At 36.5% G+C, this 144,179-nt stretch overlaps 5 protein-coding genes across 5 annotated transcripts in view; 2 read left to right on the top strand and 3 right to left on the bottom strand.

The window, feature by feature from the left end:
* Nucleotides 1-9,974, bottom strand: part of LOC137404648 (uncharacterized) — a 10,243-nt gene extending 269 nt beyond the window's left edge. Inside the window, exons 1-5 of the mRNA XM_068090872.1 lie at nucleotides 9,864-9,974; nucleotides 8,615-8,681; nucleotides 6,219-6,374; nucleotides 3,910-4,015; nucleotides 1-84 (exon numbers count right to left, since the gene is read on the bottom strand). The exon at nucleotides 1-84 is cut by the window's left edge and continues 269 nt beyond it. Coding sequence (XP_067946973.1) covers nucleotides 1-84; nucleotides 3,910-4,015; nucleotides 6,219-6,374; nucleotides 8,615-8,681; nucleotides 9,864-9,872 — 422 coding nt within the window. The 5' untranslated portion in view covers nucleotides 9,873-9,974. The remainder of the gene's footprint in view (nucleotides 85-3,909; nucleotides 4,016-6,218; nucleotides 6,375-8,614; nucleotides 8,682-9,863) is intronic.
* Nucleotides 9,975-24,267: 14,293 nt separating this feature from the next.
* LOC137404576 (NADH dehydrogenase [ubiquinone] 1 beta subcomplex subunit 2, mitochondrial-like) lies at nucleotides 24,268-31,671 on the top strand. The gene is made up of 4 exons (XM_068090803.1): nucleotides 24,268-24,346; nucleotides 29,140-29,299; nucleotides 30,138-30,258; nucleotides 31,356-31,671. The coding sequence occupies exons 2-4, from the start codon at nucleotides 29,142-29,144 to the stop codon at nucleotides 31,452-31,454; spliced, it is 378 nt and encodes a 125-aa protein (XP_067946904.1). The 5' UTR covers nucleotides 24,268-24,346; nucleotides 29,140-29,141; the 3' UTR covers nucleotides 31,455-31,671.
* An 11,394-nt stretch (nucleotides 31,672-43,065) lies between these two features.
* LOC137403702 (synaptotagmin-1-like) lies at nucleotides 43,066-70,017 on the bottom strand. The gene is made up of 8 exons (XM_068089715.1): nucleotides 69,911-70,017; nucleotides 64,990-65,045; nucleotides 63,551-63,679; nucleotides 58,731-58,898; nucleotides 47,513-47,680; nucleotides 46,742-46,856; nucleotides 45,983-46,116; nucleotides 43,066-43,586 (listed from the first exon to the last, which is right to left on the bottom strand). Exons 1-8 carry the CDS (start codon nucleotides 69,960-69,962, stop codon nucleotides 43,398-43,400), a joined length of 1,011 nt encoding a protein of 336 aa, XP_067945816.1. The 5' UTR covers nucleotides 69,963-70,017; the 3' UTR covers nucleotides 43,066-43,397.
* On the top strand, nucleotides 69,994-71,471 carry LOC137404973 (uncharacterized). Its single transcript, XM_068091200.1, has 2 exons — nucleotides 69,994-70,003; nucleotides 70,231-71,471. The coding sequence occupies exons 1-2, from the start codon at nucleotides 69,994-69,996 to the stop codon at nucleotides 71,469-71,471; spliced, it is 1,251 nt and encodes a 416-aa protein (XP_067947301.1).
* Nucleotides 71,472-79,730: 8,259 nt separating this feature from the next.
* Nucleotides 79,731-142,457, bottom strand: LOC137404971 (uncharacterized). Its single transcript, XM_068091199.1, has 18 exons — nucleotides 142,227-142,457; nucleotides 140,098-140,183; nucleotides 134,598-134,768; nucleotides 133,665-133,836; nucleotides 132,483-132,564; nucleotides 123,278-123,448; nucleotides 119,732-119,838; nucleotides 115,890-115,995; nucleotides 110,866-110,994; nucleotides 107,068-107,194; nucleotides 103,946-104,341; nucleotides 100,381-100,829; nucleotides 100,117-100,281; nucleotides 99,590-99,729; nucleotides 94,955-95,044; nucleotides 87,095-87,305; nucleotides 84,473-84,626; nucleotides 79,731-80,529 (listed from the first exon to the last, which is right to left on the bottom strand). The coding sequence occupies exons 1-18, from the start codon at nucleotides 142,455-142,457 to the stop codon at nucleotides 80,214-80,216; spliced, it is 3,303 nt and encodes a 1,100-aa protein (XP_067947300.1). The 3' UTR covers nucleotides 79,731-80,213.
* Between the last annotated feature and the right edge of the window lie 1,722 nt (nucleotides 142,458-144,179).

The raw sequence follows: 144,179 nt of genomic DNA, 5'->3' as shown, positions 1-144,179 counted from the left end.
GGAGACGGTGTAGTCAGCTGATGGAGCTCTACATGCAGCTGCCTTCTCAACTCTGATCTTGTGCTTGTACTGGCATCTGTGTGCCTAAATAGGGAAAAATTTAAAGCAGAATTATTTTATTTTAATTGATTCACGTAGTTAGTTTTATTTTATTTGAGTTTACAATTGTCTTTAAATAAGTAACATGCTTCATTTTGAGTTTGCAATTTCAGTCGATAAAAGATGATAAAAAACTTTCTTCAGAGCAACAACATTTACAGATTCAGCTAATATTTTAATCCTTCAAACTTTTTTCATGAAACCGCACACACGTATTAATAATGTTTCCATAGAGCTATCTAAATCTATGAACAGTGTTTGTCATAGAGCTATCTAACTATATGAGTAGTGTTTGCAATAAAGATATTTAAATATATGAAGTGTTTGCCATAGAGTTATCTAAATATATGAGCAGTGCTTGCCATAGAGCTATCTAAATATATGAACAGTGTTTGTCATAGAGCTATCGAAATATATGAATATCTTTTGCCATAGAGCTATCTAAATATATGAACAGTGCTTGTCATAGATCTATCTATCTATATATATATATATATATGTGAACAGTGATTGTCAAAGAGCTATCTAAATATTTGAATAGTGTTTGACATAGAGCTATCTATATATATGAACAGTGCTTGTCATAGAGCTATCTAAATACATGAATAGTGTTTGCCATAGAGCTATGTAAATATATGAATAGCGTTTGTCATAAAGCTATTTAAATATATGAGTAGTGCTTGTCATAGAACTATGTAAATATATGAACAGCGCTTGCCATAGAGCTATCTAAATATATGAACAGTGTTTGTCATAGAGCTATCTAAATATATGAACAGCGCTTGCCATAGAGCTATCTAATTATATGAATAGGTTTGTCATAAAGCTATTTAAATATATAAACAGGGTTTGTCATAGAGCTATCTAAATATATAAACAGTGTTTGTCATAGAGCTATCTAAATATATGAATAGTGTTTGCCATAGAGCTATCTAAATATATGAATAGTGCTTGCCATAGAGCTATCTGAATATATGAATAGTGTTTGCCATAGCGCTACTTAAATAAATGAATAGTGCTTGTCATAGAGTTATCTACATATATGAATAGTGTTCGCCATAGAGTTACCTAAATATATGAACAGTGCTTGCAATAGAGCTATCTAAATATATGAATAGTGCTTGCCATAGAGCTATCTAAATATATAAAAAGTGTTTGTCATAGAGCTATCCTAATATATGAATAGTGTTTGCCATAGAGCTATCTACATATATTGTAATGGAAGCCAGAAAAACTCATTTACTACATGTATGTTCCACACCAAATATCAATTAACAACAAAATTATTCAAGATGGATATGTGTATATTTGCATGTAATAAAATAAAGCTGTTCACATATAAGCAAGGCGAAAGGGCACAATGCCTTCTTCTCTTGTGCCCTTTCTTTTATAATCTTGGCTCCGCCCCTTCTGAGCCATTCAATTTATCTTGACGTAAATCCGTTCGTTTAGTTTGAGTCAAGCCAGCCAGGGTCTGTCCACACCAATGTGCCTCTCACCACAATATTAAAAATGGTTGTCATAGAGCTATTTACATGTATTAACTAGCTAATTAAGTATATAAACACTGCATCTCTTAGAGTCATCAACTTCCATTATCACTGATTGTCATCGACTTTTGTAAGCCTAAAAAGTTGAGTGAATGGGAAAATTGGTATCTCGAATCAGTAAAAGGTTGTGGTAGGCTTCTCAACACTGCCAGCACACAACAGGTGCTTGACAAGTATCAAACAAAGAGTAATGAGATTTTATGTTTATTAGCACAGAAAGTAAATGTACAGGGTTCATTTTTTCATTCACATTCATAGAAGATATTATTTTATAGGGCACATTCATTTTGCATGCTAAAAAACTACAAAATATTTATTATTTATCAAAATAATATTTTATATATAAATATAGGAATTTATAAAAAATATAAATGAGCCTATAAATTTTACTAATCAGAGAAAAAGGAGCAAAGGTCTGATCTCATTAGGATTAGCTCTACTCTAACCAAATACAAATGTTTGTCTTAAACCCAAATTACAGTAAGTTTATATTTTAGGTAAAAGGTCAAGCAGTAATCTCAAAACTAGTTTCAAAAAATCTCAAAATCTCTCTAGTAGGATACATGAATTAAGTAGTTGTTTGCTCCTCCAAAAGAAGGTTACACACAAAGACTTAGTGGCAGGTCTTGCTGTTCTGAAAGTGAGACATAAATCGTTCACTTCCCTGACAGTAGATACATGTAATAGAAAATGATCTAGTTTTAATTGCAAGTAGTTGGTTTCTCTATGAAAAGACAACTACTTGCATTTAGAAAAGGCACAGAAAGAAATAACAAGCACAGTTTTACTTGTTATAGATAACCAGAATAATTGGCCTGATGGTCTAGAACCAAACAACAGATTGGGTTCAATTCTTAAAAAGACCGCTAGTGGGGAGAGGAATGACACCCAACCTTAACTTGCTCCCTGCAACTGGGCATGTCTCCAGTAGTTGGGGCTTCCTTGCCACTGGACTCAGACATGTCCAGCCAAGATCACTATATTGGGAAGAGTTTTTATTAGGCCAAACATGGGCTTAGTTTGGTTTGTTCACTGTAATCTGTGACAAAGCGTATGATCGCTACAACATTTATCGCGAACAATATCTACAATTGACGGAGTTCTCATCACCTAGCAACACGATTGAGTTGGAGGCTAACGAGCATTCTCATTTGATAAGAACTTCATTCACTGCAGCGACTCAAGAATTTGAACGGGAAGTCCGTATTGAAGCAACGCTATGCTAAAGAGAAAAAAAAGCGAAACGTACGCATGTTGGTGAGTTATAAACTAATCAAGCCTTAGTAAGTAGCTGTTGGTCAGTTTTCTTAATTAAATCGAACTCTGAAAGGACCAGTAACTTTTGTAAGTAAAACTAGCTTTATTATTTAAAATTTATTATAAATCTAACTGTTCTGTCAATTTACTAATTGTATTCTACTAATATGTTTGACAGCACGACGTGTTAAGATTAATAAAAGATCAGAACTTATGTCTTACCATCTGTTGATTTTACTGGAAACTTGAAGAGCTTCCAATACAATCACAGAGCCATTGTCTGTGTAACAAAACACTCACAGCCTCTGCTGGCAGAAAGCTAAGCAGACGTCACATTCTACAAGTATCTTCAAGGATTGCTTACACATACTACATGTATTCCACACACACTGCATGTAACCCGCACACCATACATTTAGTACACACACACTACATGTAGCCAACACACCCTACATGTAGCTCACACACACTATGCGTGGCCCATGCACCCTACATGTAGCTTACACACACTACGCGCGGCCCATGCACCCTACATGTAGCTCACACACACTACGCGCGGCCCATGCACCCTACATGTAGCTCACACACACTACGCGCGGCCCATGCACCCTACATGTAGCTCACACACACTACGCGCGGCCCATGCACCCTACATGTAGCTCACACACACTACATGCGGCCCATGCACCCAAGGCTGCACATTGTGGGCAAACAATAGCTCTGTGACCTTGACTGGACATGTCTGAGTCGAGTGGCAATGAGCTGTTTAAGGTTTGATATCCTGTCACTATCAGTGACCTTTTTGGAACTGACCCCCTAACCTGTTGTTTGCTGGCCAGGCGTTCTAGACCACCAGGTCACGGCTGCCATGGCTCGTAGCTGCAGTCAGTGTGATTGTCAGATATCTTACTACAGGTATTGCATTACAGCAGCTCATTTATGGCAAACAGTCTTCACAATGAAGCTTCATATCCGGAACTCAAACATTGGGATAAAAGTTAACCTGGCTGGAAAAGTGAGATTGTATCCACTGCGCTTTCGATAAGATAATTTGTCGTGGAATGAAGGCTTGATACCGTCTGCGGGGTTCTCTGCTCCGCTCTTTTCTTCTGTGACATAAGAGAATGAAATATCAACTAACGTCATTAAGACAAACAAGGTCGATATGTCGTTAGATTATAACTAAATTTATTTGTGTATCTTATTATAGTGTTCCAGCAAAATATCAAATAATTTATACTCCTGGAATAGGATTGATTTTTACTGCAGGTAACTGCCTGCTTTATAAACAATAACAAAACTTCTAGAAAGTTCCTGAATGGACACACACATTCCACATCAATTGCACAATCATGAGAAATGCATGATCACACAGTCACACAGTGGTCATGCACAGAGTATAAACTAATAAACTATGTAGTAGTCAGAGGAAACCATGCTATATGTCTACAAACAACACAAAGTGTCACACACAAATTAATCAGAAATAACAACAATGGTGAATAATAATAAAACCACACGCACGCACACATGAACGCACACACACACGTAACACACACACACACGCAACACACGCACGAAACACACGCACGCAACACACGCATGCAAAACACGCACGCAACACACACACACCTACTCACAAAACACACACACCTAATCACAAAACACGCAAGCACACACATACACAACTCGCACACATGCTTGTATGCTTGTACACACACGCACACACGCACACACGCACACACGCACACACGCACACACGCACACACGCACACACATATACATATGCAAGCACCAAAGCTTTGTCTTATATGAGGACAGAAATACATTCTTTGTCCAATAGCTGTCATTGCGTAAGACTAACCTACAGGTCATAGTGTTAGTACCTACTGTAAGCTACTGCTGTAAAAAAAACAAACAAATTCAAGTAGTGTACTGAAGCTCTAGCATTAAATGGTTGCTACAACAAAAATTATAAGTCCTTTGATACAAGGAAATGTGAAGTTTCTATCAACTTATACCTGCTTGTAGTTAAGTTTCACTACCCTGTACATAACTGTTGATAAGCATAACACATCCATTTATAGTTGTAGTTGAATAGCACAGCTTTTTATGTAGTTGCAAACATGTGTCACCATGTTTTAGTTATAAATACGTTTAACACTGCTCAGTAGTAGTCTTAGTTCATATGACAAGTGGAACTTGAGTTACAACTAATGGCAGCCATGCAACAAATGAGTGACTGTACAGTTATAAGCGCCTACAATAATGTTCTACACTATTGCAGTCATCTGTCAGAACTGGTGACAGGTAATAATCAAATTGATAGCCAAGTGACAGCTTAGTGACAGTAATTGAAAACCAGTAAGACAGCCAGGTCATAGCTAGGGACATCTATGTGACAGCCAAGTGACAGTCGAATGATAGGAGAGAGACAGCAGGAAGACTGCGAAAAGACAGTTTAGTGACAACTAATTGACAAACTAGTGGCATCTGAGTGACACCAGAGAAAGCTCTGGTGTCATTCGTGTGACAACCGAGTTTCACATGAGTGACATCTGAGGGTCACTAAGTGACACCGGAGTGAAACTCAATTCATGTTTCGGTTTTCAACAACCGCACATGCTATAAAAACATGATATGATTTTGCATAATTTGCTAGCAATATTTTACTATCAAACTCTGTTTCAAATTCTTGCAATAACCATTACCTAAATTACCAGGTTGACGGCACTACTGTATGACAAGATGGTGTAAAGAAAGCGTGTTACACAAGTCATTGTTTTAAACAATATGTGTAGGCAACTCCTAATTACCCATCAATCTGTTATTATGTACAGTAGAATAAGAGCCGTATCCATCTGATCTGTCTGGGGGAGGTTGGAGAAAAATATTACATCATACAGCGTTCAGTTTCGCTACCTGCCTCAACCATTCGCCTTCCTGTGTGTTAGAATTATTGTGTGCATACTTATTCTTTGCGCTTTATTGACACACTTGATCTCTCGCTCACAGCATGATGGAGGTACTAGTACCAGGCTACTAGTTTATAACAGTACTAGTTGAGCTAACCCATTGATCTCTCTCTCTCTCTCACAGCATGCTGGAGGTACTAGTACCAGGCTACTAGTTTATAACAGTACTAGTTGAGCTAACCCATTGATCTCTCGCTCACAGCATGCTGGAGGTACTAGTACCAGGCTACTAGTTTATAACAGTACTAGTTGAGCTAACCCATTGATCTCTCGCTCACAGCATGCTAGAGGTACTAGTACCAGGCTACTAGTTTATAACAGTACTAGTTGAGCTAACCCATTGATCTCTGGTCAGGAATGTAGCCATACATTGAGGCTTTTAGTTTATTAATCGCTTCATAGTATTCTGCCTCAGCTTGCTGGTGATTTGTTGTCTGTATTTTGTTGAGCTGATGACCTCTCACAGGAACTCTCACCATGCAGTAGTCCAGCCCTGAAGAAATAACAACGTTGAAGAACATTTTTATAACGGATATCACATATTCTGGCAGTATCAAACTTTTACTAAGTTTCCATAAATTGTAGCAACACCTGAAAGTGCCAGTGCAGAAGAGCGGCCCCGGGCCAACAAGCCGAACATGTTTCCATAGGGCTCTATTATAGTAGAGCGATGGTTGTGTGATGCCTTATGTCAAGGTTGTATCTTTAAGGAAAGCAAGACCTATGCGCGCTAAAGTGTGAATAGGTATTGCTGTGATAGCATCGGTTTCTAAGGTTGTTTCCAAGATGGTGCATCACATGGGTGGTACGCTTCCAAACAGCAACCTTGAATGATGACAGGATGAGAACAACAATGACAGAGTTGTTCTCTCATTGCTAGCATATACTTTGCATGTATTTTGAACAAGTACTAAAATAACTCCAAATGTTAACTTTAACCACTCATGTTTATACTAAACAACTAATCAAACCCAGGAGCCTGATTGAGGAGCGTAAATGAGTCAGGAATTGATTGGGAGTATTGATTGTCGTAGGAGAGAAATGTGGCTAAAAAAAAAATCAAGTTTATAAAACAGAGAAAACACATCGAAACAACAAATTGAAATAATGAAATAAAATTATCAATATTAAAGTTTTATAAAGAGTAGTTTAAATCCGGAATTAGTTTAAATTACTTTCTGTAAGCACTTATTGCTAATTTCAACTATGTTATTATCATTACTATTCAGAATTTTCAAGCACTCCTTTGGTTTATGTCTTTTTTCTATTTCATCTATTTGGAAAGTACTATTCAATTTTATGATATTCATTTTACATGTATATGTATATAATATATGAGTATAAATATATGAATTGCATTTTCGTTGGTTCTTTTTAAATTTTGGCGTTATAAAAGTATTCGCTGAAAATTACTCATTTACAGTTGCTTTTACGAGTATAAGTAGTCAAGAGAACACGACTTTTAATCAAACTCCATCATTGCTTTACATACATCTACTCAAGGCTATAAGTCAGTGCACTAGATAATGTAAAGTTAAAGATGCTTCCATACTCTATTGTAAGTTTTTTTATAATATTGTACATACTTTAAACTCAAATACTATGAATTCAGATAAAGTCCAACTACGCCGGGTCGGCTTGAATTGGCCTGCATCGGCTTACCGTGGGTTAGCCAATCAGACCCTAGCTTTTCAATCATGCAAATATAAAAATGGGAAAACTTGATTGGTTATATGTAAGTTGTAACAGCAAATCTTTACAAGCTAGCGCAATAACATAACAAATTTCTTTAATACAAATCTAATTGAAAGTTGTGCTAATTTTATTTAATGATTATTACGTCTTTTCAAAGTACTATTAACTATGTATAAATGTTACGAATAATGTAAAAGTAACTAATTTAATTAGTTACATTGTTACTTCTTTGTAATTAACTCAACCTTGTTATACTAATCGCTTGCTATACTTACTCCTACTTATGCTCCTACTTACTCCTACTGTGCTTATTATTTGTTACTTTGTATAAACTGATCTAAATATTTTTTGTTCAAGTTTTGTAAATTTAACATTCTCACATTTATTATTAAAAAATAATTTTAGTTAAAAGAGATAATCATGAATAAAACAAAGCCAAAGGCAAACAAGAGCCAACTAAGAGCATCTTCCCTGATTTGTTTTACATTGCATCATCATAGTCATCTGAGACATCTTAACTGCAAGCACTTATGTATCTGACAGTTGATTACAAATCACCAAACCAACTATATACACAAATATATATATGTATATTTCTCAAAGTCTGTGTACATGTGTCTGTGTTTGTCCAGCTATAGCTATTAATATCTTGGAATAAAGAATCTGTATTGCAGAAAAAGTTGATCTCAGACCCTCCGGTTCGCCAGCCTGATGCCAGTCATGTCACAGCGTGATGGCGTAACGCCATGAGAAGCGGTAGCTCTTAATAGTAAGCTTACTCAAATTGTCCATTGGCAATGTGCCAGGCAAATAGCGAGTGGCAGGCAACTCTCCTTACCTCTGATTGTTTTTAAGCTGGTTTTAATGCCTAATTTTTAATAAATTTTTAATGCAAATAATTATTTGCAATATTATTTCATGTACCATTATGTAAGCGTATAAATTTGAAGCGTTTTATGGTGCAAATCAGATTGGGCAGGTGACAATTAAGTTCTGTGAAAATATTTATAACAAGACTTTCAGATACTGGCAACTTACCATCAACAACCCTTTGTCCATCTAGCTGTGGAGCACCCAACAGGTCTTTCATAGATTGAACTTCTCTCTATTAATATGTGGGCAAGTGTTGAAATATAAACAACAGTCGTAATTACTACCGGGTGAACATTGGCTGAACATTGCAAGCTCATCAGATCAGAGATGCATGAACATGTTTGCTAAATACTAACTAACTATTAAGTCCTAGGACACTTGAGTTAATTACTTATCTTTCTTCTGTGCAGGGCGCTCATTAGACTGAATATAGGTGTCCAACAGAGCATATTTAGCTTGTGACAAAGGAGGTGTATTAAAAACCATTACAGAGAACCTTTACAGAGACATGTCATGTGCTGTCATGTGCTGGCAGCGTTGAAGTGCTGCCATGATGTGTATAGGTGTATAAATGTATGACAGGCTTTCAGTACTATACATATGTATATATATATATACATATATATTTATATACATGCTTATACATATATGCATATACATGTATATATGTATACATGTATATACGTATATGAATGCATATGCATATTTTATATTATTGTATATAAATTATATATATATATATAATATTGTGTATATATTATTATACATATATTGTAAAATATATATGTTATACATATACATATTATTGTATATATGTATACATATATATAATAATATAAAATATAATATATATAATATTGTAGTATGATATACTAAAGTATATATATTCAATGTTCATTTGCTACGCAATAGGCAATGGATTAAGTATATATAGCCTTTACCAAAAACCATGCATATGATTCTGCTTCGTTTTAACCACTTTTCCAAAAAGTTTCAACTATGAAACTATTTAGTAATAAAAGGTTTGAAATATCGAGTGCTCAAACCCTCTGGTCTCTAGTAGGAGACTCAGGCTTGAACATAGATTACCACCTGCTTAGATTAACCACAAGGAACGAGTGAAGAAACAATTGTTTAGGTATGACACACTTTCAGCAACATATATACGTGAATGACTTGCTTTCGGCATCACTATTTGTTGTCAACTTGCAGCAAAACTTGCTGTATCCATCACTAATAGAGTAGTATATAGCTGCCATCACTAATTGGCTGCCAATTAGTAACCAAACAGTTTAAACAACTTAGATTTTTAGACGCAGACAGAACCCAAACGCATTATATACTACTAAGACAAGCATGGAGTAGAACTCATATGTTACTGTGACATCCTACTGTAGTGAATAAAGGTCTTTACCTTTGACATGTGTTTTTCACTGAAAGTACGCTTTCAATTAAAAGCCTCCAAAACACAATGGAGTCTCTACTAGAGGATCTCTCACACGCTACATCTACTATATATGTAAAGTCATAGAGTGAGCGCATTACAGTCCGACCATGAATAACAAAAGGCTGTGTTTTAGGAACAATAGGAAGATATTGATGAGCAGCAGCGGCTGTCACAGAGGACTAATTCTATTATTTGTTGTTCACGTAATTATCCATTAAACAAATAGTTACGCGCATCATATGAGCAGCCTAATGGGTCTAAGTAGGTCTAATGGGGTACAACTCAACTGCACGTAACGGCACAACAGAGTTAGAGTTCTACTCCCGAAGTAGGTGACACATAGTGACATGAACGACATCCATACTTGAATTGTTCTATGCAAATAGGCGCAAATTCATACATTGTTGCAAGTCTTACAAACACGTACAGCCTTTGTTCGCGGTGAGCTAAGCAGACATGATGCTCCATCTTGTAGATCTCTCACCACATGAACTGAGTAACTGATTCTAAAAATTTGCAGATGGATATTTATTGCTATCAGATACTCTTTTGTAGTCTTTCCTTTGGGATAGTTTATTAGCTTCCGCTTCCTCTTCTATTTGATTCTGTTAGTTTGTTCAGTACTGAATGTTCTTTGTGATCTTCATGTTTAGTCTTGTAAAAGGCCATAGTGAAATGTCAAGTATGGGTTAACTAGAACTATATAAACGAATTCTGTCATCAAATGACTTAGCTCTGTTGGTAAACAATGATACATTAGCTTTTAGTTGTTCGCTGATCTTACTTGTAATAATCTTTTTAATTTTTTAAAATACTTGATTCTGTATTCAGCATAATTCTGCATTCAGTTTTTTTCGGACCTAAGGAAATATCATAGTGTTGTGCAATATGTATATACATGTATATATACATAAAACTGGAATACAAGAATTCTAAAGTGAATGTAGAGTAAACACAGAATGAACATAGAGTAAACAAGGAGTGAACATAAACTAAACATAGAGTAAACATAGATTGAACATAGAGTAAATTAGAGTGTATGTAGAGTAAACATAGATTTTATTGGTGGCCAAGGCTAGAGCGATCAAACTTTTACAATAAGGGTAGTAATGGCAACAAAAGTAATGTTGCTGACTACTCATCAAAATTGAATGAATTTCTTATTACAACTCTTCAGATATCAGACCGATATAGCGTTTTATTTGGCGTTTTCAAAGGAAAAACTGAGGGTTGCATATTAAGATGCGTGTTACTATGCAGAACATACAGATAAACTCAAAAAGGTTCAATTTTAAATCACTTTTAATGAATTCAAGGCAGTTGAAGTAAGATTTAAAGATGCATGTTGAAAAGAGCACTGATGTGCTATGGGAGAACAAAACATTCTCATAGGCCCAAATGACAAGTTCTAAATCTTTTCACATTTAGTAGCTACGATTAAAGCAGTTTAAAATTTCAAGACACTGGCAGTACATTCAACATAATCTTAGAAGTAATGAGCCTTCGTAGCAGTTCTCAACGGGATCATCGCTGTCTAATTTAGAGTTGCCCTAGCGTGAAAATGGTAGGCGCCCGTTATCATAATATTATAGCTGAAGTCTTCGGAGTGGAATACAGATGAATGCTTCCTTGACTGAATTATACTACCACTGAAATGACCAAAGTCATTTAACAGCGTAACAATTTGACCGCCATCTTGAACCATGCTACATGGCCACGCCCCCTTTATATTAACCATGCAACATTGTCCAACATTTAATCTCAATGAGCTTGTGGGTGCTTTTATCCATCCCCAATCTTTATCTACTATATAAACGGCAATCGTTGTCTGTCTATCTGTCCGCTTTATAGAGTACCGTACTTTTCGGACTATTAGCCGCTACTTTTATATAAGGGCGTGTCTATTCTGTGGTTTTTTTCACCGCAAGGGCGCATTAACGAGAATCTCCGGTTATTACACGCCTCTATTATAATACGTAACCTGCTATTCATCGTAGGGATGGACGATAAATACTGATATGCTAATAGTATGAGTTGTCTTCTCGATATAATAAGTCACCGATAACTCCCAAATATGAGCAGTATAAATAAATTACAGTGCACCCCCGAGATACGATGTTAATTCGTTCCAGGGTTGGCATCGTATGGTGAAAAATTCGTATATCGGGGTATATAGACCATTGTAATTAAACAATGCAAACACTCCCTGGTGAAAATCGTCAATTTTTTTTTCATAAAAATGTGTACATATTGACAATTAGCAACAAAATAGTATGTTAACTTTAGTAATTATAGTTACCTACAGAAACTGTATTGTATTTAGTGTATTTTAATGGTTATGATCTGCAATAAAACGCAAAATTATAATGTGTGTACCAAATGCATAACGTACGGTAAGGAGTTCTTGCCTTCAAAAGGTACGCATAACATAAACTTTGAATTCACTTCAAGTAAGTTTAGCTTGCTAAACCTACACTTGAAACTAAGTTTTAGTATGTATCAACTTTTTATCACGAAATTTTATCCTTCAGCAGTTCATATCTTCACTTTCACTATAAACTTTAGCCTATCTGTTTGAAACCTTTTTCAACCTAAATCAATAAGGCTGAGCGATGCAGTTATAGAAAGCGGCCCCTCGCACACTTGACCATTTAATGGCTACCGAAAAGAAAAATAAAATTTTATTTTCTATACAGGACGTACATACCTTTGGAGTAACGTGGCTTTAGCTGGTACATGTAGCGAGTAAAGCAGAGATGAGGCAAAAGCGTATCAATGCTAATTATGGTGCTGTGCACTTGAAAATAAATTTAAAACGTAATGAATTGGAATTTTTTAGTAGGCTAAAAGAAGTTGTCCATTCCTGTCCAATTCTTCTACCTTTTCTACGAAAAAAATTGATGGTGCAATGCAGAAAATTTCTAGCTAGCGCTTGTAAAAGGATCCAGAGAATGTGGTACAGTAGTTTGTCTTGTATGAAATGTGCAAAAGAATCAATGTAACTATACATACAAAGTTTGTACGTATTTATACCCTAGGGGGGACAGGGCTTTAGCAAGTTTCAGAAAGTAATGTGGATGCTTCAACTATCCTGAGTAGCTAGTTATATGAGTTACATACATACATACGATGAATTGTATTCACGTAGAAGATAACAAGCCCATATGCAAAGACATGGTTAAACAAGAGAATAAAACATAAAACCAAAAGGAAACAAATAAAATGACTAAAATATGAAAAACATGCCACACAAGAGATAAATAATATATATTATACATGCATTGTTTTAATGTACCAGTCCACATCAGTAAATTAAACACTCAAAATATTTCTGCGAATGTGGGGTTTTCCGTATCTTCTACATCCTTGCCTTTACTAAATGGTTGCTCCTTTTGAATGCTGATCGCGTGCATGACCTAGCTCATTCAAATCTTCTGTCGGAAGCTCTTTCTTGTGCTTGCTTTAATGGAGTTCTTGTTTTAATAATAATTGCATAATAATTGCAAATGCTGATTGGTTGCGATCATATTCCTTGACAATGTCAATAATACGGGTCCCTTCTTATTTACGACATCCAACTTCGTTGACATAGAAATCAATTTTCCTTCGTTTTGTAACGTTTGGATCGGTCTCAGATTCCATAGATAACGAATTAAATGTAGATACTTGTAGTTATATACGTATGCTGACTTGAAAGTTTATAGCAAAAGCTATAATAACGCTACAAATGAATATTTGCTCTCGCTTGTGCATTTTACACGAAATTTTCCACGCGGATATGAGAGAAGTCGATCATCGTGTCTCTTCTAAACGTTCTAAGAATGTTTTCGGCAAACTATATTTCGGTGTCTTTTTTATTTCGACGTGTGTTATGAGCACACCGACGGCCAAATTTTAACTCGGGCGAAACTTTTCTCAAATTCGTATGGTGAAATAAAATTCGTATAGCGAGGTGAAGATATCACGATGTTTGACTTCGTAAGGTGAAAAAATCGTATATCAGGGTAATCGTATCTCGAGGGTGCACTGTATATGGCGGTCTTTTTTTTTTCGATTCGATCGTTAGTAATCTTTTATTTTGCTGATAACAAAATGACAAAAAGCCTCTATTTGCAGGCATATTATTCAATAAAACGGAAACTGTAGAAGAATCCTGAATGCAAGATAGTAGTGAACAATTCATATTTAGTTTGAGATTATTTGTGTAAAAGTTAAAAGAAAATTTACATGAGAGGATGACTTCAAATAAGTAATGCAGGATAGCTTATACAAAGATAAATTGATTGATATGTACTATATACAAGGGTTCAGGGCTGAAGAATAGATCCTCTATGAGTATTGATTGTGGCAAGATTGTAACAGATTCGATCGTACGAAGCAAACTTAATTAATGAGTAAGTAGTAAAATTAAATTAGTAGTAAATATTAGTAGTGAATTAAATAAAATTTACTACTCTTTAAATAAATTAATGAGTAGTAAATTACATCTAATTAATATTTACTGCCAACGTGTACCGGAAAGGTCATGTGAACATTTGTTTCTTGCAACCACTAGAAAAACGCTGTTCTCTATCTACTATATAAACGGCAATCGTTGTCTATCTGATTGATTGTCCGCCTTATAGAGCGGTCTTTCCTTTTATCGTCGTACGAATTTCGGTCGTACGAAGCGAACTGAATTAGGTAATATGTGTAGTAACGGTAAATAAATTATAGAGCGGTCTTTCTTTTTCCATCCGGTCAAACGAGGCTAACCAAATTAATATGAGTACTAATTATCGTAATATCGTAATTTCGTAATATGGACTATTAGCCGCTACTTTTCTCTTACGATTTGAGCCAAGCGGCTTATATAAAGGTGTGGCGATTCTGTTGTTTTTCTTTCACCGCTCGAGCGCATTAACCGAAATCCCCGGTTAGCACGCTTTTTAAATGGCAAATTTTCTGCCGTGTTTAAAAGCGCCTTTCCTGAGTTCTGCGGCCTATACAAAGGTGTCTATACAGTTATACAAATGTACTATTCATTAAATAAAATAAATTAACGAGTAGTTATTTACATGCAATTAATATTTACTGCCAACGTGTACCGAGAAGGTCACGTAAACGTTTGTTTCTTGGAGCCACTGGAAAAACGCATTTCTCACCTACTAAATTTCCACATCAAAAAGGTAAGTGTTTCTTATACGATGTTGTATTGTCTATGAATTGCCACATCTCCACTACTTAATAACGTTGGATTTGCCGCTGTTCGTGATAGTGGGTCATGTTCATTTCCTTCAGCAGCCGAGTTACTAATTTTTTTCCAGCTACGAGTAGGCCTACTGTAACTTACTATTACAAAACTTTCACGAGTACTCCGAGGGTTGTGATACGCTATTGTGAAAAGAAAGATAGCAGCTGCTATCGACTTACTGTCACCCTGCATCAGCCGTGACCAGCTATACGTCGCCTGCTCAAAAGTAGGCACACGCCGAAAACTGTTTCTTCATACGCCCGACAGAAAAACCAAAAATGTTGTCTATCCGCATGTGTTGCGTTGAACTAAGGGAGAGAGAGAGGGAGAGAAAGGGAGAGAGAGAGAGGGAGAGCGAGGAGGAGAGGGGGGAGAGAGAGAGGGGGGAGAGGGAGAGAAGGGGAGAGAGAGGGAGAGCGAGGAGGAGAGGGGGGGAAAGAGGGAGAGAAAGAGGGAGAGAAAGAGGGAGCGGGGGAAGAGGGAGGGAGAGAGAGGGGAGAGAGGGAAAGAGGGAGAGAAGGAGAGAGAGAGGGAGAGCGAGGAGGAGAGGAGGGGAGAGAGAGAGGGAGAGAGACGGAGAGAGGGAGAGAAGGAGAGAGAGAGGGAGAGCGAGGAGGAGAGGGGGAGAGAGAGGGGAGAGAGAGGGGAGAGACAGAGAGAGAGGGGGAGAGAGAGGGGGAAGAGGGAGGGAGAGGGGAGAGACGGAGAGAGGGGAAAGAGGGAGAGAAGGAGAGAGAGAGGGAGAGCGAGGAGGAGAGGGGGGAGAGAGAGAAGGAGAGAAAGAGGGAGGGAGAGAGAGAGGGGAGAGAGGGGAAAGAGGGAGAGATGGAGAGAAGGAGATGTAACTGCATATTTGGAGTTGTTTTACAGTATGAAAGACAACTCTCAATAAACCTTATGCTGCGCGTGAATCTATTCCTGTAGACGGGTAATGCAGCTAGTCTACTATATAAACGGCAATCGTTGTCTATCTGTCTGTCCGCTTTATAGAGTACCGTACTTTTCCGACTATTAGCCGCTACTTTTATATAAGGGCGTGTCTATTCTGTGTTTTTTTTCACCGCTAGGGCGCATTAACGGGAATCTCCGGTTATTACACGCCTCTATTATAATACGTAACCTGCTATTCATCGTAGGGATGGACGATAAATACTGATATGCTAATAGTATGAGTTGTCTTCTCGATATATTGAGTCACCGATAGCTCCCAAATATGAGCAGTATAAATAAATTATATGGCGGTCTTTTTTTTCGATTCGATCGTTAGTTAGTAATCTTTTATTTTGCTGATGACAAAATAACAAAAAGCCTCTATTTGCAGGCATATTATCCAATAAAACGGAAACTGTAGAAGAATCCTGAATGCAAGATAGTAGTGAACAATTCATATTTAGTTTGAGATTATTTGTGTAAAAGTTAAAAGAAAATTTACATGAGAGGATGACTTCAAATAAGTAATGCAGAATGGCTTATACAAAGATAAATTGATTGATATGTACTATATACAAGGGTTCAGGGCTGAAGAATAGATCCTCTATGAGTATTGATTGTGGCAAGATTGTAACAGATTCGATCGTACAAAGCAAACTTAATTAATATGAGTAAGTAGTAAAATTAAATTAGTAGTAAATATTAGTATGGAATTAAATAAAATTTACTACTCTTTAAATAAATTAATGAGTAGTAAATTACATCTAATTAATATTTACTGCCAACGTGTACCGGGAAGGTCATGTGAACATTTGTTTCTTGCAACCACTAGAAAAACGCTGTTCTCTATCTACTATATAAACGGCAATCGTTGTCTGTCTGTTTGATTGAGTGTCCGCCTTATAGAGCGGTCTTTCCTTTTATCGTCGTACGAAGTTCGGTCGTACGAAGCGAACTGAATTAATATGTGTAGTAACGGTAAATAAATTATAGAGCGGTCTTTCTTTTTCCATTCGGTCGAACGAAGCCAACCGAACTAATATGAATACTAAATATCGTAATTTCGTAATATGGACTATTAGCCGCTACTTTTCTCTGACGATTTGAGCCAAGCGGCTTATATAAAAGTGTGGCGATTCTGTTGTTTTTCTTTCACCGCTCGGGCGCATTAACCGAAATCCCCAGTTAGCACGCTTTTTAAACAGCAAATTTTCTGCCGTGTTAAAAAGCGCCTTCCTGAGTTCTGCGGCCTATACAAAGGTGTCTATACAGCTATACAAATGTACTATTTATTAAATAAAATAAATTAACGAGTAGTTATTTACATGCAATTAATATTTACTGCCAACGTGTACCGAGAAGGTCACGTAAACGTTTGTTTCTTGGAGCCACTGGAAAAACGCATTTCTCACCTACTAATTTTCCACATCAAAAAGGTAAGTGTTTCTTATACGATGTTGTATTGTATATGAATTGCCACATCTCCACTACTTAATAACGTTGAATTTGCCGCTGTTCGTGATAGTGGGTCATGTTCATTTCCTTCAGCAGCCGAGTTACTAATTTTTTTCCAGCTACGAGTAGGCCTACTGTAACTTACTATTACAGAACTTTCACGAGTACTCCGAGGGTTGCGATACGCTATTGTGAAAAGAAAGAGAGCAGCTGCTATCGACTTACTGTCACCCTGCATTAGCCATGACCAGCTATACGTCGCCTGCTCAAAAGTAGGCACACGCCGAAAACCGTTTCTTCATACGCCCGACAGAAGAACCAAAAATGTTGTCTATCCGCAAGTGTTGCGTTGAACTAAGGGAGAGAGAGAGAAAGGGAGAGAGAGGGAGAGCGAGGAGGAGAGGGGGGAGAGGGAGAGAGAGAAGGGGAGAGGGAGAGCGAGGAGGAGAGGGGGGAGAGAGAGGGGAGAGAGAGGGGAGAGAGAGGGGAGAGAGAGGGGAGAGACGGAAAGAGGGAGAGAGAGGGGAGAGACGGAGAGAGAGGGACAAAAAGAGAGGGAGAGAGAGAGGGGGAAGAGGGAGGGAGAGGGGAGAGAGAGAGGGAGAGAAGGGGAGAGAGAGGAGGAGAGGGGAGAGAGAGGGAGAGTAAGAGGGGGAGGAAGAGGGAGGGGAGAGAGGGGAAAGAGGGAGATGTAACTGCATATTTAGAGTTGTTTTAGTATGAAAGCCAACTCTCAATAAACCTTATGCTGCACGTGAATCTGTTACTGTAGGCGGGTAATGCAGCTAGTCAACCTATATATCAGACTCAAGATAAAGATCTACATATTCATTCAACCTATATATCAAAATCAAGCTAGCTAAAAATCTACAGATTCACAGGCTATAAATTTTTGTTGTAGATGGCTATTGGCATGGTTTCAACAATAGGCAGACAACTCTATACTGGCTCTATATAATTTGCACTTTTTAACAACAGATGTTTTCACTGGATTTAAAGGTATCATTGGCATTGCTCGCCTTACCAGCTCAGTGAACTTTAGCTTTAAAACTTATTGCCTAATAAGAGATCACAATAGTTGTTTACATCACCAAGAGCAGAAAACTAGCCAAAACTGTTGTATACATTTGACTAAAATCTTGCAACCTACCTTGCTTTGTTCGAAAAGTGGTTGGATTGGCCTCGAGCCTAGATTAGCTTTAGCTATTGCGCCAGTAGGTCCCAACGCTCAATATATCTTGATTTGTGTTATATTTATATGTGTTATTCGTTGATATAGACCGAAAGTAAACTATAAATCTTAACTACAGTGTGCTTGATCATCAAATTTATTTGTGATTCAGAAAATAAATGATCTATGCATAAAATATTAATGAGCCAGATGCTCTGATGATCCTAATATAACGTCTAATAGCATTATAGTATAAAAAATTATATAATAAATTGAACTACTACATGCCTGCAAACTGTACAATTTGTATGCATATATAAAGGGAAGTCTTGAAAAGAAATACTAACTTAAACCGGCTATGGAAAATTTATGTCACAGCGACATAACAGTTCACTGTCCTCTGAATAATATGTTTTTGTAGCCTTATGTCTGATGTTCACTTTATGCAAATCCAGGTTTCTCAAGTTGGCAAAGTGGTGCTGTCTTAAATCAAAGTATGTTTCAACCACTAAAGCTATTAGTGAGAAGTGATGATTATCAGTTCCTACACAAGTGTCAGTACAATGTTGCTTTAATTCAAATATATCATAGCTGACAATCTCTTCTTTTACACACTTCAGAATCTTGGGATATTTCAAACATTGATTTGCAGATGTAGCGCCTTCAGATACCTTTCGGTGCATAGAACAGTCGTTACCATCAGAAGGAGAAATCAAGCCACTGTTGTTCTTAACTCTTAACAGAACATGAATATCATCATATTTGCTAACTTCGTTTGACTGAATTAGGGAGTGTCTACATGCCTCACAATGCAACTTTTCAAGACGTTTACTGACAAGCCAACCAAATGAATATACAGCGATGTTACCAAGAACAGGATGTGATGTAATGTTTAGCATTCCTTTGGGAAGCATAGTTTGTCTGTCCATAACATCTTCAACATAATCTTCACTATCAACAGTTGGTGGCACATAGATAGTAGAAGCTTGTAACAATGCAGTGTCATCCATAGATCTGACATTACCAGTAGCTCCTGGTGTAACACTATATCTTGTAACCAAGCGACTAAAGATATGCTGGAACTGCTCTACTGTTGGGTTGTTGTTCCAGCCTGAAATAATAACAGTTATCCTCTGTTTCAATTGAAAATAAAATGGAAATGGTGCTAAAATATGGACTGAATAATAATGATTTTTAAAAGACAATTGTTAGGCAGTTGAGGTATCAGCCAAAATGTCTCCAATACATTCAAACATACCAAGAAAATAGATTCATAGTCGAACAATTTCATGGTGTCCAGCAATATATGAATTGATGATGTTTAGGTTTTGGCACCCATTATCTTGAAGCTTGGTGATATCATTTTTGTATAATCCTTGATTTGGCTCATTTGATCTATTTTGCTTGAAAGCAGCGTGTGGTCTGAAAAGCTATATCCAGCAGGTGAAATCACATTCTGCAAATCATAATATGTGCGTTTTCAGCTATACTTAGATGAGATGAATTAACAAGAACTGTACTACATACCACACCTCCGCACAGCATTAAAGAACAACTTTAGATGGTCTTGTGAGAACTTGTGTCAAGACATAAACATGACATAGTGCGACAGATGGTAGAACCATCTGTCGCACGGCAAAAAAACTCTAAAGTCGTGCGCATTTCATGAGAAAAACGTGCACATTTCACCAGTCTATGGCATTGTCCAATTGCCGAAAGTTTCTGTAATAAACGTAGAGGTACTGAAAAGTAATCGTTTCTTTTTTGCCAATTTTAAAGATAACACTGATATTTTTGACACTTATAATGAGTACTTTGGGATTCCAACTGATGTCCAAAGCAGTGAAAGTAAAGGAAATGACGATGATATTTTTCTTACAAGATTATTACAATATTTAATTATAAGAATAATTATTCGATTTTATAAGATTATTATAAGATTTAATAATAAGAATAATCATTTTAATTTAGAAGATCGAGGTATATAGTGACCGATGGTGTGCAATGTTATTATTTTTATCTTGTTATTATTTTTCTAAAAATTTTGTTGATGCTACTACGGCTGTGCCCAATATAGCGGTACTGCCAAGCCGTTTTTAATATCTGCAAAATTAAGTAATAGGCCTAAATTTTTATATAGATATACAGCTATTTCTATGACAACCACCTAAAACCTGTTTAGATTTTTAAATTCAGCATAATTGTTTGGATATACATACAGAAATCTAGATAAATAACACAACTTCTTGATATTGGTTGCTATGACGTTTTGAAATTTAAACAAAATTGTGCACTGGTTTTCGCTTCTAAAACTTTAACAACAGTTTTCTCAGAACTATGTTTTCGCACTAATGGTAAACATCCATTCAGTTTATTGACCATAAAATCTGCTGTAATGAAGCTGGAATCAAATTTTTTTGCAAAATAACTGAGAATTTTCTCTTGATAGCGTAGATAACTCTAACACACCCAACTTAACCATGGTTTCTGTGATCGTGAACCATTTCTTTATTTTGCTCCAGTTTGCAAAAAACTTCCAGATACACATGGATGCTAATGCTTGCTTTCTGTTACCGATACTGTCAAACCCATTCTACATTCAACACAACCAACTTTCAAACTGTGTATATTACACAGCAGCTTGCCATTTTACTTCTAATATTGCATTTCTCCTATTGCAGAGGAGAGATATACACTCAACCAGCAGTACTCTTTCTTTTTCTCCATTATCACTTTGGTCGCGGGGTGTATGACAGGGAAATTTCTAGTAGAAATACAATAATGTTATTAAACTCATATACAGTCAAACATGGATAACTCGTCCACGGATAGCTCGAACACATGGTTAATTCGAACATTTCCTTTGGTCCGTTCCCACGTAATGATAAATTGCTATAGATAACTCGAACTCAACACTGTTAATTCGAACTGTTTTTTTGCCCAACAGCTACCGAAACGGTTGTTATCGCTTTGAAAATCACGTTATTCAAAGCCATAGAGGTAAACTTCATCTTTTCGTAATTCATAAGCGTCGTTATTACCACCATTGGCAAAATATTTTTGTCAACGACTTTTCTAAAAGTTTGGTGAAATTTGATTTATACTGCGATACGATGAATAGCACGGGCTAGCCGGGTCACACGCGCAAGGATTTTCGCCACGCACATACAAAACAAAAATCGCATGTTGTTTTGTATGTGCGTGGCGAAAATCCTTGACCCGGCTAGCCCGTGATGAATAGTTTTCCGACGTTGATTCCGTGTTGAATCAACGTCAGAATGTTGAATGTTTAAAACGTCTTAAAAATGTTGTAATTAAACGTATACGTTGTCTGAGCTACAAAAAAACTATTCATCGTTTGACCTAAACACAGAATACGTGTGTACATTCAATAAGTATCTATTAAAAAAGCGTGAGTGATATAGAATGTACCGTAAAACCTCGTAAAACTTCTAATTGAACTGCCTCGGAGTGTTGCTCTTAACGAATCCCAGGTAAAGTAAGGTAATCTGCATAAACTTCAAGAAAAAACGGCAAAATTGATCGTGGGTAAACCCCAAAAGAAAAAAATGTATTTTCTTTTGAGCATTTCAACAACGATCAAGTTTTGCCAATGTCAATCTGAAAAACGTCCTGGCAATAACATCACCTCAAAAAACAAACCAATCTCAAGTGATAGAAAAATCTCTATACTTTTTCATGAAAACGTTTTAAACTTTACATTAGAAGCATTTAATTTGAAACAAGCCATTTGTGCTTTTGATTTATATTATAGTTTGTATATGTACATGTATCTACTAATAAATAAGTAAATATATGGACTTGTGACAGTGCTCTGATAACTTGAACGCTCTGATAATTCGAACACTTTTGCTCGGTCCCTTGAAGTTCGAGTTATCCATGTTTGACTGTATATACAGACGGTTCCCTACTTACGAACATTCGAGTTACGAACAACCCGTACATACGAACAGGTCTGCGCGTATGTCCGCCGCTAATACCGACGGTATTACCGACGTATTAGCGGCGGAAATAGGCACTACTCAGAAGCCCAATCCAGCATCCACCTTTCTCTGCCCAGTTCGTTGCAGCGCATAAGTGCGTGAACGTATCTCCAGTGCGCAAAGAACTTTTTTATTTTTACTGTACGTATTGTAAAGGAATTTGCCGGCCTTTACTTTATTGGTTACCCTACTAATATAGCACTGAAGCAACTTACGAACAAATTCACCTTACGAACAATCGTTCGGAACGTAACTCGTTCGTAGGTTGGGAACCGTCTGTATATACAACTTCAGTTCATATCATCATACATCTTGTGGCCTATCAAAATTCTCAAATATTAAACATTGGCCCTCAATTAAAGACATTTGGTCACCCCTGCTGTACATCAATGTAAGTTAATGCAAGCTTATGACAATTATACACTAATATAGCACCACACTACACGATGCAGCTGCTAGTCTAGAAAACTAAAAAGCAGAGCAATCCACACACAAAGATCATAAACTAGAAAAGGGAACAATAGATGAAGAATATTTAACCATAGAAACAAACTGAAATATTGTGAAAAAATAACAGACTATATCAGGTCACCAAACAATAGATCATTACCAGAATATTACGTGTGTAATTCTGATTCAATCCAAAATTTGAATTAGTATTTCAGTCTATTTCGACCATAGCGAAGAGAAAGGAAGCAAACAGTAAAACAAGCAACAATTTCAACAAAGAAAATGTAGTACCGCCTAATGTTGTATATAGGTGTATCATCCATTGTTCTCAAACTCATAAGATACGTCTTTGTGTCTAGTAAAAAACGGAGTTAGACACACTAAACTACCTTATAGGGTGTTTATAGCCACGGCCTGCAACTGACCGACCATTGAGTATATCAAATAGGCTATCAACTTTCTGCAGAAACACAACAAGAAACTACATTCACTAACATTGGCTGAATTTCAATATCTACAACTTATATAAGTTACTATTATTAGCTACCTACTACTAACCAGCTACTAGCAAGCTTATAACCAGCTACTACTAGAAACTACTAGCCAGCTACTACTATCAAGTTACTACTAACCAGCTATCAGTAAGCTACTACTAACCAGCTATTAGTAAGCTACTACAAACCATCTACCTGCAAGCTTCTAACCAGCCGCTAGCAAGCTTATAACCAGATACTACTAAAAGCTATTAATCAGCTACTGGCAAAATACTAACCAGCTACTACTAGCAAGCTACTACTAACCAGTTGCTAGCAAGCTTCTAAACAACTACTGCTGTACTAGTGCTACTAATGAAGGAATAAAACGCTAAACTCACCTGTGAAATGATATATATATCGTGTTTCAGAGTTGTTGTAGCAGTAGCAATTAATGGCAAAATACTGATTTCCAGCAGATAAATGAGTTTTTCTTGGGATAACTATGATCCGCCATTTCACTAATTACAACCGGAACCTGGGTAGCACCGTTCAAGATGGCGCTCAAATTGTCGCACGGAAGTTCATTGGTTTAGATAGGCCGATGCTATTACAGGGGTAGTATAATTCAGTGGGCTTCCTTCGACAGCGAATCGTAAAATCGTTCTGTTACCGGTATATGGGGCCTCGCACATGAAAACGAGCCGAGCTATCACTCAGCTATTAGATATCCGGTAAGTTCACGGCCAGTTTTTACACAAATTTTTTGTTACCGTCTTAGCTTGTAAGCTGTAACTAAGATGACTCTTAAAATTTATTATCGTTATAAGTTTTAATAGGTTTGTTTACAGTTGAAACACAGGCGTCGGTGATGTGATTTGTTCGAAGTGCGTTGGCTCATTAAAAGTGCTAAAAAATTTCTGCAATTTCTATACACAAAAGTCGCTAAAATACTTGGCATTGTCTCAGGTCCATACCTGCCAGCTCTCACGCATTAGGCGTGAGACTCACGCAAGCACCCCAAAGAAAAAATGAAAATGCGTGAGATCTTTGCCCCAATTTCCACAATTTTATATATACTATCATTGATACATCAATTGCCCCTAAACCAAATCTCACGCATTGCCCCACTCTTGGGTTGGCAGGCCTGCTCAGGTCGAATACACCCAAGCAAGACCATACTTGTGTTCAGCGTTTTTAGTGTTTTCTGTTAACTGATAGCAGCGAAAATTGGTATTGTAAGACCAAATTATGCGTGCATTATATGTTATATCTACTCTAATCTTATCATCTAGGTACATGTATATTTGGTGAGTATACACAGAAACCAGCAAAACAAAAACGAGTCACACAGAGCAATAGTACCATACCTGCCAACTCTCACGCATTGGGCGTGAGACTCACGCAATCACCCCAAAGAAAATTGAAAATGCGTGAGATTTTTGCCCCAATTTCCCCAATTTTATATATACTATCATTGATACATCAATTGCCTCAAAACCAAATCTCACGCATTGCCCCACTCTTGGGTTGGTAGGTCTGAGTAGTACATTACACTTTCACACAAGACAGGTGGAGGTTGCATGTATTTGTCTGAATAAATGCTGAATATCAATCTAGCTTTATGGAAACCTGACCTAAAATTGTTTATACTAGCATTTATCTGAGGCACGTCTCTTACATACCTAGGTGGTTTAACCTGAACAACTTTACGAGGTGATACAAAAATATAAATGATAGGAGTTTTTTACCTGCTATCGAAATAGCAAAAGTTTATATGCATCATGCCTCTTGAAAGAATATCATAAATAGCTCAAGTGTAAATTAAGTACAAGTTGAATGTAACTAAACTTAAAGAGTCCAAGGTCCGAATCTGCAGGATTTAATATAAGTTGCAACCTCGACTTATTTTCTATGAGAACCAATTACAATTTTGAAGCATCGAACTGTACAACATTTGTCTGCTACCTTAATAGTCGCAATTAAAAGTGAACAAAAGTAATGACATTTTCCCATCATTAAAATCTACTGAAGGATATTTAGCATTTCGTTTAAACTAGCATGAGGGAAATTTTTGAAGCGTATCTCGCTGTTCAGACTAGTTATGTAGCTGAGTTATGTGGCCGTGTCTCCCGAAACATTTCTTTAGCAGAGAAATCGTTTAAAAAATAGAGAAAGTATAATGTTTTTATGCTTTATTAGTTATCTTGAGGTGTTGACTGATGCTCTAAAAAAAGAATCAAGAAGATTGACCCACTAGAAGCTGAGATATAGCCAGCCAAACACAGGTCTACCTAATAAAGAATCAGAGGAAAACCCTTCGAAAATCCCGAAAACTGTGACGTATAAAATCGACTTAATGTTCATGTGCCGGAGTTGTGCACCCCTACCGCCGTTACGTATAATGATTGTTTTGGCTACGAGATGGGAAATGCTTCTCGCGATAGTAAATAATTTACAGACTAGCTCTGGTTTCTCAGGAAAATCAAGCAAACATTGTGTGGTAAAGGCATTTGTCCACAACCCCTCGCCGTGATTTTTCAAAACAGAAGAGCAGATTTTGACTATTGTGCTTCAAATTTTAACTCGATTTCCACGGATATGCTCCGAAGATCCTCTGTTCAACGAACGGCGCGTGTATAGTCTATATGCGACATCCGCGATTGCAGTTCGTTTAGAATAAGAAATGAGAATGTGAATTTTTGTTCATTCATCATTTTTCTATTGTGTATCTACTGCAGCATTTAGTTGATTTTCATGATTATTGTCACTATTAACATACTGTAAGTTCACTACAGCCATAATCTTAAAAAAGAATAACTTGACCGTGCTGCTCTTGCTGTAAGAAAAGAAAACGATAACTTTTGATTTGATTTTTCTATTGATCTATTATCTTATCTATGATTATTTTTTATGATTAATATAATAATCATGATGCATATTATACAAAATAATAATATAACTGCGTATAGAATAAATGATGTAACTAATATAATTTGTAGAAAGTGATAGCAGAATGTTGCGAAATAATAGATGCGTGTAATTATTTTATTCTAAAACTAATCTACACGTCAGAGGGACTGGTTCGGAATTGTCAGAGCAATGATTGTTAGGCCCAATTTGATTGTTCTATACTTCCAGGGATTAAACCAATCAAAACGCCGTGATTGTTATAGGAGAGCGCATTAGTTGGCTTAATTGACCAATGGCACACAAATCGATTTCATACGTCATAAATTGATGATTACCAAAACACTTATGTTTTTTGGGATACCTGTGTTTGGCTGGCTATATCTCAGCTTCTGGTTGGTCAATCTCCTTGATTCCTTTTTTAGAACATCAGTCAACACCTCAAGATAAATAATAAAGCATAAAAATATTATGCTTTCTCTATTCTTTAACTACCTTAAGACTTTGAAATTCAAGTTGATTCAAAGTTAGCCTCTTCAAAGCCTCAAACCCTGTTGCAATCTTCACCATTGTATCTCTCAATACATTAGGACGAGAGAAAAGTCCAAAGTGTAAATTATGGCGGTAATTGAGTTAATGGAGATGCAGTTTTACTGTTTTCTTGATAGACCATAATCATATGGATCTGATGCTATGGCAATTTGAGAATCAGTCAGATTATATGCGGGATGTCTGATATTAGTAAACTCTTACAGACATTGATTAAGCATAAGAATACTCAAATTGATATATGATGAGTTGTGTACCCTTTGTGAGGTATAAACCTAAGGGTGAAACTAGCTATGATAATACACGTATATATTTATGTATGTATGTTTGCTTCTATTCCTGCTTTATATCATAACTTTAAAGGTTTTATTTTTCGATATAACCATACCATTTGATTTTTATACAAACCTAGCCTGTCAGTATGCATATACTAGGTGAATGCCCGGTGTTGCATGAGTAATAAAAACAGCTTTTACTTTAGCTTTAGAAAATCAACATTTATTTAACATCTAGTTTTTAAATAAAGGTGTTTGTTTATTTTTGTGTGTGCTATAAGCTTAATTAGGTCTATACTATATATACATGTATTTAATATTTATGTCATTTTGGGGAAGTCTTAGCACATATTTCCTTCTAGTAAATCTTTTCATTTAGTAAATTAGTTCAAGCGTAAAGCTTAGGTATTTTAGCTATTCACCATTAAAGATTGGCATGGGTAATAACAATGTACACAATTATTCTATAGTATCGCAAGTAGTCGCGTCGCTTAGTGGATAGAATGTTTGCCTGCAGATCAGTTGGTTCCGAGTTCAAATCCACTGCGAAGAGGATTTTCCATATCTTAAACTTTATCGCTATAGCTGGACACACAAATGACTAGCAGGCAAACACTGAGATATATAAAAATAACTCTACAACCCGGCGTTGCTCAACTAATAAAAAGTGTTATAATAGAAAGTTTATTTGTATTTAACATATAACAACATTTGCCATTCTAACTTTCAAACTACATATCATGAGAAAAGTATTTTGTGTAGTTGTAATAAATTGAGATATAAAATAAAAACAACTGTAAAGGTTTTCAAACTTTGTATCATGAGGGAAATGTTTTGTGCAAATCAAATAAATTTAAAAATAAATGAAATAATTATAAAAGGGTTTCAAATTAAATCTGTTTTGCTACGATTATAATAAAAGCTGATTTGGTAATGATACAGTTAATACAAACTGGGAAAACAAAATAAAAATCCTGAATATGTTAAATTAATAATAATAATTCTTGCATAGGAGTGTTTGTGTATAAAAAAGGTTAATATTCCAGCATAAGCTACCCATCAAAACTTTAATTATGACGATACTGGTACCTCTCGACACTGGTACATATGTAAAAGTGAGATATCGGACTGTCTTTGTCTGACCGAACAGTGAGAGAATATAGAGGTATTACTACTCAAGAGGACACAAATGTTCGCGTAAAAAGTATTGACCTTCACCGCGATTTAGCAATTGAACTTTACGAAAAACCGGAAATAGAAGTTCACAAAAACGCAAAAAAAGCATCGCATTTCATAGAGTTCATATAGTTTCAAGTACTACGTCATTTTTGGTTGAAAATGGCAAAGGATGGATACGTTATGTAGTATGAGCCATGTATTGCATGAGCTTTTGTGGTCTCGTGGTTAGAGAATTGGATTGTGTAATGGCCAACGCAATATTTGTGAGTTCAAATCCAGCATAATGTGAAATTTTAATTTCAGAATTTTAATAGCTATAGCTGGACGCAGCTACACACAAACACTGAGAAATATATATAGATGTATTTACGTATATATTATGTGTTTATGTATATATGTATAGATATATTTACAGACCGGCATGGTAACCACTACACCGCTCAGACATCTTGCTTTCCATGGAATAATTACGCACATACTGACTACTCATGCCAAGCATACTAATATCATATCATGCTTAATGCTCAAGTTGTATCATTTATGTTCTTGATAGAAGTTCTCGTGTCACAGTTGTATGGGAAGTCAAGTACATGTATATGTTTTGTATCATGTAGTCATGTTTCGCCGTCCGTTGTCCTTGCTGCCGAGGACGGTCAATGTTCTCTGTTCCCGTGCTGGATCTACTCCCTCTGCCAGGCCCCTACCGCCACCCTCACCTATAGACAACATACCTGAGACAGTATACCACAGATGGATTCTAGAAGAACACATGCCGTAAGTATCATCACAGAGTTCAATCCATGTTTAGGCTAACTTTGACTGTCTAGACCTACCGTTGTTTGCGCATGAGCTGCACCCTCTAACATTCAATTTGATAAGGATGAAGGTGTATTGGCTTCAGCATTTGCCCGGTTAGACTAAATCAAAGTTGAGATTGGTTTTCTCAGGCTTGTAAGTTATTAAGTGGGCAAGCGCTGCCACCCCTAACATCTCCAACTCTCAATCTTGCTAAAAGTTGTGCAAAGCTTTAAACGCGCTGTTTGGCTGACTATGAATTACGAGAGTAACTTGAAAATTTTGAGTGCGCTGTTTTAACATACCATCATATCGGGGACCATCATTTCGGGGACCATCATATCGGGGACCATCATATCGGGGACCATCATATCAGGGACCATCATATCGGGGACCATCATATCGGGGACCATCATATCGGGGACCATCATATCGGGGACTCCGTTCCATTCCTTGGCTCAGTTATGCATAAAACTTTCATTAGCTTTTTTGAGCTAATTCACTTTATTTTACTTGAAGGTTTGAAAGCGAGTCTACTTTAATGTTTGTCTGAATGCGCTCAATACGCTCACTGAATTTGAATCACTCTATTTGAATTTTCTGATTGTGATAAAGAAAATGGGCTACAAAAATGGGTTACTTCGATTTTGCATAAGTCATGTAGCAGACCCCTTCTGCTGTAAACTATGTTGTGGGTCGTCATGAATAGATCATTACTTGTTATGCCTTTTTTACTTGGTAAGTGTCCCTTTTAATCGCACAACGAGGTCATACTCTCGGCTTAGTTAGTAACTTTGTGTTATTGTTTGTATTGCAGAGTCGCGTATCGGTCAATACACATACATTCAAGGTCAACTTACCTGTTTGCTATGGCAGTCTCTGCATTAATGTGGACCTGGATACTGACTGGACTCTGGTATGAGTCTGACCATCTCCTAGTAAGTTTATTTTCTTAATTTTTATTAGAAAATATCTTATGGAGTAGATAACTCCATAGCTCTTATAACGTAAATTTCAGATAACGTAAATAATTTATGTGAAGTTTTTGCTTCGTACTATGTAAAAATTTCCATATAATGTAAAGTGTCGAGTCAACATATAATGTACACATCATAGTGTACATAGTGTATGCACAATAACATACTCGCTGTAGCATCAGTGTGAAGGGACAGAAAAACCTGGGAATGAAGGACAGTTTGTTTTTCCTACATCATTTTATATTGTTATATATCAGCGCATCATTAATATACAGTTATAGTTATTGCCCTTATGGCACTCATGTAATGCACTGTGTCGTAATGCACTGTGTCGTAATGCACTGTGTCGTAATGCACTGTGTCGTAATGCACTGTGTCGTAATGCACTGTGTCGTAATGCACTGTGTCCTAATACACTGTGTATGAAACTGGCTTTTAGCAGGTCATTTGCAATTGTGAAGTCGGCCAGTATGCGATTTTTGTGTAGAAAATTCATCTTGAGCAAAACAACAAAACTTGTTGATAGCCATGTGTTTGTTTATCTTGTAGTAATATTGTAAAATTTCATCAAAACTGTTGATAGCCGTGCGTTTGTTTATCTTGTAGTAATATTGTACAATTTCATCAAAACTTTCAACATTTTGATATCCAGAAACTGGCTCGCTTGTCAGAAAACTAGTAGTGAGTAATTGTGGCTAGCATAGCTTTTAGCTGTCAAAGATATGTATAGCATAGCTATATGTATAGCATAGCTGTAGGTGTGGAGGATCGATCTTTCTTGTTTAAAAAAACAATATTATAAAGAAAAGCCTGCAAGACTCTTTCACTCACACCACACCAAAAAGGTGCATACAGAGAAACACAAAGCAAGTACAATGGTGTTTTGATTTTTTTCACTTTTGTGTTGATTGATAATATGCTTGGAGAGGTACCAGCTCCACCCCCTTTTGGTTCAGCTTTCGGTCCTGCGCCGAGCTTCTAGCTCAGACTGGGGGCTGGCTAGTTTCCACCACAACATGTCTTAGTTGATAATTCACACAATTTGGTTATCTTCACAGGGTCATTACGAGTGGCCAGATGCAAAATCATGGACAGACAAGGAGCTGGGGATTCCCAATGAGATAGAGATTGAAATGGAGGAGGAAGATGAGGGATAGGGCGTGTGGCTTTTGAGAATTCTCTGGTTAACTGTTTGGTTTCAGGTCTTTGAGTGGACATTTCTGTTATTTCCGTGGATTGGTTCGTTTAACTATACATGTAGGTTTGCTTGTGTCAGTGGCCAATAGATACCAGACTGGGATTCCCTTGAGATGTTCTGTGTGCATTGTATATATCTATTTTAATATATAAAATATACATGATGATGTAATTAAAGTTAGCGGTGAAAAACCTGCAGGAGAGTTGAGCTAGCCATTCTCTCTGAACTTTCCACAAACTCTGCTGATATTAGCAAATAGCTGTTTTATCAATGTGTTAGGAATTTGGAGTTATGTCCTTTTATCCCGCAGAGATTAAAAAGTTTATAGTACCTGGCTGGTGACCTTGGGTAGGTTTTCTTTTTACTCACCTAAAACAAGGACATCGAGTGTTTGTCACGTTTTTCAAAACGCGTTTTTAACTTTGTACTTGTCATTTACATTTGGTGCAGAGTGAACGCAATTGCAAATCAGATCTCAAGACTACTTGGTGTATGGACGGTGTAAACAAAACTTAATGATAGCTATAGACAATGGTTAGCAGGTAGCAGCATGCCATCTCATCTGAGAGTTACAGACAATGTGCAACAGGTAGCAGCATGCCATCTCATACTGAGAATTACAGACAATGTGCAACAGGTAGCAGCATGCCCTCTCATACTGAGAGTTACAGACAATGTGCAACAGGTAGCAGCATGCCCTCTCATACTGAGAGTTACAGACAATGTGCAACAGATGGCAGCATGCCCTCTCATACTGAGAGTTACAGACAATGTGCAGCAGGTAGCAGCATGCCCTCTCACACTGAGAGTTACAGACAATGTGCAACAGGTAGCAGCATGCCATCTCATACTGAGAGTTACAGACAATGTGCAACAGGTAGCAGCATGCCATCTCACACTGAGAGTTACAGACAATGTGCAACAGGTAGCAGCATGCCATCTCATACTGAGAGTTACAGACAATGTGCAACAGGTAGCAGCATGCCATCTCATACTGAGAGTTACAGACAATGTGCAACAGGTAGCAGCATGCCAACTCATACTGAGAGTTACAGACAATGTGCAACAGGTAGCAGCATGCCCTCTCATACTGAGAATTACAGACAATGTGCAACAGGTAGCAGCATGCCCTCTCATACTGAGAGTTACAGACAATGTGCAACAGGTAGCAGCATGCCAACTCATACTGAGAGTTACAGACAATGTGCAACAGGTAGCAGCATGCCATCTCATACTGAGAGTTACAGACAATGTGCAAAAGGTAGCAGCATGCCATCTCATACTGAGAGTTACAGACAATGTGCAACAGGTAGCAGCATGCCATCTCATACTGAGAATTACAGACAATGTGCAGCAGGTAGCAGCATGCCCTCTCATACTGAGAGTTACAGACAATGTGCAACAGGTAGCAGCATGCCATCTCATAGTGAGAGTTACAGACAATGTGCAACAGGTAGCAGCATGCCATCTCATACTGAGAGTTACAGACAATGTGCAACAGGTAGCAGCATGCCATCTCATAGTGAGAGTTACAGACAATGTGCAACAGGTAGCAGCATGCCATCTCATACTGAGAGTTACAGACAATGTGCAACAGGTAGCAGCATGCCCTCTCATACTGAGAGTTACAGACAATGTGCAACAGGTAGCAGCATGCCCTCTCATACTGAGAATTACAGACAATGTGCAACAGGTAGCAGCATGCCATCTCATACTGATAGTTACAGACAATGTGCAACAGGTAGCAGCATGCCCTCTCATACTGAGAGTTACAGACAATGTGCAACAGGTAGCAGCATGCCCTCTCATCTGAGAGTTACAGACAATGTGCAACAGGTAGCAGCATGCCCTCTCATACTGAGAGTTACAGACAATGTGCAACAGGTAGCAGCATGCCATCTCATACTGAGAGTTACAGACAATGTGCAACAGGTAGCAGCATGCCATCTCATACTGAGAGTTACAGACAATGTGCAACAGGTAGCAGCATGCCCTCTCATACTGAGAGTTACAGACAATGTGCAACAGGTAGCAGCATGCCATCTCATAGTGAGAGTTACAGACAATGTGCAACAGGTAGCAGCATGCCATCTCATAGTGAGAGTTACAGACAATGTGCAACAGGTAGCAGCATGCCCTCTCATACTGAGAGTTACAGACAATGTGCAACAGGTAGCAGCATGCCCTCTCATACTGAGAGTTACAGACAATGTGCAACAGGTAGCAGCATGCCCTCTCATACTGAGAATTACAGACAATGTGCAACAGGTAGCAGCATGCCATCTCATACTGATAGTTACAGACAATGTGCAACAGGTAGCAGCATGCCAACTCAGACTCTTACAGAAAATGCATGACAGGTAAGTGTAGCAAGTTGTATCACTATAGACTGCATCACAGGTGCATACATACATCACAGGCTCGCAACAAGCCAATTAAAAGTTCCCTATTTGCAAATCTTAATTGGTGCATCAACTTGATACAGAATTCACATTATTAACCAAAGCTGTCAAAGGGCTTCTTTGGATTAGCCTATAATCTGACCGTATTGTCAATATTTGGGGTGGTTGAGCAAGCTTATCATATTTGGGGTGGCTGAGCAAGCATATCTGCTAGTAAGCAGATATTTGGGCAGATATGCACTCACCTGAAAATTTCTACAATTTTGTTTGGCTTCCAGTTTTAACTTTGCGTGATCATGTTTTGCTTCAGCAGTATTTCTGGAAGACTGAGGGTTTCCTTGCGACAGCTGACATGTGACTGAGCACGAAAGTTATAATTCTTTGAACTGCACAGACTACTACTAAAAGTTTTAGAAATTCGATCACTGCTTGACAGGTTGTTACGATGGTCTTTAGCTTGTAATTTGGTTTCACTTGGAGATGCCATCGCTGCATCAGAAATGGCATCGGCATGTACTTTCCAGCCAGGAAAGGTGAACATGTTGGTTTTCTGTCTCTTCTAAGTTGGACAAACTAGTGAGTGAATTGGCACTTTAGATGCGCGTCTCTCCTTATCACTTCCTTTGATATCTGGTAAGAGTGCAGCAGCGCTGCAAATGAATCACAAACTGCCAGTTCTGCGAATGAGCTAGACCAGCCTACACATCAGATGTATATGTACATATATTGACACCACACTGCTCAAGATAGAATAGAGCTGTATAAATTAGTAGAGAATTAGATAGAATGCATATCTTGGTTAGCTATTGGCAGTTTTGTGCTTGTACAATCATTAGGCTGTTGATCTCGGTTGAGATTACAGCCTGATGTCAACACTGACACTAGCTAACCAAGTACTCTATCTAATTCTCTACTAATTTATATATATAAATATGAATCTATATATGTATAGATATATTTACATGTAACTAAGATGAGCGATGTCTTTTCTACTTGCAAAAGCAGATGTAAAGTAATGGTGTTTGTGAAATTTACCAGATCAAAAAGTTGTATATCCAAGTCGGAGTCTGATGATTATTTGAAAAGCATAGTATTGTGCAGTGTGCAAACAGATCTTCTAATTTAGCAGGTTTATATGTAAGTGATGGAGATAACGGCATAAAAGCTGAGAAGGTAACTGGAGTTGCCTTCTCTTTAGAAAGTGCTCACAACTGAAGTCATTGTCAGTCAAGAGGTTTTTGAGAACCAACCCTTTATTCATGACCCTTTATTATTGATCATTGACAGGATCAATAGTCATGTCATGTTCATTGTATGTATTTTAACAATAGTTTTCAATTTAGTATATAGTAAACTATAACCATGCACATGGTAATATGGTATGAACACAATGATGTGGTATGCGCACAGTTATGTGGCATGTGCACAATGATGTGGAATGTACACATCAATGGGCTTTGCACACAGCAACGTGGTATGAACCCAGTGATGTGGTATGCGCACAGCGATGCGGTATGCACACAGCAATGTGGTATGAACACAGCAATGTGGTATGAACACAGCGATGTGGTATGCACACATCGATGTGGTATGCACACAGCGATGTGGCATGTGCACAGCGATGTGGTGTGCGCACAGCGGTGTAGTATGCACACAGCGATATGGTATGCACACATCGATGTGGTATGCACACAGCGATGTGGCATGTGCACAGCGATGTGGTATGCGCACAGCGATGCGGTATGCATAGTTGTGTGTCACAATTTTATGCAAATTCTCCTATCAACTACATGACTAACATAACCTTTCAAAGTATTGTGAGCTTTTGCAGAAAAATGTATTTTTTTAGCGTAAAAGTTTTTTATCAAGCAATGTTCTTCACATTGTAAAAATTTAGAGAATACCTATGTAGTCTCTAACTTTTAGTTATTTTGCGTGTGACACCAGCAGACGTGCCGGTACACCGAAGACATCAATTTATTTAGCTGAACAATGTCAATCATAACAGCAACGGCGTCTAGAGCAAATAACTTTTTGGGCTGCCTCTTACCTTCTTGTGACAATCACATATGTTGGAGAGATTGATGGTCTCTCATACAGAGCTTCAGTTTTCTGCAATTTGCTAAAGTCTGATTGTAGTTGCCTTCTCTTGTAATTTAAGGTCTGCAGAGCATGCCTACAAGTACACAACTATTTCTTTGAATTAACCATTTTATCTTAATATGTTTGTAATATATATATATACATGTATATATATAAAAGTTGAAGTTTACCAAACTACATACTAAATCTTAGCTTCAAGTATGTTTTTAGTATCCTAAATTCATATAAGTTAAACACAGCCTTTATGTTATACGTCTGCCTTAAAGGTAAGAAATCTAAACGGTAGGTACTGTATGTAGTAGATCGTAATGTTACATTCTCTGGCAAATCATAGCCACAAAAGGCACTAATTACTAAGGTTAACATATTATTTTATTACTAATTTTTAATATGTACAGTACGTTTATAGAATTCTGATGATTTTTACTTGGGGGTGTTTGCATATGATATTTGCTATGGGTTTCTATACCACTTTATACCACATTTTACGCCTTATGATGCCAACATTGAAACAAAGTAAACTCATATAATTGTAATTTTTTGTTGCAACAACAGACTCTACCATTACTACCATACTCTCCATTACTTGCAATAACAGACTCTACCCATTACAGCACAACAGACTCTATCCATTACAGCACAACAGACTCTATCCATTACAGCACAACAGACTCTATCCATTACAGCACAACAGACTCTATCTATTACAGCACAACAGACTCTATCTATTACAGCACAACAGACTCTATCTATTACAGCACAACATACTCTATCCATTACAGCACAACAGACTCTATCCATTACTGCACAACAGACTCTATCCATTACAGCACAACAGACTCTATCCATTACAGCATAACAGACTCTATCCATTACAGCACAACAGACTCTATCCATTACTGCACAACAGACTCTATCTATTACAGCACAACAGACTCTATCCATTACAGCACAACAGACTCTACCCATTACAGCACAGCAGACTCTATCCATTACAGCATAACAGACTCTATCCATTACAGCATAACAGACTCTATCTATTACAGCACAACAGACTATCCATTACTGCACAACAGACTCTATCCATTACAGCACAACAGACTCTATCCATTACAGCACAACAGACTCTATCCATTACAGCATAACAGACTCTATCCATTACAGCACAACAGACTCTATCTATTACTGCACAACAGACTCTATCCATTACAGCACAACAGACTCTATCCATTACAGCACAACAGACTCTATCCATTACAGCACAACAGACTCTATCCATTACAGCACAACAGACTCTATCTATTACAGCACAACAGACTCTAATTATTACAGCACAACAGACTCTATCCATTACTACCATACTCTCCATTACTTGCAATAACAGACTCTATCCATTACAGCACAACAGACTCTATCCATTACTGCACAACAGACTCTATCCATTACAGCACAACAGACTATCCATTACAGCACAACAGACTCTATCCATTACAGCACAACAGACTCTATCTATTACAGCACAACAGACTCTATCTATTACAGCACAACAGACTCTATCTATTACAGCACAACAGACTCTATCTATTACAGCACAACAGACTCTATCCATTACAGCACAACAGACTCTATCCATTACTGCACAACAGACTCTATCCATTACAGCATAACAGACTCTATCCATTACAGCACAACAGACTCTATCTATTACAGCACAACAGACTCTATCTATTACAGCACAACAGACTCTATCTATTACAGCACAACAGACTCTATCCATTACAGCACAACATACTCTATCCATTACAGCACAACAGACTCTATCCATTACTGCACAACAGACTCTATCCATTACAGCATAACAGACTCTATCCATTACAGCACAACAGACTCTATCCATTACAGCACAACAGACTCTATCTATTACAGCACAACATACTCTATCCATTACAGCACAACAGACTCTATCCATTACTGCACAACAGACTCTATCCATTACAGCATAACAGACTCTATCCATTACAGCACAACAGACTCTATCCATTACAGCATAACAGACTCTATCCATTACAGCACAACAGACTCTATCCATTACAGCACAACAGACTCTACACCTTTTCTTTTCTCTCTAAATTTATTTCAACAAAACATGATACAAAATTTAAAAGTTAGGGTGCTTGAAAAAATTTGAAATTCTGTACAGTTGTTTAAATTTTTTCTCGTAATTTATTTGAACTGCACAAAACGCTTTTCTCATGATATGAAGTTTGAAAGTTAGAATGGTAACTTTTGTTATATGTTAACTACAAATAAACTTTTTTCTGTGCAAACACTTTTTTATTACATAGAATGAATCATAGAATGAATCATAGAATCTTTAGAATCATATATATTTTTAGGTAGCGTGTTGCAGAGCAGTGATTAATGGGTAAGTTGTAGCGGGTGATAATATATGTAAGCATCACTTTTACTGTAAAGATGCTTCTTTGAACTTCATAAAAAGTACATTTTGATATCAGCTATAAATAGTATCAGCTAGACCGACATGCTTCATTCTATAAATAGTATCAGTTAGACCGACACGCTTCATTCTATAAATAGTATCAGCTAGACCGACACGCTTCATTCTATAAATAGTATCAGCTAGACCGACATGCTTCATTCTATAAATAGTATCAGCTAGACCGACATGCTTCATTCTATAAATAGTATCAGCTAGACCGACACGCTTCATTCTATAAATAGTATCAGCTAGACTGACACGCTTCATTCTATAAATAGTATCAGCTAGACCGACACGCTTCATTCTATAAATAGTATCAGCTAGACCGACACGCTTCATTCTATAAATAGTATCAGCTAGACCGACATGCTTCATTCTATAAATAGTATCAGCTAGACCGACATGCTTCATTCTATAAATAGTATCAGCTAGACCGACACGCTTCATTCTATAAATAGTATCAGCTAGACCGACATGCTTCATTCTATAAATAGTATCAGCTAGACCGACACGCTTCATTCTATAAATAGTATCAGCTAGACCGACACGCTTCATTCTATAAATAGTATCAGCTAGACCGACACGCTTCATTCTATAAATAGTATCAGCTAGACCGACATGCTTCATTCTATAAATAGTATCAGCTAGACCGACACGCTTCATTCTATAAATAGTATCAGCTAGACCGACATGCTTCATTCTATAAATAGTATCAGCTAGACCGACACGCTTCATTCTATAAATAGTATCAGCTAGACCGACACGCTTCATTCTATAAATAGTATCAGCTAGACCGACACGCTTCATTCTATAAATAGTATCAGCTAGACCGACATGCTTCATTCTATAAATAGTATCAGCTAGACCGACATACTTCATTCTATAAATAGTATCAGCTCAGGTAGATAAGCAAATTAACCTCAACTAATGCTAGGGTTAGGATCAAACGCGGTAAAACTTGTGGGCTACCATAATTACCATTGCAAGTTTGAAAATGTTAGGCAAAAGGTATTAACTACAAGCTGTTTAATTCATGACCATTTTCCAATCTATTGGAAACGAATTGACGAACTGGATACCATAATTGCTTTTTTGTTTATATTTTATAAGCAGATAGCCAAGCGAGCATCTGTAAAAACTGAATTAGATGTCTATGGTGAAATCAGCCATGACCTGGTGATCCTGAACTTTTAACTTGCAAACACGAGATTTGGGTTTTATTCCCCAAAAAAACCACAAAAAGAAATTTTTGAGGATTTCTCAAAGGATGTGTGCGCATCTATGTGCACAGATGTCTATGAAAGAGCGTGGAAGTTCCAAGGATGATTAATAAATCAACATCACAGTTTTTCCACTCCAATAACAGTATTATCGCACAATAGTTGTTAACCTGAAGCTGTTGTCAACACCCTTACAGTAGTAGTTGTTAACCTGAAGCTGTTGTCAACACCCTTACAGTAGTATTTCAGTTCTCTCATTTCTGTCTTATTACGAAATCTTGCCACTTGCTCAGCATTGCTTATCCATGCTGGAGTTGATGCTCTCATCTGTAAAGTTTTTTCTGGTTTCCCATTTTTATACACCCGCTTTGGATAGGAAGAAACATGATTCATGGTAACACTGTACTCTCTCTCTCCCTCTTTCTATCTCTCTCAAGATGAAATCCTCTTCATCGCTGTCTACTCCCGTAAATGTAACTCAACTGCAATACGTTATGCATTAACCAGATTGCTGGAAGTGAGAGGTCATTAGAGGTTAGCGAAAAGTCTAAGACAAAACCTTATTGACAACTTAACAAAAGCTATATTAAGTAACTTACGGATTGTCAGATGTAAGCTCACAGCCTTTATGAACAATGAAGGCAAGACAACTCCTTAAGCTTTGTTCCTCACTGATAAGCTGCACTGTAAATGACCGATTTGTCCAGTTGATGTTGTAAAGAAATCAGCTCTGATAGCTAGAACTAAAGATTTGCTTACTTCTAACGAGGTCAGGATAAGTAGGCTTTGCTTTTTCGCAATCAGTGCTTAGTTTCGCTTTACCTGCAGTCTGTTAGACTGAGTTTGTGAAATTCCTCAGGCAGCAACGACTGTTCTGATTTAAGATCTGAGTAAATCAGCTCCTAGCTGCCTGATTCAACTAGACTAATCAATGATTCAATACTTGATCCACAACTGCATCAGACATGTCTATGTAGTTATTTCTAAGCTGACACCTCTTTCCTGTCAAGACTTCTGCCACAGGAAGCAGTTAATAACACATTCTAGTACACTGCCAGCTCTGTGCGCCGTGAGAGATTGTCATGAGTAATAACCATGTGCTCAATTGTTTTTCTGTTCAGCAAGGTGGTCTAGCGACACAGTGGTAGCATACTTAGCAAGGTGGTCTAGTGACAGAATGGTAGCATGCTTAGCAAGGTGGTCTAATGACACAGTGGTAGCATGCTTAGCGAGGTGGTCTAGTGACACAGGGGTAGCATGCTTAGCAAGGTGGTCTAGTGACACAGTGGTAGCATGCTTAGCAAGATGGTCTAGTGACACAGTGGTAGCATGCTTAGCAAGGTGGTCTAGTGACACAGTGGTAGCATGCTTGACTTTGAATTCAAATGTATGCTTTACTGCGTATGATCTTTTTTCCTAACACTCTTTGTGAATATTATGAATAAATGAATGAATATTATTATGGCGAAGATTTAAACTTGAATTATAGAACTAATGTAAAGTAATATATATACTGTTTATGTATTATATATGAGAACAATTTGCTTGCAAAATTGTAAAACCAGCACAAGTAATGCACCTTTTTCTGATAATTGCTATCAAAGCCAAGCAAAGCAATCACAACAAACAATGCTGGCTAGGGGCACTGCGTTAGCTTGTAAAAATATTCTGATAGCGATTTAAAAGTCTTGTTTTATGATATGTATAAGCGGTGAAGCGACCTCATTCAATTTCAAACAGATACATCGGTAATATACATGTATATGAGTGCAAAAAAATTGACTGGTTTCTCAAGTGAGCCAGCCAGCTTAAACCTGGTCACTGGGCCACTGAAAGCACCTGTGGCAGTGTTTTGGGCAGTGTTTTACCGCCAGTAACAGAGCAGGATCGCAGGGCTATTGGCGATAGAATCAGAACCTTTGTGCTGAGTACCACCAAGTACCGCCGGTAGTTGTTGCTGGTCAATGTAAGAGTTCGGAGCTGTTCAACTTTCACAAAGAGCTGCAGGCAAAATATTTTCAAAATGCACAATTGAAGGTCAGCCTTTTTGAAGCGGCTTTGGGAGTGGCCAATTTTATGCGATAATCCGGTACGCAGTTTTATGTGAACATAAGTCGCCAAGCCTAGCACCACAAGTGTTTTGCTGCATGAGATTACAGCCGTGGTCTTGCATCCAATATGGGAACAAGGTTTTAGAGCCAGAGCCAACCGAACATGACCAATCCGACTAGATAAGGGCCAATCTGCCGGCCTCCTTGGAACGGCCTTGGAACGGAAGGCTCGAGCCAAAGGTTATATAAATAGCTGCAGTCCCTTCACTCGATGTACAGCTGCGGATAAGAGAGCACGAGAGAATGCAGGCACCTGTATTATATTTATACTCTTTATTGTAAAGTGGTATATTTGGATTAGTAAATATATATTTTTAACAAACTCGAATATGCTGATTCTTTTGGTATAAAGGAGTGACGAGTCGACTCGAGTCCTTTACATGAGCATTGATGATTAAAATACCATGGTGCAAGATATGTTCATGCTATAGTCTAGAGTCTAGACTCATCTACTGCAGTATTATCCCGTTAGTCTCTCACAAAGACCACCAAGGTTGAAATTACTTTCAGCAGTCTAAATTGATGTGAATAATTTTTGGTAACTCTCTACTTAATTTGTTTGAGTCTATTGTATACATTTTTATGTGCTTTGCACACACTTGCACAAACTTGCCATCGCTAAGCGCTAAGTTTAATAGTTGCAAGTACACAATTGTATGATTTCAACTAACATATTGGTTTCCTACTGTTTAGACTTGAATTACATCATGGGTTTTCCAATTTGGCTTTTTACTGATTGTTGTTCCTAATTAATAAGTCACTCACGCCAAACTTTGAAACGATTTTATCAAAAACTATAAAGATCTTTCATTATTTTAAATTTTGGTTGTTGTTTTAGGTTATCTGACTGCTAGTATTTTTTAAGATTAAAACCTACAAAATTTGATTGCAATTAAAATGCTAAAAAAAGACGTGGCCAAATAGATGATTACAGAGCCAAAAAATATAAGTGAGACTAAGATATTTTTAGTCAACTAAGAAAGGCTGCTGGCAGTCAAATCAAATGATTAGTAAATGATCAATACAAGATCCTCTTGCATTTACATATACGTACTATCAAGGAGGTGTTAGAAGGGTCCATAACAGAAAGTGTATTAAGAACAAATTCACAAAGAATAGGTATAAAGATAATGAGAATTACATAACAGTTGTAACTTATAGCTTAAGACATGAATACAACATTACCAGACGATACAATCGACTTTCAAACTTCTGTAGGTTTTAAGCTAGGGATGTTTAGAATAGAAGGTATAACATGGGATAAGCAAAGTTAAATTGGTTTAGCAAATTATATATAGTTTAAAATTTTAATTCAAGATACATAATTTAAGATTTTAGTTTATGATTTATAATTTATGAATTCATAAATTCTTTATTCTTCAAGTCTATTCAGTAACTTCTCTACAAAGATAACCATAGAGCAATCACAACAGTTATTCTCTCTACTTAAACTATATATGCATTGAGCAGACAACTCCGAAACCATACACTAATAATACATCTTTGGTTGAGCTAAAACAATAAAAAAGTGATGAGTCAGAAATTTTATTTAGTTGTTTGCAGAAATCAGCTCTTATTGTTAGCTATTTCCTGCAGCTGGTGCCACTGAGCAACCGGGCGACGAGGGTTGGCCAGCATATCACTCCAATGTTTCTGGGCCGGTCCAGACACTCCACAGCCAACAGTGACTCTACCGATTGGATCACTGGTGCCAATTCTGTCATAGTCTACAACTGTAGCTCGCAGCTGCACTTTCTGTAAATAGAAATGAGTGTAATACTGTGTTTTCTATAAACTAAGTAAAGCAATTTAACCACTCTAGATAGTCTTTGTATAGTCATACACTTGTGTGGCAGAAATCCACCAACTTTTAAGTATGACGTCTGCTTAGTTTACTGCCAGCAAAGACTGCGTAGGTTCTGTAAAACAAACTGCTGCACAATCAGTGGTTTTGCGATCTTGGCTGAACTTGTCTGGGTCTAGTGACAAGAATGCTTCAATGACTGGAGACATGCCCAGTTGCAGGGAGCAATTTAAGATTGGATGCCATTTGGCCACCATCAGTGACCTTTTTCTGAAGTTGAACCTTAACTGGTTGTTTGTAGGGCAGGCATTCTAAACCACTCTACATAAATGTGTGGTACAGGCTAAGCACATTTGGGTGGTCGATTTGTCAAAAACTTTTGCAGCATAAAGTTGTCTGTAAAGAGCAATACGATTTTATGTGTTATAGAAATATAAGTAAGAGTATAGAGTATATATATTATATATACTATATAGAGATATAAGTAAGTAGATATTTTTATCTACTTACAAGTTGGAACACAAATACATGTATGTAGTACAATTACAAGTACAGTTACACCTGCTCACATCCTGCTCACATCCCATTCTGCTCATAACAGACAGTTTATTGAAGTGTTAAAATTACATCAGAAGTCAGTCTTTGCTAAGAAACCAACTTATTGCTATCAATTTTGTAATTAAGTAGTTAGAATGCTCCTTATTATGATCAGCAAATCATTGTCAGTAGCAGAATCCACCAAGACACAAATCGAGTTTCTAAAAGTCTGAACCAAGAAGGTCTAGAGCTCTTATAAGGTTCATTACTGTATCTATAGAATAGAAAACTTCAACTATCTATGCGTAGGTCTCAGGTGTAGGTCTAAGGTGTACATCTAAAGTGTAAGTCTAAGGTGTAGGTCTAAGATGTAGGTCTCAGGTGTAGGTCTCAGGTGTAGGTTGAAGGTTTAGGTCTAAAGTGTAGGTCTAAAGGGTAGGTTTGAAATGTAGGTCTAAGGTGTGGGTCTCAAGTGTAGGTCTAAGGTGTAGGTTTCAATTGTAGGTGTCAGGTGTTCAAAATGAAAAGTCAGAAAATACTATAAACAAATCCTGTACGCTATTTTAAATAAAATTCGTAATTATTGCAGTAATTGTATTTTATATCTGTTAATGTCATTTTTCTCAAGTTCATAAATGTTTATAAATTCAAATAAAAGGTTTTGACAAAATTATTTTGATTTTGCTTCATTTGCAGTCCAACAATAAATTTTATATGTAGTCTCATATAGTAACTTAACTAAATACTAGCTGTAGTCTCATATAGTAACTCAACTAGATACTAGCTGTAGTCTCATATAGTAACTTAACTAGATACTAGCTGTAGTCTCATATAGTAACTTAACTAAATACTAGCTGTAGTCTCATATAGTAACTTAACTAAATACTAGCTGTAGTCTCATTGAGTAACTCAACTAGATACTAGCTGTAGTCTCATATAGTAACTTAACTAAATACTAGCTGTAGTCTCATATAGTAACTTAACTAAATACTAGCTGTAGTCTCATTGAGTAACTCAACTAGATACTAGCTGTAGTCTCATATAGTAACTAAACTAGATACTAGCTGTAGTCTCATATAGTAACTCAACTAGATACTGGCTGTAGTATCATAGTAACTAAACTAGATGCCAGCTGTAGTCTCTTATAGTTTAGATAGCCACTCAATAACAGTGAGTATCACACCAACTAAATACAAAGTTGCAAAAAATGTTGGTTAGGACATAATAGCACTACCAAAGATGCCATATTGGTGAGAATAGTGGAAGGTTGCTTTAGATTCGTGAGTTGAAGACTATTAGAGTTTAGTTTGCCAAGACAGAAGTACAGAATAAAAGCTCCAGTTTTTTGGGTCTTTGCAGTGTGTTGCTACCAGTAATTACTAAAACATTCTTTGGCAAGATTAACAAAGTCTCACACCAACAGTTACCAACAACCCAACCTTCTCAAACTACTTGTTAATCTTGAGAATAAGGAATTTAGGTTTAAATGTTTGAGATCAATCACTAGAGACTAACAGATGTGTGTAATGCTAGTTAAAACAATTATATTAAACCCCTTTACTTAAGGTATACTAATATGCTGTCAGTCCTATGCGCTATGAAAGGTCATTATGAGTAATACCTATATGCACAATTATTCTACCTAGCAGCAAAGGTTTAATGGTGTAGTGATGGCGCACTACTTTGAAACAAGAGATTCGGGTTTAACTTTCCGTACAGTGCAATCCTCTTTTTCGAACGCTCTTAGCGTGGCTTCATACCGACAGATGATTAGACAAGGTTTTTATTAAAGTAAAGCTTCAAGACATACCTGTATCTGCTCAAACGGAACTTGGAAGTTAAAAGATTCGTTAAAGTAGGGGGTAAGAGTACACTTCTTTATGGTTGTCTTCCTCTTCTTTATTCTCTTTCCATTCATCATGAGGTCAACCTTGACATATGGGTCTACAATATATAGCACTAGCACTAGCAGGAGATATAAGCTGATACATGTGCTGGCTAATCTGCAAAGGTCAATTGTTTTTCTTTGTAATTATATAAAACATTTTTAAAGCGATTACCAATCATTTTCATGACGACCAACAAGTGTACTATAATTCTGTTATTTTTTTGTTTTAATTTTTGCCATTGTTATAAATGATTTGGCAACAAATAATTTGCAAAAAATTTGTGTTATATCATAATAGTTAGTTATTTCCTTTGTATTTGGACTTATGTAATGCTGCTGATGTAAATGAAAAATAATTTTACAGTGGAAGGCGCTCAATTCACATAAACTCTAAAACAAGATGAAGTTCTGTTGAATGTTGCATTTACCAAAATAGAGTGAAACTGATTGAGAGAGTAAAGCAAATTGACTACAAATGTTTCATGCTGACACTTGATTAAATTTAGGAAAGTCAGCTTTCTATAGGCATATGTATTTGGGATGCATTATAAATACCTCAAACATACATGAATATTGAAACAGACTTGAGATGAAGTTGGAACCACTGTTTTAAACGGGTAGAGAACTAGCAAAATGATCAAAACTTCCTGCAAATAATTACTTTTCTATTTTACAACTTACCAGAAAGTCCTCCAACATCCATTTTTTTCAAATTTTTAGCCTCCATGATAGTGATGACTAGTTTGCTAGTCTGGGGGCTGTATCTCAAGGTGAAACATATGTCTCCTAGAGTTTGCTGTAACAAACACACCTGAGTGAGTTTGTGATCTTTGTTTATAAAACTCGTTGCGGCTTGCCTTGTTACAGTATTTTAATGAGCATTATATATATATGTATATATATGTATAGATATATATATATATATATCCACATTATTTTATTGAGAATAATTTCACTTGAAACAGAAATGCTTTCCAAATTATGCCAAACAAAGATCCTAAAGAAATAAAAAAGGGCAACAGTTAGCCCCTATAATCATATAAATGGTTTGACATATATTGTAGATTTAAAATACTTTTCTCTGCAATTATCAAACAATTATTAATATGATTAAATGTGGAGTTCCTTTCTGGCATAACTTCTTTGTATAATGTGGAGAAGTCCATCATAGGTTGACAACTACTTGTGGCCAACCTACGACATTTATAAGTTGCAATCTATAGTTGACCATAAGTTACGACCATATAACACTACATCCAGTAACCATAGGTTACTGTCACTATGAATGTAACCATAGTGACAGTAACCTATGGCTGACAGATGAAGTACTGTACCATGTTGAAAGATGAAGCGCTACTTGAAACTGTTCTTAAAGCTGCGACTTTACGTCTGAACTCTTCCGATGTGTTACCTCATTTATGTTGGTAGACCAAAATATGATTAAATGCAAACCTTTTCTTCAGCAGTGCTGATGATATCACAAGTCTTCTCAACTGTCTGACACATGTCAACTGTGTTTAGTGGCACAGCCACCTGTCCGATCTGGTCATGTTTACTGAACCTATCAAAGTCGTACACTGCCAGTATCAGCATTTTTCCTTGGAGCTCTGCAAACTTTTGCTGTAAATAATTATGCGTTTAAAGTTTCAATCAGCAAAATCGTAAACATGATGAATCTTGGCTTGTTGCCAGATTAATGGAATTCAAGAGGCCTTTTTATTTGTTACTAAACTTGGTCTACGCGTTGTACGCCTATAAGAAAGATGCCTTAAGTAGAAGGCTTTTACCTTTGTAAAACAGTTTTGTTGTCTCCTTATTTTAAATGTTTTATTGCACTCAAACAAGTGAGCAGCAGATGCTAACATAGCAGCAGATGCTAATACCATACATATGTATAACTTTTTATTGGTGTTAGTAATTGCCAACAAAACGATGTTTTCATTCCATGCCAAAAGAAAAGAAATACAAAATGAAAATAGAGAACTCAGGAGTTATTAAGCGGGTTGAACAGAAGTCTTCTAATAGTTGTAATGCTGGAACAGTGGATTCATGGCTATAGTAACAGGAAGTTCATAAGCTGAAACGTACCTTGAAGCATGTACCTTATAGTGTTATTTGTGATAACAAAAACTGTGCTTGTTAAACTCCCAGAACAGAAGTGATAGGAAAGTAAGGTTAAGACAGCATCAAGCCTCAGATGAACTAAACATCAAGCCTCAGATGAACTAAACATCAAGCCTCAGATGAACTAAACATCAAGCCTCAGATGAACTAAACATCAAGCCTCAGATGAACTAAACATCAAGCCTCAGATGAACTAAACATCAAGCCTCAGATGAACTAAACATCAAGCCTCAGATGAACTAAACATCAAGCCTCAGATGAACTAAACATCAAGCCTCAGATGAACTAAACATCAAGCCTCAGATGAACTAAACATCAAGCCTCAGATGAACTAAACATCAAGCCTCAGATGAACTAAACATCAAGCCTCAGATGAACTAAACATCAAGCCTCAGATGAACTAAACATCAAGCCTCAGATGAACTAAACATCAAGCCTCAGATGCACTAAACATCAAGCCTCAGATGAACTAAACATCAAGCCTCAGATGAACTAAACATCAAGCCTCAGATGAACTAAACATCAAGCCTCAGATAAACTAAACATCAAGCCTCAGATGAACTAAGCATCAAGCCTCACATGAACTAAACATCAAGCCTCAGATGAACTAAACATCAAGCCTCAGATGAACTAAACATCAAGCCTCAGATGAACTAAACATCACGCCTCAGATGAACTAAACATCAAGCCTCAGATGAACTAAACATCAAGCCTCAGATGAACTAAACATCAAGCCTCAGATGAACTAAACATCACGCCTCAGATGAACTAAACATCAAGCCTCAGATGAACTAAACATCAAGCCTCAGATGAACTAAACATCAAGCCTCAGATGAACTAAACATCAAGCCTCAGATGAACTAAACATCAAGCCTCAGATGAACTAAACATCAAGCGTCAGATGAACTAAACATCAAGCCTCAGATGAACTAAACATCAAGCCTCAGATGAACTAAACATCAAGCCTCAAATGAACTAAACATCAAGCCTCAGATGAACTAAACATCAAGCCTCAGATGAACTAAACATCAAGCCTCAGATGAACTAAACATCAAGCCTCAGATGAACTAAACATCAAGCCTCAGATGAACTAAACATTAAGCCTCAGATGAACTAAACATCAAGCCTCAGATGAACTAGACATCAAGCCTCAGATGAACTAAACATCAAGCCTCAGATGAACTAAACATCAAGCCTCAGATGAACTAAACATCAAGCCTCAGATGAACTAAACATCAAGCCTCAGATGAACTAAACATCAAGCCTCAGATGAACTAAACATCAAGCCTCAGATGAACTAAACATCAAGCCTCAGATGAACTAAACATCAAGCCTCAGATGAACTAAACATCACGCCTCAGATGAACTAAACATCAAGCCTCAGATGAACTAAACATCAAGCCTCAGATGAACTAAACATCAAGCCTCAGATGAACTAAACATCAAGCCTCAGATGAACTAAACATCAAGCCTCAGATGAACTAAACATCAAGCCTCAGATGAACTAAACATCAAGCCTCAGATGAACTAAACATCACGCCTCAGATGAACTAAACATCAAGCCTCAGATGAACTAAACATCAAGCCTCAGATGAACTAAACATCAAGCCTCAGATGAACTAAACATCAAGCCTCAGATGAACTAAACATCAAGCGTCAGATGAACTAAACATCAAGCCTCAGATGAACTAAACATCAAGCCTCAGATGAACTAAACATCAAGCCTCAAATGAACTAAACATCAAGCCTCAGATGAACTAAACATCAAGCCTCAGATGAACTAAACATCAAGCCTCAGATGAACTAAACATCAAGCCTCAGATGAACTAAACATCACGCCTCAGATGAACTAAACATCAAGCCTCAGATGAACTAAACATCAAGCTTCAGATGAACTAAACATCAAGCCTCAGATGAACTAAACATCAAGCCTCAGATGAACTAAACATCAAGCGTCAGATGAACTAAACATCAAGCCTCAGATGAACTAAACATCAAGCCTCAGATGAACTAAACATCAAGCCTCAAATGAACTAAACATCAAGCCTCAGATGAACTAAACATCAAGCCTCAGATGAACTAAACATCAAGCCTCAGATGAACTAAACATCACGCCTCAGATGAACTAAACATCAAGCCTCAGATGAACTAAACATCAAAGCTCAGATAAACTAAACATCAAGCCTCAGATGAACTAAGCATCAAGCCTCAGATGAACTAAACATCAAGCCTCAGATGAACTAAACATCAAGCCTCAGATGAACTAAACATCAAGCCTCAGATGAACTAAACATCACGCCTCAGATGAACTAAACATCACGCCTCAGATGAACTAAACATCAAGCCTCAGATGAACTAAACATCAAGCCTCAGATGAACTAAACATCAAGCCTCAGATGAACTAAACATCAAGCCTCAGATGAACTAAACATCAAGCCTCAGATGAACTAAACATCAAGCCTCAGATGAACTAAACATCAAGCCTCAGATGAACTAAACATCAAGCCTCAGATGAACTAAACATCAAGCCTCAGATGAACTAAACATCAAGCCTCAGATGAACTAAGCATCAAGCCTCAGATGAACTAAACATCAAGCCTCAGATGAACTAAACATCAAGCCTCAGATGAACTAAACATCAAGCCTCAGATGAACTAAACATCAAGCCTCAGATGAACTAAACATCAAGCCTCAGATGAACTAAACATCAAGCCTCAAATGAACTAAACATCAAGCCTCAGATGAACTAAACATCAAGCCTCAGATGAACTAAACATCAAGCCTCAGATGAACTAAACATCAAGCCTCAGATGAACTAAACATCACGCCTCAGATGAACTAAACATCAAGCCTCAGATGAACTAAACATCAAGCTTCAGATGAACTAAACATCAAGCCTCAGATGAACTAAACATCAAGCCTCAGATGAACTAAACATCAAGCGTCAGATGAACTAAACATCAAGCCTCAGATGAACTAAACATCAAGCCTCAGATGAACTAAACATCAAGCCTCAAATGAACTAAACATCAAGCCTCAGATGAACTAAACATCAAGCCTCAGATGAACTAAACATCAAGCCTCAGATGAACTAAACATCACGCCTCAGATGAACTAAACATCAAGCCTCAGATGAACTAAACATCAAAGCTCAGATAAACTAAACATCAAGCCTCAGATGAACTAAGCATCAAGCCTCAGATGAACTAAACATCAAGCCTCAGATGAACTAAACATCAAGCCTCAGATGAACTAAACATCAAGCCTCAGATGAACTAAACATCACGCCTCAGATGAACTAAACATCACGCCTCAGATGAACTAAACATCAAGCCTCAGATGAACTAAACATCAAGCCTCAGATGAACTAAACATCACGCCTCAGATGAACTAAACATCAAGCCTCAGATGAACTAAACATCAAGCCTCAGATGAACTAAACATCAAGCCTCAGATGAACTAAACATCACGCCTCAGATGAACTAAACATCAAGCCTCAGATGAACTAAACATCAAGCCTCAGATGAACTAAACATCAAGCCTCAGATGAACTAAACATCAAGCCTCAGATGAACTAAACATCAAGCGTCAGATGAACTAAACATCAAGCCTCAGATGAACTAAACATCAAGCCTCAGATGAACTAAACATCAAGCCTCAAATGAACTAAACATCAAGCCTCAGATGAACTAAACATCAAGCCTCAGATGAACTAAACATCAAGCCTCAGATGAACTAAACATCAAGCCTCAGATGAACTAAACATCACGCCTCAGATGAACTAAACATCAAGCCTCAGATGAACTAAACATCAAGCCTCAGATGAACTAAACATCAAGCCTCAGATGAACTAAACATCAAGCCTCAGATGAACTAAACATCAAGCGTCAGATGAACTAAACATCAAGCCTCAGATGAACTAAACATCAAGCCTCAGATGAACTAAACATCAAGCCTCAAATGAACTAAACATCAAGCCTCAGATGAACTAAACATCAAGCCTCAGATGAACTAAACATCAAGCCTCAGATGAACTAAACATCACGCCTCAGATGAACTAAACATCAAGCCTCAGATGAACTAAACATCAAAGCTCAGATAAACTAAACATCAAGCCTCAGATGAACTAAGCATCAAGCCTCAGATGAACTAAACATCAAGCCTCAGATGAACTAAACATCAAGCCTCAGATGAACTAAACATCAAGCCTCAGATGAACTAAACATCACGCCTCAGATGAACTAAACATCACGCCTCAGATGAACTAAACATCAAGCCTCAGATGAACTAAACATCAAGCCTCAGATGAACTAAACATCAAGCCTCAGATGAACTAAACATCAAGCCTCAGATGAACTAAACATCAAGCCTCAGATGAACTAAACATCAAGCCTCAGATGAACTAAACATCAAGCCTCAGATGAACTAAACATCAAGCCTCAGATGAACTAAACATCAAGCCTCAGATGAACTAAACATCAAGCCTCAGATGAACTAAGCATCAAGCCTCAGATGAACTAAACATCAAGCCTCAGATGAACTAAACATCAAGCCTCAGATGAACTAAACATCAAGCCTCAGATGAACTAAACATCAAGCCTCAGATGAACTAAACATCAAGCCTCAGATGAACTAAACATCAAGCCTCAAATGAACTAAACATCAAGCCTCAGATGAACTAAACATCAAGCCTCAGATGAACTAAACATCAAGCTTCAGATGAACTAAACATCAAGCCTCAGATGAACTAAACATCACGCCTCAGATGAACTAAACATCAAGCCTCAGATGAACTAAACATCAAGCTTCAGATGAACTAAACATCAAGCCTCAGATGAACTAAACATCAAGCCTCAGATGAACTAAACATCAAGCGTCAGATGAACTAAACATCAAGCCTCAGATGAACTAAACATCAAGCCTCAGATGAACTAAACATCAAGCCTCAAATGAACTAAACATCAAGCCTCAGATGAACTAAACATCAAGCCTCAGATGAACTAAACATCAAGCCTCAGATGAACTAAACATCACGCCTCAGATGAACTAAACATCAAGCCTCAGATGAACTAAACATCAAAGCTCAGATAAACTAAACATCAAGCCTCAGATGAACTAAGCATCAAGCCTCAGATGAACTAAACATCAAGCCTCAGATGAACTAAACATCAAGCCTCAGATGAACTAAACATCAAGCCTCAGATGAACTAAACATCACGCCTCAGATGAACTAAACATCACGCCTCAGATGAACTAAACATCAAGCCTCAGATGAACTAAACATCAAGCCTCAGATGAACTAAACATCAAGCCTCAGATGAACTAAACATCAAGCCTCAGATGAACTAAACATCAAGCCTCAGATGAACTAAACATCAAGCCTCAGATGAACTAAACATCAAGCCTCAGATGAACTAAACATCAAGCCTCAGATGAACTAAACATCAAGCCTCAGATGAACTAAACATCAAGCCTCAGATGAACTAAACATCAAGCCTCAGATGAACTAAACATCAAGCCTCAGATGAACTAAACATCACGCCTCAGATGAACTAAACATCAAGCCTCAGATGAACTAAACATCAAGCTTCAGATGAACTAAACATCAAGCCTCAGATGAACTAAACATCAAGCCTCAGATGAACTAAACATCAAGCGTCAGATGAACTAAACATCAAGCCTCAGATGAACTAAACATCAAGCCTCAGATGAACTAAACATCAAGCCTCAAATGAACTAAACATCAAGCCTCAGATGAACTAAACATCAAGCCTCAGATGAACTAAACATCAAGCCTCAGATGAACTAAACATCACGCCTCAGATGAACTAAACATCAAGCCTCAGATGAACTAAACATCAAAGCTCAGATAAACTAAACATCAAGCCTCAGATGAACTAAGCATCAAGCCTCAGATGAACTAAACATCAAGCCTCAGATGAACTAAACATCAAGCCTCAGATGAACTAAACATCAAGCCTCAGATGAACTAAACATCACGCCTCAGATGAACTAAACATCACGCCTCAGATGAACTAAACATCAAGCCTCAGATGAACTAAACATCAAGCCTCAGATGAACTAAACATCAAGCCTCAGATGAACTAAACATCAAGCCTCAGATGAACTAAACATCAAGCCTCAGATGAACTAAACATCAAGCCTCAGATGAACTAAACATCAAGCCTCAGATGAACTAAACATCAAGCCTCAGATGAACTAAACATCAAGCCTCAGATGAACTAAGCATCAAGCCTCAGATGAACTAAACATCAAGCCTCAGATGAACTAAACATCAAGCCTCAGATGAACTAAACATCAAGCCTCAGATGAACTAAACATCAAGCCTCAGATGAACTAAACATCAAGCCTCAGATGAACTAAACATCAAGCCTCAAATGAACTAAACATCAAGCCTCAGATGAACTAAACATCAAGCCTCAGATGAACTAAACATCAAGCCTCAGATGAACTAAACATCAAGCCTCAGATGAACTAAACATCACGCCTCAGATGAACTAAACATCAAGCCTCAGATGAACTAAACATCAAGCTTCAGATGAACTAAACATCAAGCCTCAGATGAACTAAACATCAAGCCTCAGATGAACTAAACATCAAGCGTCAGATGAACTAAACATCAAGCCTCAGATGAACTAAACATCAAGCCTCAGATGAACTAAACATCAAGCCTCAAATGAACTAAACATCAAGCCTCAGATGAACTAAACATCAAGCCTCAGATGAACTAAACATCAAGCCTCAGATGAACTAAACATCAAGCCTCAGATGAACTAAACATCAAGCCTCAGATGAACTAAACATCAAAGCTCAGATAAACTAAACATCAAGCCTCAGATGAACTAAGCATCAAGCCTCAGATGAACTAAACATCAAGCCTCAGATGAACTAAACATCAAGCCTCAGATGAACTAAACATCAAGCCTCAGATGAACTAAACATCACGCCTCAGATGAACTAAACATCACGCCTCAGATGAACTAAACATCAAGCCTCAGATGAACTAAACATCAAGCCTCAGATGAACTAAACATCAAGCCTCAGATGAACTAAACATCAAGCCTCAGATGAACTAAACATCAAGCCTCAGATGAACTAAACATCAAGCCTCAGATGAACTAAACATCAAGCCTCAGATGAACTAAACATCAAGCCTCAGATGAACTAAACATCAAGCCTCAGATGAACTAAACATCAAGCCTCAGATGAACTAAACATCAAGCCTCAGATGAACTAAACATCAAGCCTCAGATGAACTAAACAACAAGCCTCAGATGAACTAAACATCACGCCTCAGATGAACTAAACATCAAGCCTCAGATGAACTAAACATCAAGCCTCAAATGAACTAAACATCAAGCCTCAGATGAACTAAACATCAAGCCTCAGATGAACTAAACATCAAGCTTCAGATGAACTAAACATCAAGCCTCAGATGAACTAAACATCAAGCCTCAGATGAACTAAACATCAAGCGTCAGATGAACTAAACATCAAGCCTCAGATGAACTAAACATCAAGCCTCAGATGAACTAAACATCAAGCCTCAAATGAACTAAACATCAAGCCTCAGATGAACTAAACATCAAGCCTCAGATGAACTAAACATCAAGCCTCAGATGAACTAAACATCACGCCTCAGATGAACTAAACATCAAGCCTCAGATGAACTAAACATCAAAGCTCAGATAAACTAAACATCAAGCCTCAGATGAACTAAGCATCAAGCCTCAGATGAACTAAACATCAAGCCTCAGATGAACTAAACATCAAGCCTCAGATGAACTAAACATCAAGCCTCAGATGAACTAAACATCACGCCACAGATGAACTAAACATCACGCCTCAGATGAACTAAACATCAAGCCTCAGATGAACTAAACATCAAGCCTCAGATGAACTAAACATCAAGCCTCAGATGAACTAAACATCAAGCCTCAGATGAACTAAACATCAAGCCTCAGATGAACTAAACATCAAGCCTCAGATGAACTAAACATCAAGCCTCAGATGAACTAAACATCAAGCCTCAGATGAACTAAACGTCAAGCCTCAGATGAACTAAACATCAAGCCTCAGATGAACTAAGCATCAAGCCTCAAATGAACTAAACATCAAGCCTCAGATGAACTAAACATCAAGCCTCAGATGAACTAAACATCAAGCCTCAGATGAACTAAACATCAAGCCTCAGATGAACTAAACATCAAGCCTCAGATGAACTAAACATCAAGCCTCAGATGAACTAAACATCACGCCTCAGATGAACTAAACATCAAGCCTCAGATGAACTAAACATCAAGCCTCAGATGAACTAAACATCAAGCCTCAGATGAACTAAATAAACATCACGCCTCAGATGAACTAAACATCAAGCCTCAGATGAACTAAACATCAAGCCTCAGATGAACTAAACATCAAGCCTCAGATGAACTAAACATCAAGCCTCAGATGAACTAAACATCAAGCCTCAGATGAACTAAACATCAAGCCTCAGATGAACTAAACATCAAGCCTCAGATGAACTAAACAACAAGCCTCAGATGAACTAAACATCACGCCTCAGATGAACTAAACATCAAGCCTCAGATGAACTAAACATCAAGCCTCAAATGAACTAAACATCAAGCCTCAGATGAACTAAACATTAAGCCTCAGATGAACTAAACATCAAGCCTCAGATGAACTAAACATCAAGTCTCAGATGAACTAAACATCAAGCCTCAGATGAACTAAACATCAAGCCTCAGATGAACTAAGCATCAAGCCTCAAATGAACTAAACATCAAGCTTCAGATGAACTAAACATCAAGCCTCAGATGAACTAAACATCAAGCCTCAGATGAACTAAGCATCACACCTCAGATGAACTAAACATCAAGCCTCAGATGAACTAAACATCAAGCCTCAGATGAACTAAACATCAAGCCTCAGTTGAACTAAACATCAAGCCTCAGATGAACTAAACATCAAGCCTCAGATGAACTAAACATCAAGCCTCAGATGAACTAAACATCAAGCCTCAGATGAACTAAACATCAAGCCTCAGATGAACTAAACATCAAGCCTCAGATGAACTAAACATCAAGCCTCAGATGAACTAAACATCAAGCCTCAGATGAACTAAACATCATGCCTCAGATGAACTAAACATCAAGCCTCAGATGAACTAAACATCAAGCCTCAGATAAACTAAACATCAAGCCTCAGATGAACTAAACATCAAGCCTCAGATGAACTAAACATCAAGCCTCAGATGAACTAAACATCAAGCCTCAGATGAACTAAACATCAAGCCTCAGATGAACTAAACATCAAGCCTCAGATGAACTAAACATCAAGCCTCAGATGAACTAAACATAAAGCCTCAGGATTTCACACAAAGAAAGATCTTGAACATGTTCGGAATATGAAACACGAACATCAAACATAAGAAATAAAAAGCTGAATTGCTTGTGCATATTTTTCATTAGGTTCTTACAGTGTTAAATTAAGGCTATAAATCCATGTCTGGTGTGTACCTAAGGCTATATATCTAGGGTTATAAGTCTAAGCATGATAAGTATATTACGATATATGTCTATGCACAATGTGAACTGAGGCTTATATTTATCATATATGTGTATGTAAGGCTAAATATCTATGAGTGCTGTGTACTTGTAGATCTATTTCTAAGGAGTACATAAGGCTATAAGTATATTCACTATCTAATTTAGAGTTTCAACATACATGTATTTTCTCATGCGAGCAACCATGTAGTTATTACATAGCATCTCATATACAACAATACTGTATGTAATATCGGTAAACAATATGTCAGCATCGCTGCATGATTATTAATATATCTAGCTAGCTTTCCTTAGTCCATGCTATAATGGAGTATACATTTGCGGCTATTGATTTATTCAATGGCATATTTTACCCATTAATAGATGTCTGGCAAGCAGATTTTAATTTTTTTAAACTGCTCAACTGCAAGCTCAATTTAAAGATCGATTGCAATTGTGCTGGACCATTAACAGCATATATTTTGCCTCCTATCGTTACACTAACTGCCCACCCAGGTATCGCTACACTAACTGCCTACCCAGGTATCGTTACACTAACTGCCCACCCAGGTATCGTTACACTAACTGCCCACCCAGGTATCGCTACACTAACTGCCCACCCAGGTATCGCTACACTAACTGCCTACCCAGGTATCGTTACACTAACTGCCCACCCAGGTATTGCTACACTAACTGCCCACCTAGGTATCGCTACACTAACTGCCTACTCAGGTATCGCTACACTAACTGCCCACCCAGGTATCGTTACACTAACTGCCCACCCAGGTATCGCTACACTAACTGCCCAACCAGGTATCGCTACATTAACTGCCCACCCAGGTATCGTTACACTAACTGCCCACCCAGGTATCGCTACACTAACTGCCCACCCAGGTATCGTTACACTACCTGCTGTATAGAAACTTAGTAACAGAACTGGGGCAAGGGTTGGTAGTTCAAGTCTCGACTCTACTAACCTTGAAGACAAAAGTCTCATTAAAAATAGGGTTTAGAGTTTTCCGGTGAGTATTGGTTTCAAATTTGTTCTTCTTCTCATTCTGCATGTACACTTTAACATATGGGTCAGATGTTCCGGAAAGGTCCATGGCTGGCAAGTTTGAGGCACTGATCACGCCCACTGAAAGCTACATAAACAATTGTATCTGTGGTGTATGCTAAAGTTGTTCTTCCAGCACAAGAGTAGATAATTCTTGAACAAAAATTCAAAGGGTTGATAACTTTGTAAAGAAGACACTAGTTAGTTAGAACTAATACAGTTAGCTTATACTTTTCATGGCATTAACAATAAATTAACTAAAAATTCTCTGGCATCATTTGCCCCTCTTTAGTTTAACAGTTAACAGAAATTCTTATAAAAGTTGTATAAAATTTGTTTAACCTGTATAGCTAGAAAGGAATCAGAGCTCATATAATAAGTTAAATAAGCACTACCATTCTCCAATCAAAATTCTTACTTGGAGTTTTTTAAACTAAAATATGTGAAAAGTTGTACTCTGCACATTTCCATTAACAACAATAAATTTCCCAAGCATTCAAATATGGCAATGAACATAATAGCGTTGTTGAGTAGAATAGCCTTTAGACCTCAGATAAGCGGCATTAAGAAGGTAATAATAAGCTGCTTCTCAAAAGCCATAAAAAAGAAATTGATCCGCGAGGTTTTTAGAGCCATTTATGTCATAGAGGTACCTGACATTATAATGAAATCCCAAGCATCGGCTAGATACAAATGGACTTCAGTTTTGCAAGCTGGGCACAAAACAACAGCCCACATAAAAATAGTGGCAGATGTCAATAAATTATCTGCTGGTAATAATATGTGTTGACAGATGTACAAACATAATAGTGTTTATATAGTAGGAATCCGTAAAGTAAGGAATGAAGAGAACAATTAGGCAATGCAACGGAAGAAGTGGAAATGACTTGTAGTTTATTGACGTGATGATAAGATTCTCTTGCGAGCAGCTCTGCGGTTGCCTGCCTCCCCATCACCGTGAACTATTAATCTGGTCATCGCCCGGATTAACAGTTCATGACTTGATGCATAATCAGACTTATATTAAAGGAGAAGAGAAGAGCTAAATCAGCCTCAACTGGATGACTCCGAGATAAAGTGAGAAAATGGGAACAACTTTCAGGCCACACATGTAGCAAGGGTTCTTTTGTGGGAAAGAGTTGTTATGCAAAAAAAGGCAGTTCTGAGCATCGAGTTAGAAAAGGTGAAAAGTTGTGTGTATGCCAGAGTGTTGATCTAGATGAACCTAATTATGCATTTACTTGTCAACCACAGTTAAACATTGACATACAAAGTACATATACTCTGATAATGTTTTGTTGAAGATGTCAAATATTGGAGCAATAATTTATTAAAAATACATCGTGTGTTTATTTCATTTGTTTCACATGCCCAAAACTTAGACAAGCACTCCATACAGCCATATAAACATTATACATGTATTTAGATAAGTACTCCGTACAGCCATATAAACATTATACATGTACTTAGATAAGCACTCCATACAGCCATATAAACATTATACATGTACTTAAACAAGCACTCTATACAGCCATATAAACATTATACATGTACTTAGACAAGCACTCTATACAGCCATATAAACATTATACATGTACTTAGATAAGTACTCCATACAGCCATATAAACATTATACATGTACTTAGATAAGCACTCCATACAGCCATATAAACATTATACATGTACTTAGATAAGCACTCCATACAGCCATATAAACATTATACATGTACTTAGATAAGCACTCCATACAGCCATATAAACATTATACATGTACTTAGATAAGCACTCCATACAGCCATATAAACATTATACATGTACTTAGATAAGCACTCCGTACAGCCATATAAACATTATACATGTACTTAGATAAGCACTCCGTACAGCCATATAAACATTATACATGTACTTAGATAAGCACTCCATACAGCCATATAAACATTATACATGTACTTAGATAAGCACTCCATACAGCCATATAAACATTATACATGTACTTAGATAAGCACTCCGTACATCCATATAAACATTATACATGTACTTAGACAAGCACTCCGTACAGCCATATAAACATTATGCAAAACTGTTTAGAAAAAGTTTTGTTTGTAAAACATCTAAATTAATAAAGGAATCAGTTAAAGGTTTTTAAAAACTTACTATGGAGTCAGATTAACAGAATTGTAGACATATTTAGGTTCAGAGGTAAAGTTAGTGATATAAGTACAGGACATAATTTATTTTGACTTACTATACGTGAGGTACAGTCTAAATCAACCATATCTTAGAAAATATTTTGAAATTTTTACGCTTTTTTCATTATTTTTGCATCCATTTTTAGTTACAAAACTGTTTTAGAAAATTTTGAACATTTTTTTGTAGAACTTGCTTCACATGCTGATAAAAATGTTGACAAGTTCGTTCACAACAGTCAGAGTTTGACAGTTATGATGTCATTTCAATTTGGCATTCAGTAGGAATTAGATACAATTTTTATTGTGACTGCAAAATGTGGAGATGAGATAAAATATTAATAATAGTGGTGTTATGATTCTTTATTTCTAGAAATTTATAAAACACCCATAGTCTATAAAGCACCCATAGTCTATAAAGCACCCATAGTCTTTAAGACACCCATAGTCTATTATAAGAGTGTACCAATTAAAGCAATGACATACTCCATCACTGTGTAAACACTGTGTAAACACTGTGTAAACACCAAGTGAACACTGCGTAAACACCGTGTAAACACCGTGTAAACACTGTGTGAACACCGTGTAAACACCGTGTAAACACCGTGTAAACACCGTGTAAACACTGTATAAACACTGTATAGACACTGTGTAAACCCCGCGTAAACACTGTGTAAACACTGTGTACACACCGTGTGAACACCTTGTAAACACTGTGTGAACACTGTGTGAACACTGTGTGAACACTGTGTAAACACCGTGTGAACACCGTGTAAACACTGGGTGAACACTGTGTAAAGGCTGTGTAAACACTGTGTGAACATTGTGTAAACACTGCGTGAACAATGTGTAAACACTGGGTTACTTGTATTGACAAGCCTCACAGGATAGACATATAATTGAACTTGAGATATGAAGCCAAGCCAAAGGCAAAGGCTACTCTTTATCCGCAGATGTATGTCTACTCAGATCATATCGAGGACCGAGGAGCTCTTTAGCAGTCATCTTATCAGAAGAAAGTCGCATGAAATTTAGCATTTATGTTAATTGCTTATAGATTTTTACTTCAAGCAAGAGATGTGATAACTTAGAGCTCACGATGATGCTGCCTAATAGCATTGTGCCTCAAGTGAGAACATTAACTAAACTCAAGTAAATTTATGAAAGTGCAGCACGGGATCCGTAGCTTCTACAACTAAAAACTCAAATAGTTGTTGTCTACGTTTCTAGATGTTTTTATAAGGCAATCAGTGACATGATCCTAGTCTTAATGACGGTCTAGTTTATAATTACATTTAAAACCCTGTCATGTGACTGGCAGTCCTGTGCACTGTGAGAGATCATCATGTGTAATAACTATGTGCACAAGTATTCTTAGATGTGGCAAGCTAAAAGATTGACACAGTTGTTAGTACGCTTGGCTACAAAATGGAATATCAAAGTTTGTTTCTCTTCTGAGGCAGTCTTTATCTCTAACGCTGTTAGTGTGGCTTCACACGCAGCTGTTGTTACAATAAAAATAAGAATAGTAGTATATTGCCATACGTATTACTAGAAGTCAGTTATTGCAGACTTTCCTGTTGGCTTCTACTATGGGTTTACTATGTACCTGTCTATTACCTTTACTATGTCTATTGAAGGTTTGCACACAGTATTGTTAGCCTAACATACCCAACCTAATGCCACCTCTTGTTCTGCTTTTATTTCGAAATGCTATTTTGTTATTCTGCCATAATTCTCAACAAATATGTGGAGCTACAATTTCATCTTTTTAGCAAATACATGTCTATGATTTATTTTTGTGTATGCAAACACCAAAAAATAATTTTAAAATTAATAATTTAAATTTTAAAAAATTAATCACAGCACTGCTGTAATCTTATCACCGTTTGGCATTCAGTAGGATTTAGATCGAACTTATATTGTGACTGCAGAATAGGGAGATAAGACACATTAAAAAAGTAATTTTTTATCTCAACTAAACACATTGAAACATTGTGGAATGTTTTAAAAATTCAAAAAGACTATTGTAAACTTTTAGAAAATCATAGAAATTTATGGTAACTCTTACAAATCCTTAACAAAGTTGTAAAAATTAATAGAAATCCATAAAACTCTATGGAAACTTGAAAACTCACAAAAACTCACTAAATTTTATAGACAGTTTTGGAAATTCATAACACTTATGAAAATAAATAAAAACTCATTTGGAAAACTTATACAATCTCATGTTAACTCTCAAAAATTTATAAAAACTCATTGAAGCTTACGAAACTGCATTCCAATCCAATGAATGTTCAGTTGACATGCCGACATGTAAAATATTTTCATACCATTTGTTTTTATACAGTTTCTGTATACTAAAGTGGTCTTCTTTTTTGCTGCCTAAATCAACTGTAATATTTACGAGAGATTTAAATGCAAGTTTTACTAGAGTAGTTTAATTGTTACTATAAATAACATCGCACTGCTCTAGTCAGCTTTGTTGCTCCTGGAAGAGTACTGAACCTCTCAGATGGTGTGACTATAACCTACAATGACCTTGACATCTCACCTCCTCTTTGTTGAATTCATATTCGAGTGTGAAGTGTAACTGACCGCGAGACACTGGCAATTTTTCTGTCATCTCGTCTTCGAACTCTGATGATAAGCTCTGGTTCAACGCCTCCAGGTCTGGTTGCACCTGTAAAAGTTACTAAGAGAGTTATGTGAAAGCTGAGACAAGGCTGCAATAAACAGAGTGTTTATTTGTTCAAAGAGCTCCAAATATAAAATTATTATTTTATGTTTTTTTATAAAGTGCATTTACATTCTTATGAAAACAAGTATAACTTTTTTGTAACCTCTGTAAGGTCATGACAGAGTGAGTAATCAAAGTTTTTTTAATAGAAGATATATGTTTTTCACTTCATCACAAAACTTACATATGTTACACATGTATTCTAAGCAAGTAATATATAAATTTTAATAAGGAAATCTACAATGCATGCTTTCCTATATTCGCATGTACAAATACTTGACTACTCCAGTGCAAGCTCTTTTGATGGACAAAGATTGTCTCCACAGCAACAGTTATGGCTCTCAACTACCCAGGAAAAAAACCAGAGTTGAAGTTTTTTTTAAAACAAGAAGGCAGATTGGCTAAACCAAAGCCATTAGCACTCTTCCAGCCATAATTACTAAATTATTATACAGTTTAAACTGTATGGTAACACCGTTTCCATACAGCGACACACTCCCCAAATGGTGCTGCAATTCCATCATAGAAACTGCCTTATTGCTCCCTTCTGATGTGTTTTAATGTCACTGTTTGGTAGCTAAACATACACGTATTGCATCATTTTGGTACCATGGAAAATTCCTTAGTGACTGACTAACTGCATCACAATTGCGCATGCGTATAGGTCTTGCATAGAATTGTGGCATAAGGCGTCGCACAACCATCACTCTACTGTAGCGCTCTATAGAAACATAGAGTTCCGGCATAGCGCTTGGGCTCTAGCAGACCCACGTGTCACTACACTATCACTGTATTGAGACTTAGTAGTTATGGTGCGGGGTGTAACAGTTTACAAAGAGGTAAAGTTGTGATTATCTCCCCTGTTAGGATGCAGTTATTCTGTGCAAGACAACCAGCTTAACTCGGGTCTTCATATAAGCTCTGCATTAGATTAGACTGCGATAAACTTGAGTTCAGTGAGATCAGCATTCAAGGCTGGCGCTAATAGAAGGTGAGGATATCGGCAGCGCTGGAATCACTATGTAGATGAGCCAATGAAAAAGAAGAATTGATGAGATCAATCCAACCTGTTCTAAGCGTTAATCTTGCCTAACAGACACCTCCTACAATCCTCATCAGCTAAATAACCTGTGGTAGACTTATAAACATATGAAAACTATTTAACCGTATTGCATTTATTAAAATATTCCTGTTAGAGATCCTCAACCAAGCAACACTTTAGCGAACTTGTCTAATATATTCCAAACACTCACTGCTTGCTTGTTGAGAGCCTGCGCCATGGGTGATGCATTTTTCAAGTCCACAAAACCTGCAACACAGAGAGCAAAGTTGAAATTTAAATTTTTATCTAAAGGTTTAGACTTCAAGGATATGATTAGTTAATGATGTTGAGCTTTGGTAACCTGATTGGCTAATCGCTAAATTTTTTAAAAAGCTGATTGGTTTAAATTGAAGTTTGCAAACTCGTTCAGTATAGTAATACTATGCAAAAATAATATTGCTAAATCTGTCAACTGTATCGCAGTTGGATACATCTTATTCTTTTGCACAGCCTTGAGCAAAAATATTATTATTAACAATTTCAGTGAAAACAGCCAAAAGTTTATCAAGCTTACATATTTGCATATATATATTTGAATATATTTGCATATATTTATATATATTTGCTTATATACATAAGCTTACACAAGTTTTAAAAATACAAGAAATACAAGAAATATATCATTTCACAAAAAGTCACATTGAAAACCAACTTTCATCCAGTTAAAAGCTTATTGCTCAGTTTCATACGATTTTTTAGATTTATTGTTATTTATATTTGGTACGAAATGACCAAATGAAAAGACTTTTAAATCAATGCTGCCATTATGGAGAATCGTATACTCTTTACAATACAACGCTATACTCTTTATTTACAACATTTATTTTTGTTAAATATTATTGATCAACAGTGAACTAACAATTTGTAACTTAATTACAGTTTTTCAGTTGTCATTTAGAAATTGTCACATAATTAAATAGACATATATTACGCTATAGGAAATAATTTCATTTCCAATAGAAATGTTTGTCAAATTGCCATACAACAACAAAAAAAAGGACAAAAATGTCAACAGTTAGCCACTGAAATTGAATGAATAGCTTGACAAGTAGTGTTTAAACTTAAATTATTTTAATTGAATAATTAAATCACTCTTAGCTGGATTTCATTCAACTCACACCATTTTGTCTTTTTAAAGTTAGTCGCACTGAGCTGTATTTACTGAGACATTATCTCTTATCCCAATTAATTTTTTACGAGTCTAGCTAATGAAGTAATGAACTTTGTTAGTGCCCGTTCTAAACTATGCTTTTAATGAGTAGACAATAAACCAATCACTGCCTACACACAAGTTTCTGACCGGAACATTCCATTTGCTGCCCACAACTGCACTCAAGACTGTCTCAATAGCGTTTTCTCAATACTGATTTAAATGAATATAGATTTTTGAAATTAAACATTGATGTTCGTATTTCAATTATAAATGGCACGCGCTGACGTGTGTCGGCTATAACTGTCACACTGTGTTAGACAATCTAAGGGATCGATACCAGTGACTTAGCACAACGGAAGGGCTGGTTCTGTTCAGACCCGAGCATTTCTTGGCAGCGATCAGAGAAAAATGTAAAAGTGGACGTTTTTAATCGAGTGTGATAAAATGTAGCAAAGGTTCTTAGTAAAGGTTCTCAGTGACTCACTATAATCTTTACTATAATAAGAGCCGTGTTTGTTCGTCTGTCCAAAGACATGCTAAGAGTGCTAGTGAAAAATATTACATCCCATGGGAATTGAACCCATATACTATTTGGATTCTCAGTCAAGCGCAATGCCATCTTGTCGCTCAACTACCTTACTACAACTAAGAATAATTGAGCACATAGTTATTACTCATGACGATCTCTCATGGTGCACGAGACTGCCAGCATACTAGTATAAAGTATAAACACGTGAGTGGCATTGTGCATTTTGTAATGCAAGTGTTACGAGTGTTACACGTGTTACGAGTGTTACATGTGTTACAAGTGTTACAAGTATTACACGCGTTACAAGTGTTACAAGTGTTACAAGTGTTACTAGTGTTACTAGTGTTACTAGTGTTACAAGTGTTACATGTGTTACAAGTGTTACAAGTGTTACAAGTGTTACAAGTGTTACACGTGTTACAAGTGTTACAAGTGTTACAAGTGTTACAAGTGTTACAAGTGTTACAAGTGTTACAAGTGTTACTAGTGTTACAAGTGTTACAAGTGTTACAAGTATTACAAGTGTTACAAGTGTTACAAGTGTTACAAGTGTTACACGTGTTACAAGTGTTACAAGTGTTACAAGTGTTACAAGTATTACAAGTGTTACAAGTGTTACTAGTGTTACAAGTGTTACAAGTATTACAAGTGTTACAAGTGTTACAAGTGTTACTAGTGTTACAAGTGTTACATGTGTTACAAGTGTTACAAGTGTTACAAGTGTTACTAGTGTTACAAGTGTTACATGTGTTACAAGTGTTACAAGTGTTACAAGTGTTACAAGTGTTACAAGTGTTACAAGTATTACAAGTGTTACAAGTGTTACAAGTATTACAAGTGTTACTAGTGTTACAAGTGTTACAAGTGTTACAAGTGTTACAAGTGTTACAAGGCGGTGCGAATATCACTGAGTGATTGGAATTGTACAAAAAGTGGTTTAAACAAAAAAGAGGGTAAGAAATTAACTGAGTTCAAGTCAGCAAGAATTCATAGAATATCAACCTAATCACTCGAGTTTGTTTATCTCTATGGAAATCCTAGCACTACCTGTAAAATAATAATTGCTGCTGTTTAATTGTTATTGGCTGGCATCATATACAGAGTCAGCGCTCCTTTGCTACCAGTTAAAAGGGTTCTAATAAAATAAAACTTTATGAATTTTATGGTGCTTGTTCTAGAAAATAAAATTTAGCTTTAATCAAGAGTAGTTACATCAAAAAAAAATTTCATTGTTGAGCATTAGTAACTCTGGACCCAACTCATCACTTAACTCTGGACCCAACTCATCACTTAACTCTGGACCCAACTCATCACTTAACTCTGGACCCAACTCATCACTTAGCTCTGGACCCAACTCATCACTTAGCTCTGGACCCAACTCATCACTTAACTCTGGACCCAACTCATCACTTAACTCTGGACCCAACTCATCACTTAACTCTGGACCCAACTCATCACTTAGCTCTGGACCCAACTCATCCCTTAACTCTGGACCCAACTCATCACTTAGCTCTGGACCCAACTCATCACTTAACTCTGGACCCAACTCATCACTTAACTCAGGACCCAACTCATCACTTAGCTCTGGACCCAACTCATCCCTTAGCTCTGGACCCAACTCATCACTTAACTCTGGACCCAACTCATCACTTAGCTCTGGACCCAACTCATCACTTAGCTCTGGACCCAACTCAACACTTAGCTCTGGACCCAACTCATCACTTAACTCTGGACCCAACTTATCACTTAGCTCTGGACCCAACTCATCCCTTAGCTCTGGACCCAACTCATCACTTAACTCTGGACCCAACTCATCACTTAGCTCTGGACCCAACTCATCACTTAGCTCTGGACCCAACTCATCACTTAACTATCAAAGATAGGTTCTAATCTCCATCAACTTTTATCAATTTTAATCTTGAAACATCCTGGTTATCCTGACTATCCTGGCTATCAGAAATTGTAAATGATAGAAATATACCTTTGAATAAAATCAACAAAGATTTTGCATAAGTTCATCTTCAAGCTTCAGTAAAAATAAAAAGCAACGCAATTGCAGTGCACTATATTCTTGTATGAAGTATTGCACAATATGCTTGTATGAAGTAGTGCACTATATTCTTGTATGAAGTACTGCACAATATGCTTGTATGAAGTATTGCACTATATTCTTGTATGAAGTATTGCACTATATTCTTGTATGAAGTACTGCACAATATGCTTGTATGAAGTACTGCACTATATGCTCGTATGAAGTATTGCACAATATGCTTGTATGAAGTATTTCACAATATGCTTGTATGAAGTATTGCATTATATGCTTGTATGAAGTATTGCACAATATGCTTGTATGAAGTATTGCACAATATGCTTGTATGCAGTATTGCACAATCGGGTAAGTCATCAGACTTTCAACAGGTCATGGTCAGATCAAGGTCAGGTCAAGAGAAACAAATCTATTACTTATATTGAAAAATTCAAACACGAAAATGTGATTACTGTTGCTAGTGTACCAGATGTAAACAGCTACTGCATTGATAATACTATACACTCAACGCACTTACCTATCACTATACTGATACCTAATATATATTTACACCAAATAGTGTGTATATATATATATATATATATATATATATATATATATATACTAGGTGAATGCCCGGCGTTGTACGGATAACCAAAAAGTTTTTGAACAGAAAATTGATGGTTAATAGACTAAACTAGACTTTACTATGATAAGAGCCGTTATTATACCTTGAGCCAGCGTTAGAAAAAATGATAGTGTCATGATATCTCACATAATCATGATCTTCAAGCACACTATATGAAGTGTGAAGTGTGCTGATGCAGCCTATCGGCATAAAAGATTGGCAGTTGTAACAAGTATGTGAACAATTATACAATAGCACGTCGAGGAAAGCGTAGTGTTATTGGGTAGCACGCATATCAGCGGAATGGGTGTTTTCAGGTTCAATTCAAGTATAAAGCAGGCTTTTTGTTCCTAAATTTTAATCACTATAATTGGACACGCGAACAACAGAGGACAGATGACAGAAAAATGCTGAGATATATATATATATAAAAGGTACAAGATTAATCTCTGTGACAAATATTAGGCTGAGTTCTTCAAAGACCTCTGACAACAAAAAACAGTGCTACAAACAGTAGGTAGGTAGTCCAGTAGACAGTCAGTTACAGAACTGTGATGACAAAAAATTGTTTTTGTCTTTGACCTGCCCTACTGTTCATGCACAAACATGTCAAATGATCACTAAGGGTTTTATGAAAAAATAAAGTAGCCTGTCGCAGAAGCCTTGTAGCAAAATGGATGAACTTTACCACTATCATACTTCCTTTAAAAAACTGCTCGGCCATCCTTGCCCTCACCTTTAATGAAGCCTCCATGTTTCTTGGTATCTCTTCTGTCCAACTTCTTCATGCACTTCTTGCACAAGCAATAGAGGAAGCAAATGAACACCAGTAAGAAGGCTAGTATGATGATAAATATAGCCCAGACTGGCACTACAAATGTAGAGAGAGGCGCTGTTACCCACTCAAATCTTTATTAACATGTAACTTCTCTTGCAACACAATGATTAACATGTATTTCGCAAGCTCAAAAAGATATATAAATGATACTTGAGCTAGATATACTGTAACAAGTGCCTATGCCCTTGAGCTAGATATAGCAAGTGTCTATGTCCTAGAGCTAGATATAGCAAATGTCTATTTCCTTGAGGTAGATATAGCAAGTGTTTATGTCCTTGAGGTAGACATAGCAAGTGTCTATGTCCTTGAACTAGATATAACAAGTGTCTATGTCCTAAAGCTAGATATAGCAAATGTCTATTTCCTTGAGGTAGATATAGCAAGTGTCTATGTCCTTGAGGTAGATATAACAAGTGTCTATGTCCTTGAGCTAGATATAGCAAGTGTCTATGTCCTTGAACTAGATATAACAAGTGTCTATGTCCTTGAACTAGATATAACAAGTGTCTATGTCCTTGAACTAGATATAACAAGTGTCTATGTCCTTGAGCTAGATATAACAAATGTCTATTTCCTTGAGGTAGATATAGCAAGTGTCTATGTCTTTGAACTAGATATAACAAGTGTCTATGTCCTTGAACTAGATATAACAAGTGTCTATGTCCTTGAGCTAGATATAACAAATGTCTATTTCCTTGAGGTAGATATAGCAAGTGTCTATGTCCTTGAGGTAGATATAACAAGTGTCTATGTCCTTGAACTAGATATAACAAATGTCTATGTCCTTGAACTAGATATAACAAGTGTCTATGTCCTTGAACTAGATATAACAAATGTCTATTTCCTTGAGGTAGATATAGCAAGTGTCTATGTCCTTGAGGTAGATATAACAAATGTCTATGTCCTTGAACTAGATATAACAAGTGTCTATGTCCTTGAACTAGATATAACAAGTGTCTATGTCCTTGAGCTAGATATAACAAATGTCTATTTCCTTGAGCTAGATATAACAAGTGTCTATGTCCTTGGACTAGATATAACAAGTGTCTATGTCCTTGAACTAGATATAACAAGTGTCTATGTCCTTGAACTAGATATAACAAGTGTCTATGTCCTTGAGCTAGACATAGCAAGTGTCTACGTCCTTGAACTGGATATACCAAGAGTCTATGTCCTTGAGCTAGACATAGCAAGTGTCTACGTCCTTGAACTGGATATAGCAAGGGTCTATGTCCTTGAGCTTGATATAGCAAGGGTCTATGTCTTTGAACTAGATATAGCAAGTGTCTATGTCCTTGAACTAGATATAACAAGTGTCTATGTCCTTGAGCTAGATATAACAAGTGTGATATATGCTCGTTTATTCTTCAGCACAACTGGCTCAAGGATTAGACATGTTGTAATATTTCTTACAGAACTCTTAACCTTTGTGTATACTACTTCATCAAAAGACTTCTAATGCAGCTATTCAACTAAACAAGATGAAAAGATTAATAAAAACTGTTGCATTACAAAACATTTGCATGACATCTCGGGATGTATTACGTATCGCTTATGAAATGCCCATACAAATCCCATGATGACGCACATTCCTAGCAGATGGCTTGCATCCCACAAGCGTGGCCATGCAAATTACATGTGGTTGAAGCTTCCTTGACCGTGTGTTAACCCAAACTTTCTTGACAGTGTGTTAAATCAAGCTTCCTTGACAGCATGTTAAACCAAAATTCCTTGACAACATATTAAACCAAGCTTTCTTGACAGCTACATTCTACCCAAGCTCAAGTGACGATACTGGAAGTGGTGATAAGCTGAGGTTCCTTTTTGGAGCGTTCTAAAATTGAGCCCTGCTGACCTTACTGATACCGCAGCGCGAAAGCAATCGTGTGCTACCCTTTGACAGAACAGCTATGAATGCTGTACTGGTGGAGAAGCATGATGCAACTCGCTATCACATGATAAAATACTATTGAATAAAAAATGAATAATCTTGCCAACATTTCAAAGCTACCAAAGGTCAAAGGTGAATAAAATATGAATAACCTCAAAATTTGAATATGTTTCTTTGAAAAGCTGCACTATTATTTATAATTTTTATCATTAGTATCAAAGTATAGGTTGATCACAGGCTATAGCCTCTGTTCTTCCTTAATGTGACTGACCTGTCTTGACACAGTAAAGTAGCTTGTAACAGATTTTAAAAAAGTATTTTTTAAATTAACAGCGGATGAGCAGTGCAGCCATTTTGATTAGTGAAGGTAGGAAACTATTGAATCTCACAGTGGATTTTATCACTGAGTATACTCAGCTTTGTCTGCGTCTGCATAGTCGTAGCCAATGGCTGGTTAGAGAGAACATTTGGTGGGACTGGTATAGCATCTTCTTCTATGGGCATGCTAGCTTCAGGCTCTTTAGGAGATATAAGTGGATTGTAAGGCATGACTAGGTCCTTCAACTAAAAGCATAAAATATGGGTAAGTGGACTATACTTACATGCATGTACTTATAGAATAAGATAGGAATGGCATCTATAGACAAAAGATCAGTTGTGTTTCCAAAAGCAATCTTTACTATAATTTTTACTATAATAAGATCAGTGTTGGTCTGTTCGTCTGCCTGAAACTATGTGAAGTACATCAGGAAAAAACGATGCACCTCACAGGCATTGAACTCCAATATTCTGCTTGCAAGTCGAGCACATTATTCGTGTCGCAGCGACAGCCAATTTGCTAATATAAATACAATATATCAGTAGTAGCGGCAGTGGTTTGTGCACCGGTCTATGTTTACAATTTGACATGATATGGTTGTATCAGAGATGTTATGGAAATGTGTCAATGCGACCTTGTTAAGCATTGCGGTGAAACCATTTGTAACTGCCTGACAAATTAATACTGAGCTCTTTGATAGTGATCATTGCTTGAAGTAGTGAAATGAGATAAATATATCTAGCGGGATGTTTTGATGGAAAGCATAAAAGCATGACACTACCATCGAGTCATGTTAAAATTTGGTAGCAACTCCTATACGATACTGTCTATTGGTGTTTACCTCTGATTGTTTCTGGACTGGAGGATAAATGTAACTTCTTTTGCTGAAAAAGCTTAATATTAGTAAACTAGCTTGGAATCTTATCGGCAATTTAAGCATATAGCAAAGCCATACAATAGTCAGCTCTTGCTCCGTACATTATTCTAGCAAATTATAACATATTAAAATATTTTATTTTCACTGTTATCATAGTTGTGATATTGCCTTAGAAGGTGAACAGTCAACACACTAAAACAGTTTGTTTAGAGGTATCCCTTAGCAACCACAAGCGAGCAAAGACCTCTGAATGACCTCTGAGGAGCTCGGCTGATGCCTATCATATCAGTGTTTCAGAAAGCATGGAAATTGATTATCCTACACTTTCCATGCTTATAGTCTTATTACCTGGTTCATTGAAGTCACTGCTAATCAATATTTAGACTTTTCTTCGATAGAAAACTTAGATTGGCTGTAAGCTTGAGTGCATTGCAATCGTAGAGACGTCAAGCAGTCAGCGCTTCAGCGTGACATCAAACTCAAAAATAGACTAGTGCCAACTTGAGGTTGACAATAAGTTTATTTCTATCTCTCTAGGGAGGACCATTGTATTGCAATGCATTGTGGTACCCTCGTGTAACATGCTGAACTCACTAGATTAAAACACGTGTATTGTGTGTCACCTCTACTGTACCCTGACTGGATAGAGGAGTAGTAGAGCTAATAGAGGAGTAGTAGAGCTAATTCACAAGTAAATATATAGATAGACTTGTGAGTGTTTAAATATCAATACAAAATCACTGAGGCTTAAACTGAAAGCAAATGGAAACTGCCGCAGGAAATCGTCTCACGCAACTGCAAGAGGCATATATAGTAGATACATTGATATGCAGATAAAGAATCGTTTATATAGGTATAAAACTATATTTACACAGATGAATGTATGTAGATTAGTCTAGTACATAAATTGATAAGAAAATAAAGTATAAATGTATATGGATGCATATAGATATACAATGCATGAATTAAGAAAAAATGTATACATAACTAAACATGTCCAATATTGAATATCAACTTTTTCCCATTTTAAATTTTATTTATATTTTTGGTAAAATACATATTAATTCGAATGGTTCTTCAATTTTTTTAAGATGTTTTATAGAGCTTCAATTTCACTAGTATTTACCGGTGTGTAGCTTTGTCCACGCCATAATAAATCAGTTCCTGAACTGACAGACATTCTGGTTACTCAAAATGAAACGCTATATTCAAACTTAATCACTGCACTTTCATTGAGCGTATTTGGAGTTGTGTGCACCTTGAGTTGCTAAGGGATAAATGTTTTAAAGGACATTCACATGTGGCAGATCAACTCGTGCGCTTTGTTACAAAAGATAAGGAGTTCTATGCAAGAGGTCATAGCGGCGCACTCCTGTCTCACTTAGCAGCACGCTTCCAAAATAGGTATGACTCAAGTGTGGAAAAATGTTTCAACTATTCGTACACACTTTTGTACACATCATTCACAAGCGCCGTTACAATCTTTCGCAAATATGAATCATTCCACAAAAATTAGAGAGCAAAACTCGCTTGCGAGTTTTGCTATACACAGTCTACAATAAACACAGTCTACTATAAGCGTAGTCTACTATAAACACAGTCTACTATAAGCACAGTCTACAATAAATTCAGTCTACTATAAACAGTCTACTATAAACAGTCTACTATAAACACAGTCTACTATAAACAGTCTACTATAAGCACAGTCTACTATAAACACAGTCTACTATAAACAGTCTACTATAAACACAGTCTACTATAAACACAGTCTACTATAAACACAGTCTACTATAAACACAGTCTACTATAAACACAGTCTACTATAAACACAGTCTACTATAAACACAGTCTACTATAAACACAGTCTACTATAAGCAGTCTACTATAAACACAGTCTACTATAAACACAGTCTACAATAAACACATTCTACAATAAACACAGTCTACTATAAACAGTCTACTATAAGCACAGTCTACTATAAACACAGTCTACTATAAACAGTCTACTATAAACACAGTCTACTATAAACACAGTCTACTATAAACACAGTCTACTATAAACACAGTCTACTATAAACACAGTCTACTATAAACACAGTCTACTATAAACACAGTCTACTATAAACACAGTCTACTATAAACAGTCTACTATAAACAGTCTACTATAAACACAGTCTACTATAAACAGTCTACTATAAGCACAGTCTACTATAAACACAGTCTACTATAAACAGTCTACTATAAGCACAGTCTACTATAAACACAGTCTACTATAAACAGTCTACTATAAACACAGTCTACTATAAACACAGTCTACTATAAACACAGTCTACTATAAACACAGTCTACTATAAACACATTCTACAATAAACACAGTCTACTATAAACAGTCTACTATAAGCACAGTCTACTATAAACACAGTCTACTATAAACAGTCTACTATAAACACAGTCTACTATAAACACAGTCTACTATAAACACAGTCTACTATAAACACAGTCTACTATAAACACAGTCTACAATAAACACATTCTACAATAAACACAGTCTACTATAAACAGTCTACTATAAGCACAGTCTACTATAAACACAGTCTACTATAAACACAGTCTACAATAAACACAGTCTACTATAAACGTAGTCTACTATAAACACAGTCTACTATAAGCACAGTCTACAATAAACTCAGTCTACTATAAACACAGTCTACTATAAACACAGTCTACTATAAACACAGTCTACTATAAACACAGTCTACTATAAACACGGTCTACTATAAGCCTAGTGATGAAGAGCTATGAGAGCCAACCGAGTGATGGTTGTGGATGGAATATCATCTGCAGAACCTGAGTCAGTCTAAGAAGTCAGTCTAAGAAGTCAGTCTAAGAAGATCACACGGATTTATAAACTACGCAATAAAACTGAGCTGAAAGTCATTGCTCTTGGCTGTAATTAGTACTCGTGTTTCGAAATAGGTCATCCAATAAAATGGCTGCCCGCTGCCTTTCACTCTTCTTATTTATTAAGAGCTCTTAACAAGTGCTGTCAAGTTTCATCTCTGATGGTAGCAGAGTCCAAACTAAGACAAAGCGTATGCCATAAATAGCAAAAGAATGTAATTTTAGAAAGCTGAAAGGAAAAATGACAGCTAAACGCATAAACTTAAAAAAGCATTAAAGTAGATTTTTGTGCTCATATTGCAAAGATCAATATTAAAAACATTAAAGGTCAATAGATAAATCCAGAAGTTTGTGACACAAGACAGTGATATACAAACAAAAGGCTGCAAGGAAAAAAGAATCATATAATTATACCACTGATGTCTATTTGTCCCAAAAAGCAGACAGGATATAGAAAGGATGAACCAGGATAGAGAACATTTATACTAACATAAAGGAGATCATGACTTTAAGTATAGAATGGGCTTGTTTTGGGCAAAGAATGAAACTTCTATTTATAGCTATAGCCTTTGCTGCCACAAAGTAAGAGAATGGTTGTACAAGAATGTATAACAAAGGTAAAAAAAGGCAAGCGTTAAACTCTTACCGTTATGTAGAGGTTAAGATCTGCAGGAAGCAATTGTTTACGCTGCACCCATGGTAAATATTTAATCGCTTGGTCTAGGGAGCTGATAGGTTATCATTACTGCTAGAGACGAGCGTATCGGAGGATAATGAAAAACCATTTACATCATTTTGCCGAGTGGGACACATAGAAATCAATATAATTATGCAATGCGACAGACTAAGCAAGTGTCACGAGGCTATAATGAATACTGCATAAGCAATTTACATCTTTTCCGAAGAGCTAGGAGATGGCATACTAAATATAGAAATAGTTATATAACAAATACCACGAGCAGTCATACTACTTTTGTATAAAACATATCAAGAGAGCCTAGATTGTAAATTTTGTAACACTTATTAGCTAAGATGAAATTCAAGCAGATCAAATTATATTTACTAGTATGATGGCGGTCTCATGTGCCGTGAGAGATAGTCATGTGTACTAACTATGTGCACAATTATTCTTAGATGTAGGAAGGTAGTCGAGTAGAACAGATGGTAAGGCGTTTTGCTGAGATTACGAATATGCGGATCCGAACCGGGTATTTCGGATTTTATCGTGGCTTCACACAGACGGACCTTATTATAGTAAAGATTAGTAAGTGATGCCACGCATCGCTTGTCTCTCGACCTGCCAAAACTTTGACATAAAACAGTTTAGGGATACACTAATGAAATGGTACTCGGTAATTGAGAACACAACTCCAGCTCGAGCTATATCTCTAAGTTTAGGCTAGTTGGATGTACATGTATTAATGAGAAAATGTTGGCTCGTAATGCATATGGTGAAACAGGCAAACAAGAAAGTGCATGTCATTCACAGAAACTTACAATGTAACAAATATTTAATTCAGAGCAACTCCAATTTAAACAAAAACCATCAATCTGATTATTACTAAAAATTTTATGTGGAGCAGGCTGCACAATTGGCAATGGCTGTTGTTTCATGTTGCTATACTCCATGTTATGTATTGCATGCATGTATCCATGATATGTATAGACTGATATAATCATGTTATGTATAGACTGATATACTCCATGCTATGTATTGACTGATATACTCCATGATATGTATAGACCGATATAATCATGTTATGTATTGACTGATATACTCCATGCTATGTATTGACTGATATAATCATGTTATGTATTGACTGATATAATCATGTTATGTATTGACTGATATATTCCATGCTATGTATAGACTGATATACTTCATGTTATGTATAGACTGATGTACTCCATGTTATGTGTTGACTGATATACTCCATGTTATGTATTGACTGATATGCTCCATGCTATGTATTGACTGATATACTCCATGCTATGTATAGACTGATATACTCCATGTTATGTATTGACTGATATACTTCATGCTATGTATTGACTGATATATTCATGTTATGTATTGACTGATATACTCTATGTTATGTATTGACTGATATACTCCATGTTATGTATAGACTGATATAATCATGTTATGTATTGACTGATATACTCCATGCTATGTATTGACTGATATACTCCATGTTATGTATTGACTGATATAATCATGTTATGTATTGACTGATATATTCCATGCTATGTATAGACTGATATACTTCATGTTATGTATAGACTGATGTACTCCATGTTATGTGTTGACTGATATACTCCATGTTATGTATTGACTGATATGCTCCATGCTATGTATTGACTGATATACTCCATGCTATGTATAGACTGATATACTCCATGTTATGTATTGACTGATATACTTCATGCTATGTATTGACTGATATATTCATGTTATGTATTGACTGATATACTCTATGTTATGTATTGACTGATATACTCCATGTTATGTATTGACTGATATACTCCATGCTATGTATTGACTGCTACACCGAATATCTATATACACGTAGTTATATATATAGTTTCTATTCGGTTTCCGTCTTAAAAACAAAGGAGCTTCTACACTAACAAACTGCTGACTGCGTTGTACACAGAAGTTAATTCATTCCAATATATCTGCTAGATAAATGACAGCTTTTGGTATTTATCAAGTTTGTCTTATTTTAAAATTAACTTAGTTAATTTATTATAACAAACTGTTATGAATGACCATGGTAACAATTACACTGTCTTTAATACAAACTGGAAATCAATCATGGCTGTCAATATAGTCAAAGAATACCATTTTCATTTTAAAGGATTTTTTGTAGGATATATTCATTAAAGGGTGTAAACTACATCGAGAAAGGTATTTCTCAAATGACTAATTCCTTTCTTTGTAGCCATTTTCATACGTTTAAGTATCAATCTTTACAAATTGAGAGTGAGGTTAATATGAGGACACCAAAGCATGTACATCACTGTCCCAATATTATTAGCCTGCCTCTGTGACCAGGTCGACCTTTTCGCAAATTTTCTCGGTCTTAGCACCAAAGATTTGAGGCATGATCCCCTTAAGTCATACTTTCCTCCGTAGTTTGCCAAAACTAGAGTGGCATGATGTTTAATTTTGATGAGTGTAAGATCTCAAACCGCAAACTTCATGAACAATTATTTAGTTAAGTTTTCAACCTTACCACTGCTACTGCAACCCCGTTCAAGTCAGAGCTTAAAATATGGCAATTCTTTTGCACAAATTTTACTTATAGTGTAAGTATAACAACTGTTTCACCTGGGGTGTAAGTATAACAACTGTTTCACCTGGGGTGTAAGTATAACAACTGTTTCACTTGGGATGTAAGTATAACAACTGTTTCACCTGGAGTGTAAGTATAACAACTGTTTCACCTGGGGTGTAAGTATAACAACTGTTTCACCTGGAGTGTAAGTATAACAACTGTTTTACCTGGGGTGTAAGTATAACAGCTGTTTCACTTGGAGTGTAAGTATAACAACCGTTTCACCTGGGGTGTAAGTATAACAACTGTTTCACTTGGGGTGTAAGTATAACAGCTGTTTCTTTCAACTCCAACTGTGTTCTAAGCTCGTCTTTTTAAAAAATATATTTACAGAGCTTGACAAATCCTTCTGAATACGCAATAGACATCATATCTAATGTTTGTAGAAATGTGGTGTCAGGCGCTTTGGTTGCCATGACAGTTTATTATGTAATGCACTAAAGATATACAAAAATAAAAACCTTGCGTCTGATAAACAGTAGTACCAGCAAAAAAGGTAAAGTTGTAAACAAAATACGGCACCATTTCAAAGAACATATATATGTGGTGCATGGTTTCAGTACACAATTAAACGCAAGTGTATATTAACCGTATGTATCTATGTATTAGTAAGCAGAGTTGATATCTGGAGCAAGCTCAGTCGACAGAGCTATAGCTGAGTCAGTTGGCACATCTGCGAGTGAGTCAATTAGCAAATCTCTAGCTTGCTCAGCTGGCACATCTGTGGCTTGCTCAGCTGGCACATCTGTGGCTTGCTCAGCTGGCACATCTGTGGCTTGCTCAGCTGGCACATCTGTGGCTAGCTCAGCTGGCACATCTGTGGCTTGCTCAGCTGGCACATCTGTGGCTTGCTCAGTTAACACATCTGTGGCTTACTCAGCTGGCACATCTGTAGCTAGCTCAGCTGGCACATCTGTGGCTTGCTCAGTTGGCACATCTGTGGCTTGCTCAGCTGGCACATCTGTGGCTTGCTCAGCTGGCACATCTGTGGCTTGCTCAGCTGGCACATCTGTGGCTTGCTCAGTTAGCACATCTGTGACTAGCTCAACCGGTATAGTTATGGTTTGCTTAATTGGTACATCTATGGCAAGTTCAGTTGGCGCTCCTGTAGTCAATGGGTCAGTTGGCACATTTGCAACTGGTTTGGTTTGTGGCAAGAGCTTCAAAGCTATGTCTGTCCATTCAACACTGTAACGCATGTAGGATAATGTAGGATTACAACTGAGCCACTCAGTCTGTGTAAATTGGTTGCACACATGCAACAGGCTTTCTTTGACTGCCTCCTATAAATACTAAATTTCATACTTTAGCACTGGTTGGTAAGATGCTAGAAATATCTTACAACATAATATTGGCCTAAACAAATGTTTTCGACAGGTATTTGTGTAATATGGATATTTGGATTTATCTTGACGAGGGTGCTCATTACATGACCGCCAGCCCAATGTTGAGCACACTCTTATGTAAGCAAATAGATTTTCCCAAGTGTACATTGCAGGAGTAGATTGTACTAAATGTGCATTCTGATCTTACATTTCATAAAATTAGACATTAGATCTTCAGCACAATGTTTAGCACAATTGGGTAACTCCTTACTTAGTCACTAATACAGTGTATCTTGAAAAACACATTTGTAATAAGCTTAGGTAGGTTAATCAACGGAAAATGTATACATCTACATCACAAGCATTGGTCTACTATGACATATTGAAAAATGAAAATATGAATTGTCTTCTCTCTTTTCAATGACCTTAAAGGAGAAGAGCGAATATCTATTGCGGTTGCAGCATATTGTAATGCAAGCTTTTATTAAGGCAAGTCTGAAAAAGAATGATTCTGAGCAACTGTTTGATTTGAGCATTCAATGATCAGGTCACCAATTCCATAACATCAAAAGATCACATTTCTATTTAATGTATTCGTCAGCGTCAAACATGTCATACATCGTGCAATAAATAGTCATACATCAGCTTTGATGCTCCGTTGGGATCTAGTCTTGGTGTCTTAACATAAGAAAGATGTTCATGCGCATATTTTCTTAGAGATTCGTGTATAAACGGATAAAGCAGGTAATACTTACTTTTGTAGTTACCTTTTTACTTACTTAGTAGTACTTTTATTGTATATATATATATATATATATATATATATACAGTAAAAGTTCCTGTAATGTATACCTCCTATGATGTAAATTTCAGAAAATGTAAAAATATTATGTGAAGTTTTTGCTGCTTACTATGTAAAAAATTCCATAATGTGAAGTGCCAAGTCGGACGAGTTCTCGAATTCGATTCGAATGTTAATCTATCTCGTCGCACTTGCGAAAAAAAACGATGTGCGTATAAATAGATACGTTACATAAATACATGCAACTTTCGCAACAATCAAGTTCGTTCATTGTGACAGATCGTCACATGTGACAGTTCGTTAATTGTGACAGATCGTCACATTCGACAGTTCGTTCATTGTGACAGATCGACACATGTGACAGATCGTCACATGTTTCGACAAAACAGAGACTAGGATAGCTGTGCATTGTTCATAAATATAAAGGTGATAGATTGGTACAGGTGTTACAGCTTCGGTCTATCAATGCGAATGTCACGAGTTGGCATATTGTTGAATATCGTTAAAAGTCCTCCTTTATCCTAACCTTGACCTCTGAATACAGATAGACGACGAACAGGTCGCTACCGATTTTTTTTTAAATATTTTGTTGTTTTGCTTTCTTGTAGATCTATAGAACATTTGTTATTAGTTGTACTGGTAAATGAATGTCAGAGATGTGGGCTCCTTATCAACTTTTTGTAGAATTATCACAAGCTATAAGTCTATAAAACCAGTGAGAATGATCGTAAAAAAGAGAGAAGTTGTCTGAGCAAACTAATAATGCTGCAGTTACGGTACAGCCCACAAATTAAAAAGGTCAAGTTAAGTTTTTTCCTTTATGTATGCCCAATGAGTAAGATCTTGGAGCAGATAAAGCAGCTTCGATGTGTTTTACGGTTCCTATGATGTAAACATCACTAGAATAGACTACTTAGGCTGTATGAGCACCTTCTATATATTCACTATGTATATTTTTCCAAAACAAAAAAACCATAGAAAACCATATAAGCTTTCAATATGTTCATACCTGTTGCAGACACCTGTTCATACCTGTTGCAGACTACCATATACCTGTACCATATCTTACTCATATCTAGATGGTATAGATCAACACTCTGATATGCATGTGATAGTTATTTTACTCCCCAGGATATTTAACTGAAAGGTAATCCCATGACCACACACCAGCGAAGCGATTGTTTGGGAGATTTATGATAAATGCATATGTGCACACAACTCACGAAAATTATTCATCAACACCGTCGCAAGCCCTTGTACCGAAATCTCATCAACAAATTTAACCATTTTTCAATGGAGTCGTTTAAATATAATTACGATACAAAACACATATAAACCTATTTAACTATGTTACCAAGTCTTTATTATTTGTAGAAAATATCCTAAACCTTACCCATCTGATTGGATTATACACAAATAAACAGATTAATTTGGCCTAAAATCGCAATAAAAAACTTGACAAGCTATTTTAATTAAAATTGAATTAAGATCGGCCAACGATATGCCAATAAAGCTGTACGACAGATAGTAGAACTATTAAGCAGTGCGCATTTCACGAGAAAAACGTGCTCATTACACCAGTCTATAGCATTGTTCAATTGTCGAAGGTTTCTAATATTTTTTCCGTTTTTAATACCTTGCAAAAATATTTAATTATAACAATAATTATTCGATTTTATAAACTTATTATAAGATTTAATTATAACAATAATTATTCTAATTTATTTATCGGAAGGTTCCTGTAATAAACTTAGACCGTTTGAGGCATAGACCGATTTACAGGTACGAAATTGTGGTACACAGTTTATCAGCCTATGTTTTTTTTGTCCAATTGCCGAAGGTTTCATTAAATTATTTAAAACGTTAGCCGAAATACTTTACATCTTATGTACAAGCTAGGGCCAAACTACAATGCCCCTTTACGACGAGAACATTTTTTTATTTTGCTCCAGTTTGCAGAAAACTTCCAGACGCGTGAACGCTCATACTTGCTTTCTATTAAAGATCGCTATTAAAACCATTCTACATTCAACACAACCAACTTTCAAACTGTGTATATTACACAGCAGCTTGCCATTTTCCTCCTAATATTGCATTTCAGAGTTATAATAAATATATTTCCTTATTGCTGTTGTTAAATTACATACATTACAGTAGGTTAGGCCTACAGCTTTATTAATATTTATTTTATATAATTTTATTTAAATTTATTTTATATCATCTCAAACAACTCTCATTTGCACTATACTCTGTCAATTCCTGCTGACAACTACTTTTTCAACAACCAGCACTACCCTTTCTTTATTCCATTATCAGGTCGTGGGCTGTATGACAGGGGAATTTCTAGTATACCGTACTTTTCAGACTATTAACTGCTACTTTTTCCCGATGTTTTGAGCCATGCAGCTTATTTAGAGGCTGCGGCTATTCTGTGGTTTTTTCTTTCACCGCTGGAGCGCATTAACCACGAAAAACCAATGCGAATTAACCAACGAAACAATGCCTAACGGTACTGTTCTGTTAGGCACTGGGTTAAAAAGCCTCGGTTAATGCGGAACGGAACAGGGCTGTTAGGCACTGTTCCGTTTTAACTAGCAAAGTTGTTGCCGTGTTAAAAAGCACTGGCCTGAGTTCTGCGGCCTATACAAAAGGTGCGGCCTATGTATTGTTTTATTATCGTTTTTTTAAACAAAGCAGATGCGGCTTATATAGGGGTGCGGTTAGTAGTCCGAAAAGTATGGTATTTTTGTAATTTGTGTTTTAATAATTGTTATCTCTTTGAAACTTTTACTTGACTTCTGAATTCTTTCAAAAGCCCTTTTAAGGGGTTTCATCGCAAATAACAAAAATCAGTATAGTAGGAAAAGGACTTTGCTCGCAAAATTAGCTGAAAAACCACAATACTTTCCTATTTACTAGGACTGATTGGCTGAACTACATAATATGTTAGTAAATAAGCTATTTCAAACCTGACTAAAAATATACATGAAAGTTTAACACTCACATTGCTACATTCCTACTCAGGGAAACTGCAAAGGGCCGCTCGTCTTCTGCAAGATACCCCTTGGCTTTATTTTCAACATCTTTCCAGGTTGATTGTTCAATCTTAGGCATCTGTTTTCCCATCAACAATTCAACAAAACTCTTCTTGATCAGCTCTACAGCGCAAAGTAAAGGAGCAGCTAATGAAAAATGTCTAGTTGTACATATAGTACATCGACTTTCACTCTTTAAGTCAGTAAAGTTGTACAGATAGTACATCAACTCTCAATCTACAAGTCAGTAAAGTTGTACATATAGTAGATCGACTCTCACTCTATAAGTCAGTAAAGTTGTACAGATAGTACATCAACTCTCACTCTACAAGTCAGTAAAGTTGTACATATAGTACATCAACTCTCAATCTACAAGTCAGTAAAGTTGTACATATAGTACATCAACTCTCACTCTACAAGTCAGTAAAGTTGTACATATAGTACATCAACTCTCAATCTACAAGTCAGTAAAGTTGTACATATAGTACATCAACTCTCAATCTATAAGTCAGTGAAGTTGTACATATAGTACATCGACTCTCACTCTATAAGTCAGTAAAGTTGTACATATAGTACATCAACTCTCACTCTACAAGTCAGTGAAGTTGTACATATAGTACATCGACTCTCACTCTATAAGTCAGTAAAGTTGTACATGTAGTACATCAATTCTCACTCTACAAGTCAGTAAAGTTGTACATATAGTACATCAACTCTCAATCTATAAGTCAGTGAAGTTGTACATATAGTACATCGACTCTCACTCTATAAGTCAGTAAAGTTGTACATGTAGTACATCAACTCTCACTCTACAAGTCAGTAAAGTTGTACATATAGTACATCAACTCTCAATCTACAAGTCAGTAAAGTTGTACATATAGTACATCAACTCTCAATCTATAAGTCAGTGAAGTTGTACATATAGTACATCGACTCTCACTCTATAAGTCAGTAAAGTTGTACATATAGTACATCGACTCTCACTCTACAAGTCAGTAAAGTTGTACATATAGTACATCAACTCTCACTCTACAAGTCAGTGAAGTTGTACATATAGTACATCAACTCTCAATCTATAAGTCAGTGAAGTTGTACATATAGTACATCGACTCTCACTCTATAAGTCAGTAAAGTTGTACATGTAGTACATCAATTCTCACTCTACAAGTCAGTAAAGTTGTACATATAGTACATCAACTCTCAATCTACAAGTCAGTAAAGTTGTACATATAGTACATCAACTCTCAATCTATAAGTCAGTGAAGTTGTACATATAGTACATCGACTCTCACTCTATAAGTCAGTAAAGTTGTACATATAGTACATCGACTCTCACTCTACAAGTCAGTAAAGTTGTACATATAGTACATCAACTCTCACTCTACAAGTCAGTGAAGTTGTACATATAGTACATCGACTCTCACTCTACAAGTCAGTAAAGTTGTACATATAGTACATCAACTCTCAATCTATAAGTCAGTGAAGTTGTACATATAGTACATCGACTCTCACTCTATAAGTCAGTAAAGTTGTACATATAGTACATCAACTCTCCTCACTCTACAAGTCAGTAAAGTTGTACAGATAGTACATCAACTCTCACTCTACAAGTCAGTAAAGTTGTACATATAGTACATCGACTCTCACTCTATAAGTCAGTAAAGTTGTACAGATAGTACATCAACTCTCCTCACTCTACAAGTCAGTAAAGTTGTACAGATAGTACATCAACTCTCACTCTACAAGTCAGTAAAGTTGTACATATAGTACATCAACCAAAGTTTAGATCTGTCAAACTTTGGTATGACAACTTTGGTTTGACAGCTGTCCCACTGCAAACAATGTTTGCAAGGAGACAGCTGCCAAACGAACGTTTGCAGTTGTCCCGATGTTTTGCCGAACATCGACGATTGCTTTTACAATGTGAACCATTTCAGCGATAGTAATTCGCGGTCGCGGATAGGGTAATCTATTTATTTCTGTTTATGATAGTTGCGGCAGGACTAGTATTTGATTCAAGCTTGTGAAAACAAAGAGATTCCTTCGAGAAATGTTTATAAAAATCAGAACATTACGTCACAGAGTATTTGCTGATGCCAATGTGGAACCTGAATTATTGTTGCATCAACGCCAAGATATGGCGATACCAAGATATGGCGATACCAAGATATGGCGATACCAAAATATGGCGATACCAAAATATGGCGATACCAAAATATGGCGATACCAAGATATGGCGATACCAAGATATGGCGATACCAAGATATAGCGATACTAAGATATGGCGATACCAAGATATGGCGATACCAAGATATGGCGATACCAAGATATGGCTATACCAAGATATGGCGATACCAAGATATGGCAATACCAAGATATGGCGATACCTGGTAGTGGTATCAGCCTTTAGGATCAATAAAATCAGAAAGATAATTAGGAGAAATTAGTAAAATAGACCAAGCAATTAAAAGCGTGAATATATAGTGGCATACATATAGCTAACTCTTTACTCTGGAATTTACGAATAATTCAATGAAATGCCTGGAAAGTAAAAATTACAAATCAGAAAGAGATATTTCTTGCAAAGCCACCTTCATCAGATTCCTTAGACGCTTCTACAGCTTCAGTGTCTTCAGCTGGATTGGCTTGGGAACTTTTTGTCAATGGCTGTCGTGAGGCCTCAGTCCCTGCTTCCTTCTGATATCGCCAGTAATGGACTATGTGAACAAGAAGATTTGGTAATTGGCTCTCTTTTCTTTTGTTTCCTGCATCACCACTTCCACGAGGAGCGCATTCACTTACCTGATTAAAACACAAATGTTGATTCACGTGTGGCAGCAAATGGCACAGCAAAAATATATAATACTGTAAATGAGACAAAAACAAAAAATAGTATATTCCAAATGTAAATATTGCGAATGTGGGCGCAGAGCAATGCACAGCTTTCCTAGACAAGTAGGTAACCTTCATTATCAATAACCCTGTCTGTTCGTATTGTTAGTTCTGATAAAGATGATGAGCTGAAGTTTGTTATATTAACAGCCAGCTACAGTGACTGATGCAAAAACCACTTTCGATGTTCACAGACATTCTATAGATAGATTCTATGGAGTGGCCTACTAAAGAGTGCAAAGACTAGAATAGATGTTTAAAGCAGTGGTTACCAACTGATGGACTACAGAGTCTGTGGACTATCAGTTTACTGTTTAAAGTTTGTATCTACACTCAGCTACCCTGTTGCTTTTTCTAACAAAAAAAACCTCTTCCCAGACTATACCTCTTCCCAGACTATACCTCTTCCCAGACTATGCCTCTTCCCAGACTATACCTCTTCCCAGACTATACCTCTTCCCAGACTATACCTCTTCCCAGACTATACCTCTTCCCAGACTATGCCTCTTCCCAGACTATACCTCTTCCCAGACTATACCTCTTCCCAGACTATACCTCTTCCCAGACTATGCCTCTTCCCAGACTATACCTCTTTCCAAACTATACCTCTTCCCAGACTATGCCTCTTCCCAGACTATACCTCTTCCCAGACTATGCCTCTTCCCAGACTATACCTCTTCCCAGACTATACCTCTTCCCAGACTATGCCTCTTCCCAGACTATACCTCTTCTCAGACTATGCCTCTTCCCAGACTATACCTCTTCCCAGACTATACCTCTTCCCAGACTATACCTCTTCCCAGACTGCCTCTTCCCAGACTATACCTCTTCCCAGACTGCCTCTTCCCAGACTATACCTCTTCCCAGACTATACCTCTTCCCAGACTATACCTCTTCCCAGACTATGCCTCTTCCCAGACTATACCTCTTTCCAAACTATACCTCTTCCCAGACTATGCCTCTTTCCAAACTATACCTCTTTCCAGACTATACCTCTTCCCAGACTATACCTCTTCCCAGACTATACCTCTTCCCAGACTATACCTCTTCCCAGACTGCCTCTTTCCAAACTATAGCTCTTCCCAGACTATACCTCTTCCCAGACTGCCTCTTCCCAGACTATGCCTCTTTCCAAACTATACCTCTTTCCAGACTATACCTCTTCCCAGACTATACCTCTTCCCAGACTATACCTCTTCCCAGACTATACCTCTTCCCAGACTATGCCTCTTCCCAGACTATACCTCTTCCCAGACTGCCTCTTCCCAGACTATACCTCTTCCCAGACTATACCTCTTCCCAGACTATACCTCTTCCCAGACTATACCTCTTCCCAGACTGCCTCTTCCCAGACTATACCTCTTCCCAGACTATACCTCTTCCCAGACTATACCTCTTCCCAGACTATACCTCTTCCCAGACTATACCTCTTCCCAGACTATACCTCTTTCCAGACTATGCCTCTTCCAAGACTATGCCTCTTCCCAGACTGCCTCTTCCTAGACTATACCTCTTCCCAGACTACACCTCTTCCCAGACTATACCTCTTCCCAGACTATACCTCTTTCCAGACTATGCCTCTTCCAAGACTATACCTCTTCCCAGACTGCCTCTTCCCAGACTATACCTCTTCCCAGACTATACCTCTTTCCAAACTATACCTCTTCCCAGACTATACCTCTTCCCAGACTATACCTCTTCCCAGACTATACCTCTTCCCAGACTATACCTCTTCCCAGACTATACCTCTTCCCAGACTGCCTCTTCCCAGACTATACCTCTTCCCAGACTATACCTCTTCCCAGACTATACCTCTTCCCAGACTGCCTCTTCCCAGACTATACCTCTTCCCAGACTATACCTCTTCCCAGACTATACCTCTTCCCAGACTATACCTCTTCCCAGACTGCCTCTTCCCAGACTATGCCTCTTCCCAGACTATACCTCTTCCCAGACTATGCCTCTTCCCAGACTATACCTCTTTCCAAACTATACCTCTTCCCAGACTATGCCTCTTCCCAGACTATACCTCTTCCCAGACTATACCTCTTCCCAGACTATGCCTCTTCCCAGACTATACCTCTTCCCAGACTGCCTCTTCCCAGACTATGCCTCTTCCCAGACTATGCCTGCTACTATTTTAGATGTAACAACAGATCGGATGTAATGCTGCTTTGGTCTTAATTTGCAACAAATAATCCATGTTTTGTGAATATATATGTATTTACCAGTAAATATCTGTATCAAATGCATATACATGTATATGTCAAATGTCCATATAATATATCAATGATCATATAATGATCATTTCATGATCGATATATATCATTGATATATATAAAATGTATATATTGTATATATATATATTGTATATATATATATCAATAATATATACATATACCAAATGTATATATAGTGGTATATAAAAGTGATCAAATGTATATAAAAAATGAACCCTTGGGTTACGGAGTTCCTGCCGCACGGTTTTGTCCTTGTGAAGTGGAATATGAAGTTTTTTTTCGACATATATACGTTTATACGACATCAACCACAATGTGTCGTAAAAATTAAGTTTGGCATTCGGCTTTTGTGAACAGCATTGCGCAGTCTTTTATGCCGGATTCAGTTTGAAAAAGTTGTAATAAGGTCAGCTAAAAGCGAATCAAACAATGCAAGGCCAGAAACAAAGAGGTAATAAGAGAATTAATGCAATGACAAAGTCAAGTTTAGTAAAATAAATATTATTAAAACTTAACTTATAAAACTTAAACCGAAAAATTAAAATTTTTCGGTTTAAGGTTTATCATTGGCAAATAGGAATGACTTTTTAGCGTGTTTTAGTATTTATATTTCATCATCATTGATGTTGGTGTATCTGAAAGCGAATTTTATGGCTTCGTCAAGGGTATTTTCAGTAATAGATAGTAAGAGTAAGAGTAATGATGGTAGAATTCTATCACATTGAAATAAATTGGGATTATCTTTTGTTGTTACTTTTTTAAACCAATCTAAAACTGAAGAAGTGTTCTTCACAGATTTGTGTTGACTTTTTTTGGATCTAATGTCATTATGCAGTTCTAGTTGAAAGTTGTTGCAAGCCTTTCTAAATTTGACATTAGTGAACTGGTGAACACTTTGAACTAGTGGGTTTGGCTTCAAAGTCAGAGTTCCTCGACTGCGGGTATAGATGGTCGTGACTAATCCATAGTTCTCGGTAACTGCAGCTAATGTGCTTGGGTTGAGATGGGAAAAAGGCAAGCTTTTTACCATCTCAATATTTTAATAAATAGTCCAGTTTTTTCTGTGAGCTTGTTGCATAAAGCAGGTTGCAATATTTTTGGTGGAATAACTAAAAGTTTTTCTTTTCCATAAATATATATGACAGTGCTATAGTGCTCAACAACTTGGTACTCTACTACCAAAATAATAGAAAAACTAGGGAGGAGGCTCTATACAAAATAGTTGCATGCCAAATATATCATCCATAATAAATGGCAAACGTGTTTGAACTGGCTGTACTACCCGGTGTTGCCCGGGTAATAAAAACGATTTTGGACAGAAAATTTATTAGTATTTAATATATAACAATATCTGCCATTCTAAATTTCAAACTACATATCATGAAAAAAGTGTTTTGAGTAGTTGAAATAAATTAAGAGAAAATAAAAACAACTGTAAAGGTTTTCAAACTTTTTCAAACAACTGTAACTTTCAAACTTCATAGCACGAGAAAAAATTTTTGTGCAAGTCAAATAAATTTAAAAAATAAAACAACTATAAAAAGGGTTTAGATGTAAATGTGAAACAATTAGCAAGTAATAGCTAAATTAAGTCGATTTTGCTACGATTACAATAAAGGATGATTCGGTAACAATACAATTAATACGAACTGAGAAAACGAAATAGAAATCCTGAATATGTAGAATTAATAATAACAATTCTTGCATAGAAGTGTGTGTGTATAAAAATGGTTACTGTTCCACCAGAAGCTATCTATCCAAATTTTGAATATGACCATACTGGTACCTCTCGATACTAGTACAAATGTAAAAATGAGATATCGTACGGTCTTTTTCTGACCGAACGGAGAGATAATTTCAAGGCTCTTCCTATACCTATGGAGAGCTATACCTATATATCTCGTATAGCTATATATCTCTCGTATATAGCTGTACGAGAGGTATACCAGAGGCTATACCTATATAGGTAATTGTCCGCAGGAGAAGAATTGGCCTTGATCCGAGATATAGTAATTGAACCTTACGAAAAATATTTTTTAATAGGGGCATCGTAACACATGGGTGCACTACTAAAATAGTTAGCATGTGCAAATGGTATATGGTATATGATAACGTCTTTGATCAGTATGGCGTTGTAGCTCAATGGTAGAGTGCCTAGATTCAAAGATTTTGACAGCTCTATCTGGAATGACACACATACAACCAACTTTGAGAAAAGTATATAGATTGACTAGATGTGCCTCCCGACGTTGCTCGAGTATTAAAAATCAGCTTATAAATGATGAGAGTTGCCTACCACTTGCTATTAGCCTGGCACATTGCTAATGGAAAATTCCAGTAAGCTAGTTAATAAGCGCTAGGCTTCCAATGACGGTAGGCCATGACGCTGCGTCAGCGTTGTCCAGCTACAGCTATTCTAATAATAGCTATAGCTGGAGAAATATACACACATATCCTCATACTTTGAGAAATATATATATATAGATGATATATATGAATCAAATATATATGTATACTCATGCTACATTTACAGACAGTACTGTTTCGGCTATTGAAGCCTCATCAGTGCAGCTCAGAGCAGGCAAGAGAGACCAATCCCGTTACCAATGAGAGTTGACTTCCTGTCATGAAACAACCAAGTTGCCTTACAGACTTTAAGAAGGTAAATGTGCCGACACCAGAGTGCTCAAATCACAAAAGTGATGAGCCATGCACGAAGGCTAATAGTGCCACACCTCTCACAGAAAGCTCACTATATATATACCTATATATCATACGTATATACATGTATATATGCATGTATATATATACATGTATATATATATATCATACATATATATATCATATATAAATATATCGCATATATATATGTGATATATTCTAATCACATAATCGGCCCCTGCTTTGGATATTATATATCCAAAGCAGGGGCCGATTCCTAAGAACTATAGACCAATAACGTGCTTGCCCACCACCTGGAAACTGCTCTCAGGAATAGTTGCAGACAAACTGGAAGAGCACATGAGTCACTATATGACCAGTGCTCAGAAAGGGATTGGGCGCAACACCCGAGGAGCCAAACAACAGTTACTGGTGGATCGGACGGTCTGTCAAGACAGCAGGAGAAGGCATACCAATCTTGCCATGGCTTGGATCGACTACCAAAAGGCCTTTGACTCAATTCCCCATAGTTGGATACTTGAGTGTCTCAGTATGTACAATGTTCACCCTGCTCTTGTGGCATTCATCAAGATGTCAATGACCAAATGGAAGACGGAACTGGAGGCTAATGGCAAAAAGCTGGCGAGTGTAAAAATTAAGCGAGGCATCTATCAAGGTAACTCCTTATCACCGCTGCTCTTCTGCATATGCCTAAACCCTCTAAGCAATATGCTGGAGAATACTCACTATGGGTACCAGTTTAAGAGTGGCACCAAGATAAGCCACCTCTTCTACATGGATGACATCAAGCTGTACGCTAACAAAGAAAGGGACATTGATTCCCTAATACACCTCACGCAAGTATACAGCAAGGACATCGGAATGACCTTCGGTATTGAGAAATGTGGAAAGCTAATTCTTAAGAAAAACCATTCTATGCTCACAGATGGCCTAAGAATGCCAAATGGTACCATCAAAGATATAGAAGAAGGGTACAAGTACTTGGGGATTATGCAAAGCAACATCAACCACGAAGCCGAGGTATGTCACAAAGCCATTACTGAATACAAGAAACGCCTTCGGCAGGTCCTCCAGAGCCAGCTCAATGCCAAGAACCAAGTCATGGTAATAAATACCTATGCACTGCCAGTAATAAGATATCCAGCAGGCATAATAAAGTGGACTGAGGAAGCCATCAAGGAAACAGATATAGCAACTCGTAAACTGCTGACCATGCATGGAGCACTCCACTCAAAATCTGATACTACTAGATTGTATCTGGATAGGAAAGATGGCGGTAGGGGACTCAAAAGTGTACGACAGACAGTGAAGGAGGAAGAGCAAAGCATCAAAGCCTATGCAGCCTCTATGGCCACTTCAGATAAGTTGCTAGCTGAATTTCAATCGGCTGCTCTTACAATGGACCTTCGCCCTGATGATGAGAAAATTGACTGGTACACGAAACCTCTTTACAGTGCTCACCACCGACAAATATCTAAGGTTGGCGATCTTCACCAGACATATATGTGGCTGAACAAAGGAAACCTAATGGCCAATACAGAGTCGCCAATCATGACAGCCCAGGAGCAACTGCTCCCAACAAGGCAACTCCAAACAAAAATCTATCACTAGAGACGATCCTAGATGCAGACTGTGCAAAGATGCACCTGAGACCATCCAACATATCATCAGTGGATGCAAGCAACTAGCAGGAAATGCATACACTGAGCGGCATAATCATGTTGCAGGTGTTGTGTATAGAAGTCTATGTGACGAGTATGGCCTTAATAAACCACAACACTGGTGGGAAACTCCTGGTAAGGTCAATGAAAATGATCGCACTAAGATCCTCTGGGACGGCTACATCCGGACTGATAAGCATGTCCTAGCAAACCAACCAGATATAGTGGTGGTGGACAAGGAGAACAAGAGAGCTACTATAATAAATATAGCAGTACCCAATGACTACAATATAGACAGCAAAGAAAAAGAAAAGGTAGAGAAATATCTCCCTCTTGGAGAAGAGATTGAAAAATGCTGGGATGTAAGAACAACTGTAATCCCAATAGTCATTGGGGCACTGGGCGCAATAACACTGGCGCATAAAATGTGGCTTGCCCAAATACCACCAGCAATCAACTCAGGTGAGTTGCAGAAAAGTGCGCTACTGGGAACAGCTAAGATCTTGAGGCGAGTGCTCAAACTCCCAGGTCTCTGGTGGGAGACCCGAGTTAGAGCAGAAACTACCATCCATACGGGTTAACCGGGGTGAAGCAACAATTTTATATCATACGTATATATATATCGTACGTATATATACGTATATATATGATATATATAATATATTATCATATTATATATATGATATATACGTATATATATCATACGTATATATACATGTATATATTATACATATATATAATATATTAAATGTATGCATATAACATGAGATACTTTATATATACATGTATATATAAAAAACTCTTTCCATCAAATCAAGTTTCTAGAAAGGCCTTGAGTTTTCATTCAAATTGAGTTGCAGAACTCCTGCTATGCAACCCCTGTTTTAAATGACCTGAACATTTAGATTCAAGCCAGCATCAAATTATCACTACTATCATTAATATTGTTATCAATAAGAGAATGATTAAAATTTACCAGATCTGCAAGGTCATCCATCTCTAGAGGAAGCTTAATGATGGCTGGTTCAGAAGAGGAAGTGTTTGGCAGTTTTGCTTTGAGAATGATCTACAATACACAGTGATCTACAATACACAGTAAATCTTATCAAGAAGTATCGGGTATTTTTATATTATTTGCGATTGTTTTTGATGTTTGAGATGATCTGACTGCCAGGATGTTTTAAGGTTAACAAAACTGACAAAACTTGATTGTGGTTCAAACACTGAGATTGTGGTTCAAACACTGAGATTAAGTGACTTGATTGTGGTTCAAACACTGAGATTGTGGTTCAAACACTGAGATTAAGTCACTTGATTGTGGTTCAAACACTGAGATTGTGGTTCAAACACTGAGATTGTGGTTCAAACACTGAGATTAAGCAAAAGTACTATTATGAAGTCTATTATAGACATATTGTAGCTATTATGACATTTATAGTTGCAAGAAGACAGACAAAATAGAGACACATAACGCTGCAACTTGAACATAATAGCTGATATCAACTAGCAATGAGAGCAACTAATGATGTCATTTTGCAGTTCACCCCAGTGCACCACCATGTTACTGTTTTATGGTTTTTCGCCTTATGATGTGGAACACAATGTTTTTTCGTCTCCTTCAGACCCCATTTTTTTGCCATACAACATCAACAAAAATTTCTCTTGAAATGAAATTTGACGGTTGGTATGCTAAACCAGGGTGCTAAACCAGGGTGCTAAACCAGGGTGCTAAACCAGGGTGCTAAACCAGGGTGCTAAACCAGGGTGCTAAACCAGGGTGCTAAACCAGGGTGCTAAACCAGGGTGCTAAACCAGGGTGCTAAACCAGGGTGCTAAACCAGGGTGCTAAACCAGGGTGTGGTGTCAAGCAAGATAAAACGGATGTTTGTACACAAATACAAGATCATGTACGCGATAGCTCGAGTGGAAAATACCGCGATGTGCGGTGTCTTGAGCTGCATGCAAAGCATACACCTTCGAACTCACCGCAACAATTTGACATTGACATCAACAGTGACATTGGAATAACGAGGATGCCGATATGCAATTTGCTGAAGCCTCTTCCACAAGGCCTAAAAGAGATACGATGCTCGCTTTTTATTATTAAGCATTATTTGTTATAGGTTATAGTTATAGGCTATAGTTATAGGTTATAGTTATAGTGTTATAGTTATAGGTTATAGTTATAGGTTAGTGAAAACAAAACCGGAAGCAGGTGATAAAGATTAAGATGACGACAAAACTAGTCTAGTAGAATACATACTAAAACTTAGCTCTATGCATGTGTTTGGTGAGCTCTATGCGTGTGTTTGGTGAGCTCTATGCGTGTGTTTGGTGAGATCTATGCGTGTGCTTGGTGAGCTCTATGCATGTGTTTGGTGAGCTCTATGCGTGTGTTTGGTGAGATCTATGAGTGTGTTTGGTGAGCTCTATGCGTGTGTTTGGTGAAATCTATGCGTGTGTTTGGTGAGCTCTATGCGTGTGCTTGGTGAGCTCTATGCGTGTGTTTGGTGAGCTCTATGCGTGTGTTTGGTGAGATCTATGCGTGTGCTTGGTGAGCTCTATGCATGTGTTTGGTGAGCTCTATGCGTGTGTTTGGTGAGATCTATGAGTGTGTTTGGTGAGCTCTATGCGTGTGTTTGGTGAGATCTATGAGTGTGTTTGGTGAGATCTATGAGTGTGTTTGGTGAGATCTATGCGTGTGTTTGGTGAGATCTATGCGTGTGTTTGGTGAGATCTATGCGTGTGTTTGGTGAGATCTATGCGTGTGTTTAGTGAGATCTATGCGTGTGTTTGGTGAGATCTATGCGTGTGTTTGGTGAGATCTATGCGTGTGTTTGGTGAGATCTATGCGTGTGTTTGGTGAGATCTATGCGTGTGTTTGGTGAGCTCTATGCGTGTGGTTGGTGAGCTCTATGCATGTGTTTGGTGAGCTCTATGCGTGTGTTTGGAGAGCTCTATGCGTGTGTTTGGTGAGATCTATGCGTGTGTTTGGTGAGATCTATGCGTGTGTTTGGTGAGATCTATGCGTGTGTTTGGTGAGATCTATGCGTGTGTTTAGTGAGATCTATGCGTGTGTTTGGTGAGATCTATGCGTGTGTTTGGTGAGATCTATGCGTGTGTTTGGTGAGATCTATGCGTGTGTTTGGTGAGATCTATGCGTGTGTTTGGTAAGCTCTATGCGTGTGGTTGGTGAGCTCTATGCATGTGTTTGGTGAGCTCTATGCGTGTGTTTGGTGAGATCTATGCGTGTGTTTGGTGAGATCTATGCGTGTGTTTGGTGCGCTAAATTCATTTAAGTTAAATTCAAAGCGAGTAAAAGCTCCATATGGTACTGTATATAGTAATGTTACATTTTATTACATATTATAAACACATACATAAGTTATTGTAGGTAGCTATAATAATTACTAAGGTTAATATACATTTCTGTTAATAATTGTTCATATGTACAGTACATATATAAAATTTGGATGTTTTTTTATCAGAGGGTGTTTGTACTAGATAATTACTGTACACGGTATATACTATATATAGTTTCTATACCACTAACTAAGGCTTTTTCGCCTCACGATGCCAAAAAATGGAACGGATTAATGTAATATGGCAAAGGTCCACTGCATTTTGCTTCTGAGCATTCTATCTGTGATCAAATTTTGTCGATTTTAATCTTGAAACATCCTGGCAGTCAGATAATCTCAAACATAAATGATAAAAAATGAACAATCACGAATGATAAAAAAAATATCAATACTTTCTGATAAAACCTACTAAAATTATGTGCAATTAGTTCATCTTTAAGGTTGACTTGCAACAAAATTCACATTACAGTTATTTGGTATCAAAAGATTCACCATGTATTACTCTGTTGTGTTGTAGGTGCCAAATATGTGGAAATGGAATTACAAGCTCTTAAAAGCTCAAAAACGAACAGTAAATCGCAGCCACACGAGACCGCCGTAGTTTGGATTCTTTTTCCAAAACTCGGAATAGTAGGTCGGAATCAGTTTATTTTTCTGATGTAGTCATTACATTTGGTTATTGTTTTGTCACGTGATGTTCTCACATTGACTGAAAGGCCAATACAAAGCTCAATGTAAAACTTATCGTAGTACTAGTTTATGACAAACACTTCGGATTTTACCGAAGACCCCGTATCAAATATAGATGCTCGATAATTTACAGTTTTTTTTGGCTTGGTCTTATCGTCTAGTCGTAATCTGATCATGTGACCCATACTTCGCCATTAATTTATGCAGCATTTTCTATTATCACAGGTGACCAAAAGGCTTGTCATGTTTATCTATGGAGTATGGCGCCAGTACTGTTTATCATCGTCATGTTTATCTATGGAGTATGGCGCCAGTACTGGTTATCATCGTCATGTTTATCTATGGAGTACTGTGCCTCGAGTTTGCAACCCAAGTTGATAAGCCGAGTTATATTTACAGACTTATCGTTTGTAAACATAAGGTGCAATATATTGGTATTACGGTAGTATACCAATATATTGCACCTTTATTGGTATTGCCATAACTGCCATGTACAACTTTTATTGTATTTTCTAGGTAGATCAGACACAATGCTACCGATTTTGTACTCAAAATAAAGATTGATCCACTAACTTTCAAACTCATGAAGGCTTTTTTACAGCATTATAATACTGTCACGTACAACTTTTATCGTCTTTACTAGGTAAGTCAGACACGCTGATTCTGATTTTGTACTCAAAATAAAGATTAGTCCACTAACTTTCAGAGTAATGAAGGGTTTTTACAGCATTACAATATCGGTCTTGAAAACAACACAAGCGGCACAACAAGCTCCACCCATAAAAATTTGACAAAGCCTAGCTTTTTAGGAACAGAAGTTAAGGATGTTTAGTACGATTTAGAATAATAGAGATGGGTGTCCTAAAACCCATTATTATCTAAATTCGGCCTTTAAAATCTTTTCAGTCTTTTATGAAAGGTAGATAAACTATTTAAAATTGCTCGTAGCTTGTTACAGGCTTTAACAGGCTGAACGCCAAGAAAAATGAGCTAAAAAAAGCGCGATTTTATCACAAGCTGGCGTTGTTATCACGCTTGTTTGAGCCCGTTTTTAAATATGCAATGTTAAATAGGTTATTTACCTTTCAGAAAAGACAGATTATTTTGAAGGCTGAATTTGGATAATAATGAATTTAAAGACACCAATCTCTATCGTTCTAAATCTAAACAACCTAACTAAACATCTCTAACTTCCGTTCCTAAAAAGCTAGCATACGTCACATATTTATGGGCGAAGCTTGTTATGCCGATTGTGTTGTTTTTGAGATGGATATTAAAACGCTTTAAAAAAGCTTTCATGACTTTGAAAGCTAGTGGACCAATCTTTATTTTGAGTACAAAATTGGAATCAGCGTGCCTGAATTACCTAGCACTTACGATAAAATTTATACGTTGCAGTTATGGTTTAAAATACCAAAAGGATTACGCTTATGAACAATTTTCACAACATAGCCGTAAGACCAAAACTTAAAAAAATATTGGAAAAAAGTTACATCTCTAACCTAAGATCAAATGTTGAGATCAAATGCTATAGATGCAAACATTATATTGAATAATACCGGCACTCTGCGTTTAACCACATGGTAGAACAAGACTTGTGACTCGACGATATCATTGACCTTGTCAGCATCATGGGGCAAAAGATCGTACTTGGAATAGTCATGGTCACATTCATCATCTGATCTGTTCGTCAGCAAACCTGCGTGAAAGAGAGCGAGTTCTGAATCCTACCAAGTTAGCGGATACAACTTTAAACAAGTAGCACTCATGACAAACTAGAGCTAACAGTCGTAGAGTTGTTGTAAAGAATGAGCAAAACCTACACCCATATTTGAAACTCCAGTAAACTTGCCATCATGAAATAACATTAGCTATAGGAATAAGAGCCCTCAGAGTGATCAGTGATAAAACTCAAACTAGTAATAACTCAACTGACTAGCGGACAAACTCAGTTATAATATAAGCCTTTATAATTCACACATGAACTCTCTTAATAGGATTGACACAGGAGAAACAATGCTTAGCTCCGTAAAACAAAGTGTTTGTATGGCTGTTTGTAACAAATAGTATAATCGTACAAACATACAAACATATAACTTTCTTTTTGTATACTTCACGATATCTTCCTTCTGTTTCTTCGCAGTTTCTTTCCTCCGCTGCTCCATTTCTTTCCTAAACTTCTTCACGATTTCACTTTCGAGCTTCTCACAAGTCATGTCACAATCAAAGTCCAGCATTAAGGTCTGATTACCTGGCGAACAAACTGGATGATAACATGACAGCATTTGCAACAGAGAGATAATAGATAAACCCAGCTGATACATATGAGTTTAAAATAGGAAATATGTACTTTCTATATAAGGAAAGACCTTCAAATACACTCCTTCCGGATGGTAATAGGCAAGAACGGTGTGTGAATTCTGCATTTCCACAACTATGTCGGTATCATACTGGTGAGGTGAACTCGAAGGAGTATGGTCTGCATGCAGATGAAGGCACAGCACATCCAGGTATTTTCCACTCCATATATTGCATACACGATCTCGTATTTGTGTACAGACATCTGTTTTACCTTGTTTAACACTGCACCCTGATTTCCCATCACTACAGCATTCGTAGAAAAGACTCCGGAAAAAGAGTGTTAACCAACGACTGATATCAGGTTTTGAACCACCTAGTTTATACACAGGTGTTCCATATGAAGGACCTGTTGACGCATGCGTTTTGGAAAATTGGCGAGCCTGTACAGGCTTCGGGGTGTCATCGGTATAGCAATGCTCTGCGAAATAGTTGGTGAACCTGAAAGATTTAACAAAGGTGTCCAATAAACAGCGTATAATGCGATAAACAGTATAAAACTTGATAAACAGTGGTAGTTACAACCAACACCTAAGTAACAAAATTTTTCGTCATAAAATAGGTTTCACTCAAGTAAACTTTAGTATATTACATGCATATAATATATTATATAGATAGTACATATCTATATAGATATGCACTATCTATATAGATAGTACATCTAGGCTATATAGATAGTACATCTATATAGATATGTACTATTTATATAGATAGTACATATCTATATAGATAGTACATATCTATATAGCTGGTACATATCTATATAGATATGTACCATTTATCTATATAGATATGTATCTATATAGATATGTACTATCTATATAGATAGTACATATCTATATAGATATTTATCTATATAGATATATGGTACATATCTATATAGATATGTATCTATATAGATATGTACTATCTATATAGATAGTACACTACCTAGTATACTATATAGATAGTATACTACCATATACTATATAGATAGTATACAATCTATATAGATATATGGTACATATCTATATAGATATGTATCTATATAGATATGTACTATCTATATAGATAGTACACTACCTAGTATACTATATAGATAGTATACTACCATATACTATATAGATAGTATACAATCTATATAGATATATGGTACATATCTATATAGATATATATCTATATAGATATGTACTATCTATATAGATAGTACATATCTATATAGATATATCGATATAGATATGATCTATATATCTATATAGATATATATCTATATAGATATGTACTATCTATATAGATAGTACATATCTATATAGATATATCTCAAATAGATATATCTATATAGATATGTACTATCTATATAGATAGTACATATCTATATAGATAGTGCATATCAAGATATTTCAAGGTGTTGGTGTGTAGGTACCTCGAGCTATAGCTACTAAAATCTTGGAAATAAAAGTCTGCAATCTCAAGGACTTGAACTCACAGAGATAGCGACCACAAGTCTTTAATCCAAATGCTTTACCACTGAGCCATACCTGCCATATTAATGTGCCAAGTTTTCATACACACTATAACGTATGCTATAACACGCTAATTATTTTAGCATTGCACCCACGCGTTACGATGCCCATGATAAGAAATATTTTGGGATCTAAGTATATGCAATATGATGCTTCGTTGTCTTTTTTGTTAGGGCAAATTTGTTCGGCACCACGGTAATAATTTATCTCGAACCTAAAATTTGGCGGTTTGTGTAGTGATTATATGACCATAAGATGTACGTTATTAAAAGTTATATGTCGCTGAACTGGCCATGGCAAGTTATCCATAACCGTTATCCGGTATATCCGGTATATCCGGTATATCCGGTATATCTGGTATCTGTTATAATAAAAACACTGAATAACAAAAATAAGTATACTTCCTAAAACACGTAAATTCCACATAATGACATAATGTAAAAAAATACGTACAGTATTTGCTTTGTATTACACAAGAAATTCTATATAACATAAAGTGTCAAGTATGTGCAATCTCTCAAATTCAATTTGACAAACGAGCATCTCGTAGTTAGTCATAAAAATGTCGCTTTCTCTATTGCGGCACTTTGGAGAAAAAATGACGTAAAGGGTTATTTCAATTATTGTGCAGTACTAGTACCCTAGTAATCTAGTTCGACGTGAAATAAAGTGAGTGTCATAAAGCAAAGAGAATCAGTAGCTGCACAAATTTTCAGAAATGCTTAAAAAAGATCAATTAATGCAATAGTGAGATCAGCAGTTTATCAATCTTAATGCAACAAGTTGGAGCATCATTGAAAGCTATCATTCATCCCAACCTTGAACCCTGGAGTCAAATAGATGGAAAGATTCTTAGACTCTTATTATAGTACAAATGTATTTTTTTTTATTGTAGACATAAAAAACATTTGTTATTATTTGTCTTTTGCGGAATGGACTTTGCAGTCTAGAAAAAAAGAATCATTGTAAATTGATGTTAGAGGCTCCCATTAACTTATTGCAGAAATGCTGCAATCATGAGCCACATATCGATACCATGATATCAAGTGAAAGTAATAAAGAACAAGGAGAAGAGTCAGCGATACAAATCAATAGTACTACTAGTACTAGTTACGATGCAGTCACCTAATAACAAGTTTATTCTAGTTTTTCCTTGATGAAGGGCCAAGGAGTGAATTTGAAAAGATCTTGGAACGGATTAGGCAATTGGATAGGGATTTACTGTTCGTCCAACATAAATTACCTATAACGTAACGTAAACGTTCCCTATAACCTATTCCCTAAGCTCTTTAAACCCAAAAATCATAGAAGCAAATGTTATGAATGTGACCTCAAACTGCCAAACAATGCAAAAAGTAAAGACAGTCATCGCCATCAAACTACAATATTTAAAAAGTTCCACGAATAGACATGCTCATTTTGAAAAAATTTTTTAGGAAAAATGAAGGAAAAAGTTCAAAAAAGAGCAACTAAATCCAGGGACTAACCACTTAACAAACTGGTAACCATCAGCCAGCTGACAGTCAGGATGTAGAAGCATCTCTCACTATGGATGGAGCATGCAAAGACATAGTATGGTACGAGTGCTTTTCATTAGTTCTGATAGCCATTCAGTATGTAACTGATAACCCTTCAGTATGTAATTGATAACCCTTCAATATGTAACTGATAACCCTTCAGTATGTAGCTGATAACCCTTCAGTATGTAACTGATAACCCTTCTGTATGTAACTGATTACCCTTCAGTATGTAACTGATAACCCTTCAGTATATAACTGATAACCCTTCAGTATGTAACTGATAACCCTTCAGTATGTAACTGATAACCCTTCAGTATGTAACTGATAACCCTTCACTACGTAACTGATAACCCTTCAGTATGTAACTGATAACCTTTCAGCATGTAACTGATAACCCTTCAGTATGTAACTGATAACCCTTCTGTATGTAACTGATAACCCTTCAGTATGTAACTGATAACCCTTCAGTATGTAACTGATAACCCTTCAGTATGTAACTGATGTTTAGCTGAGAACTTTAAATATTATTACTTACACACATCTAGCCTCACATCCGGGTTGATTAGCTTCTCGTTTTGGACACTGGTAGATCAACTGCAAGTATTTATCCACATATTCCTTAGTGATAGGGTGCTCTTTAGTTGGATACCACCACCCAGACTCAACATCTTTGTGATCTTTATCAGTACCATGGCCACAGTAGAGTATAAAGATGGTATAATTGGAGCTGGTGGAGCAGGTAGGGTTCTTATCTGAATGGATATGTTTTTGTATGGCTCGGCAATGTTGTTGAAGAGCTTCACATGGAGTTAAATATTTGTCCTCACACTTTTTCTCTTGACGTTTCCCTGCCTCATCAGTGTCAAACTTACCATTAGCTTCACGATCTTTCTCTACTCCAAACAGAGGTTTGCAGAAAATGTTTTCCTTCCTGAAAGAGTTAGCAAAATCAAAGCAGTCATATTTAGTAGAGCGAATTTTTATAAAGAAGGAAGTCAAATACTAAATCAGATATTTCTGTTGAAACACTGAAAAGCAACATAAAATACTCATGTAGGTTGCTTTAGCATTGACTAGCTGAAATACTCCTGGTTACCCAAGTAAGTCTCACCTTAAACTTACTCTGTCTCATTATTTTCATATGTTTGTTTATTAATCATTATTTTGTGATTTAATGATCAAACTGAATATCACAAATATTTGAGCAAATTTAAAATCCATGAAAGGCTTTAAATAAGAAGATTTGTGGTTCTTTAAGAGAAAATCTTGGAGAAGAATCTAAGATGGTGGCTAACAGAGATTATTTTATGAGAATTTACTTGATTATAGTTTTAAAAAGTTTATAAATCTTTACTATGATAAGGACGGTACTTGTCTGTCTGTTCACCTATCTAAAGCAAAGGTTAGAGGTTAAACCATAACTGTCACGTACAACTTTTATCGTAGTTTCTAGGTAAATCAGCCATGCTGATTCCGATTTTGTACTCAAAATAAAGTTTGGTCCACTAACCTTCAAAGTCATTTAAGCTTTTTTAAAGCGTTTCAATATCCGTTTTGAAAACAACACAATCGGTATTACAAGCTCCGCCCATAAATAGGTGACAAAACCTTGCTTTTTCAAGAACGGAAGTTAAGAATGTTTAGTCTGATTTAGAATAATAGAGATGGGTGTCTTAAAACCCAGTATTATCTAAATCCAGCCTGTAAAATAATCGCAGTCTTTTATGAAAGGCATATAAACTATTTAAAATTGCTCGTAGCTTGTTACATGATGTTTAAATAGGCTGGACGCCAAGAAAAATGAGCTCAAAAAGCGCGATTTTATCACAAGCTGGCGTTGTTATTGCACTTTTTTAAATATGCAATGCTAAATAGCTAATCTACCTTTCAGAAAAGACTGAGATTATTTTTAAGGCTGAATTTATATATTAATGGATTTTAAAACACCCATCTGTATTATTCTAAATCGGTCTGAACATCCCTACGTAACTTCTGTTCCTAAAAAGCTAGGTTACGTCACGTATTTATGGGCGGAGCTTGTTGTGCCGATCGTGTTGTTTTCGAGACCAATATTAAAACGCTGTAAAAAAGCCTTCATTACTCTGAAAGTTAGTGGACTAATCTTTATTTTGAGTACAAAATCGGAATCAGCGTGTCTGACTTACCTAGTAAATACGATAAAAGTTGTACGTGACAGTTATGGTTTAAGATAAAATATTACGTTGTATTGAACTTGAACTCAAGACATTCAGCTGGATAGACCAACGCTGTCAACTGTCAGGCTGTCAATTGCCATCAGCTATGGCCTGACATGCCAAAAGTTTTGGCCAAAATCACAAAATGTACGAAATTATTCCAAAACATGAAAATATTTTGTCATAACTGAGCTGTCAAAGCAGTCCTTGCACAAGTTGATCATCACAAACGAATTGCTTTCAATTGCCTAAACAAATTATTAGCAAATGTGACTTTAGCGGCTTTCCCGATTGGTGTAGTCTGAGACACATATAAAAACATGTAAAAATAATATTAATGCTATTCAACATAGTAAATACGATGCAACTGATTAGATTGAGTTAAAGATTGCTCTTTATCCTTAGCGATAAGTTGCATTTTTAACGATGCAGCGAGAAAATGTCAAAAAAATGACACCAAAGACAAACACAGGTCTAAAAATACATAATGGAGAAGAAAAGAAGATCAATATCAATAAGAGCAATATAATGTCGACCAGCATTAAAAGCAATATGTGGACCAGCATTAAAAGCAATATGTGGACCAGCATTAAAAGCAATATGTGGACCAGCATTAAAAGCAATGTGTGGACCAGCATTAAAAGCAATATGTCGACCAGCATTAAAAGCAATATGTCGACCAGCATTAAAAGCAATATGTCGACTAGCATTAAAAGCAATATGTCGACCAGCATTAAAAGCAATATGTCGACCAGCATTAAAAGCAATATGTCGACCAGCATTAAAAGCAATATGTCGACCAGCATTAAAAGCAATATGTCGACCAGCATTAAAAGCAATATGTCGACCAGCATTAAAAGCAATATGTCGACCAGCATTAAAAGCAATATGTCGACCAGCATTAAAAGCAATACGTCGACCAGCATTAAAAGCAATACGTCGACCAGCATTAAAAGCAATACGTCGACCAGCATTAAAAGCAATACGTCGACCAGCATTAAAAGCAATATGTCGACCAGCATTAAAAGCAATATGTCGACCAGCATTAAAAGCAATATGTCGACCAGCATTAAAAGCAATATGTCGACCAGCATTAAAAGCAATATGTGGACCAGCATTAAAAGCAATATGTGGACCGGCATTAAAAGCAATATGTCGACCGGCATTAAAAGCAATATGTCGACCGGCATTAAAAGCAATATGTCGACCGGCATTAAAAGCAATATGTCGACCGGCATTAAAAGCAATATGTCGACCAGCATTAAAAGCAATATGTCGACCAGCATTAAAAGCAATATGTCGACCAGCATTAAAAGCAATATGTCGACCAGCATTAAAAGCAATATGTCGACCAGCATTAAAAGCAATATGTCGACCAGCATTAAAAGCAATATGTCGACCAGCATTAAAAGCAATATGTCGACCAGCATTAAAAGCAATAACAACAAACAAGTAATCTTACCGAATGCCACATATCAACTTGTGCCGTAATGTTCTCTTAACCATTTCAGCGCTTTCCTGAAAATCATCTTTCTTGGTTGAATTGAAGTTTTCTCCATAGAAAAGCACAGCATAACTAGAATGATGTCCTAAAAACCATTAATGGGAAGTCATTCCAACCATTATAAATGATCCCACGACCAAACATGACCGAAGTGAGTGTTTGGGAGCTTTATGATAAATGCCTATGTGCACACAACTCCCGAAAATTATTCATCGACACCGTCGCAAACCCTTGTACCGAAATCTCATCAATAAAATTAACCATTTTTCAATGGAGTCGTTTAAGTATAATAACGATACAAAACACATATAAATCTATTTAAATATGTTACCAAGTCTTTATTATTTGTAGACAATATCCTAAACCTTATCTATCTGATCGGAACATACACAAATAGACAGATTAATTTGGCCTGAAATCGCAATAAAACACTTGAAAAGATTTTTTTAATCGTACTAAGACCGGCCAACGATACACCAATAAAGCTGTGCGACAGATAGTAGAACTATTAAGCAGCGCGCATTTCATGAGAAAAATGTGTTCATTTCACCAGTCCATAGCATTGTTTAATTGCCAAAGGTTTCTAACATTTTTCCGTTTTTAATATCTTGCAAAAATATTTAATTATAAGAATAATTATTCGATTTTAAAAAAACTAGAAGTTCCCCTGTCATACAGTCCACGGCCTGATAATGGAATAACTGATAATGAAAAAAAGAAATGGTAGTGCTGGTTGTTGAAAAAGTACGTAGTTGTCAGCAGGAATTGACAGAGTATAGTGTAAATGTTTCTAATTACATCCAGTACATGTGAGCTGTTATATGTTGTTGTCAAGTCTGCCTAGAAGGTTGTTACGCAGTTCTTGAAAATCAGGATAATCTAAAGATTGAAAATGAGGAATATGATGAAGGGGGCACCATTGGGAGGAGCAATATTGTTTTGTGCAATATTTTCATGGTCAATCATGTCCATAAAATCATGATCATCATCTGGAAACAAAGGGGCTGCCAAGTCCATGTCATTTACATCGCCTACAACATCTACTAAAGAATTCTTTGAATCAGATGAGTTGTTGTTATTAATTTGAGTAGCGTGTTGTTGAACATTAGCATTTGATGTTGATGGTTGTTGTGAGGACCTTCTATTTATCCTCCTATTGAGCTGTGTTAATTGAGAGACACGCCGGCCACTGCGTCGGCCACAACATGGTGTTCTGGGAAGTTGTATGTCTATGGTAGTTGTCAAGTTGTTTTGAAATTAAATTCAAAAAGTCAATTATGCAAAACAAAAGGTTGTGAAAAACTCACATATAATCTACTACTATCTCAAACCTATGTTTTACAACAATAAAATAAATATTAATTAAAGCTGTAGGCCTAACCTAATGTAATGTATGTAATTTAACAACAGCAATAAGGAAATATGTTTATTATATCTCTGAAATGCAATATTAGAAGCAAAATGGCAAGCTGCTGTGTAATATACACAGTTTGAAAGTTGGTTGTGTTGAATGTAGAATGGTTTTGATAGCGATCTTTAACAGAAAGCAAGTATGAGCATTCACGCGTCTGGAAGTTTTCTGCAAACTGGAGCAAAATAAAAAAAATGTTCTCGTCGTAATACTAGCTGTATCATTTCTATCATATACCTAAAGTAGTACTAGCTGTATCATCTCTATCGTATACCTAAAGTAGTACTAGTTGTATCATCTCCATCATATATACCTAAAGTAATAATAGTTATCATCTCTATCATATACCTTAAGTAGTACTAACTGTATCATCTCTATCATATACCTAAAGTAATACTAGCTGTATCATCTCTATCATATACCTAAAGTAGTACTAGCTGTATCATCTCTATCATATACCTAAAGTAGTACTAGCTGTATCATCTCTATCATATACCTAAAGTAGTACTAGCTATATCATCTCTATCATATACCTAAAGCTAATACTAGCTGTATCATCTCTATCATATACCTAAAGTAATACTAGCTGTACCATCTCCATCATATACCTAAAGTAATACTAGCTGTAGCATCTCTATCATATAACTAAAGTAGTACTAGCTGTATCATCTCTATCATATACCTAAAGTAGTACTAGCTGTATAATCTCTATCATATACCTAAAGTAGTACTAGTTGTATCATCTCTATCATATACCTAAAGTAGTACTAGCTGTATCATCTCTATCATATACCTAAAGTAATACTAGCTGTATCATCTCTATCATATACCTAAAGTAGTACTAGCTATATCATCTCTATCATACACCTAAAGTAATACTAGCTGTATCATCTCTATCATATACCTAAAGTAGTACTAGCTGTATCATCTCTATCATATACCTAAAGTAGTACTAGCTATATCATCTCTATCATATACCTAAAGCTAATACTAGCTGTATCATCTCTATCATATACCTAAAGTAGTACTAGCTGTATCATCTCTATCATATACTTAAAGTAATACTAGCTGTATCATCTCTATCATATACCTAAAGTAGTACTAGCTATATCATCTCTATCATATACCTAAAGCTAATACTAGCTGTATCATCTCTATCATATACCTAAAGTAGTACTAGCTATATCATCTCTATCATACACCTAAAGTAATACTAGCTGTATCATCTCTATCATATACCTAAAGTAGTACTAGCTGTATCCTCTCTATCATATACCTAAAGTAGTACTAGCTATACCATCTCTATCATATACCTAAAGCTAATACTAGCTGTATCATCTCTATCATATACCTAAAGTAGTACTAGCTGTATCATCTCTATCATATACTTAAAGTAATACTAGCTGTATCATCTCTATCATATACCTAAAGTAGTACTAGCTGTATCATCTCTATCATATACCTAAAGTAGTACTAGCTGTATCATCTTTATCATATACCTAAAGTAATACTAGCTGTATCATCTCTATCATATACCTAAAGTAGTACTAGCTGTATCATCTCTATCATATACCTAAAGTAATACTAGCTGTATCATCTTTATCATATACCTAAAGTAGTACTAGCTGTATCATCTCTATCATATACCTAAAGTAGTACTAGCTATATCATCTCTATCATATACCTAAAGCTAATACTAGCTGTATCATCTCTATCATATACCTAAAGTAGTACTAGCTGTATCATCTCTATCATATACTTAAAGTAATACTAGCTGTATCATCTCTATCATATACCTAAAGTAGTACTAGCTGTATCATCTCTATCATATACCTAAAGTAGTACTAGCTGTATCATCTTTATCATATACCTAAAGTAATACTAGCTGTATCATCTCTATCATATACCTAAAGTAGTACTAGTTGTATCATCTCTATCATATACCTAAAGTAGTACTAACTGTATCATCTCTATCATATACCTAAAGTAGTACTAACTGTATAATCTCTATCATATACCTAAAGAAATACTAGCTGTATCATCTCTATCATATACCTAAAGTAATACTAGCTGTATCATCTTTATCATATACCTAAAGTAGTACTAGCTGTATCATCTCTATCATATACCTAAAGCTAATACTAGCTGTATCATCTCTATCATATACCTAAAGTAGTACTAGCTGTATCATCTCTATCATATACCTAAAGTAGTACTAGCTGTATCATCTTTATCATATACCTAAAGTAGTACTAGCTGTATCATCTCTATCATATATCTAAAAGTAATACTAGCTGTGTTTCCCTTGTACATTCCTAAAGCAGCACACATCATCTGCAACCTACCTAGAGAGGCACTCGCAGTCTCATCACATTTGGGGCAGAACAATCTTTCTCTATTGATGTAGCACTGAAAGCAGTAGAGCTCACAAATATCTGTACATCTCATCTCATTGTGCACTTTAGTTTTCATCTCTGAAATTAAAATTGTAATAAAAATTGCAAAACTATTTTAGCTGATGTGAAACAGAAAAAAAACATAGCATTGCAAACAAAGAAAGGTCATCAGTAGGTCATCTGTAAATTAATAACTAATAAACTTTAAATCCCACAATGCTTTAAGCAGTCCACAAATTGATACAGTATTTTTTGCCAATCAAGAACAAAAATGATCTTTTTTTGCTAAAAATTGTGATCTACAAACAAATCGGTACATTCTATCATAATATCATCGAAAAAAGTTTAACCTATTCTCCTGAAAACATAGTGCCACACCTCTTGTTTCTTATTGGACGCATCAAAGTAACAACAGTACTACGATTGTTTATTTACTATTTCCATGATATGAATGGTCATAGAACTTTTAACACGCATCTTGAACTACCAAAAGGCCTTTACATATTTTTACCTTGAAATCCTACAATATCTAAAATAGATTTTTAAAAACTTTCATATTATTTGTAATGAAATAATTTTTTTTAATTAGCAAAAAAAAATGTTTCTGAAAAAACAGTAATTTCAAATTTTGAATAAAACCTCTTAGAGAAAATTCAGGCAAACTGCCTGAAGCACATACATATTTAGCCACAAGCACTGAGCAGCTTGTACTTACAGAAGGGAAAATAATTCGCTTTCACGGCCATGAAGCTTGTGGAGGCACAAATCTGCATAGTATATACTGCGCGTGTACAATGTATACCGTAGATACATTTACGCTATATATTGTACATACATGTACAATATGTATGTACAAGCTATACATGTATGTACAATATATAGCGTACATATGTGTACTAGTTAACTGTCCGGCGTTGCCTGGGTAATAAAAAACGTCTTTAAGCAGAAAATTTGTTTTTATTTAACCACAGTAAACATTTTAACTTTCAAACTTCATATCATGAGAAAAGTGTTCAGTGCAGTTCGAATAAACTAAGAGAAAAAATAGGAAAACTGAAAAAGTGTTTAAATGTAAATGTCAAATAATTAGCAAGTAATGGCTAGATAAAGTCGGCTTTGCTACAATTACATTGAAAAACTATTTGGTATACAATTATAAGATTTTAAATCATTTCAGTGTTGGCCTCATCAAACGAATATATCGAATATAGTGGTAGAGAAATCAATAGTAATTATTTAATGCAAACAGGACTTCGTGAACTTAATCAAAAGTTTATATACGTGTACATGTTAAAAATTAGTAACAGAACAATATGTTAACAATATGTTAACTTTTGTAACTACAGTTATCTACAGCAACTTTAGTGTATTTAGTGGTTATTATCTGCAAGAAAATGTAACATTACAATGTACTATGTGCAGTCCGTACCATGGGAAGTATTTACCTTTGAGATAGACGTATAACATAAATGTTGAATATAACTCTATAGCATGAATTTAGCTTGCTAAACACATGCTTGAAGCTATTTCAGTATGCATTTTACCAAACTGAACTTCAACTTTGTCATAGGTTAAAATTTTACCACTCATCTGTTTTCATACTCAATTTGACTATAACTTATAACAAATAAGGCTGAACTGAGAGAGAGCTAGCGTACAATCTCTTTTAGGTGTTGTGTGAGGGATTTCTGCGAATGGCATATTCACATTTTATTATTTCGTCATAATCAGTACACCGACAGCCAATTTTTACTTTCGAAAAAAGTTTTGGTTGATATCGTATGGCAGGACAAAGTCGAAAAACATTTGTCCCTGTATGGGTAAAATGGGAAAGACATGTTCCACATAGTGAGGCAAACAAATTCTTACAACAGGGGCATTGTGACCTGAGCCTGCACTGTATTAATTAATCATTTAACTTGTGCAAGTGCGAAAAGGATATATATACTGTGGTGGGAATGACAAGAACTTAGCCAATGACAAGAGCTTAGCCTTGTGGTTATGCGCGATTGTTAGTAAACTTGCAATTTGCATATTGTGAGTTCAAATCCAGTGCGAAGGTAATTTTTTATTGCTAATACGTTATCGCCATAACTGGACAGACAACAAACTTTGAAATTTATATAGATGTACAATATATACAGCATAAAAATGTATATAGTGTATGTAGTGAAAATACATGCATGTACACTATATACAAATACATGCAATATAAACAGTATATCTATATAAATCTCAGTCTGTGTGTATGTAGTTCAGTTTATGCAGCTATTAAAATATTGGAATTGAAAGCTCACATTCTGCTGGATTTGAACTCATGAAGATCGCAATGGGCAAGTTTCAAACTGTGCATTTAGCCACCAAGCTACGCTGCTCTAACACTCTTATCCCAAATCTTATACGTTTTTCTAGATTGCACATGCTAAATGACGTATTCATTAAAACTCTAATAACTCTATGAAACAAGATGCTTTTTTTTCTTTTTTTGTTTCCATGAACTTCTATTCCCAGTTTTTCGTAAGGTTCAATTGGTAAAACAGTAAAAGCTCAATTTAGCTATTACTCGCTAATTATTTCACATTTACATTTAAACACTATTACAGTTGTTTCATTTTGTTTCTTGATTTATTTGACCTGCACAAAAGATTTTCATCCGGATATGAAGTTTGAAAGTTACACAAAGTTTGACAAAGTTTAAAAACCTTTACAGTTGTTTTGTCTTTTCTCTTACCTAATTAATATAAACTGCACAAATCACATTTTTCATTATATGAAGTTTGAAAGTTGAAACGGTAACTGTTGTTATATGTCAAAATAAAAATAAGTGTTTTGTGTGAGGACTTTCATTACCAGGGCAACGCCGGGCATTCACCTTGTACATGTATATACAGTAGAAACTTTATATAGTGCATATACGTGTATATACAGTAGATACTTTATATAGTGCATATACGTGTATATACAGTAGATACTTTATATAGTGCATATTCGTGAATATACAGTCTATACTTTATATAGTGTATATACGTGTATATACAGTAGATATTTTATATAGTGCATATACGTAAATATACGGGATATACTTTATATAGTGCATATACGTGTATACACAGTATATACTATATATAGTGCCTATACGTGTATATACAGCAGATCCTTTACATGTATATAGTGCATATACGTGAATATACAGTATATACTTTATATAGTGCATATACGTGTATACACAGTAGATACACTATTTACATGAACACGCTATATATGCAGTATATACAGTACAGTCATACCTCAAAATACAAGTGCCCAACATATGAAAAAATTGAGACATGAGCAAAGATTCGATCAAGTAACTGTCTTGAGATACAAAAAACTTTTGAGATACGAGCATACGAAAAAGTTCTCGATAGACACTAAATTGCCAAGTGTTTTAGTGAGCTAAATTCATTTAAGTTAAACTCAAAGTTTTTTATGTTACGTAGCATCACAAAAGTCTAGTGCACCAAACGCATTGCTGACAAATCTCTCTCACACCGCCGTTAGCCACTACGTCTGTCTCGAAGATAAAAACTCCATGCAGTACTGTACATTATAGCATTGTTACATTATATTGCAGATCATAACCACTACATAGATAGGCAATTGTTTTGTTTTGTGAGCGTAGTTAGTAGTTAGTGAGTTAAAACAATTAACTCGATTAACAATTAATCATACTATCCAGTTTTTACATGTTTTCTCATAGTATGGGAATAAATGAATTTGTATTTAATTATTTTTCATGGAAGTTATTGCAATGAGATATGAGCACATTGACATGAGCTCAGTCCCAAAACAGAGTAAGCCTGTATGTCAAAGTATAACTGCATATGAATGTATGTACAATATATACAGTATATAAATTGATATAGAGTATATGCTTTATATAGTGTACATACAAGTATATACAGTATATACGCTAAATACATGTACATAAAATATATACAGTATATACATGCATGTAAAATTTATACACTATACACATTATATGCATGCGCATGCTATAAGCTTTGGAACGCTAGATTCTAGCTAAGATTCATACAGAGAGCACTAAAAATGAACTTTAAGCAGATATACAAGCTATAGTTGTTAGTTCGCTATTAGTTGGGAGAGAATTGGATAACATAGGCAAACAAATGTGGACCTGTGGAACACAGCGTATAAATTTGTTGAGTATGTGCTTACCTTGAGGACAAAACACACCCAACAGAGTGGATGCAACCGTTAGATAGCATCTTAAGAACACGCTAGCCAAAACTGTTAGCTATGCCCTCACCTCGAGAATATATTAGGCACAACTGCCAGATATATCTTTACTTTGGAGACACAGTAGACTCTACTACCAGATATACTTTCCCCTTGGAGAAATAATAGATACAGTTGCCATGAATATACGAAGCCTCAACTTAGGACACAGTGGACCCAACTATTAGACACACCCTCACCTCGAGAACGGAGTAAACACAGCTGCCAGACACATCCTCACCTCAGGGACCCAGAGAACAAAACTATTAGACACACCCTCGCCTTGGGGATGCAGAGAACACAACTATTAAACACACCCTCACCTTGGGGACGCAGAGAACACAACTATTAGACACACCCTCACCTTGGGGATGCAGAGAACACAACTATTAGACACACCCTCACCTTGGGGATGCAGAGAACACAACTATTAGACACACCCTCACCTTGGGGGACGCAGAGAACACAACTATTAGACACACCCTCACCTTGGGGATGCAGAGAACACAACTATTAGACACACCCTCACCTTGGGGATGCAGAGAACACAACTATTAGACACACCCTCACCTTGGGGAACACAGAGAACACAACTATTAGACACATCCTCACCTAAGGGACACAGAGAACACAACTATTAGACACACCCTCACCTTAGGGGACACAGACAACACAACTATTAGACACACCCTCACCTTGGGGGCACAGAAGGCAAGCTTGACAGTTGGCCACTTGTTCGTTTTCCAAAGGATGATTGTAGGCTATATAATCTTCAGGTTTTGATGATGAAATATAGAGTTCCTGAAATGAAGATAACAAGAGTGTTTGCATCAGATGTGATCTAAAAATGAGGAACAAATTAATCTAAAGAGACTAATTAAAGAAACCTCCAAGTCTTGCATTGCCAAGTAAAACCAATGGCAATAATTGGGAGGTGAGTGCTACTAGTGCCCCTCCTCAATAATCTTTAGCATTAGTCCACCATTTATTAGTAACCTAACATATAAGTATGATATAAGCACTAACCTATAAGTATGATATAAGCACTAACATATAAGTATGATATAAGCACTAACATATAAGTATGATATAAGCACTAACATATAAGTATGATATAAGCACTAACATATAAGTATGATATAAGCACTAACATATAAGTATGATATAAGCACTAACATATAAGTATGATATAACACTAACATATAAGTATGATATAAGCACTAACATATAAGTATGATATAAGCACTAACATATAAGTATGATATAACACTAACATATATGTATGATATAAGCACTAACATATAAGTATGATATAAGCACTAACATATAAGTATGATATAAGCACTAACATATAAGTATGATATAAGCACTAACATATAAGTATGATATAAGCACTAACATATAAGTATGATATAAGCACTAACATATAAGTATGATATAAGCACTAACATATAAGTATGATATAAGCACTAACATATAAGTATGATATAAGCACTAACATATAAGTATGATATAAGCACTAACCTATAAGTATGATATAAGCACTAACATATAAGTATGATATAAGCACTAACATATAAGTATGATATAAGCACTAACATATAAGTATGATATAAGCACTAACATATAAGTATGATATAAGCACTAACATATAAGTATGATATAAGCACTAACATATAAGTATGATATAAGCACTAACATATAAGTATGATATAAGCACTAACATATAAGTATGATATAACACTAACATATAAGTATGATATAAGCACTAACATATAAGTATGATATAAGCACTAACATATAAGTATGATATAAGCACTAACATATAAGTATGATATAAGCACTAACATATAAGTATGATATAAGCACTAACATATAAGTATGATATAAGCACTAACATATAAGTATGATATAACACTAACATATAAGTATGATATAAGCACTAACATATAAGTATGATATAAGCACTAACATATAAGTATGATATAAGCACTAACATATAAGTATGATATAAGCACTAACATATAAGTATGATATAAGCACTAACATATAAGTATGATATAAGCACTAACATATAAGTATGATATAACACTAACATATAAGTATGATATAAGCACTAACATATAAGTATGATATAAGCACTAACCTATAAGTATGATATAAGCACTAACATATAAGTATGATATAAGCACTAACATATAAGTATGATATAAGCACTAACATATAAGTATGATATAAGCACTAACATATAAGTATGATATAAGCACTAACATATAAGTATGATATAAGCACTAACATATAAGTATGATATAACACTAACATATAAGTATGATATAAGCACTAACATATAAGTATGATATAAGCACTAACATATAAGTATGATATAAGCACTAACATATAAGTATGATATAAGCACTAACATATAAGTATGATATAAGCACTAACATATAAGTATGATATAAGCACTAACATATAAGTATGATATAACACTAACATATAAGTATGATATAAGCACTAACATATAAGTATGATATAAGCACTAACATATAAGTATGATATAAGCACTAACATATAAGTATGATATAAGCACTAACATATAAGTATGATATAAGCACTAACATATAAGTATGATATAAGCACTAACATATAAGTATGATATAACACTAACATATAAGTATGATATAAGCACTAACATATAAGTATGATATAAGCACTAACCTATAAGTATGATATAAGCACTAACATATAAGTATGATATAAGCACTAACCTATAAGTATGATATAAGCACTAACATATAAGTATGATATAAGCACTAACCTATAAGTATGATATAAGCACTAACCTATAAGTATGATATAAGCACTAACATATAAGTATGATATAAGCACTAAGATATAAGTATGATATAAGCACTAACCTATAAGTATGATATAAGCACTAACATATAAGTATGATATAAGCACTAACCTATAAGTATGATATAAGTGCTAACCTATAAGCATGATATAAGCACTAACATATAAGTATGATATAAGCACTAACATATATGTATGATATAAGCACTAACATATAAGTATGATATAAGCACTAACATATATGTATGATATAAGCACTAACCTATATGTATGATATAAGCACTAACATATAAGTATGATATAAGCACTAACATATATGTATGATATAAGCACTAACCTATATGTATGATATAAGCACTAACATATAAGTATGATATAAGCACTAACATATATGTATGATATAAGCACTAACCTATACGTATGGTATAAATACTAAACTATAAGTATGGTATAGGCACTAATCTATAAGAATGTAAATCTGTAAAAAAAATTTCAAAATCATGGTAAAGTTCCGAAGTGTTTGCTTAACACTGCTTAGAAAGTTCAGGTAGCTCTTCAGTAAATAAGGAACAAAACAATAAAAGGAATTGTCCATGAATATTTGTGAATCTGAACATCTACGTAATCTCTTTCATCCAAACTGATGTGAAAATAGGGCAGACAAATCCCAAAACAAATCACTCGAATCAAAATTTGAAGAACTATTTAGTTTGAGCATCTGGTTATATCGTAACGAACAAGCTTCACATGCTGAAGTTTGACTTCATTTTAGCCAGCATCCTGATGGAAATTCTTCCTGTGGGTTAAAAGCAAGTGAAACTTATTAATCTACATGTAAATATTATTTATTTATTTTTCTAAGGCAACTCTTACATAATAGAGGACATGTGTAGGTAATATCATGTGTAGGAGGTGCTATCATGTGTAGGAAGTACTATCGTGTATAGGAGGTACTATCGTATGTAGGAGGTACTATCATGTGTAGGAGGTACTATTATGTGTAGGAGGTATTATCATGTGTAGGAGGTACTATCATGTGTAGGAGGTACTATCATGTGTAGGAAGTACTATCATGTGTAGGAGGTACTATCATGTGTAGGAGGTACTATCATGTGTAGGAGGTACTATCATGTGTAGGAGGTACTATCATGTGTACATAAAAAGATGACTTCGGTTAGAGTTGGTGCAGCCTTCAAAAAATAGTGCAAGTAGCAAATACAAGCGTGCTAGTAAACAATCATGATCTTCAAGCGTGCTAGTAAAAACCAATAGCATTTATACAAACACTTTAAGTGTGTGTCATAACTGGTATAATGAGTATGTGCACAATCATTCCATAGTGCGGCATAGACAGCGTAGCGTATTAGTTAGCTCGCCTGTCTGCAGAACTGGAGGTTACGAGTTCAATTTCAATGCGAAGCAGGCTATTCATTCCTAGACTTTTCCTAGACGCCATATTATCACTGGACACACGAATGACAGGCAACAAACCCTGAGAATTATAGACTATGACAAGGGAAACAATGTCAAGTTCAACAATAAATAACTTGTTGCAGTGTAAAAAAAATTATGCAGAAACACAAACGATGAACGTTCGCAAATGCTAAGGACCTGCATGATACAGTTTATAAAATGTTAAAAAACTAGATTGAAATTTAAAAAGAAAGGCCATGATGCTCACCAACAGTTGAGCAGTTTGAAGGGAAAGGTCATACTCAAACTTCCTGTCATCTAGATGGTAGATCCTCGGTTGAGTGGAATCCAATCTCAAACAGAGTTCGGCAATCTCTAGACAAATGAGAATATCTCCTTACTATACTGTGCTTATTACATACGCCAAAAGAACAAAGACATCGAAAATATTTTCACAACGCCTAAAAGAGACGCGACGACCAATTTATCTCAGTTCAACCATTCTTGTGTGTGAAACGGTAACATTTTCCCTTTAAAGCCGGTGGCAAAGTTGGAGTTGCAATCCCTTCAAACAGAAGATCAGTGAGTCAGACAACTTCCCTTAACCTGCTAACAAAATCCACTTCATTAAGAAACGTCATCGTTCGGGCTTTTTTACCTGATAAGGTTGGTAAAGGTTGTAAACAGGTCTGCTAAAAGTTATAGTAAAAGCGAAGACAAAAACTAATAAGCGCTAAAATTTTAGTGATAAAAAGTTGAAACTCAGTAAAATATTTCAAAATACATACGGAAACTTAGCTTCAAGTGCATGCGTTTAGTAAGCTAATATGTGAGGTGAACTCAACGTTTATGTTATATGTACGTCTGTCTTGAAGTTAAGAAATATTTATGGTACGTATGCACACGGTAAATTACAATATTACATTTTATTGCAGATCATAATCACTGAATATAATAAAATTACTGTACAAACTATAGTTACTGTGGTTAACATACTATTTTGTTACTAATTTTTAATATGTACAGCATTTATAGAAAATATTGACGATTTTTACCGAAGAATCTTTGCATTATATAATTAGGATGGTTTTTATACTGTTTAATACGATTTTTTCACCATACGACATCCAACCCTACAACAGATTAAAATCCTATCCTGAGAGTGCACTGCACTGTACATATTAAAGATTAGTAAGGAAATAAAATGTTAATCTTAGTAACAATAGTTACCTGCAGTAACTTTATTGTATTTAGTGGGTATGATCTGCAATAAAATGTAACATTATAATGTACCATGCACAGCACGTACCGTAGTGAGTTCTTAATTTCAAAATAGATGTACGTATAACATAAACTTTGAATTCACCTCAAATATGTTTGGCTTACTAAACACACGCACTTGAAGCTAAATTTCAGCTTAATCAGTATTGATGTACCATTGTTAATATAACCGGGTCTACGGTCATGCTACCGTAATACCAATATATTGCACCTTACTTTTACAAACTCGCGTTCCGTGTTCACAACTCGAGTTGCACAACTCGAGTTGCACAACTCGAGTTGTACAACTCGAGTTGTGAACACGGAACGTGAGGCACTGTAAGGAACGTGAGGCACTGTAAGGAACGCGAGGCACTGTAAGGAACGCGAGGCACTGTAAGGCTGTGAGGCACTGTAAGGAACATGAGGCACTGTAAGGAACGCGAGGCACTGTAAGGCTGTGAGGCACTGTAAGGAACGTGAGGCACTGTAAGGCTGTGAGGCACTGTAAGGCTGTGAGGCACTGTAAGGCTGTGAGGCACTGTAAGGAACGCGAGGCACTGTAAGGAACGCGAGGCACTGTAAGGAACGCGAGGCACTGTAAGGCTGTGAGGCACTGTAAGGCTGTGAGGCACTGTAAGGAACGCGAGGCACTGTAAGGAACGCGAGGCACTGTAAGGAACGTGAGGCACTGTAAGGCTGTGAGGCACTGTAAGGAACGTGAGGCACTGTAAGGCTGTGAGGCACTGTAAGGAACGCGAGGCACTGTAAGGAACGTGAGGCACTGTAAGGCTGTGAGGCACTGTGAGGCTGTGAGGCACTGTAAGGCTGTGAGGCACTGTAAGGAACGCGAGGCACTGTAAGGAACGCGAGGCACTGTAAGGAACGCGAGGCACTGTAAGGAACGCGAGGCACTGTAAGGAACGCGAGGCACTGTAAGGAACGTGAGGCACTGTAAGGAACGTGAGGCACTGTAAGGCTGTGAGGCACTGTAAGGCTGTGAGGCACTGTAAGGAACGTGAGGCACTGTAAGGCTGTGAGGCACTGTAAGGAACGCGAGGCACTGTAAGGAACGCGAGGCACTGTAAGGAACGTGAGGCACTGTAAGGCTGTGAGGCACTGTAAGGCTGTGAGGCACTGTAAGGCTGTGAGGCACTGTAAGGCTGTGAGGCACTGTAAGGCTGTGAGGCACTGTAAGGCTGTGAGGCACTGTAAGGCTGTGAGGCACTGTAAGGCTGTGAGGCACTGTAAGGCTGTGAGGCACTGTAAGGCTGTGAGGCACTGTAAGGAACGTGAGGCACTGTAAGGCTGTGAGGCACTGTAAGGAACGCGAGGCACTGTAAGGAACGTGAGGCACTGTAAGGAACGTGAGGCACTGTAAGGCTGTGAGGCACTGTAAGGCTGTGAGGCACTGTAAGGCTGTGAGGCACTGTAAGGCGCCATACTATAACTTTTAGTAGACCTGTTTAAAACAGTTTTCAACCTAAATCTGCAAAAAAGCCCGAACGATGCAGTTTTCGTAATGATGTGGACGTTTGTTAATGGGTTAAGAGAAGTTGTCTGACCACCGATCTTCTGTTTGAAGAGAACGCAACTCCAACCTTGCTACTAGGTTCAAAGAGAAAAGGTTACCGTTTTAACATAAGAATTGCTGAACTGAGATAAATCGGTATTAAATCTCTTTCAAGCGTTGCGAAAATAGTTTCATGTTTCACTTGGTAAGATGAAAAATCATATATCAGGGTAATCGTATCCTGAGGGTGCACTGTACTGTAATAAGTATCTCTTTACCACACACTATATCTCCTTACTACACACCTTACGTACTGTAACAAGTATAGCGCTTTATTACACACCAATATACTGAAATAAGTATATCTCCTTACCACCCACCTACAGTATATACTGTAATAATTATATCTCCTTACTCCTATATACTACAACTAACTGTGCTTCCCGGCACTGCCTGGTATTAAAATTCAGCTTACAAACAGTGAAAGGTAATGAATTGCCTGCCACTAGCTATTAGCCTGGCACATTGCCAATGGAAGATTTTAGTAAGCTTCTTAATGAGAGCGATTTGTCTCACGTTCCGCAATCACCCTGCGTTGTAAGCAAAGCCATTGTTCATTTGCCCCCATATAGCGGCATATATTGGCTAGTGAAGAAATCAATCTTTGTGACCTAATGGTTATGGTGTTGGATTGGGAAACGAGAGAGTCCGAGATCAAACCTTCTTCGGTGCAGATTCTTTATTCCAAGATTTTAATACCTATAGCTGGAGTGACAGAGATACTTTGAGATATATATAGATTAGCATATCTCCTTGTTACAGACCTTTATACTATAATGAGTGTACCTTCTTACTACACAGTATATACCCATATACTGTAATGAGTATATTTTCTTACTACACACACACATGCAGTATAAATACTCAGTTATACCTTTTGTACCTGCAGTCTGTATCAGAACAGCTATACTGTACATGCAATGTTTATAGTGAAATTACATCCCACATACCTACGATAAGTATCATATGTTCTGTACTCACCTATATACTTTTCAACATCTGACTTGATGTTTTGGAGCCCAATTAAGCGATGCGCTTCTCCTTCAGAAGCCATTAGAAACTCTTTCAATTCAGAAGCAAAGTCGGTGTAATCTTTAATATGCTCAAAGTCAGTTGTTTTTGGCCACAGTAGGTTGAGTACTTCCAAGATATCTAAAATTCATTCAAAGGCAACAAGTAAAACCTTCGTATCTGCTGTTCCAAAGCCCCTCAAAACTCGTCACAACTTCGCCGTAGTTTTATAACATACTAATACATTGACAGCCGTGCGCTGAGGAAGATCGTCATGTGTAATCGGTATCAGCACATTATTCTGACATGCTGCATGGTGGTCAATGCAGGCAATAGCATGCCCAACTGTTAAGCTGAATGGCAGTTTGAATCCCATGTGATGCATTCTTTTTTCTCAGAATCCCACCATGGCTTTGGACGGACAGACATGGCTCTTTTTGAAGTAAAGATTGTTTTTTGTCTTCAGGTACTTATAAGCATATTGTCTAGTATACTTTTTCAATTGTTGAGTTATGAGCTTTGGAAATCAAGATAAGATTGATGAGTTCAGCTGCAAGCCATCAGCTGAGTCAACAGAGTTTTTATTTGATCAGGTACATTTCAACAAGTATGAGATGTGATAGAAGAAGCAAATGTTGCACATATGCTGCACATACACATGCTGTACACGCACATGCTGCACATACACATGCTGTACACGCACATGCTGTACTAAAAGGATGATAATATAGGCAAAACTGTTTCTGACTAAAAAACCACTGATATACATGTAGATATACTAGCTCAATGCCCAACATTACACGGATAATCAAAAACAGCTTATAAACAGTGGCAGGTAGTGTAGTTGCCATAGGCTAATTTGACTAATTAGCCAATGACAAAATTAGCAAATTGGCTAATTTGAGTAACTTAAACTATTAACTTGAGCTTGTCTAAATATTTACCACAATAAGAGAAGTGAAGCCAGCTTGTGATCATCACGTTACACATCATGATCTTTCAAACAATCATGATCTTCAAGCGTGCTAGTAGTAATCAATAGTACTTTCGTAAGTGCTTTAAGCATGGATATTTTAACTGGTGTAATGAGTATGTGCACAATTATTCGTTCACAATGGAAAATGGGCATATCTTTACTGCTTCTCTAATAATCAAACCACTTGAGTGCAATCCTAAGTATACATTTCCCAAATACATAAGTATACAGTTCAATGAGCATAATACGCAATAAGCAACAACCAACTGCTGTACGGGACTGCCAGGTGCTCTGCTGTCTTGGCTCATCCGTACTCCTTTTATACATCTTTGAGGTAACAAGCTCCGCCCCTCACTCACAGAGGCCAACCTGGTGGCCGACTCGGTGGCCCTACCGAGGGATATACTTCTGGCCGAGACAATGGCCAGTTCGATCGCTCCGTCGTTCCCGGTCATCGAGGAGGGGTCAGGTCGAACTCTTTGTCTCACCTCAGTAATCTCTCTGAGTTACCTCCTCGTGCCTCTGGGCCCATTGATCTGTCATCACAATCTTTCCCCAGTAGAGGCCATGGAAGCCTTTAACTCATTTCCAGAAAAAGAGATCAACTGGCCCAGAGCTAATGCTGTTGGCGGCCGTGCTCAATATGACGGACCTCCTGCTTGGCGAAACCCCGGTCAGCATCCCTGGGTCTCCTGACCCTAATCAAGTCAGTAATTCATTGGACCAACTCCTGCCAGTGGTGTCTATTCTAGAGGAGCTGTCTAGTCCGACGTTCCTGGTGGTTGTGTAAGAGTTGGTCAGCTGATACCGTAACACCCGAGCCAGTCAGTCCTGATGAGCTCAGGACAAGGCGGAAAGCAGGTCAGAGTTGCTGGTCGATTAGTAGCTGGCACTTCTACTCCAAAAGTCAGTCGCTCAACGACTCCAGGTTGTCGTGGAGGAGGCGACCCTAGATAGCCAATTCAGCTATGGTTCTGATGATTCAGCTGGTCTTTGTGTGTACATCCTCCCTGACTGGCTGGTAGACGGCATCCTCCGCACTCGCCACTTTTATGTGCCCATAGTGCAACATGATTTGATCACGTAGCACACGCTTCCACTGGCAAGGACACAGAAAGATCACTAATTGCTAAAGGGCGTAATATCAGCTCCTACTCCCAACCGTGGTAAAGCAGCATAACCCACAAGTGTTGGGTCGGTCTCACAGAGCCTTCTTTACCTTGTTTCAGATCTCTTGTGTTATAAACTTTCCAGTTTTAATCACGGTTATTTTTGCCAGCTGGTCAAGTAAGTTGCAACTCCAACACAGGAGTCTAGGTAGCAGCCAACAAGGGGGGCTGCAGCCCACTCCTCCCCTGACTCGGTCTCTATTATCTGAAAAATCTGAGCTGTCTTGGCGAGTTCGGCCTTCTCTACCTCTTTCAGCTAGTCAAGCTTTTCATGAATCTCGAGTCGCACAGATTCACTCACATTCTAGTGGACTCTGGCTCCTCCCAGATCTTTACCTTTATAGAACGCCATGGCAGCTGATTTCGATCGGTTAGTCGTGGAGGCCTGAGCACACAATAGGAGAACTGTGTGATTTGACACAATTTTCTCTGCCATTAAAAGCAGTGTTGCTAATGGAAAAAACTTACCAAGATGCTTCTCATCTCACTTCTCTTCCCATGCAGAGCACCCTCCTCCCCTTTGACAACAGTCACAGGCTCCTTGTCCGAGTCTAGGCAATCCTGTTCTCCTGCCTCAAAGGGTAAAGATAGCTGACTTAACACCTCTTCAAAAGAATCGTTAGGCTTACCTTGCTGAGACTTCATGGTACAGGTTCAGATTGTAAAATGCTCAGAGAAGTAATGCACTGAAGGCGGTAGTTGCTCTGCAGTGCTCCAATGCGGAAATGGCTGTTCTACAGCAAGATTTTGTTTCGATATCCTCCGCTGGAATCGTATCGGATTGACTATCGTCGTGTGCAAACACGCCTTTTCTAAATACTGATCTGGCTTTTTAGTTGACCATGCCAGTTGAGAATTGTGCCTAACAACCTCCAAGGCTAGCTTTCCTGAACTCCGAGACCAGACTGGTTGCCCTAAAATGCTGAAATATTTTTTATGTATTTCACTATTTCGAAGCTTTTCTAAAAATGCTTTGGCTTCTTGTCACAGCTCTTGGATTTTTGAGGTATCCAGTTTTGAACAGGACGGCTTCAACTTTGTCTCGAGCCAGGTTTATAGCTCTTCCATCTTCACTTCTTCCCTTTTATGTTAGGACTTCTACCCGGCTCTATGGGGACTTGAGCTCATCCCAACCTTTCTGGGCATGCATGGTAAGGCTTCAACCATCCTTCGCTTTGAATAGAGAATTGCCCTTGCTGCTCTACCATATACGTGTGGTTGGGTGAGACCTCTATGACTTGGTGCAGCCTCACAAATCTAGTTTGCAACTTAGAGTTATCTCCCGTTTACTGCTGCTTGGTTACCATCCATACCTAGTCTCTAGAGACGTAGAAAGGTAGCTACTCTCAGCCCTCCTGTCTTACTTTTATCTGCGCCTCTCTGAGGGTGGTGTGTACCTCTTCCAACCTTCAGAGTAGCTTTATCACATTATCAAATGTCAGTTGAGCCTTTATGGTTAGGAATGGTACTTCTGCTGGTTTGGCAGGTGCAGTTCCATCCGAGCATCAAAATCTTCCCTGTTACCCCTATAGCCAAATGTGGTGTACCCCGGTATGCCCTCATCAGCTGAGAAAGTGACACCTCTCATCCATCATGGCATCTGATTAGTAGCAGCACTGAGAAAATCAACCAGATGCCGATTGTTGCACTCAACTACTCCATTCGCTTAAGGGTGATATGGGGTGATGTGCAGCTCAGTCAATAACCAACTCTCAAATTGTGTTCCTTGGTCTGTGTGGATCTGTTCCTGCAACCCAAGTAGCAGAAGACTTTCATCTAGGACACCAGCCACTACTCTTGATCAGTCTCCAAACTGTCGCTGTCAGTCCTGGTCAGTACTAGATCAGATGGAGGCAACTGGTCGTCTTGCCAACGATGGAATAGGTCAAGGCATGCGTTTGGCACATGGTGGTCTCTCGTATTGCCGGAGGACCGGCGGCACACCATATCAGGCCGGTTTTGGGGTGATTTTTAGCATTCTAACACTCCACCTGGGCGTATTTGAGGCATGGCCGAACTTTGTGTAGTTGCCAAAGCTTCTGACCCCCCAGCTCCAGTTGCTTCCTGATTAGTCCATCTATCTGTAAGGCACTTGGTACGTAGTGGCCACAGTTCCCTGGCCCATGGCCAACATCTGTGCCAGCTTCGTCCCAACATCAGCTCGAGTCTTCAATCGAGTTGTGTCACAAAGTTCAAGGGTGGCCTCGGTTAGCTCTGAGCCAACACACCGGCTGCCACATTGATATCAAATTAGCCCATATGACTGGCCGCCTTGCACACAGTCCTGGTAAATCCTGACACTGCGGTCGGGCTTCCTTCGAGTCTACTCGACAAGGGCTGACTTTCCATGGCGAGTTTCGTCTGGGTAAGTCCACCGAAGAAACAATTCTAACATTTTTTGTTTTAAAAAGGGAAGTTTTTGTTTCTGCATGTATTATAACAATGGTTCATTTATGTCACTTGTTCATAAATATATATATTTGTAGCGTTTGATAAGTTATCATTATATCACTTACAAATTTGCAGATTTATAGCATACTATTTAATAGCATCTGGTAATCTGATTTTACAATGAATGGACGCTCATAACTCCATTCCTCTAATTTTGGCTGCAAACTAGTAAACATATCAATGAGCGTGATGAGATTTTATGCAGCACTGTTAAATATAGATATAAAATAAAAATATGTCTTCAAACTTGAAATGAAATAAAAATTTGAAAGCTCCAACAAATTGCAAAACAGGACACAGGCTATTACATGTATATCGTCGAAGGTTAATTGCAAGCAATAGATATCAACAGGTAGAGATATTTCTCAGCTTCTCAATGCATATTTATTAAAGAATGACTTGCAACAAAATTCACATTACAGTTATTTGATATGGAAAGATTCACCATGTCTTACTCTGTTGTGTTGTAGGTGCCAAATATGTGAAAAGGTGATTACAAGCTCTTGAAAGCTCAAAAACGAACAGTTAATCGCAGTCACGCGAGACTGCCATAGTTTGGATCCTCTTTCCAAAATGGCTCAAATATGACGCATTTGTGAGAGATGGTTTCTGTTTACACTTTCATGCAACCTTATTTATCGAAATATTTTCACAAATATACTTCACGCATTCAATAAAACTATGTCTATTGTTCTTACGTGTCTGTTTTATTATCATTGTAATGCTGTCACTTTTAGCAGTGATATCTTATAACTTACCGTAAAAATTCATTTAACTTTTTAACCTTAGCTCGAAGGAGTACATATCATTGTCTGATAATCATGACGAGCCTGTTGGTAACATGTGATAATCGAAGAGTGCTGCAAAAACTATTTGCGAAGTATTGGGTCACATGATCAGATTACGACTTGCCGATTAGACCAGGCTGAAACAAAACTGTAAAGTAGCGAGCATCTATATTTAATAAGGGGTCTTCGGTAAAACCCAAAGTGTTTGTCATAAACTAGTAATACGATAAGTTTTATATTGAGCTTTGCATTGGCCTTTCAATTCACGTAAGAACAACGTGACAAGACGATAACCAAATTTCGTGGCACGTCATCAAAATAAAGAGATTCCAATCTACGGCCGCTTTTCGTTTTTGATCTTTTAAGAGCTTGTAATCACATTTCCACATATTTTGCACCTACAACACAACATAGTAAGACATGGTGAATCTTTTGATACCAAATAACTGTAATGTGAATTTTGTTGCAAGTCAACCTTTAACAAAGAGATCTTTAAAGAGTCTGAAGAAAGTAAACAAATTTATTGCATAAAAAAGAGTTAATATCGCTCCACTGGAAAAAAGGGCAAAACATCAGCGACATTCGTTTCACCCTAAATTTTGACACTAAATTATAAATAACACTAAATTTATCTTCCAAAATTATGTGTAGTCATTTGAAAAATACAACACAAGCCTCTATTTGAATAGCACCTCTTTTTAATCGCCACTATAGACATGGTCAAATAGAAGTGGTGTTCAATTAGAGGTTTTATGGAATATAATACTATAATATATTATAAATATATAATATTTATAATATATCTGGCACACAAGGCATGAGACCCCGGGTAACTATTACTACATTATACAACAGTTACTCTTGGGAGGCTTTTCTGTTACAGCTAAATTACGTGTGTAGAATGTAGTAATCAGAATCAATATCTACTGCTGTATAACACAAGACAGAGCAGAACCTATTTTATATAAGATGCAAATTCACAACTATGTGTATCCAATAAGAGCGCATTAGCTAATGACCCTCACACCCTCACTAATGGTCGGTATTCACCTTTATGAAAGACCGAACGTCACTTGACCAAATAAATGTATGCATGAAATGAAAGCAGCCGTGGTTTTGGTGTCTAAAATGCCTGACCAGCAAACAACTGGTTGGGGGTCAGTTCCAAAATAAGGACACCGGTGATGACAGGAATGACATCCCACCTTAAATTGCTGTGTGCAATCGGGCATGTTTTCAGTAGTTGAGGTTTCCTTGCAAACAAAGATGAGTCAGTGTTTGTACAACGGCACTTTTACAAAACACACGCACACGCACACACACATCCTCTGCTTGCAGTAAGCTAAGCAAGCATAACACTCTATCTTCAAAGAATTTCGTGTCAATCTCATGAAATGAGCTTGACATGACCCATCTCATTAAAGAACAGACCTAACAGAACGGAACTAAATTTTTTCAAGCGTGAAGAGGTAAAAGGCAAGTGTCTACAGATGATTCTTGGCACAAACCGAATGCTTCATTAAAGCTGACATAGGATGACATAGAGCTGACAAACGTCTTCTTAGAAGCAAGTAATGTGCATTTTGTAGCCAATGTGAAACTTTAAATTCTAAAATGTTATTATGTATTCCAGTGTATCCCACATGAGCTATAATCTTTCATTGGCCGCTCAACTCTGAGATATTACCTTATTTGGAATATTCAAAAGTGCTCTTAAATTAACCCTTGGACATAGCAAGAAGGTTCTGTTGCTCTCAAAACATACTTACACTAAGCCAACTCTTGATATTTTTCAAAGGAGAATAAAGGAGAATGTATGTAAAACTTTTATTGGCATTAGTAATTATTAGTAATTATTAGTAATTATCAACTTTCATTTGTCAAAAAGAAGAAAAGATAGAAATCAGGAATTATTGAGTTGAACTATCGGGTGTTTTGGAAGTTGATAATTTAATAGTATTGTGGAGTCAGGATAGTGAATTGAAGGTTGTAGTAACATAAAGTTCATAAACTTAAACACACAATGGTGTGTGTAGTATGTTGGTGTCTCAGAATAGAAAGTGATGTTTGTCATATGTGTGGAAAGATAAATACAAATATGTTGGGCATAGTCGCCTACAATGAGAATGCAAAGTTTTCAAAAAATTAGAAATATCTTCCAATGTAAACGATAAAACTTCGTCAGGTCAACGATTGGGAAGAAAATACCGCTGTAATAGATAAACTGTTATAACAGCAGGGCGCTGAGCAGCCTAAATAGCAGTGCGCAGATCAATCATTTGGTAATGTCGTACATCATAACGTCGTACATCATGTCGTACATCATGTCGTACATCATAACGTCGTACAAACAAATAAATGTTTAAAGACCTGAGTTTTGTTTGCCAAACTAGCAAAACAATATACAGAATTTATAGATGGTCAAGGCAAGGTTTTTGCGACTCAAACTCCACCTTACCAACAATTCAGACTTACATTGTATTACCGAAAATTGATGAAATGTTGAAACATTATCATAAAAGTAAAGGCTGGTTCACACTATTCATCGAATGTTGGTGTTAGTCAGACACTTCGGCTATCATCTGTGATAAAAAATTTTCACACTATCACAAACCCGTCAGTGTTTACATCAGCAAATAGTCCGTGGCATAGTATTTTCAATATACAATGCGGACGCGAAAAAGTTGAAATTATAGTCTTGCAGCAACTGTCATAAAACAAACTATAGATCGAGCAGTTTGTGATGGTCAATCACCAGTACCAAAGTGATGCCCATTGCATAGGCTGTCGCAGATCCTCGACGAACTATTGCAAAAGTTTGACAGTTGCAATATTTCCCAACATATCCACGTTGCTTCAATGATGCCATCGGTTTATTGCGCTCGTAGTAGATGAATGAGCACTGAGATGACAACCCTGTCACTAACAGCTGACAGCTGTCACCATAATCTTTAACCCTGTCACTAACAGCTGACAACTGTCACCATAATCGTTAACCCTGTCACTAACAGCTGACAACTGTCACCATAATCTTTAACCCTGTCACTAACAGCTGACAACTGTCACCATAATCTTTAACCCTGTCACTAACAGCTGACAAATGTCACCATAATCTTTAACCCTGTCACTAACAGCTGACAACTGCCACCATAATCTTTAACCCTGTCACTAACAGCTGACAACTGTCACCATAATATTTAACCCTGTCACTAACAGCTGACAACTGTCACCATAATCTTTAACCCTGTCACTAACAGCTGACAACTGTCACCATAATCTTTAACCCTGTCACTAACAGCTGACAACTGTCACAATAATCTTTAACCCTGTCACCAACAGCTGACAACTGTCACCATAATCTTTAACCCTGTCACTAACAGCTGACAACTGTCACCATAATCTTTAACCCTGTCACTAACAGCTGACAACTGTCACCATAATCTTTAACCCTGTCACTAACAGCTGACAACTGTCACCATAATCTTTAACCCTGTCACTAACAGCTGACAACTGCCACCATAATCTTTAACCCTGTCACTAACAGCTGACAACTGTCACCATAATATTCAACCCTGTCACTAACAGCTGACAACTGTCACCATAATCTTTAACCCTGTCACTAACAGCTGACAACTGTCACCATAATCTTTAACCCTGTCACTAACAGCTGACAACTGCCACCATAATCTTTTAACAGCTTACATGACAACTTCTTCTGGTAAGAAAATATTCTTTCCAGTATATGTTTAACACAAAAAAGCAAATGCTAATCATTGTTGATAACAACTTACAGACACCGAATGAATTCCAGTCATGTCTCCGATGGTACTCTCGGCTTGTTTGAAAAGCCTCGCTATGGTGGTAATTCTGGAGCTAAAAGTTGACCGAGTTAATCTTTAAATCAACTTGTTAAGAGACTTTAAATTAACTAATTACACAAGGCTCTACAGAGATATGTCAACTGGGTGCAGACCAAATTTAAATTATCTCGTTACAAAAGGAATATAAATATACTTACTGGTGTACATGTATAAACAGTTCGTAGTATCCTTAAATTTTATCTTCTGTATTTAAATTAGACGCATAAAAAATTAATGAAATACTCACTCTGAGATACTCACACTTTTTTCACTCCAAATATAATTTTCCTGAAAATATTTTCAGTCTCTGATGACTACACACTTTCACAGCTGCCTACATAATTGTTCATGTAGGAATATGTAACAAGTGTGGGACAATTTGGGCTGCTTTTATAGCTTTAGTGTAGCAAAAATGGAAAATACAGTCTTTTGTTTTCACAACAATGAGTAAGTCAAGTCGTATTTAAAAATCATAAACAGTAAGTAATAAAAAACTTTGCTGACTAACAATGTTGGAACATGGCATATTATGGCCCATAATAGAAAGGCAGCGGCTAAAGGCTGGCTCACACTATATCAGCATATCTCAGCATTGATGCCTCAATACTTCAGTCATCAAAATAATATTTTTCGCTAATTTTTCACTGAAGAACCTCATTGTTTTCGCGCGCTTGAATCAAATTACTAATTCTGTAGCAACTAGCATAAACGGAAATAAATATATCGCGCTATCCGCAACCACGAATTATGTTCACCGAAATGATTCACAAAGTATAGGCAGTCATCGATGCTCAGCAAAATATCGGGAAAGTTTGACAGCCGCGAACTTTCCCGACGTGTCCCCGTCGCTTCATCAATGCCATCAGTTTAGTCATCACATAGTCAACGGTGAACACCGAAAGGAAATTGCTGACAAATGGCGATAAACGGTGTAAACCAGCCTTCAGCAACAGTTCTTTAATCTTCTTTGAATCAACCATCAGCACTTATGTAACAGACTTTCGGCAGCCCCTTACACAAAACTTCGGTGCATTTAGCTTAGTTTGAAGGAACACAAGCTAAGCCTCTAGCTAATGATTAAAGATTAAGGTTACAATACATATCTTTGGATACCTCGTTCAATGAATGATGTACTGCGATGAACTCCTTGTGAGAACCTCTGGTAAGTTCAGTTAGCATGATCCGGGCATCCTCATAGTCCTTGGACCTCTTGTCTCCACCATATGTTCCTCTGGTCCTCATGTAGATATTCTTAAGGCACACGTCTCTGTGGTAGTACATCACTCTGCCATAAATAAATTGTCTTAAGATTTTAGGATGTTGCCGGCATACCAGGTATGATAAGAATCAGTGGTTTTTCATGCTCTGAACTCTGCAGAGTTCAGAGCATGAAATCCACTGAAATCCACTTTAAATCCTAGAAACAGTAAAATCCGAATTCATTCGACACCAATTTGCGTCTCTAAATTAGTGTAAGGAAATTCACTGTGAGAGGACATGGACATCATAAAAACAGCCACTGCTGATGGATAGAAAGCGATAGTACATGTAATTGGCTAAGCATACCTCAGTGGAAGTAGAGAATTTCAGCATGCGATCAATCGCCATCAACTATCGTGGCTAAGTTAATGCAACTAGTTGACTGCGCATGAATTAAAAAGTGACCATGGCCCTAAACCAATTCTACTTTTACAAGCTTTGTTTTGATGGATACATCATGAATCTTAGAAAGATCTACATAGAGCAACTCCAAATCGGTTAAACAGTAGGATTTGAAATCATCAGCAGCGGGCAACTCCGAACCTTTTAAACATTAGGGTGCAAATTCGTATGCAACAGCCAACTCCGAACACATTCAAAGCATTGAAACGCAATGGTTAGGTCAACAGGTTAATCAAAACAATGCTAAAAAATAAGTAGCCAACACTTCCTTCCACATTTGAGGTTTACCAATCGTGTACAATCCAACCAAGTAATTACGAACCAGGTTGTTTTTCATAAATGGTATACCCCTTTTCCTCTACAGTAATGTCTTAAGGAATTCACCTTTTGCTTGGCTGGGGTGTGTGGAGAGCATCCAGTGCGAGAGCTACGGGAGCAAAACAAAGACGCAAAATTTTCTTCAACTCTCTTAAATATATATCTTTAGGTAACTTCGCATCCCGGAAGTCCTCCAACACTTCCTTTAAAGGGGTGAGTTGAGGAAACACTATGTACCTACAATATATAACAAGTGAGTCTAAAGGAGCATAGCTCAATATATACCATATACTTACAATATATACCATATACTTACAATATATACCATATACTTACAATATATACCATATACTTACAATACATACCATATACTTACAATACATACCATATACTTACAATATATACCATATACTTACAATATATACCATATACTTACAATATATACCATATACTTACAATATATACCATATACTTACAATATATACCATATACTTACAATATATACCATATACTTACAATATATACCATATACTTACAATATATACCATATACTTACAATATATACCATATACTTACAATATATACCATATACTTACAATATATACCATATACTTACAATATATACCATATACTTACAATATATACCATATACTTACAATATATACCATATACTTACAATATATACCATATACTTACAATATATACCATATACTTACAATATATACCATATACTTACAATATATACCATATACTTACAATATATACCATATACTTACAATATATACCATATACTTACAATATATACCATATACTTACAATACAAAGACAAACTTCGATTTACGATTATGATAAAATAAAACAACATCAAAAAATTTTTTCTATTTTCACATCTCTTAAAACTGGTGGCTAGTGGTGAATTTACACCAGCCACTAGCCTGTCTTGACAAGCTGTTGTTTTTGCGTAGTTGTCCCCCCGTCGAGCGGCGAGCAACAACACTGTTGTTGCTCGCCGCTCGACGGGGGGACAACTACGCAAAAACAACAGTTTGTCAAGACAGGCTAACCAGCCACCTGAAAAGTGCAGAAAAACCAAACAGGCCTATAGTGACTCTAGAGAAAAAAATAGATCTGGGAAAAGATAAGTACAATTAATGTATTTGAACACTAGCTATGGATGTATGTATGTTATAGATAAATATACTATAAATAAATAAATACCGTTATATACTCGAAGAATGCCCGACATTGCTCGGGTAATAGTAAAGTTTCTGCGCAGAAAACTCATGTTTATTTAACAAATGCAACATTTCTCATTTTAACTTTGAAACTTCATATTATTAAAAAAGTGTTTTTGTGCAGTTCAAATAAGTTAAGAGAAAAATTAAACAATGAGTTCATGGAAGTGTGCGTAAAAAAGGTTACTGTTGCAGCAGAAGCTCGTTGTATACAAAGTTTTGATGGCTGGTAACTGTCGATACAGGTACAAATTTTAAAATGAGATATCTGGCTTTTTTAATCTGATACTTTGTCTGACCAAATAGGCAGAGTAGACCATAAAGTATTTAGCTTTTACAGACATACCAAAACCGGAAATAGGAGTTTAACAACACATTTGAAATTGAAACGGCATAATTAAAAATTACATATTAAAAATTAGGATTTACTGGTAAAAAATTACTTATAAAAATTTTTTTTTAAAACTAACAAACGCAAAAAGTAAAGCTAATTAATGCATGTGCGGGCCCTCGCCATACGACTTTAATTCGTTCCAGTTTTGGCGTAAGACAGAGTCATATGGAAAAGTATTGAATGAAATAAATGAAAACTTAAATGAATATTAAATGAATGCTTATTAAATATACTTAATGCTCGGTTTTAGTATGTATTTTATTAAACTTCATCTTGCCCTCAATTAAAATTTTATGACCTATCATTTTTCGATTTTGTTTTCACTAAACTAACAAATAACGAGTTGAACGAAAAGAGAGCGAGCATAGTATCTTTGTCAGGCACTGTGAGAGGTAGTTTGGCGGATAGCTTATCTACGTTATTTCGACATAATCAGCATATCAACTGCCAAACTTTTATTTCGATAGTTTTTTGTTGATATTGTATGGCGGGGGAAAATTAGAACAAATTTTAATCCTCGTATGGCGAGGATTAAAAAACACTGGGTTCGTAAGGCAAAAAAATCTTATATCAGAGGAATCGTAACCTGAGGGCGCACAGTGCTAATTGATAATAATAAGTGCACAGTTAGCGTGTGCAATATGTGTGTGATAGGAATGGCTTAGCCTTGTGGTTACGCGTTTATTAGTAGATTATATAGAGTATTTAATAGTAGATTTATATATATATAGATATAATCTATATATATTATATATAATATATATATTATATATATTAGATATGTATTATATATATTAGATATATATTATACATATATATTAGATATATATTAGATATATATTATATATATACATATATATATATACATATTAGATATATATTATATATAAATATATATATTATATATATATTAGATATATATTATATATATAATATATATAATATATATAGATATAATATATATATATAAATAAGTGTGCTTAACCACTAGGCTAAAGCATTTTTATTGTTTTAACTCTTTATTTATCCTTATCACGATTGCTATAAGGAGGTATAAACTAAGGATTGCTATAAGGAGGTATAAACTAAGGATTGCTATAAGGAGGTATAAACTAAGGATTGCTATAAGGAGGTATAAACTAAGGATTGCTATAAGGAGGTATAAACTAAGGATTGCTATAAGGAGGTATAAACTAAGGATTGCTATAAGGAGGTATAAACTAAGGATTGCTATAAGGAGGTATAAACTAAGGATTGCTATAAGGAGGTTTAAACTAAGGATTGCTATAAGGAGGTATAAACTAAGGATTGCTATAAGGAGGTATACACTAAGGATTGCTATAAGGAGGTATAAACTAAGGATTGCTATAAGGAGGTATAAACTAAGGATTGCTATAAGGAGGTATAAACTAAGGATTGCTATAAGGAGGTATAAACTAAGGATTGCTATAAGGAGGTATAAACTAAGGATTGCTATAAGGAGGTATAAACTAAATATCTACTTATTATTATTAATTAATAATAAGTTTTGTGTTTGTTTTTCTCTCAGAACTTTTTTAAAAGCTATTTCAAAATCCACTTGTAGTTTTCAAATGGGCCGTTTAATTTTAAATGTGCCGTAACACTCCTATTTCCGGTGTCTCCTAAGGGCGATAGATAAATTTACAAAGTACAAGGACGAAGGACTCTCGTGCGTTTTACTGTTATATGTTTGTATCGTAAGTATATCGTATAAGTATATCGTTGTATCAAAAGGTACCAATTTGGTCCATCAGAACTTTAAACACAACGAGCTATCGCTGCAACAGTAACATTTTTACGCAAACTTTTATGTGCTCTTGTTTTTATAAATTCAACATATTCATGATTTTTCTTTTGTTCCTCAGTTCGTATTAATTGTATCTTTACCAAATAATTTTCAATTGTAATTGTAGCAGCACAGACTTTATGTAGACATCAGTTGTAGCAGCACAGACTTTATGTAGACATCAGTTGTAGCAGCACAGACTTTATGTAGACATCAGTTGTAGCAGCACAGACTTTATGTAGACATCAGTTGTAGCAGCACAGACTTTATGTAGACATCAGTTGTAGCAGCACAGACTTTATGTAGACATCAGTTGTAGCAGCACAGACTTTATGTAGACATCAGTTGTAGCAGCAGACTTTATGTAGACATCAGTTGCAGCAGCAGACTTTATGTAGACATCAGTTGCAGCAGACTTTATGTAGACATCAGTTGTAGCAGCAGACTTTATGTAGACATCAGTTGTAGCAGCAGACTTTATGTAGACATCAGTTGTAGCAGCAGACTTTATGTAGACATCAGTTGTAGCAGCAGACTTTATGTAGACATCAGTTGCTAATTATTTGGCATATAAACGCCTTTACAGATGTTTTATATCTCTTAATTAATTTGAACTGCACAAAACACTTTTCCCAAGTTAGATTGGTAACTGTTTTTACATATTAGTTAAAAATCGAAATTCTGTGCACGGACTGTTTTATTACCCGGGCAATGCTGGGCATTCAGTAGTCTATATATATATATATATATATATATATATATATATATATATATATAAATGTCTGTCCGTCCAATTATGGCAATAAAGTTTTAGTAACGAAAAATCCATTTTGCAGATGATTCGATTTCAGAACCTTCAGTTCGGAAAACGTCAAACTTACTCATTAAACCCTCAACTGAGCCCTCAACTGAGCATGGCGATCAATAATAGTGAAAATATTCATTACATCGGTTAAAATACGCATAACGACATTGCATCACATGTTACGATTACTCACTGGCCTTACTAGAGAATACCCAGCGTTGCATAGGTAATAAAACAGCTTATAAACGGTTGCAAGTGTAAAGGTTATTTAGTAGGTAAGATAATGTTTATAAGCTTTTTTAATACTCGTGCAACGCAGGGCATTCAGCTAGTAAACATATATAAAGAATTATTACATATTTATCATTAAACAGTTAGATGAGGAAATAAATTTTTCGATAGTTGACAATGAACATTCATATAATCAAGTTAATATAAAAATTCCAAGTTTGAGATGTTTTTTCAAAGAGCTATCAGTAAAATCAACAATAACAAGTTTACAAAACAAAACTTGAATATAGACACAACAGCGGGTATCTTTTCTTTTGTAGCTGAAATAGTTGCTGCCAGATAAACTATGCTAAAAGTAAGATAAAAACTTTTAACTGACAGCTTACCTATGATACAATGAAGGAAATTACTAAAATCATTTTGGTCACATGATCAAAAAAGTTTAACAATAGTTCAACTACTCCACAATTTAAGCAAATGTTGATCAACATGACATAAAAGAACTGATGTTGAAATGAATATAAAAATTCTGACAACTAAAAATCTTTCGCCCGCAAAAAAACTTACTATGTTAAAAATTATTTTCTCACCCAATTTCTTTTTTTAATCAAACTGAAACCAAAATGGCAGATAAATGACTCTAACACCTATTCAGTATGAGGGGAAGATAAATGACCTTGACACCTATTCAGTATGAGGAGAAGATAAATGACCTTGACATCTACTCAGCATGAGGAGAAGATAAATGACCTTGACACCTATTCAGCATGAGGGGAAGATAAATGACCTTGACAACTATTTAGTATGAGGGGAAGATAAATGACCTTGACACCTATTCAGTATGAGGGGAAGAGAACTTTAAGACTAATTTGACATATAGTTTTGACTTGTGTTTCAACTTATTAGAGGACCATAAAACACATCATTATAGTATTTCAATGAGCATATATACAAGAACGATTTCCTGCTGTTCTACGTAAGTCGATGAAGGATTGATATAACATATTACTAGTACGATATGCAAGAGAATCACAGCGATGAACTTGGAATCTTTTCTGTACATACATTAGAGCAAATACAGCTGAGTAACTTACCCAACAGACCGAAACTCATCTGTAACTGACCCCCAGATTGGCACAAAGAATTTGTTGTACATCTTTCTCGAGTATACATTTGATAGCTGTAATCAACCATAGAGTGAGTCTACATTTGATAGCTGTAATCAACCATAGAGTGAGTATACAGTAATTTGATAGCTAAAATCAAATATAGAGTGAGTATACAGTTGATATCTATAATCAACCATAGAGTGAGTCTACAGTTGATAGCTACAGTCAACTATAGAGTGAGTCTACAGTTGATATCTATAATCGACTATAGAGTGAGTATACAGTTGATAGCTATAGTCAACTATAGAGTGAGTCTAAAGTTGATAGCTATAATCAACTATAGAGTGAGTATAGAGTCGATAGCTATAATCAACCATAGAGTGAGTATACAGTTGATAGCTATAGTCAACCATAGCATGAGTCTACAGTTGATAGCTATAATCAACCATAGAGTGAGTCTACAGTTGATAGCTACAGTCAACTATAGAGTGAGTCTACAGTTGATAGCTATAATCGACTATAGAGTGAGTATACAGTTGATAGCTACAGTCAACTATAGAGTGAGTCTACAGTTGATAGCTATAATCAACCATAGAGTGAGTCTACAGTTGATAGCTACAGTCAACTATAGAGTGAGTCTACAGTTGATAGCTATAATCGACTATAGAGTGAGTATACAGTTGATAGCTATAGTCAACTATAGAGTGAGTCTAAAGTTGATAGCTATAATCAACTATAGAGTGAGTATAGAGTCGATAGCTATAATCAACCATAGAGTGAGTATAGAATTGATAGCTACAGTCAACTATAGAGTGAGTCTACAGTTGATAGCTATAATCGACTATAGAGTGAGTATACAGTTGATAGCTACAGTCAACTATAGAGTGAGTATAGAGTCGATAGCTATAATCAACTATAGAGTGAGTCTACAGTTGATAGCTATAATCAACTATAGAGTGAGTATAGAGTCGATAGCTATAGTCAACTATAGAGTGAGTATAGAATTGATAGCTACAGTCAACTATAGAGTGAGTCTACAGTTGATAGCTATAATCGACTATAGAGTGAGTATACAGTTGATAGCTACAGTCAACTATAGAGTGAGTATAGAGTCGATAGCTATAATCAACTATAGAGTGAGTTTACAGTTGATAGCTATAATCAACTATAGAGTGAGTATACAGTTGACAGCTATAGTCAACTATAGAATGAGTACTGTAAGTCCTCATGCTCAAGCCACGCGGCTTGTGCTCACAAACGGAAGGAAAAAATAACCTTTCAACAAGCTGTCTGTGGTATCTAGCCACCCTTACCAACAAGCCGCCTATGCCCACAGACCGCGGCTAACGACTGAGGTTTTGTCATCCTTGACCCCTTCAGGAGCGAGAGTGTTGAGACAGGTTTCGCTATACCCCTGCCCTCTTGAATAAGAAAACAGGCTATATCAGTACATGTGAAAAGAATTTTCTTTTACTTCCAAGTTCGAATTAAAATTCGACTGAACTTATCTGAACGCCTGTGACTTGCTGCAATCCGTTTGATGTGGTGAGTTTTGCACTAAGTTTGGTCCATAGTTTCTGCTTCGATGTCAGCAGGTATTAACATGCTCCCAACCACTTGTCTCTCACTCGTGTGTCACAAATTCATCTCGACTTAGAGCGATAAAGCCTTCTTTAGTCTAAAGTATTCCATAAACATGACCTTGAAAATAAACGAGTAGGTCGCCAAAACTCCCGTACATAAAAGTGTATCATGAATGTGATTCTATGGTTGTAGCGCGGGAGCTGAGCAGAGACTGCATTTATCGAGAAGCCGCCCTGAGCCCCACCTAAGTTTTAAAAGAATGGCCTTAGCAGCGGTCTATGACCTTGAACCAGAAGCCGCGCCCAACGACAAGCCGCGTGGCTTGAGCATGAGGACTTACGGTATAGAATTGATAGCTGTGATCAACCGAAGAGTGAATATAGGGTTGATAGCTATAATAACAAAAAATTGAATTACAAATCTTCATGTATAGAAATATTTCTAAACATTTGCAAGTGTAACTTCATATAACCTGAAAGTCCAATTGTTTAATCTATAAAGACATATTAATATAAAGACATAATACTTACTCTTCTGTATTCAATCCATGAGAGCTTATCATCAGCAGCATTCAGATTCTCGAACCTTTGCACAGTCACAGCCATGCCTTTGTATGAAAAAGAAGCCTCACGGCCATTTGAATTGTTACGGTTATACAAAGTATCTAGCTGACGGAAAAGTTCTCTTTCTTGATTCGTTGGCAATGGTTCTCCCTTCATGTAAGAACCTCTCAGAGCATCAATTACTTCAGAAATAGACATTTTGGTCGACCTATAATGACAAAATAAACTAGTGACTCGTACTCGAATATTTACACACTGGCAAGTAAGCAAGCCTTCTCCGTAGCAGAATTCCTAATGTTCAAGTATAAGAAAGTTGTAAACCTAAAGAAAAGCACATAAAAATGATATACATTGCATCCTGAGGTATTTCTTTTTTAAGCAGATTTACATGAACCTCCACCTAAAGATTAAGTCTCATGTAAATGCTAACTCATTTAAAGAACTCTATGCGAATGAGTGAATGAAAGCTTGCCAGTAGAATATCCTAATAGGGCAGAAATTCTATTGTTTCAATCAAACTATTATAATTTGTGTTTACAAGATAAAAAAATATTCTATCCGTATTCAAATTATGCCGTCATGCAAAAATGATTGTTCATCTTGGTCTATTCCAATAACATCCTTTACATCCTTTACGTCCGATAGCCACTGTCTGCATATTTTTTTCAAGGTGTGTTTAAACTTCATCTAGGCGTTCCGCTATTATCCTTTGTCCTTTTTAAATGAGAGTACATCGGATACATTTTAAATTCATTTGATATGAATTTAAAATGGTGGCTTTGAGTGGTGATATTCCTTTAACCACCTCAAGATTAATCATCGCATCCCTTCTTAAGTTTCCCATGATTGAACGTTTCACATATAACTTCAGTCTATCAGTTGGCCCTCTGTGAGCAACCAATGTTCTTGCATTACTCATCAAGGTTGCCAGCTACCTATGAACCTGGCAGTCACTATGATTGAAACATAATGGATAGCATCAGAGCTAAATATTCATATATTCCACTAGCCTTTTTCATTCCCAGTAAGATTTGATCAGCTAGAATACTTTGGAGATAGATAAAAGATGCTCCCCGCATCACTGCAGATCAATATAGAACAAATTGTGTAAAAATCTAAAAGATTTGCAAATTAGCAATAAATAAGCTTTCTTTTTCCCTTTTTCCCTTCTGCCAGAGATTCACAAAGTTAGGAAGTTGAAAAACGTTACTTTTTCTCAAAACTACTAGGTTGCCCTGTTGACAACTGCTAGCGAGTACTGTTTCACTTTTAGTATTAAAATTTGGGACCCACTTGATGATGCTAAAATTGCAATATAGGTCGTGAGAAAGCACCGTACTTTTTATTTTCAAATCTTTAAATAGTACTTTTTTAAATGTGCGTAGGCCTGACTATACTTTCTAAATACCATAGAGCATATATTTGAGTGTCATTGCTATTGAACACCACCTCCAATTGAACACCACCTCTAATTGAACATCACTTTTTAAGAAAGGATTGAAAAACAAAGCACTGCCTTCTAATTGATTGTCACTTCGCGAATTCATCTACTTTGGCAATATTTACAGCTGAAATCTCTTCATAAAGTGTAAGGGAAGAATGATTTACTGAATTGCACATGTATTTTTAGACACTAGAAAGTACACCAAGATTATTTGTAACAAAGTAAGTGTGTGATGATCTTCAATGTCAGCCTTTATGATTTAACATTTTTTGTGGGAATATTTTTGCATCGCTTTCAAGTTTTGCTGCCTTCTTTTGAAGGCATGAAGTACGAACCTGTTTAAATGTCTATAAAGTCCAATGAAAACTTAAAAGTTTTAGTGACAATGGCAAACAGTTTCAATTTGAAGATGTGACTAATTTTTAAAAAAGAATCTATGACAGGCACTTCAAGTTGTGGTGCTCAGCAATATAAGA

This window comes from Watersipora subatra, chromosome 9 (genome assembly GCF_963576615.1).
Source record: "Watersipora subatra chromosome 9, tzWatSuba1.1, whole genome shotgun sequence".
In the NCBI taxonomy this organism is placed as follows: Eukaryota; Metazoa; Bryozoa; class Gymnolaemata; order Cheilostomatida; family Watersiporidae; genus Watersipora; species Watersipora subatra.
The sequence above is the reverse complement of the archived record's forward strand: the minus strand, read 5'-3'. Positions and strand labels throughout refer to the sequence as shown.

Excerpts from the sequence above, each read along its gene's own strand:
- LOC137404576 (XM_068090803.1), top strand. The coding sequence starts at position 29,142 with ATGTTTCGCCGTCCGTTGTCCTTGCTGCCGAGGACGGTCAATGTTCTC. Across the intron at positions 29,300-30,137 it reads ATTCTAGAAGAACACATGCC|AGTCGCGTATCGGTCAATAC; the intron begins GTAAGTATCATC and ends TTTGTATTGCAG. Across the intron at positions 30,259-31,355 it reads ATGAGTCTGACCATCTCCTA|GGTCATTACGAGTGGCCAGA; the intron begins GTAAGTTTATTT and ends TTATCTTCACAG.
- LOC137403702 (XM_068089715.1), bottom strand. The coding sequence starts at position 69,962 with ATGAAGAAGTTGGACAGAAGAGATACCAAGAAACATGGAGGCTTCATT. Across the intron at positions 46,857-47,512 it reads TCAGCACTGCTGAAGAAAAG|CAAACTCTAGGAGACATATG; the intron begins GTTTGCATTTAA and ends TGTTTGTTACAG. Across the intron at positions 43,587-45,982 it reads TTCCGTTTGAGCAGATACAG|AAAGTGCAGCTGCGAGCTAC; the intron begins GTATGTCTTGAA and ends TTCTATTTACAG.
- LOC137404971 (XM_068091199.1), bottom strand. The coding sequence starts at position 142,457 with ATGTCTATTTCTGAAGTAATTGATGCTCTGAGAGGTTCTTACATGAAG. Across the intron at positions 100,282-100,380 it reads GGTCTTTCCTTATATAGAAA|GTAATCAGACCTTAATGCTG; the intron begins GTACATATTTCC and ends TTTGTTCGCCAG. Across the intron at positions 80,530-84,472 it reads CTGAGTAGGAATGTAGCAAT|TGTTGAATGGACAGACATAG; the intron begins GTGAGTGTTAAA and ends CATGCGTTACAG.